Here is a 144,179-nt window from a genome sequence, read left to right as displayed (position 1 = left end):
CCAAGCTAGGCGAGTGGCTCCAGCAGATCCCGGGAACAGCGGCGATCTCTGTCCAGAAGAGAGCAGTCCTAGGAACAGCTAAGATACTGCGCAGGACCCTCAAGCTCCCAGGCGTCTGGTAGAGGACCAGAGGATTGACCGCCCACAGGGGCGAGTGGGGATTTTTTAAAAATATATATATAATATATGTGTGTGTGTGCGTGTGTGTGTATCGAACAATACAAACTTTTTAATTTATTTTATCAACTTTTCTGAGCGCAGCGCAAGCTAGCGAGACAGAAGTTAAGCTCGTTGCAACATGGCAACTGCCTCAACGCTAGCCGAAATTGAACCTCCCCCACCCTCATTCAGATCTGGCGTTTGGAACTATTTTGGTTTTTATGTGAAGTATGACCCTGATGGTAAGCGCGTCATGGACAAAAGTAAAACAGTATGTCGGATGTGCCACGCAATGCTCAACTACATTGGTGGGAACTAGTGCGTCAGCGCAGTTTGCTCGTTAACGTGTTGACGCCGTCCAGCCGCACGCACGCACTCGTTAACAGAGATTTGCCGCGTTGTGGCGTTAATGTCATTTTAACGAGATTAACGCTGACAGCACTAGTGGGAACACAATGAATATGACTGCACATTTACGCCGACATCATCCTAGTGCAAAGACAAGTGGAAGCAGACAAAAAAAAACAAGCACGCATGCTACAAACTTTACCCGAGTCATTTAGACAGCCCACATGATTCTCCTTATGGGGACCTGATATGTTTAATATGCTGCTGAGAATATACCCCAGAAGAAGGGTATACAGTGGGGCAAAAAAGTATTTAGTCAGCCACCGATTGTGCAAGTTCCCCCACCTAAAATTATGACAAAGGTCAGTAATTTGCACCAGAGGTACACTTCAACTGTGAGAGACAGAATGTGAAAAAAAAATCCATGAATCCACATGGTAGGATTTGTAAAGAATTTATTCGTAAATCAGGGTGGAAAATAAGTATTTGGTCAATAACAAAAATACAACTCAATACTTTGTAACATAACCTTTGTTGGCAATAACAGAGGTCAAACGTTTACTATAGGTCTTTACCAGGTTTGCACACACAGTAGCTGGTATTTTGGCCCATTCCTCCATGCAGATCTTCTCGAGAGCAGTGATGTTTTGGGGCTGTCGCCGAGCAACACGGACTTTCAACTCCTGCCACAGATTTTCTATGGGGTTGAGGTCTGGAGACTGGCTAGGCCACTCCAGGACTTTCAAATGCTTCTTACGGAGCCACTCCTTTGTTGCCCGGGCGGTGTGTTTTGGATCATTGTCATGTTGGAAGACCCAGCCTCGTTTCATCTTCAAAGTTCTCACTGATGGAAGGAGGTTTTGGCTCAAAATCTCACGATACATGGCCCCATTCATTCTGTCCTTAACACGGATCAGTCGTCCTGTCCCCTTGGCAGAAAAACAGCCCCATAGCATGATGTTTCCACCCCCATGCTTCACAGTAGGTATGGTGTTCTTGGGATGCAACTCAGTATTCTTCTTCCTCCAAACACGACGAGTTGAGTTTATACCAAAAAGTTCTACTTTGGTTTCATCTGACCACATGACATTCTCCCAATCCTCTGCTGTATCATCCATGTGCTCTCTGGCAAACTTCAGACGGGCCTGGACATGCACTGGCTTCAGCAGCGGAACACGTCTGGCACTGCGGGATTTGATTCCCTGCCGTTGTAGTGTGTTACTGATGGTGACCTTTGTTACTTTGGTCCCAGCTCTCTGCAGGTCATTCACCAGGTCCCCCCGTGTGGTTCTGGGATCTTTGCTCACCGTTCTCATGATCATTTTGACCCCACGGGATGAGATCTTGCGTGGAGCCCCAGATCGAGGGAGATTATCAGTGGTCTTGTATGTCTTCCATTTTCTGATGATTGCTCCCACAGTTGATTTTTTCACACCAAGCTGCTTGCCTGTTGTAGATTCACTCTTCCCAGTCTGGTGCAGGTCTACAATACTTTTCCTGCTGTCCTTCGAAAGCTCTTTGGTCTTGGCCATGGCGGAGTTTGGAGTCTGACTGTTTGAGGCTGTGGACAGGTGTCTTTTATACAGATGAGTTCAAACAGGTGCCATTCATACAGGTAACGAGTGGGGGACAGAAAAGCGTCTTACAGAAGACGTTACAGGTCTGTGAGAGCCAGAGATTTTCCTTGTTTGAGGTGACCAAATACTTATTTTCCACCCTAATTTACGAATAAATTCTTTACAAATCCTACCATGTGGATTCATGGATTTTTTTTTCACATTCTGTCTCTCACAGTTGAAGTGTACCTCTGGTGCAAATTACTGACCTCTGTCATCATTTTAAGTGGGGGTACTTGCACAATCGGTGGCTGACTAAATACTTTTTTGCCCCACTGTAGTATAGCTTTTATTTTGGAAAGAGCCATTTCTCTGTAATAAACTCTCTTTTCCAAAGATGAGTGATTTCTTGATCAGATAGTTTTGTTGTTTCAGCAACATTACATTTAAAAACTGTACTTTTGAGTTAAAATATATATTTATAATTTTAATAAATGACAAATTAAAAAGGCATGAACATGTTTTTGTATCGAAAAAATATCGAACCATGACACCAAAGTATCGAACCGTGAACTTTGTGTATCGTTGCACCTCTACTATATATACAGGTATTTATCATTATATCATTATTTAGGGATTATAGCCATTTTATAGCCACTCATTTTTCAAAGGCACAAAATTTTTGGACAAACTGTCCGTATTTGGATTCATGATGTTTTCTCTTTATTATAGAGTTTGACAATGATATCTGTATCTCATCAAGAGTGTTCTAGACTTGGTAAGATATTGGGAATTCTGCAGTCACACATTTTCTTTTTCTTTGTGCTTTAACACTGAATAGGACAGTAAAGCAAAAAGGAAAGGGATACCAACTAATGAGAAAGACATGCAGGAAATAGCCCAGGGCAAAATCGAACCTAGGCTTCTGCAGTGGCCTTGCACCATGTGGGTCATAGACTTAACCAGTAATAAGTCCTTAAAACGATACCTGTGATCATCCACGTTAGAGGTCTTCCATGACTTTCTACACCTTTTGGTGAGCTGGCCAGTGCATTCCTTCTTTATTCCTTCACTGAATAACAGAATAACTAAGGATTCTGCTATTTTGTTGGGGTGACGGTAGCTCAGAAGTTAGAGCAGGTCTTCTATTAATTGGAAGGTTTGTGGTTTTATCTCTGGCTGCTCCAGTCAAATGTCAGATATCTTTGGGCAAGATACTAACCCCAAGTTGTTCTCTGGTGTGTTCATCAGAGTTGAATATGTTGAACATGTGTGAATGTTAGATAGAAAGCACTTACATTGAAAAATGTACAATGCCATAATGAATAAGAAAAGTTGTATAAAGTGTTTTGTCTACTCAGGTAGAGTAAAAAAGCGCTATATAAAAGAACCAGTCAATTTTGTTTTTGTTTAGTTTTTTTTACCATTCTGACTGCTTGGCATTTTAAAAAGGATGTTATTAAAATAACACACCAACATCTCAAATTTCATGATTTTTCCTAAAATGGGTTAATTGATATTATAGTAAATTTTGGGGTGTGCAGGGCATTTATTTTGACCCTATAACAAATCAATGTAACATACAGTGTTTTACAAATATTGTATACCTGGTGCCTAGCAGAAGATATTTTTTACACATATTTTGATATGAAGACTGTTCTATCATGACACAAAGCTAGCTAAATTGATTGTGTAGTGGCACTGGCTTCCACTCTGGAATGGTCAAATGTCCAATGAGTTTGTTCAACACTAACCTAATGATCTTGACCTCTATCCAGTTTATCCTGTAAATAAACTATGCTTATTATTCTTTCTATTTTACTTTTAGAAGTGCCTGGGGTCTCTTTGCTGGTGAAAGGTTTGTTAGAAATTCCCTGTTTTAACTGAATCCTGCCCAGAGCAGGCATCCAAGTAAGGCTCTCTGAGCTAGGCCCTACATGCTACCAGCCATCCATTTGTTGAAACATGAGCAAGAAATGCATAGCTAAACCAAGTTAGTCAATAGTCAGATTACTTTTGAGCCTCTGAAAATGAGGAATTATGAAATCCACTGTGGTTCTGTATAGAGGCAAAATTATAAAATGCAACTGAATTGATTCCTGTTGATTTTTTGATTTTAAAAAAATGTAGTTATGTATAGAACTTGAATGGTCTGTAAACACTTTACTTTGCCTTTCCGACTTGCCCATCCATTAGTCCAGGCAGTATGTTTTGGAAAGAAAACATTTTATATTTAGAAATCAAATTAGGAATTTTGATTCCATTAGCTAGGTAATAATTCATCATTATTTTATCACATTATGACACTGTGGAACACAACAGATTATAAAATGGATCATCCATGTACCTGCCCTTCTCCCTTAGCATTTTCAGATATCAATCCATAAAGCCTTCATGAATTCCAGGTGATTGCTTAAGGAACTGCTCAAGCTTGAAGTTCAAGATTTGACATCAAGGAGACAATGATGAAGCAGGTTTATAGAGCCTTACATATATAAAACAGTTAATTAATGACAAGAATCACTATTTGTTGAACAACTAAGATTAATCTCTTAGTTTACACAGTTACATCCCAGATCATCATGGCCTGTTTTGCCATTTATATAAGTGTACATACATTTTAAGTCTTAAAATTAAGAATGTGTGAGAGACACTTAATTTTCATAATGTTCAGCCTTTTCCTGCAACAAACTGTGTTTGTTGAGTTAGAATGTTTTTGCTGCACGCCAGGCATTCCCAGCGCACCCTCACTAAAAGTTTAGGTACCCACCACAAACACCTGTTTCCAGAGCTTATGGCCTCCTGTCTTGTGATACGATTACAAAATCAGTCATCCACCTGCAACCTCGGGTGTCCTGGTGCCACGTGCACTTCTGGACACCCCTATGTTCAAACATGGTGCTTGTTATGACAAACTGTGATTTGCACAGAAGCCCAATAACAAAACACCGCTCGGGTTCAGATCCGGGAGGCATTACCTCCCAATCACGCCCCTCCAGGTCTCACAGTCATTGCCCACATGAGCATTGAAGTCACCCAGTAGGACAACAGAGTCCCCAGGTGGACACCCTGCCCAGGGACTCCAAGAAGGCAAACCCTCATTTGGTGCATAAGACCAGACAACAGTCAGGACCTGTTTCCCGAACCAAAGGTGCAGGGAACAAACCCTCGCATCCACAGGGAAAAACCCCAAGGTACGGGCATCAAGCCGAGGGTATGCTAGGATACCCACCCAAGTCCACCATCTCCCCCTAAGACTGGTTCCACAGCCCAAGCCATGCGTTGAGGTGAGCCCAACTATATCTAGCCAGTACCTCTCAACCTCACGGACTAACTCGGGCTCCTTCCTCACCACAGAGGTGACGTTCCATGTCCCACTTGTCAGTCTTGGTAGCCGGGGATTGGTCCACCTCTGCCTCTGCTCCTGGCTGCCGCCAGACACACATTGCACCCAACCCCTATGGCGCCTCCTGCCTACAGGTGGGCCTACAGGAAGTGTTAGAAAATACTCCAGTAAATGTTGACGTACTCAGTCAACTTCTTTACTCAAGTAAAAGTTAAAACGTAACGGCTCTGAAATGTACTCAAAGTAAGAAAGTTCGAAAGTAGCTATTTTTGTGAAACTCATGCTATATTAATGTAATAAAATCAATTATATTAGTATATACAACATACAAACTTTATTTCAGTCTAAATTTGAATTTTAATGAATGTACTCAGCTTGAATTAGTTATGTAGAACATGAGCATACAATAAGGAAACAAATAGCTCTTCTTTCTGTTGCATATATTATAGAAGATGGCTTTGCCTCTACACCTAAACATGAAAATGAATACAATCAGGGGTTAAAGTGAGATTCACCAGGTGGGGAAACCCTAAAATCAGTTTAGTGGCAAAACATGGGCAAAAGAATCTCAACAATAACTTCCATTTTGAGCTCCAGTACATTTTCTTAATGCACAGACTGTGATCACCTGACCCCTGCTGCTGCTGAGGTTTACTGGTCCTTGTGGATTTACGCAACTGATTTCAAGAAGATGTAAGCAGATGTTTCATAAGCTATCTTAGCTAATTTCCATCCCACTGACAGTAAACTGTTTATATTGTCATTATACTGAACAGTACAAAGTTGGTACTTCATTACTTCCCACCTCCAGTGATACTAGTTTCTTTGACAAAACCTCAGTTCTTGACACCCTGATAATTGGATTCATGGTAAGTCTTGGCATATCTGGGTGAGTAAAATGCTAACTGCAATTCAGTTTGTAAAACTGAATAAGGCAAAAGCCTTGATGTGGGTGTTGATCAGTGTTTCAAATCATTTTGTGATCATCAAATAAATATGTTTATACCCTTTACATTTGAATATTTAAATCCAGATCATCTGCAAAAAAAAAATCAATTTAATATTAAAAAGCCTTTCTGCAAAAAGGGTCAGGTGCATTTGACACTGGAGCAAAGGGTGCCTTTCATCTTAAAAGACTTAGGAAAAGAGCTGTATTCATGGTCATAACTCATTGAGACTCTCCTACTGCTTTGAAGGGAAATTAACCAAAGTTAAAAGGCCTTTGTCAAGCCAGACAATCAAAGAATTAATGGCAGCTTGATGAATATTTTAATATCTACAAAGAAACTGGATCTGCCATCTGTTACACGTTATAAGATAGTGAATAATGACCATGGAAATCTATATTTCAACAAGAGGATGAATTTGGTTGCAATGGGTGATTTTCACAGCAGATAATATGGCAGAGCATATCAAAAGATTTATAAAGTAACTTGAAAAAGATGGAAAATAAAAACTAAGACACATTTTGTGATGTTGAACTGATATCAAAGCAGTGGCAGACATGAAACATCATACAATTTGCACCTCATCCCACCATGATTCAACACACACAAATGCTCAAGTGTACACTTACTCTCTCATCAGATTTCATGTTTGCTCAATTCATTCTCTTAGAAACTCCTGCTCAGTCTGTGTTTCATTCTCTCACAGCTCTACCATGCCTTTGAAATGCCTGTCAATATTGACTTTATTTATTTAATTGACATCGCTTGTGCTGACATTGGGACCTTGCATAAACAATGACGCAATGCTTTGGAAACTCCTCATGATGAACGGAAGAGGGGAGGGAATAAAAGAGAGGAGCACTCATTTCTCGCTTCTACCCTCCTCCCTTGTCAGTCCACTGGGAGGAGAAGCTTAAGTACTTTGGAGCTGGAGTGTCTGTCTTTCACACATCAAACGATTTGTTTTATCCGGTTCATATTCTCCCCTTCAGACCCTGCACAGCCTGATAGAGCTTTGATGATGAAATGTAGAGGACATCCGTACATTGTATCTAAATTGGCATGCACAAAGGTGTGTGTGTGTGTGTGTGTGTGTGTGTGTGTGTGTGTGTGTGTGTGTGAGAGAGAGCGAGAGAGAGTGTGTGAGAGTGTATGTCTGTGCGTGCGTGTGTGCGTCCGTGTTTGTTTGTTTTAGAAGAACAATGAAATTTCAGCCCAGCTTCTGCACAGACAGCTTTGCCAGGAGCACATCTCATTCTCACCACCTGTGTCACCCAAAGAACCTGCATCATCTTTTACTTCTCACTTTTATCAGTCAGCATTACTAAGAGCACCCAACGCACATTACAAGCTATTTGTGAATGTTGAATGTGACAACAGATGGCAGCTACTGAAAAATTAGACAATGACATTTCAGAGAATGAACGTTATATTGCTCTCATTTTTTTTTTGTTGCTTGTTTTCTCTTTTTTCTTTCTCAACAGGTGATCCAGGTGATTGATATATGTATTTTTTGTCTGTTTGTTTTGTTGGTTTTTGTTTTTTGCCCTTTATCACCGTTCCTCTTCCCCGCTGCTTTTCTTTCCCCCTTTTCTTTCCCCAGTCATGTCTGTCCCGTGTGTAGCAAGTGAAAATAAAATAAAACGTGAGTACAGGGACAGGGTGGAGCAACAGTTTGACAACCCTCGGACTAAACACAATCGCAGACTTTAGAGGGAAAACCAGCACACCGCAGACCACGGCCTCTCTATGTGAGGATCTAAACGTATTCTACCCTAGATTTGACACAGCGAACACCATGAGACCAGACAGTGTGCGCACCACGGATGACGTCAGTGTGCACACTGTGTCTGAGGAGGATGTGCGGAAGTGCTTCAGGAAAGTGAACGCGTGCAAAGCTACTGGTCCGGACGGGATTCCCGGCCGCGTCCTCAAGTCATGCATGGATCAGCTGGCTGGAGTGTTTACACACATCTTCAACCTTTCCCTCTCTCTGTCTGTAGTCCCAGCCTGCTTCAAAAAAGCCACCATTGTCCCTGTACCCAAATCCGCCACCATCTCCTCATTGAACGAACCTGTAGCCCTGACCCCCATCGTGAGCAAATGCTTCGAGAAGCTGGTCAGGGACTTCGTTTTCTCTTCACTACCCGACTCACTGGACCCTCTACAATTTGCATACCGCCACAACACTGATGATGCCATAGCCCTGACACTACATACTGCCCTGTCACAGCTGGAGAAGAGAGACACGTATGTGAGAATGCGGTTTGTAGATTACAGCTCAGCATTCAACACCATTTTTCCCTCAAAGCTGGACAGGAAATTGCAGGATCTAGGACTGAGCAGCTCCTTCTGGAGCTGGATCCTTAGCTTCCTGTCTGACAGACACCAAGTGGTCAGACTGGGCAGCATCACCTCATCCCCATCACACTGAACACTGGTGCTCCACAGGGGTGTGTATTGAGCCCTCTCCTGTACTCACTCTACACCTACGACTGCACGGCCACTAACAACTCCAACATCATTGTGAAGTTTGCGGACGACACTACAGTGGTGGGTCTTATCACCAACGGTGATGAGACGGCCTACAGGGAGGAGGTCAGCACCCTGACCCACTGGTGTCAAGACAACCATCTCACCCTCAACGTCGCAAAGACAAAGGAGTTAATAGTGGACTTCCGGAGGTGCAGAGAAGTACACACCCCCATCACCATCAACGGCGCTGCTGTGGAGAGAGTGAGCAGCTTCCGGTTCCTTGGTGTACATCTGGCTGAGGATCTTACGTGGTCAGTACACATAAACAAAACAGTGAAGAAGGCGCAGCAGCACCTCTTCTTTCTCAGGAGACTGAAAAGATTTTGCATGAGCCCCCGCATCCTCAGGACCTTCTATCGCTGTGCCATTGAGAGCATCCTCACTGGATGCATCACCACCTGGTACGGCAACAGCACCGCTTACAACCGCCAAGCTCTCCAGAGAGTAGTGCGGTGTTCTGAATGGATAATTGGAGGTGAGCTTCCCTCCCTCCAGGACATATACAGGAAGCGGTGCCTGAGGAAAGCGGGAAGGATCATCAAGGACTCCAGTCACCCCAGCCATAAACTGTTCAGGCTACTTCCATCAGGAAGGAGGTTCTGCAGCATCCGGTCCCGTACCAGCAGACTGAGAGACAGCTTTTTCCACCAGGCCATCAGACTGCTGAACACTTCATAGACACCTCACCCTTACTACTGGAACTTCAACATTATGCACTCCACACTGTATATAAATGCCACTGTTTTGCACATGTCCAACTACCAACCACTGTATATTTTATATATTTTTATTTATTGTTGACTCTATTTAATTTCTAAAATATGTATACACACACACACACACACACACACACACACACACACACACGTAGAAAAACATTTAGTATACACATCCAGTAATGCATACACTCTTATATTGTACATATATTTATTACTCTCAGATTTAGCTATTCTTATATTTTGCTTGTTTTATGTTATTGTATTTTTGCACAACTGTTGCTTGTGAAGCTCGCATACAAGAATTTCACTCGCATGTACGTGCACATGTGACGTGAAAATAAAAGTGATTTGAACTTTTTATATGATTTGTGTCCCATGAAATCTTGTGTAAAAGTAACACCATTTTATAAAAAAGAACCGTGTACAGTCAAACATGATTGTGGTAGTGTGATGTTCTATGGCTGCTTTGCTGCTTCAGGACCTGGATGACTTGTGATAATTGGTGGAACTATGGAATCTGATCTCTTCCAGAAAATCCTAAATGAGATTGTCCAACTATCAGTTCATGTCCTGAAGCTCAAGTGCACTTGGGTTATGTACCAGGACAATGAACTGAAACACACCAGTCCACCTCTGAATGGAAGTCTGGACTTAAATTAGATTGAGACGCTTTGGCATGACCTTGAAAATGATGTTCATGCTCTAAAGCTCCACAGTGTAGTTGAATTAAAACAATTCTGAAGAAGAGTGGATTGAAAATCCTCTGTAGTGATGTGAAAGATTCATTGCCACTCACCCGCAAATGGAGTTCTTGCTCCAAGGGTGGCACAACCAGTTATCAGGTTTAGGGGACAATTAAATAGGGTCAGATAAGTTTAGCTACTCTTTTTTGCCTTTCATTTTTAAAATTATCACTTAAAAACTCCATATTGTATTCACTTTGATAATCTTTATTGAACATTAACATTTGTTTGATGATCTGAAACATATTAGTGGACAAATATGAAAAAACAGACAAAGTGGTTATGAGTGATTTCTCAAAAACAAAACGAAAATTACAGCGGGCACATTAGTTTTGCTAGATTGTGATGGGAGAGTTCACAAACTTCATGCACATAAAATTCTAAATTAAATAGTTAGAAGGCTACTGTGGTGGTAAGCATTAATTAAAAGCACTAAGTGTTGGGTCTGTGTTCTGATTTAAAATAGAGTTTACCTGTTTAAAGTCTGATGTTCCTGTTGCTATTGCTGATCTTGGTTACATGTAGACCTAAGCCAGTGTGGTGCGTTAATAGCCAGAACAAATAATAAATAAATCAATCTAATATGTTCTCCAAGTTGTATTCCTTATCACGCTACATGTTAGATATTGGCGTGAAAGCACCGGCTTAGGCCCGCTCCTAACCTAAGAAGACAATCAATCCGGAGTTCTCCTTTGGGAATATTTTTTAATCCAGCCAAGGAAATGGCAGCCTCTGCCTGGCACTGGAAATACCAGCTCATATGTCTCAAAGCTATCACTGCATAAGGCACTACATCATGACCATGAGTCAGACTCTAACTAAACCTGCATGGCCTGAAGCCACTACATGTGTCACCGCAGCGGGCCCGAAATATCACGGTGCTATACCCTTGCCACTCCTGTACTTTGGCATGACAAAGAGCCAGCACTTTGGACGTGCACAAAATCACAAAACGTCTGTAGCTAGTCACATCATGGTATTACACTTCTTCACTGCCGCATTCCCCTCCCTTGGCCACATTCTTCCATCCCTGTTTCTGTCAAATGCCAATGATCAAATGCACTTGCTTAGATTTATATAGTTCCATTGTGCCTCTGCGACGTTTCCATTTACCCCTCCTCCTTTTCCGACCTCTCCTCCTGTGCTCTCTATTTCTTCCTTCATTTTTCTGTCATCGTGCATCTCTCTCACGCTGTGGTTCATCAAGTAATCATATGCATTTCTGTACAAGACGCAGAAATATTCAGACTTCTTAGCTGTTTGAAAATGGCATTTGGCAGGATGGTAGGTAGTGGGCACACTGGTTCTCTCCCAGTCATCTTTTTTCTTTTACCAGATACTGTGTGATAGATGGTCAAGCAGAACAGTCTTAACATCTCTCTTGTCACTATTACAGCATAAAAATAAGGTAATTTGCAAGAATCATCTCTTTTAAAAAAAATAAATAAATAAACCCTCCAATTTGTCAATGAATTACATGTGAGCCAATAAAGTTTGTTTGGATTTTTAGAAATGAAAACATGTTCAGAGATCTTATACAAAATTGTTCTGTTTTAGAGGAATATTGTGCAGACATTAGCATAGAGAATGAAAATTAGATGAAGAGAATTCATTTTTGTTGGAGGGTTTTCTAAATCTGTACTCCAGTATGTGAGTGCAAACCTCTTTTGAAAACAGAGCCACTGTGATCTCTGATATCAAAAGGCATATACTTCACTTAAAGTTTCATTTGCAATTGCAAAGCAAACTATTCGTTTCTTGTTTTTCTTTTTGATTGCTCTAATTTTTTCATACTTTGATATCCCAACTGAGCTACACTACAAACAACTTGTACTTGTCAAAATTTTCAATTTACTTTCAAGTGTCTGCTGAATACCATAATGAAAACATTTGATCCTCATTGGAAACATATTATTAACATATATTCTTGTGTTGTGTTGACCTTGTGTGTCATATCAACTGTTACCTTCCCCTGAGGGGTCTAGGCGGGGAGGGGGAAGTAACAAAAGTGACCGGGTCAGAAAAAGGAGTCAAGGAGGCAAAAGGGTTAAATTAAAGAGTTTTATTAAAGTTTCAATTTATACTAACTAAAAGAGACGGACAAGCCGCTATCACCATTTAAGAAAACAAACAAAACTCAGGCGTTGGTCAATAAAGTAAAATGTAAGCCAAAAAGAAAGAGCAGCTCACTAGCTGAAAACCACCAAAAACACAGCTCACTAGCTGCAAACACAACAACCACTCAGCTCACAAGCTGTAACCACACTACTGGCTCTCTGGCCCAGAGCTCACCTTTCCCTGGGCTTAAATACTTTTAATTACTGATGTGAGTCAGTTGTGTAACAGGGAAAGGTGGCACCTCAGGCAGAAGAGGTGGTGGGACACGCCCACACAGGCACCTTCAGGAGGAGGCCCTGCTAGGGCCGTAACATCAACATATATACTTTTCTTCAAAGAATCGTTCAGATGGTTTGTGTGGAGCAGGGAAATTATTTTACTGCTATTGTTAAATAATCATCATCATTACCATTGCATTAATAATATAATCTGCAGCATTGATATTGCATTCAGAGGTTTAAACAGTGTGTGTGTCTTTCAGAAAGACTAAGTTGCAGTTGACAGGAAGTTGCAGAGAGTTTGCAGAAGTGAAAGCAGAGTCTAAGTGTCACGGTCCTGGGTCTTATGACCCAGTGTTTTGAGTTTCAGTTCTTTTGATGTTCATAGTGTATGTTTAAGCTTATCAGGTTTCCTAAGTTTATTTGTTATCATGCCTAAGTGTTTCTAGTTCTTATTATTTCCCCCTCGTGTTCCAACTATGTTAAATCTCCCTTGCCCTTCGTGTGTTTCGTGTCTGTTGTCTTATGTTGTTATGTCTGCCTCTCATGTTCCTGTTTCATTTTGGAGAGATCTCGTGTTTTTATATTATGGATTATGTTTTGAGTCCTTTGTGGTACTGTTTCGTGTTTCCCTAGATCTCAGTTATGGTTATCTTAGGTTTTGCTCTTTGGCTTCGTCATATGGCTTCCCTGTGTTCCATGTTATGTCCACTGTGATGGTTTTGTACCATATTTCAGGTTCCTATATTCTGTCTCCCCAGTTGCTGTTAAGTTTGCATGTTTAGAATTCAGTCAGTGTGTTTCCTGTTTTACTTTGAAGGTCCATGTCTCATGTGAGTGTTTCTAGTTTTGCTTCCCTTGCCTCGTCCTGCTTTATTACCCTCAGCTGTTCCTCCATGTGTTCCCACTTCCCCTAATCACCTCCTGTGTATTTAAGTCCTCTGTTTTCAGTGTGTGATTGTCAGGTCGTCTGTTGTCCACGCCATGCTTCCCATGCCATGCTTCCAAGTTTCTTGCCTAGGTTTTTCTTGTTGCTTGTTTAGATTCCCCAGTTTAGGTTTGTGTTAATTTTGCTTCAGTTTGCCTTGCCCTTTGTTTGTACCTCTTCTACTAGCCTTATTAAACGGCTCGCCTTTTGTTAACATTTCAAGTTCTGTTCCCTGTTCCTTGGCGTCTGCGTTTTGGGTCCTTTTTCAATTCATACAGTCTGCCCTCGCCAGACTGTGACAGAACGACCTGACCATGCTGGACCCAGCGGACATTTATTTCAGTGACTTTTTTGAATTCAAGATTCGTGTTACACAGCTTCGTGGACTTTGGATTATATCCTGTGCAGGGAAGCAGGGGGAGGAGAAGGAGGCTATTCGGGCTCAGTTGACCCGGATAGCCACGGCTAACCCAGGTTTTATGGACTGCCTGCCTGCAGATTTAAAGAAGTTTGCTACAGCCACGAACTCCTCTGCCTCACCATCATCGTCTGAGCAGGTGCCCAGTGTGCAGGCTGAATCACACCAGCCCTGCGGTGATGCAGCTCTTCCTTCACCGGCTACAGGAGTAAGAGTCGGCTTATTCAGTCTCTCACCTGTCTCCATGTCCATGTCGCCACGGCAGCAGACAAGTGCTGCGTTTCCCTCACCTCAACCGGTGGCTGCTTCCAGTGCTACATTCATCTCAGCTGTAGCGGCGCCGGCCCCCACAACCACCGCTTCCAGGAGGAGGCGGCGTCCAGGTCGTCACCACGGCTCACAGCAACATGAGGTGGGTGATTATATTCTGAATCCACGCGTTTTTTCTAAGGACAATATTGGAACAAACACTGCCTTAAAGGTTCATGGGCATGTTTATGAAATGACTAAGACTGAAAAATCACCAGCCAAGTCTTCCACGGAATATCTTATCCCTCTGCACAATTACCTAGCATCCCAGTGTATTGATCATGCTATGAACTTTGCTTCCAAGAAGCCAAATTATAAGACTGTTTGCACTGGAAGTGCTAGCCATGAGGCTCAGCTAAGCTACTGTGGGACCGAGATCCGGGCCAGGTTGGAGCCAGGGGCTAAGTTGGAGTTTGTGCAGCCTTTTCCTGTGTCTGCTGGAGGGCCCGAGGAGCCCGTCCAGCCTCACGCCTCGTCAGCTGGGGGGCCCGAGGAGCCCGTCCAGCCTCACGCCTCGTCAGCTGGCGGGCCCGAGGAGCCCTTCTGGCCACCTTCTGCTTCACCACCTGTGGCTGCAGCGCCACCCCCTGCGGCTCCCGTGCCGCCGCCTGCAGGACCACCACCTGCTGCGCTACTGCTTGCTGCTTCTACGCCTCAGCCTGAGGACGACGCCTCACCTGGTTCTGCCACACCTCAGTCTGAGAACTCATACGAACTCATTTCACCCACTATAGACTGTGTGTTGCTGCAACTTGAAAAGCAACCTGCCTCGTCAGCTGGAGGGCCCGAGGAGCCCGTCCAGCCTCATGCCTCGTCAGCTGGAGGGTCCGAGGGGACCGTTCAGCCGCCACCTGCGGCCGCCTCGTCGTCACCTGGTCCAGCTTCGTCAGAGTCTTCAGCCTCGTCTGGTCCAGCTTCGTCAGAGTCTTCAGCCTCTGCTTCTGCCTCGCCTGGTCCTGTTGCGCCAGCTGGAGGTTCAGCCAAGCCAGTCCAGCATCCCTCCACGCCATCGCCTGCAGCGCCATTATCTGGTCCTGCCTCGCCTGGTCCTGCCACGACCCAGCCAGAGGTCGATGCCACGACCCTGCTCGTCTCGCCCGCCACGACCCAGCCAGTGGTCGACGCCACGCCTCTGCTCGTCCCGCCAGCCAAGCCACCCGAGGGGTCATGTCCACATCCACACTACCGCCGGCCGCCAGCCAAGCCACCCGACGGGTCACGTCCACATCCACACTACCGCCGGCCGCCAGCCAAGCCACCCGACGGGTCTTGTCCACGTCGCCGCCGGCCACGGGCCAAGCCACCCGAGTGTGGCCAGCCATGCTTGCTTCGCCACTGCCACCTTCCACATGGCCGGCCCCCTGAACCTTTGGACTATGGACTCCTGTGCCGTCGCCCTCCGGATCGGCCCCCTGAGGAGTTATGAACTGTTCCCTGTACTCCTGTGCTTTTGATGGACTTTTTGTGGCTTTGTTTCCAATAGGAAAAGTTTATAATAAGAAAGGCCAGGACTAGCTGGTTAGCACTGCCTAAGTCTTGATCATTGATCAAAAAATGAAAAAATACAAAATAGAGAATGATGAGCTAAATATAATTAAGGAGCTTATTAATATACCTTTGCAGCCCACCAAATTTAAAGTGATGTGTGGGAAATCCATGGTAACTCAGCATGGATATTAATGACTTAAAATAAATCTCACTAAATCTAGTTTTTGATTAAACATAGACAATTTAAAAGAGAAAAAAATTCATTGAGTTGGTTGCCAGATATATCACACCAGCGCAACCAAGTAAAGTCTGTCTGGGGGAAGCCCTGGATTCTAGCTGCCAAGGCAAAAGTAAAAATAAAGACAGCTACATCACTTTTAGCCAGTTTCATTCACCCAGCTGTCTGATTTAATTTCACACATGAAGCTCACCCATTGTCCTCTAGATATAATGCCAACATGCCTCTTAAAATAAGATTTTGGTGCACTGTTCCTCATTATTCTGACTAAAATATATAACTGTTTTAAACCCTGAGTCTAATGCCCTTCATAATTACAGGCCCATATCAAAGTTGCCTTTCCTTGCCAAGATTTTATAAAAAGAAGTTGTCTAATTCTAGATTTCCTCCTATTTAAGTATTTTTTTAACATACCTAAGAAAGGTTAGTCGTGTTTTAGAATCATGTGCATCATACATTCTGTCCTGTCATGGTCTCTCTCTGCCCTGTTAAATATATATAAAGATATTTATCCGTTGAGTTTAGTTCCTGTACAATTCTAGTGTTGCTGGGTCTCAGTCACAATTCAACACCATTGGCCGTCTTTTAACATGTTTGGGGCATGAGGCTGGTCTGCAAGTTCTTCACTGGTTTTACTCATGTCAGAAAGACAGAACCTTCACTTGGCAAGTAGAAAACTATTCCACATTCTACACCCATTAACCATGGTATCCCTCAAGAAACCATTTAGGGTCCTTTTCTATCTTCAGAAAATTATATTTGCTAATACAGTCACCTCAAAGTGCTTTATGTTGTAAAGACCTCAGAATAATGGAGAGAAAATCCCAAAAATCAGATAAGCATTTTACGAGAGTGGAAAAGAAAAACTCATTTTTAACAGGAAAAAACCTTGATCAGAATCAAGTTTGGGGAGGGGCAGCCATCTGTCATGACCAGTTTTATAAATACATAATGAGTAAAAAAATGTGAGTGAAGCAGAAACACCCAGTGCATCATGGGAAGTGCCTAGCAGCCTAAGCCTATTGGAACCCAATTAAAAGAGGAATCAGGGTCACCTGATCCAGCCTTAACTATATGCTTTATCAAAAAGTAAGGTTTTAAGCCTAATCCTAAAAGTAGAGAGGGTGTTTGTCTCCTGAATCCAAACTGGGAGCTGATTCCACAGAATGGGGGCCTGGAAGTTGAAGGCTCTTCCTCCCATTCTACTTTTAAATACTTGAGAAAATGCAAGTAAACCAGCAGTCAGAGAGCAAAGTGCTCTAATGGGGTGATGTGGTACTATATATATATATATATTATTCAAGACCCTGTATGTGATGAGAATGATTTTAAATTTGATTCTGGATTAAACGGGGAGCCAGTAAGAAAAACCAGTATGGGAGAAATATCTTCTCTCTTTCTATTTAACATTTAAAGTTACTGTCCGAATTACTTTTGATTATTGGTAGGTCAAAGTGAAGTTAATTTGACTGATTGAGCAGTTATTCTTGGTGTGTCTTCTCTGTTGTCATAGTTTCAAATCCAGCAGTGTAAAAGAGATTTAACAGCATTAGAATCACATAATATTATATAAAAATATTATATATATGTAGCCTGGCTAAATTAACCAGCCCAGAACACAGATTATCTTTGGGGTTCTTTTAATCTGAATGATAAAGTAAGTGCTCAGAAGAAAATAACAAGGTTGTAAAAATAAAGAAAGAAAATTGTTACAGACAGCTCCTATCCAGTAACAGCTTTGTGCTCTGGTAACCCACTGCTACTGCAGGTTATTTCCCCAACTTTATCAGCATCTGGAACTCAAGGACATCTAGCGTCATTTCGTGTCTGATATAAACCCAAACATAAATAAAACAAAACTTAGCAGTGCAAAAATAACTGTAGTGGCTTCTCAGTGCATTAATCCAGCAGAAAACGGAATATGGATCCCTCTGAGACGAACGGCGAAGTTGGTGGCAGCTACTCCTGGTGCCTTAACTGTTGCACACTTTGCGTTCAAAACAGATCACGCAGCGAAAAAAGGCATTGCACACCCACATAACAGCAATGCAAGCTAGCACTCGTGCATGTCTCCGTAGATCCCCATGATTCCTTCCGCTCTCAGAGGTACCCCAAAAGAAAAACAGTGCCATCCAGTGGCATGTCCCATAATATCGAACTTCCACCCGGCTACATACTCCCCTGCTTAAGAGTCAACGTCCCCGGTGACTCAATTGGTATATCTCAACTCATGCACTGCTTCCTTAAAGAGAGCAGTACCCAAATTAGTCAACAACTGAGACAGTACCTCAGGGCTCAAGGTGATGGCATGACATGCTGATACAGGGACATGGTAAGGGTTTGAATGCACTCCAGCATTAGCTCTTTTACTCCGACGGGGCACTGGTGTTGGTGGAATGACCCCAATATCCCTGTTAGTTTCAGTAGCAACTGTCTCTGGTGTGGACACCTGCTCAGAGTCAGATGGTACAGTAACACGAGCATCATCAGTGTTTACAGACTCAGAAATGTCACTGTTTTGAACTGCTTCATCAGACCCCTGCTCTGCACTTGGGTGTGAGGTTTCTCCGAACAACACATACTCAGGATCTGGATCTGAACAGCCTGTTTTCTCTTCTGTCCTAGGACTCACTACCACAGGGGATTCATTATTTTTCTTTTTCCTGGGTGCAGGAATTGGGCCAATACAAGGTCTAAGGTTAGCTCTGTGAACCCGTTTTACTGGCCCACCCTCCACCGGCTCCACTGCATGTGTGCTGCCCTGGACTTCGACAACCCTATAAACCACAGGGCTCCAGGCGTCCTGAATTTTGTTCCTGCCTTGGGGCCAGTGTCGCAGATAAACTAACTGACCTACTTCAACAGGGGGGCAATAGACTCGGGTTTTGTCCAGCTCAAGCCTTTCCGCTGCTTTCTGCTCCGTGTACTGCCTTGCTCTGTTATGTGCTTCATTTAAGCGCTGCTGATGCACAACCAGCCAGTCATGTCTCTTATCAAGCACCTGCTCCTGCCACAGTAAAGCATCTACAGGAAGGTGGGGGTGCACTCCAAACACGAGGTAATACGGCGAGTGCCCTGTGGTGGCATGGGGAGTCACATTGTACGCATAGACCAATTCTGGCAAATACTCAGGCCAACGGCATTTCTTGTCAGGTGGGAGGGTACGCAATCGGTCATGAAGTGTCCTATTGAAACGTTCACATTGTGCATTACCTTGGGGATGATGTGGTGTAGTACGGCTTTTTTTAACCCCATATAACTTGCACAGTTCCTGAATCATATCACTTTCAAAATTTCTGCCCTGATCAGAATGTAACCTCTCTGGTACGCCATACCTCATGAACCACTCTCTAAGCAAAATCTTAGCAGTTGTATCAGCTTTCTGGTCGCGTGTGGGGAAAGCTTGTGTGAACTTGGTGAAAACATCTGTAACCACCAACACATTTTCCCGTCCATCTGAGGCTGGCTCCAACATGCTAAAATCTACTGCAACCACTTCAAGAGGTCTAGTGGCCAAAAAAGGCTTGACAGGGGCATGAATCTTGGGCTGTGGCAACTTAGTAAGCACACATCTGTAGCATTTCTTAATCCACTGGTCCACTTCTTCATACATACCAACCCAAAAACATCTCTGTCTTAACAGATTCTGGGTCCGCTCCACCCCCTGATGCCCCATCTGATCATGCACACTCCCCAGTACAGCTTCCTTTAAACAAGCTGGCAAAAGGAGCTGCTGACACCTCCCCAAATGTCCATCCTCAATGACCCGATACAACAATCCCTCCAACTCCATGATACGTGACCACTGCCGGAGCAGAGAAATCACAGACTTAGCCAAACCTTTCCTCTGCTGGTGTGTGGGTTTCTTCTTTTTGTCCCAAAACTGCCTAAAGGACTTGATAGTAGGGTCAGAGCACTGAAACTGTCGCAACTCTTCCTTAGAATACCCTGGCAGAGTGGGTGTATTCCCTTGGGAATCAGTAAAATGGGTGTCTTGCTCAACTGCTGTGACCCGGGCCTGCCTCACCTGACAACATTTTACACCTGCACTTACTAAGTCCAGGCCTAGCATTGTCCCTCTGCTGACAAGGTTACAGATGGATATGCATCCATCAAACTCCTCCTCATCTCCCAGCAGGCTGGGGCTCCCCTGCTAATGGCTGTCTAGAGAGGGTATCGGCTGCTGTGTTACACCGACCAGGACGATACTGCACCTCAAAGTCAAATGGCGCTAACTGGGCAACCCAGCGCTGTTCAATGGCTCCCAGCTTTGCTGAGTTCAGGTGGCAGAGGGGGTTGTTATCTGTCACAACTGTGAATTTGGAGCCTAAGAGATACCCCCTAAACTTCTCAGACACAGCCCATTTAAGGGCGAGGAGCTCTAATTTCATGCTGCTATAGTTTCTGTCATTTCTCTCTGCATTTCTCAACCTTCGGCTGGCATATGCTATAACACGTTTCCTGCCACCCTGCACCTGATAAAGAACTGCTCCCAGTCCTAAACTGCTGGCATCCGTCTCAACAACAAATGGCAGTGAGAAATCAGCATAAGCAAGTAGGGGGGCACTCGTGAGCTTCTCTTTCAGCTGTTCAAATGACTCTTGACAAGATGGCGTCCACACACTTTCCAGCAAGTTTTTATATTTAGCTGGACTGTCCTCCTTGCCCCATGCATTAATCAGATCATGCAAAGGACCTGCCAGCTGCGAAAATCCATGGAGAAATCTCCTGTAATAACTGCAAAAACCCAGGAAGGATCTCAGCTCTTTAACTGTGGTGGGTACTGGCCACTGCCTCACTGCAGCTATCTTGTCTGGGTCCGTACCTATCCCTTCAGCTGAGATCTGGTGACCCAAAAAGCGTACACTAGATTGGAGAAAATTACATTTCTCCACCTTAACCTTCAGCCCAGTTTCCCTGAGTCTCTGCAACACTGTCTGAAGACGTGTCAAATGGTCTTCAAAAGTTGATGAGTAGACTAATATGTCATCTAGGTACACGAGCATGATCTGAAGGATTAAGTCACTCATAGTGGCCTGCATGAGTCTTTGGAAAGTGGCTGGACCGTTACACACACCAAAGGGCAATCTGGTATATTCAAACAACCCAAATGGGGTTGTAAAAGCAGTCTTGTGCCTGAAAATTGTTACAGACAGCTCCTATCCAGTAACAGCTTTGTGCTCTGGTAACCCACTGCTACTGCAGGTTATTTCCCCAACTTTATCAGCATCTGGAACTCAAGGACATCTAGCGTCATTTCGTGTCTGATATAAACCCAAACATAAATAAAACAAAACTTAGCAGTGCAAAAATAACTGTAGTGGCTTCTCAGTGCATTAATCCAGCAGAAAACGGAATATGGATCCCTCTGAGACGAACGGCGAAGTTGGTGGCAGCTACTCCTGGTGCCTTAACTGTTGCACACTTTGCGTTCAAAACAGATCACGCAGCGAAAAAAGGCATTGCACACCCACATAACAGCAATGCAAGCTAGCACTCGTGCATGTCTCCGTAGATCCCCATGATTCCTTCCGCTCTCAGAGGTACCCCAAAAGAAAAACAGTGCCATCCAGTGGCATGTCCCATAATATCGAACTTCCACCCGGCTACATATAATATCTATATATTTTCTGAATTTTCTAAAAATTCACCAAAGTAGTACAAGGATATTCCCATGATGACAATACACACATTTTACAAATGTATCAATTTAATGGTTTTAGTAAGGTATCACTTAACAACTTACAGATATCAAACATTAAAAAAAATCAATAAATTTAAAAAAAAGAAAAGCCACTTAAATAAAATAATGAGAAAACTTTATAGTCTATGTGATTCTAAAGACTGGATTTTATTGATTTTATTAAGATGTTATTGTTCTAATTAGTGAATACTACTGCATATTTATTTTTTCCCTTAACCTCCTAGGACCGGAACTCTTCCACGGCATGCATTTTTAATTTCTCTTTGATATTTGGGCATATTGGGGCCCGATGAATGTAAAAAACAAAGAATTACCAGATTTTTTTTTACCTTATTTTTGTTTTTAAGAAAAATAAGAGCCACATATGAGGACATTCGTTTAAAATTTTGATAGAACAGTAGCAGCATAATGTCCTCGTAAGTGGATATCAGGCCCTTGTAGAGCAAAATTGAGTATTTTGGTCTAAATAACCCAAAATGTGATGTTCACATATGTGGACGCCAGGTCCTAGGAGGTTAATTTCAAGGAAACCAGCTGCTGTCTCATTGTTGACTACCATATCAGCTTTTTATTTGCCTCTTCCTAGAATCTTCATCTCATTCAGGAGTGTCACATTTAAAACTATTTCAAGTTTTGCAAAAGCAAGTCAAATTTGGGAAGTCAGGAATGGCATCACTCCACCCTGCACTGTGGTGATGCTAAATGTGAACCAGGCTTAACACTGTCAGTCTCAGTATCTCTCAGACACACATGCACTCACACTATCACAAGCCACCTGAACAGCTGCTAATAAATTGTGGTTGGACGCATTAATCAACCTTTGATTCTCACGGGGCTGCCACGGCAGCTCTAGTGAAAGCAGATGCAAATTGGTTCCATTATACAATGAGCTAGCTTTGTGCTCCCAGACACAGATTTTCAGGCTAGTAATTATCAGCACAATTTACACAAGAACATGGAACAAAACAGTGATTTGTACTCAAATCCCAATTAAAAGAGAGAATTTGAAATGTGGACTTTCAAGGAGTTAGCTGAATTTTATTTTTTGTCTATGTGACTTCTGAACAAGAAGACCAGAATCAAAGTCATTCTCTGATTGAGGGCAAAATGACAACACAATCTGTGACTTGAAGTGCAACAGCATTTAAGAGACTCTTCTTTAGTGAAGTGATCTCAGGCAATGGTTGATGCAGTTTCTTTTATTTGCAGAGGGTTTTTGAATATGATGCCCAAAGCAACGAAACACTGTCACTGCAAAGCAAAATTGAAATAACATTTTGGTGACTGAATGCCAAATGAAAGATCTCAAACTTGGCCACATGGAATTTAAACCCTTGCAATTTTTCCCCTTTCTGGAGTTGAAAAAAAAAGCTGTGTGACACAAATCACTGATTTTAAGTCTAATGTACGAAGAAGGAAGAAACTGTTTGAATGTTGATCAAACACAACTCTACTGTATGACTTGTGAAGCTGAAAAGAAATATATTTCCACCAGCCTCAATCGGTGCCAAGAAAGGGGCTCTTCTCATTACTGCTCCCTGTGATGGGTTTGACTTTCCCCTCCATGGCAGTAAGCTGCCATCTTAAGCTGTCATAGCCCAAAAGATATGGGACAAAACTTACCCTTTAATCAGGAACCATCACATCCCCTTTAATCAACCCAACTGTCCACACCATGTCACTCTCTTTACTGTCTGTGCACGATGTACACATGAGGATTACCTCGTCTGCTATGTATCAAAACTCTTCCTCATTAAAAATACCATCCTGGGTTTTGAACAGAGTTTGGTATTTTAACTGAGAGAATTTAGAAATGGTTTTTTCAACTACAACAAGTTCATTTAAATTGTAGTGCATTTGCTGGAGCTATAATAGAAAACCATCACACACTGACCTCTTGAATGACAGAATTGCAGAGAATACTAAAGAGTTCTACTGTGTTGGATTGTAAATTAATCAAATCTGATAGGGGTGTTTTTGGAGAAAAAAGGACAAATTATTTATTATGAATAATCTCTAAAGTCTATTTTCCCTTTAAAATTTCATTGAAATTCCTTTTTACATTAGTAACACCCTGCAGTGCATTACCATTTCCTTGTGTTGATAAATAAATACATAATATTTATGTTATATGTCACAGTGCACAGCCAATAAATATGCCCATATTTATGGTGTGTATTACATTAAAATCAAATATACTTTTAGAGTGGCCTTGATGTCATTTTTTTGTATCTTTGCATGATGAACACTTTAATTTTTCTTTGTTGTTTTTTTCCTAATTCTTTTTTATTGAGAGTGTGGTTAGTAAAAAATTCTGTAAGCTATGCTTTCATTTTTTTATTACCCTAATAATACTTTCTATATGAGTGTGTGGGTAGCAAAAAAGTTACATAGAGAAATTTTAATTTCTGCTATTTGTTGAGACACTGCAGCTGCTGCAGATGATTAAATCTCACCAGCTGTTGACCTCTTTCCAAAGATCAGACTAAATTTCCATAACCACACCAGGACCCTAATCTGCTCTCCCACCTTCAAGAGAACCCTCTCCATCTTTACAAGCATTTAAATTCTAATTAACACTTCAACCACCAAGTGGAACTAGAACTTGCTCTATTCCTGACTATTTTACTCCAAAGACAAAATAACCGTCCACCCAAAGACTGACAGACAGGCTACTTTCAGGGCCCATGAATAACAAGTAGCCATGGAAAATGCTATGGCCCCACTCAAGTAGGTGTCAGGAAGTCAAGTGGGTTTTGTGTTATCTCTTCGTACTTTCAGCTGCCTATTAGCATAGCTATTCAGACGGCACGGCCCATGGCCCACAATGGGAATAGAAAGGGAGAGCCAATCGCTCTCCCTCTTACTTCCCTCTTTATGTCTTTCACTTTTGAGTCTTTCTCTGTTCTAGCTCCCTCACTCCTAACTAATCCGCTAAGTCCCATGGGGGGGTAGAAGTCGTTGAGTTCTCAAGTGGCTCTTTGTCTTTTTGGTTTTGTGTTGGGAAGTGGGGAGTCCACCTGCCTTGAAGAATTTCAAAAAGGTAGTGTGAGTGGACGTCTCAGAGGTGGGAAAGTTGAGCCAGTGAAATATTCAGTGACGTGGGCATACTTAGTTTCAGGGGTAGCATAATTTCCATGGATTTCATGCTCTTGCATTGAATGCAAGCCATGCTTATACTGGCATAAACCTAATTTCTTAATATCACTATATTAAGAATGGTCATTTGTCATGTTTAATAAAGAAGGAATACAAATGACTTTTTAATGGCAGGTGAAGTTTTGGCTGAAGCAGTCAGATTACAATATTACAAAGGGATGTGTTCTTTAATTTAAACTAACACAGTGGTAACAGCATTTTATTCATTTAAGAATAGGCAATTATACTTTCCTTTTTATGTGTTCGGTACCCAATTCAGAAGCTTTGTAGTAATGCAATCTCTAGACCACAGTACTTCAGGCAAACAAGCTCTTTAAGTTTAGCCTTTATAGAAATTGTGTTTGGATGTTTTAATTGTAAATAAAAATGACCTAAAGTATAGGAATACAGTTTTCAAGGAAAATACATGAAGCTTCTTCTTATCACAAGGGTGAGTTATATAATTGACTCTGAACATGGCATGGTTGTTGGTGCCAGACTGGCTGGTCTGGGTATTCCAGAAACTGCTGATCTGCTGAGATTTTCCTCCCCAAAACCATGAAAAAAGGAACTCTCCTTTGAAGATAGACAGACTGCTTTGAGCTGATAAGAATGCAACTCAAATAGTCACTTGTTACAACCAGGGAATGCAGAAGAGCATCTCTCAGTGAACAGCACATCACACCTTGAAGCAGATGGGCTACAGCAACAGAAGGCCATAATAGATGGCATCCCTGTCTGCTATGAGCAGGAAACTGAGGTTACACTTGACATGGGCTTACCCATGTGTTCTGCAACATTCAGAAGATGGATTTAGAATTTGGCCAAAATTTTAAAGGATGTATCCATCCTACCTTCAATGAGCAATGTATCTATGATTCTACTGGTTTAATAGTGTGAGGGATAGGTCCCTTAGTACCAACTTAGCAACATATAAAACCCATATAAATGCCATGCCATAGAGTATTGTTACTGACCATGTCCACCCCTTTATGACTACTACCTTTATCTTCTCATAGCCGCTTTCAGCAGGATAACACACCATACAGTAAAGCTCAAATCTTGTCAGACTGGCCTCTTGAATGTGACAAATGGCCTCCACAATCACAAGATCTCATTCCAGCACAGCATGTTTTGGATGATTCTTATCATGGATATGCAGCTGTAACTAAACAAGTATTCTTTAGACATAATTTGAAAGTAGACTTTAAAATTGTGCAGCTATTTCTTAAAATTAATTGTTTATTTCCCTGGGTACAAATGTTTAGTATAGTATATAAAAAGAAAAAAAGTGTAAATGTTTTTTTGTGTGTTTTTGTTTTTTGTTTACCTGATGTCATTAGTTGCATTATACTTAATTTCCACCTTTGGCAATTTGATGAGCCTACCTAACAGCCCTCTGCTATCTTCTTGTACCATGTTTTTCATTTGTGCAAGAGAGCACTGATTTTCTGCCCCCACTTTTCTCTTTGCCACTGATGGCTTCTCAATAAGAGCATAGATCTATGATTGATTTTGCTATTGCATGTCTCGTTACAGTCATTATCAGAGAATTTGCAAGGGCTATAATACGATCTGATGGCTGTGAGTGTTCACAAATCACTTTCACATTGAACTGAAGCTACATTCATGAGAATTCAGTTAAGATCTTGTATCATAGAGTAGCTCTCTCTCACACACACACCCACACACACACACACACACACACACATACATATATATATATATATATATATATATATATATATATATATATATATATAAAAACACCCAGCACGCCCCTGCGGGCGGTTTATCCTTCAAGCTCGGGTCCTCTACCAGAGGCCTGGGAGCTTGAGGGTCCTGCGCAGTATCTTAGCTGTTCCCAGGACTGCGCTCTTCTGGACAGAGATCTCCGATGTTATTCCCGGGATCTGCTGGAGCCACTCGCCTAGCTTGGGAGTCACCGCACCTAGTGCTCCGATTACCACGGGGACCACCATTACCTTCACCCTCCACATCCTCTCGAGCTCTTCTCTGAGCCCTTGGTATTTCTCCAGCTTCTCGTGTTCCTTCTTCCTGATATTGCTGTCATTGGGAACCGCTACATCGATCACTACGGCCGTCTTCTTCTGTTTGTCTACCACCACTATGTCCGGTTGGTTAGCCACCACCATTTTTTCCGTCTGTATCTGGAAGTCCCACAGGATCTTAGCTCGGTCATTCTCCACCACCCTTGGGGGCATCTCCCATTTTGACGTCGGGACTTCCAGGTTATACTCGGCACAGATGTTCCTGTACACTATGCCGGCCACTTGGTTATGGCGTTCCATGTATGCCTTGCCTGCTAGCATCTTGCACCCTGCTGTTATGTGCTGGATTATCTCTGGGGCATCTTTACACAGCCTGCACCTGGGGTCTTGCCTGGTGTGATAGACCCCAGCCTCTATGGATCTTGTACTCAGAGCTTGTTCTTGTGCTGCCATGATTAGTGCCTCTGTGCTGTCTTTCAGTCCAGCTTTGTCCAGCCACTGGTAGGATTTCTGGATATCAGCCACCTCCTCTATCTGCCGGTGGTACATACCGTGCAGGGGCCTGTCCTTCCATGATGGTTCCTCGTCTCCCTCCTCTTTCTTGGGTTTTTGCTGCCTGAGGTATTCACTGAGCACTCGGTCAGTTGGGGCCATCTTCCCAATGTATTCTTGGATGTTCGTTGTCTCATCCTGGACTGTGGTGCTGACACTCACCAGTCCCCGGCCCCCTTCCTTCCGCTTAGCGTACAGCCTCAGGGTGCTGGACTTGGGGTGAAACCCTCCATGCATGGTAAGGAGCTTTCTTGTCTTGATGTCAGTGGCTTCTATCTCCTCCTTTGGCCAGCCTATTACCCCAGCAGGGTACCTGATCACGGGCAGGGCGTACGTGTTGATAGCCCGGATCTTGTTCTTACCATTCAGCTGACTCCTCAGGACTTGCCTGACCTGATCTGCAATGTTGCCTTCTGGTAGTTCAATCCCCTCAGTTCTGACTACCTTCCCTCTCTTTGATACCATCCGACTACACTTCTCCAGTCCGAACGACATTCCAATGTCATTGCTGTATAGCCTGGTAGTGTGGATCAGTGAATCGATGTCTCGTTCACTCTTGGCATACAGCTTGATGTCATCCATGTACAGGAGGTGGCTGACAACTGCTCCGTTCCGTAGTCGGTATCCGTAGCCAGTCTTGTTAATGATCTCACTAAGGGGGTTCAGGCCTATGCAGAACAGCAGTGGGGACAGAGCATCTCCTTGGTAGATCCCGCGCTTGATGGTGACTTGTGCTATGGGCTTGGAGTTGGCCTAGTGTTGTACGCCACATCCCCATTGAGTTCCTGATGAAGGCTCTTAGGGTCCCATTGATCTTGTACAATTCTAGGCATTCCAGTATCCAGCTGTGGGGCATTGAGTCATAGGCCTTCTTGTAATCAATCCAGGCAGTGCACAGGTTGGTCAGTCTGGTCTTGCAGTCTCGGCTGATTGTTCTGTCTACCAGTAGCTGGTGTTTTGCGCCTCTGGTATTCTTGCCAATTCCTTTCTGTGTCCCACTCATGTATTGACCCATGTGCCTGTTCATCTTAGCCGATATGATGCCTGACAGGAGCTTCCATGTAGTACTGAGGCAGGTTATTGGTCGGTAGTTGGAGGGGACCGGTCCCTTCTTGGGGTCCTTGGGGATCAGGACCGTCCGGCCTTCGGTTAGCCATTCCGGGTGTCTCTCGTTAACTAGCAGCTGGTTCATTTGTGCTGCCAGACGCTCGTGGAGTGCAGTCAGCTTCTTTAGCCAGTAGGCGTGAACCATGTCAGGCCCTGGTGCTGTCCAACTCTTCATACTGGAGACCCTTTCTTGGATATCTGCCACTGTGATGGTTACTGGACCCTGTTCAGGGAGGTCGCTGTGGTCTGCCCTCAGATCCTCTAGCCACTGAACTTGCGATCCTGGGTTCCAAAGGCGTGTAGTCTAACCACTACGCTATCCAGCTATATATATATATATATATATATATATATATATATATATATATATATATATATATATATATATATATATATATATGTATGTATATGTATGTATGTATGTATGTATGTATGCATGTATGTATGTATATATATGTATGTATGTATGTATGCATGTATGTATGTATATATATGTATGTATGTGTGTATATATATATATATATATATATATATATATATATATATATATATAGATAACTTTATATAAGAAAGTATTGTAATTGTCCAGTATTGTGAATTTTCACTCTTGCATTATGTCCCTCCCTCTGTGCATGTTCTCATGGTCTATTCTGACTTCTAAATCCTCTATTCCACACCATTCTTTCTCCCTTCCTCTATTCCTCACTAGCCGATGCCATGACCTTTTTAGCAGCTGCTTAAACAGATTAGCTGTTATTAAGAGCTATGCACCGCTGATGACTCTTTCATGAGGTAAGGTCCTGGTCCTGTGGGGAAAAGAGATTTGAGGGGAAAAGAGGGGAGGGGCTGGATGCATAAAGAAGTGGAAGAAAAAGAAAAACTGCAGGTGAACAGGTAGGCAAATTGGTCAGGTAGAAGCGAGCGAACAAAGACAAAGCTAAAGTAAACGAAAAGGGACAATGTTAAGGTTCTGAATGAAGTTTGGAAAGATGTATATAGGTGGAATTTAAAACCTGAGATAAGTGACATACTTTGGAATGGGAAAAGTAAAAAATAGAATTCAGATTAAATATATTGGCAGATGGGAAGCATCGGGCATCAAAATACTGTTCATAGAAAAAGTAAAACATGCAAGAACATGCCATTGTTTTGTTTAACCTAAACTTTTAATGAGTAGGACAGAGGGAGATATTCTTTGATGAGATTATATATTCAAATTTGTCAATCACCTTCTTGTATTGTTTCTGTTAACAAACTTATTCCTTCAATAACTCTGTAATCATGGCAAGTTGAATTTCAGTGTTGTTTACCCTTTTTAACAATAAGAAAATCAACTAATGTGTACTATTGCACTAAAGTCATTTTTTCATTAGTACCTACTCAGAGCGGCTCGCCCCAACTCGACTTGAATCGATTGCTTTTCCTTTACAATTGAGTATTTGATTAAGTCGAAGATCAATCCCTGTCTGCGTACAGAGTGGTCTTCCCACGCGTGTATTCATTAAAATCAATTGCTTGACCAAGATCGTCTGAACCAATGGTTGTTTGTACTCTCCTTCCTCAATTATGTGAACCTTAACACTCCGAATGTGCATAGTCATTGTCATAGCAACTTGAGCATCCTACAATGTCCTGTATGTTCCATGAACACTACAACAAAGGTGGACATTGAGGCAGGAATATACCTGCTGCTTGCTCTGTGGCTTTGCGTCAGACTTGGGGATCACGCCGTGTTTGTTGTAGCTGTTGCCGGGTTTCAAAAATAGCAGATTTGAGTTTCGTAAATGGTAAATGGCCTGTATTTGTATAGCACTTTACTTAGTCCCTATGGACCCCAAAGCGCTTTACACTACATTCAGTCATCCACCCATTCACACAGTGGTGATGGTAAGCTACATTGTAGCCACAGCTGCCCTGGATGCACTGACAGAGGCGAGGATGGCGCCACCAGGCCCTCTGACCACCAGTAGGCAACGGGTGAAGTGTCTTGCCCAAGGACACAACAACTGACTGTCGGAGCCGGGGCTCAAACCGGCAACCTTACGATTACAAGACGAACTGCCAACTTTTGAGCCACAATCACGATGTGAACGAAACACTCTCATAAGTCATTGAGTGACCAACCAATACTACTACTAACCAACCAATCGGTGGCATGTAGTCTAACAACATCACACCTTAGTACCTGCTCAGGCTGCTTGGCACATCGGCCAAACAGATACTATTTTAGATGGTACCGGTTACTGTGACCAAGTCTATCATAGTAGGCACTAATGGAAAAGTGCCAGATGTTAATCTTGAATGCCCTCACCTTAGTTTCCTACTGTTTGCACTGTGCAGTGGTGTTACCATTATACTTTGTAATTAGATTAGTTATTGTTTTAACAAATTATGGTGATTTCTTTTCTTTTTTTTTTACCTCAGTATTTTACCTCAGTATTTGTTTCCTTTTAAATAACAATAGCTGAGTCAGCTAAGAACCCAACTGTTAAACATACATAATACCTACCGTATGTTTACCCTTAGAACAGTAGAGTTAAGAATGTGCTTTATCACATAAGAAATACAATTAAGGGCAAACAAAACAAAATGACCTTAAGTGAAAGTTAAGATGAAGTTAAATCAATGACAATATAAATAATATATACCAATAAAAGAGCAATAATAAAAGAAAAAATAAACAAGACATTTAAAAGACTATAAAGACCAATAAAAATACTTTTAGAGGCACATAAAAGCAGGTATTTGAAAATGCGTTTTCAGAACTAATTTTAATTCTACAAGCTTTATTTCCTCAGGCAGGTGTTTTAGAGCCGAAGGGCCCTGATGGCTGACCAGAAACTCAGCTTTTATGTTTTAATTTCTCAGTAATTATTTTCACACTGGCACACTGTTGTGGTGGTTAGCACCATTGCCTGACATCAAGAAGATCCTGGATTTGTATCCAGTTTTCATGTTCATTTTGTATGTTTTCTCCATGTCTGCATGGGTATTCCGGTTTCCTCTAACAGCGCAAAACCATGCATGGGAGGTTTTTTGGTGATTCTAAATTAACTATAAGCGTATAAAATCTCTGTGTTTTGCCAGGATGTACCCTCCCTCTCACCCGAGTTGGGATTGGTTCCAGACCCACTCGACTCTTAATAAGCACATGAAAATTGATTATTCTTTTATCTTTAAACAGAAAATACTGCTATAGGCTGTATACCTCTGTTAACGTGTGATGGTGTGAAAACACATAGATTGTCCCTGCCTGCTTACACTGTTGGATTTTAAGAGAATGGTCACCTGAATCTGTTTGGCTTTATTCAGCTTCAAGTTTGAGCTTATTGTGGAGATTTTGCACTCAACAAACTATTTGTTCAATACCAAACGGCAGATGGAAAGGATCGCAACTTGTTGGTGGACATAGTAAAATACACATCCAATATTTTTCTCTGGAATTGTTAGAAGCTAAAGAGTTTTAAGAGAGTGAATATTGATTTCACAATAGCATTTTGTGACTTAATTAATAACATTGTTTGAGATACACGATGCATTAGATGTTGAAAGTAAAAAGAAGTACGAACACTAGTATATTAACCACTCTAATGAGAATAGAGTTAAGATCTTGTATCATAAAGTAGATTAAGTGATTCTAAAACTTGTATCAAACTTGTCTACCCACTTCACAATGCAGAGATATAACAGCCTTATTTTGTTGCCTTATTTAAGCAGTATCCCACCATATTTCCTTATATCCATGGCCTATATCTGTATATTCAACTGTTGCATATGTGCACCCTTTGGTTTAACAAAGTAATTACAAAATTACGGTAGATATGTTCCTCTGAGGATCCGCACATAGTTAACTTAAATGTTTGCTTTTTTAAAATTTTCCCACAATTCATTTCACTTTCTGAAACGTCTTATGAGATGTAAATAGCTGTATGTCCTGGCCAAATTATCAAATATTTGCTTCCATTTCTGAATTCAATTTACTCTTCCCACCACAAGAACACACTGACCTGCAAATACATTTTACTAAAGAATTGTATATATAAAAGAACAAGCCCAAATTTTATCGATCCTGAAAAGTAATTAGTAAGAGTTATTATAAAAAGACAATTATTTGTGCCAGTTGTTGGGTGCTCCTCAGTATTAAGCAGTGACTCATGCATATGCTGTCAAGTTTAAAACTCTTTTTCTTCTTCCTCTCTCCTGAAAGATCATTTTAATAACCATAAAAATGGCTCCTCCTGGTTTGTCAATTTGTTGGGTTTTTTTCCCCCTATTCCTCTTTTTCTCCTGACCCAGCAACATTCATTATTATGATGCAACAGAAATGGAAAAAGTAGAGCTCAAGGTCACATTTCATCAATTGCTGTTATGTGCCAAAGCATATTTCTTCCTTAAAACACCTTGACATTTTTGTTATGGAGCATTTTTCCTCCTCTCTCCTGGTGAAATATGCTACTCAATTCATCTGTGTATGTGTGTGTGGGTGTGTGTGTATGTGTGTGTTGCACCTGTGAACCTGACTGATACCTTTTGTGCGTGATGTACAATCTAGTAAATTGAAGGCGCATGTGGATGGGGATTTTGATGGATCAATAAATTGATATACAGTGTTGGTTATGAGCTCTGTCTTGAGGTGTATGTCATTTTTTTATGGACTGTATTTATAGAATTTTTTTTATCTCTCTCCAATATACCTCTTCCCACTGGATGCAATTAACATTTACTGACATTCTAATGAACACTTTTCTATAATCCTCTGTGATTTCATAATCAGTGAGGCTTACTACAAACAATAATAAGATTTCCCTACTGTTAAAGAGTCCCTCAACTCACTAAGTCCTGGAATGTCAGATGTATGATTTGACAGTTTACTGGTAAACACTGTAATTATCTCTAAAGGTCTGAAGTAAAAACTGTCACTTTTCTCTGCATTTGCTAGAGTAGCAAACATCATTATGTCACATTTTGAGGGGGGTACATGTCAAATTTGTGATACTTGGGAAGTAAAAAAGGAAAGGAGAAGCATACATCTTTTAAAGTGACTCCTGAAACTTTTAAAAGTGGTATTTTTTAATTATCTTGATGCATGGGCACGGATTAGAATCAGTCTGTAACCATTGGCGACAGCAAATCAGAAAGAAGCACTGGTCATCGATGCGACAGGGCTCTTGCCAGAGGGGGCGATGTGGCCAGACTTACCCCCTCACTCTGACAACTGTAAAAGGTATCGCACATATTGTTATAATGAGGACCAGACTGGCAGTCCTCTGTGCCCTTCACTCTGTGCTAGGAGAGCAGAGGGGATGAAGAAGTATTAGACATAGGGGCAGAGAAAGGAAATGGAGTGTTATCGTTGGTGGTATAAAAGTAAATGGAGGCTAAGTGGGAAATACTGTATGATTATGGGTGAAGAAACTGACACATAAAGGTAGGGAGGTTAAACTGTTTCTGAGGTGCAAGACGAGCTACTAACACACAACCATTTAGCTTAACAAAAAGTCTGGAAACCATTTGCCATGACATTTGCCTTGATGTTGCAATTATTTGGTTCACATAGATATGTGTCGAATCGACCAACTGGTTTGACCAGTTTTCAGCAAATGTACACCCCAAACAAGCCTTTATACACATAATGCGATGAGGCCAGGAGTGTCTGTAACTGATTGACTGATTGATTTATTATAATCTGTGTGCCACATGGGCTCACAGATTGGATTGGATGGGTCTTCTGGCATGACTATGACTTAAAACGTACTGCACCAAAGGTGCCTTGGCATCTGGCCTAGCCAAGATCATGGAGTCGCTTAGCCAGTTTACAGGCCTCAATCCTATAGAAAATCTTTAAGTTGCCAATATTTAGAGTTTCTGTAAAGAGGGGTGTGCTAAAAATGGTTTGAAATGAGTGCAAACCTGTTGGATAACTGATAGAAGCATCTTACCACTGTGCTTGCCAATGCGGGTTTTGCTTGGTGATTAAATGCTTATTTCACTGAGTAACTCGCAAATTATTATTATTTTTCCGGGTTTTTAGTTCATATTCTATTATCATTGAAATAAAACTGTTATAAAAAAAACTAACTTACAAATTTAACAGTGATTCAAAGAATTATTTCCCTCACTTTATGTCCCAATATGAGCCAGTCCATTCCATGCATGCACAACACATGCACAGTGGCACAGGAAAATAATTGCTCACACGCTTACAGGTTACAGGTTAAAATGTGATCGTTTTTCACTGTGAGTAAGGAAAGTTAAGTGTAAGAAAACCACCATGAATGTGTTTAATCCTTTGAGGTACTGGGTCTAATTGGCTGTTTTTGACTACTTTTAATTTTACCTTTATATTTCACCTTTAAAAACTGTTTACCTTTTTTTTTTCCCAGCAAAATCTTACGACTGACTTTGCAGTTACTTTTTATTACATTTTAATCTGCCTTTGGTGTCATTTTAGCCAGCATCTGTGACATTCAGTAGTCGCTTCATTTGACACAGAAAACAAAAAAATTACTAGGCTACATACTGAAGACAATACACCACACATTAACCATACACTCAAAATAAGCTCTCTCTCAAATTGCAAAGCTCAACTCTGTCTCTCTTTCGCTGCTGTCACTCCTACAACTTTCCTCCCTTGCTAATCAACCAGATACCACATGTTGCAATATAATTTTGTGACTGGTTGTGTCATGGTCAGGGGGACTGACAGTGTTTTTTCTCAATGTCGTGGACTCCACCTCTGGGCGGAGTCCTCATCATCGCACCTGCTGTCCACACCTGGTGGTGATCTAGTTGGCAGTATTTAAGACCACTGCACGCAACTAGTCTTCGTCAGTTTGTCTGCTAACCCACTTTAGTGATTGGTCGCCTTAGTTCTTTTGTGTCGCCTTGTGTTTTAGACATTTCTTGGATTTCCAATTCTCCAACCTGGCAGTTCTGTCACTTACTTGGACTTACTTGGTTAGTCCTGGAAATCACAAGCCAGTATTTCATGCTCTGTCTTCTGTCTCTCTTTATCTCCATGCCCTCCTGCCACAACCATCCCGGAACACTGGACCTCTCAGGCTGGACTCCCTGCTCACCCACCTCATCTGGATCCTCACCCTGACTGTTCTGCTTTGCCCCACATTACTCTCCACCTGCGAGCAAGCTAGCGTCTGGAAAATCATATGTTCACATTACCTCCCGTCTCCCCAACCTGCACTCCTCTGTTTTAGTGATCTCAATCCTCGCCCCACGAACTACGATTCTCTCCCCGACTCTCGCTCCGATTCACACCTCATGTTCAATGCTCTTGAGTTATTATTTTCCTTGTGTTTGAAAATTGTTAGAAATCTGATTCTTGTGTTTCCATCTGTATCTGCATTTGGGTCCACTTTCACACACTGGCCTTAACAGGTTGAGCAACTGTTTAAGCCATGCTTAAGCTTAATCCTAAGAAATTTTATTGTTAATTAAATAAAATGTTTATTTCCTTGCCAGTCTCTCTCTCTTTGAATATCAATAGGCAATTTAGTATGCATTTGTGTCTACACAGCCCAAATTGGCACAAGAACAGAATCCGCAGGAACACAAACTAAAACAAAACATCAACAAATGAGCTCCACAGCTAAGACCCTGTAAAACAAATGAATGTATTTGAAAATGCATGTCTAGTACCGACTGCTCTACTAAGTAGTAGCTACACACATTTTAGTCAAGGTAGAATTCACCAGTGACACAATGTAGCTCCTGAATTGCATAATATGTACAGTAAGTTTTAAATGTAATTAATGTCAATAGCTGGCAGTCTCAGGGGCGTGATAATGAGCCATGAACAAAAAGCCAGCCTCACAGAAGTAATGTTGGTAGAGAACCTTCCAGGCAGTGCTCAAATACTGTAAATACACTGTCATTTTAAATTAGGAAAAGCAAACAAAACATTACTGCCTGGCTGAAATCCAATTTATCTGAGCCCCAATTGCTGAAATAGCACTGTTGCCCCTTGCTGTTTATTTGACTTGAAATCTGCTAACGTTCAGATTTTTATGTAAGATACTCTGTTCTGATAATTTTTTAAAGCATCTAAATCTCCAGGTAAAATAAAATGTACACGTAGCGTTTAGTGTGGATTCTAGCCCAGATTATTCTAAAAGTGTTCAAAGCCTTGTTTGCCATCAAGCACCAGGGGACTAAGTGCACTATTGTGAGTGTGTAGTCTTATTATGTTCCTGGAGCAGTAACAATTATGATTCAGCTTTATTATCAGTTTACCTTCCCAGAAAATTATTTATGATGAAGCAAGCTCTATAAGACAAAATAAAGAAGGTGTGAAGCTGTGCAGGCATTATCTGAACAATTCTGAAACCAAACTAGAAAGCACAAATATTATTAGGAGAAATACATTGCAGTACAAGGAGACTAATTTGTTTTGCTCTATACACTGTCATTAAAACTGTTGGTGAAGATGTCATTTTTGTGTTTGGGTACTAGCACAAAACACAAGGTGGAAGAGCGTTCTTTTGCATTTTGCATTGGATTTTATCCAAACAATGTAACTGAGCCACTATACTTCTATCTCCTTTTTAAACTTCAGTCTGTTAAAGGAGGTAGTAATAATAATGCTGCCAAAAATAGGTGGGCAGCACACTGTTAGTGGTTACCACTGAACATTGAGAACAATGGAGAAGTTCACGGAGAAGTCAAGTGATGTCAATATGAAATGGAAATTTTGACTTCTAGCATTGACTACTAAGACAACCTGAAAATACTTATAATGCTCTAATTGGTGCAGTTGCAGACCAAAACAACTACACCAAGACCGTTTGGAGGAGGTGGTCTTGGTCCAGTTCCAAACAAAATCCACTGAAGTTCATTTATGGTCTGAGCTTGACCCAACTACCAGGTGTACTTTGTAAATTTGAGCTACACACCTCCCTTTAGCCATATATGTTTTTGTATTCTGAGTTGAGGTACAGTACCATAGATGTCCAAAGAGCAATATAGACCACCAACTTGCTATGAAATGAATAAATGAATGTATATTCTCCATATTCTCCAGTAGTCCAAAAAAGCACCTTCTTTCTGTATTAACATTTGTTAGTCCTGCCCCAGACACATCCAGCCAATAAACAGCAGATGTTTCTGTGTGAGAAGAAACCAAACCCCAGGGGGGGAAAAAATCATTAAACTCATTAACTGATTCAGACCAGAGTAAACAAACTATATAAAAAAAGGCCAATAAAATAATAAAAAAATATCTACAGTGTTAATAACACAAGGTGTGATTAGATGTGTGTTACATCTGATGTGAAGTAGCTGCTAAAAGTGCGGTTGCCAAAGAAGGTTGATACCAGATGGATGGAAGATGCATTAAATCGAAAAATGTGCATAGAAAGGTTTTGGATGAAAGTTTTTTTTTTTCACTTTTCACCTGTTACTGTAATTGTAAAAGTTTCCTTTCCAATGGTCAGTCAGTGTTTTAACACTTTAAACTGCCATTAGGTAATAGAGTTCCTATTAAAACGTAATAGATCAAGAGCCCATATCTTTGAAGGAATGTCTGTGATGTAAAGTACACAATCAGCTAATTGATAATGTCTGTTGTGGTCCTGCAGTATATTTCTACGTCATTTTTCCCCTAGTGCTACATATCTATTAAATGTCATGTATACTTCTGAGGCAAACAACTGGTCAATTGGAACACTCTGCTCTAAAAGTAATTTAGATGTTTCATGCCACCCAATAAACCATCTGAGAAGTGAGCTCTTAAACTCTCAGTCTCAAGACACATAATCAAACCACAAGGTCAGCAAGCTAGTTTCATACTTGACACCATAAGTATTTGTCAATGGCCCTTCATTTGTACATGAAAACAGAAAGAGATTTCCTGTTGACAGCTACTTTTCAGGTCACACAGTTCACTTGATAGGGTAAGACAACTCGTCTTCCTCTTCCCTTTCCTCATTATTGCCTCACCTTTCCTTACTATGTGTCTGTTTTATATTAGAAACATCACCCTTTACTTTTTCTGCTGCTCTTGTGCTAATCTCTTGCTCTCTCATCTGCACTCTCTCCCTGTCTCTCTGCCCCTCTCTCTGTTTTCAAATACGGCTCTATTTGCGTTCACAGTAGCTGGTAGACTTTGATGTGGGCTGACAATGTGGCTTGTGCCTCTGCTAAATTTAATCATATTAGCTAGTTAACCATGCTACCACCGTGTGACCCACTGACAAAAAACTGTGCTCCTTCTGCTCTCTCTCCCCTGTTTGCTCTCTCCCTTGCTCGCTCTCTCCTTTTTTGTCTCTGATAATCTAGCCTTGGGACTGAGGGGGTGCAGAGAGCAGAGTGCTCTCGGGAGATACAGTCAATGTGAATGTGTGAATATGTGTGTGTTCACAACAGACAGCGAGGAGATGAATATTTATAAGGTGATATTGGATCTGTAACATTTCTTTTTAAATGTCTCCCCACTTTATTTTGCAGTTTCAAAGATGATTACCTTTTCCTTAAATATATCACCTTTAACCAAATGCTTTGTGTCCTATAGTATAGAAATATTAGATTTCTCCAACAGAAGTAATTATACATTGTATCGACAGTCCATTATGTGAAATGGCCCTGGATGACTACGGATCCACCAATCCCTTTGACACAGACTGCCTCCTCTGTCTTAAGTCCACAAGGGAGAGAAAAAGACCTGCATGAAAAGTTGACACTGCTGTACGTGTGTGTATTTGATAGTTTGTGTGCATATGTCAAAGCGAATGTAGGAGAACAGATGAGATATCTCTTGATTACAGCTGATAGGTTTATTTGAGGAAGGTCAGGAAGATTTGGGAGAAGAACAAGACATGAGTAGCTGATGGGGATGATAGGAAAGTGATGGCACAGTTCACAACACACACACATCATTTCTACAAACACACACTTGCACATAAATTCTAGGCACGCACGTACACACACACACACACACACACACACACACACACACACACACACACACACACACACACACACATGCACACGCACAAACCAACAGAGAGAAATGGAGGCCAAGACAAATGACAAAAATCTACATTAATAATCAAAGCAATGAAGCACAAAGTTAATCACAAAAAATGGAATAGAGGTGGGAGCATTTCAACACCAGTTTCCTTCTGTATTTCCATTGCCCTTCTTTGGGAACAAGAGATTGGACATGCCCACTAGTGCTGGGTTGTCAGAAAGAATCTGTCTGACACCAGTGAATGCCCCCCATGGCTCATCAGAAGTGTCAATCTGAAGAATGATAGATTTGAAGGTCAAAAAATAGGCAATTGAATGACAGCTTGATGAACAGATACATTAGATAAGATTATTGCAGTGCAAAAGGCAACTTTTTTCATGAATGTAGCTAGGAGATTTAGGATTTTCTGCAGAATAAGATGCGTCACTTAAAGTTTTGTCACATTCAGTAACCAATCCCCAAAGTGTGGCTGACTTGTATCTACTCTGCAACAACTCCTGAAAGGTGGAATATCTTCATTCTCGTCATATAATTACCTCACCGGCCTGACAGTGAAAACACTCGGATGGCATTATCCGTTTTGATTATTGCCGTTGTAGCCCTCTAGGCATTCCATGTTTGATTACTCCTGCCTTGGAGGTTGATCTTTGTCTGATTACACTGACTGTTTGGTTATTCTTATAATAGCAGTCTTGTATAAAGTTGTTTTTGTTTTTGGCAGGGGGGTTTTCATGCGGGCTTATCTGTATGTAAACATCTCTGTTTGGAAGTTTTCAGAGGATGGATGTTTTGTTAGGGTTGGGGGTGATTATTGATAGCTCTGAGGTTTGCTCGGGTGTGATTACTTTTGCCTGGCAGGCTAGCGTTTTAGAATAATTTGTGCCCTCCAGAACCGGTGTTTATTTTTGTCAACATTCCAATTACATCAGACCAATCAGTGTGGTCACAGCCCAGTCGTCTCATCTCCACATATCAGCTGTGTCAACATTCGCTATCATCTCTGGCTGTCACACTGATTGTAACTCTATCACTCAATCTTTTTAGTGGTTAATTACATCTGGATCTTACTGTGAGAAAATAATAATAAGCCCAAGCTCTTGTCTATACTTTACTTTTGCATTAAAGTGTGCCCAGGGCATACTGTTTAAATCTTATAATATATACTACATTTTGGGAAGGAAGTCCATCAGTCATTTATTTCCATGACGTGGCCGCAGCTGATTCATGACAGATTTTTATTCTTTTTTTCCCCCGTGCTTAATACTTTCAGTTTGAGCTCTTCCATGACAGTAATTGTCCAATTTTTCTCTGGCCATTTCTTTGGTGTTCTGGGTTGAAAGGTAATCGGTTTTGACTGACTCAATTAGTTCCAGTATGCCTGGTGAATTCAGCTGATTATATTGGTTCTGTCATACAAAGCCCTCAACATATTCTTTCATTGTCATTCACAAAATGAATGGGGAGAGGAGTATTCAGATTAACACCCATGCACTTTCTTTAATTTTATCACAGGGCTTCCTGGTTCACTGGTCTGTTTTATTATAAGTTGTGAGTTTTGGTAGACTTAAAATAACTGTTCAACTGAAAACATTAGTTTCATTAAAACCACTTGTACTGCTTGATACAAATGCTTTCTATAAAATGATAAAGTGAGGGGACTATTCAGATGCATTAAGGTAGAATTTCAGGATTAAGTGGGATTGACATAATCCTGCCAGAGGAGGGAAAAGGCCAAAACACAGGTTAACCACTAAAAAGCAGGAAAGGGATAAAACGAGCAGAAAAAAAAGCTTCAAACAGAGGGAGAGCACAGAAAAACAATATCTGTTAATGTAACAAGCAAACGGTTGGTGTAAAAGGACAGAGAAAACAGTTGGTATTGTTTTAATCCTGTCAGTGGGAACCTTCTAATCCCTTGCTGTGAGCATCACAGAAACACGTTGGTGTTTTTGTCTTTTGTTCCTGGGGCTAATCCCTGGCTTGCTGGCCCCCAGGTCTGGGGTGGTATATTGATGACATGGTTTTTTTCAGCCTATACATTACACAAAGCACAGAACACACACAAAAATCCCTGACCTGACATGTCATCAGGGAATCCTAGACATTGGTGGTTTTGGCACAGTATAGTTTTTACTGTAGTAAGAAATATAGGAAAAATAAGATTAAAATATTATCACAACAGAGTAATAACCATGAGATAATGTCTTTAAAGCATTGTGCAGACAGACCTTTGTCTTTCTTTTTGTAATCCACATTTTCAACTGCAAAAAATATGATACCTAATTATTTTAGTCGAGCTTGTATTAGTTCAGACAGTTATTTTCAGGCTTTACTGTAATGTTTTTCTCTCTATGTTTTCACTTATTTTTTCTCCCTGATACGCTTTAGATAGCTTTGGACAACACAACCTTGTGGATAGGTCTTGAAAAAGATTACTCTAATGTTGATTGTGTACCTGAAAATGAGCACCTTTCTGAAAATGTATGATATTTTACAAACCATTATCCACCCAAATCGGAGAAAGACACATAGTTTGTTTTAACCCTATTGTTGATGCTTTATTTTGTTCATTTTTTCCAGTCTGAAATAAATAAATACATTTTCTTATACTGCAGCAACAGAAAATATTTGCTTGTGCTTTGCTATGAAAGTCAACCCTGATAATATACCAAAGCATATGAATTTAGTATTGCAAATAGCAGTTCAAACCCTCAAAAATCTGTTTAAATACTAAAGTAACTGTTCAACAAGTAGGTAAATAAGAGATATTCCTCTTGTTTTGTATCAAGTATGCTCTCATATGCAATAGCTGTTTCATCTATGCACCACATAAGACAGTTAAGATGCATTGTTATGACTGGACCTGAATGCTGTACTATGAACCACCAAAAGGATCAAAATCAGTGCCCGTAGTCACACTGTACTGGTTATTTTAATCATAGTAGTTAATCTGTTTTACCACACAGAGCTGACCTTTCTATCTACTGTCATAAAGTTGGTTATTTAGTCTCTACAGCTAGCTTAAAAGCAGTGACATGTGCCTTTGCATTTTTTGACTGGAACCTGGAAATGTTTGAGCTGAAAGGGAGGACTTAATTGTTATTCCTATTTTTTTCTGTTATACTCAACCATTTGATTGCTTTTGATCCACTATTAAAGGTTTAAAATCTGGAAATGCAAATCCAGCTTACTGTTGAACAAAGAACTTGATTTTTAAGTGATTTTTATGATTTTTAAATACATCTGTGTGCTATGTGTAACACTTACTACCAGTAAGTGCAGTACTGTGTGCATACTGTGTGAGAGACAGAGAGAGAGAAGGAGAGAGACATTGTTGCCTTTGCACATACCTTTGCTGAAACCTCCTTGTAAATGGACGTATGCTTTTGAAAATTAATAAAAGTCCTTTATTTCATTGCCTCTATATTTTATAATATATACTTTATATTGTCACAACAGATTTTGCTCTTGCCTAGTCAGACCTGTGCTTTATTGTCGAGGAAAAGTGAAAAAGTAGCAGCAGCGCTGCTGCAATATTCCTCCCATTGGTGATTATAGAACAATGGTGAGACTTACAGTGATAAACTGTATCCTACTTTCCTACTTTCAAACACTGATATACTCCTTATGTCAGCAAATGCTAAATCTAAATCTCTTTTTGGGTTCCTCTCACAGAAATACAAAATGCAATTATCGCCTGTCATCATAACACCTCAGTGTCAAGTGATGATGGTGATAGCTTTACGAAACTTACATGAAGCCAAACACAAATTCATAGAGACATACGTTCATTTTGCCTCCTCACAGGGATTGTCTGACATCGCTTTGCCTGGCGGCTTAATGTTATGATGTCAATGGGTCATAGTGGTTTATGGGATTTAGCCTCTGGAGGAAGTCAGAGGCTCTTTAAAGCCAGGACAAAAAGGCCTCTAAATTTAATTGAGGTTGCAAGTGGGCACAATAATAATGATCGGTCTTATCGTAAAAAAAGCATTATATTGTAAGTATTAGGAATAACAGCCAGAATGGTTATGAGTGGATCCAATTCAAATGTGAAGAGAAAAAGATACTCAGTGACACTCAATAAAAGTGGCATAGTTATGACAGACATGGAAGAACAATTGTGTAAGATATATAAATTAATATTTAAAGCACCTGTTGTCACTGGCAAAATCAGTGGTGTTCTCTCCTGACAGCTGTGAAGCCTGTCTTCAATACCATGAAAGAAGAGCAAATGTAGTGCAAAAGCCAAGTCTTCCAAGATGGCATCAGTCTATATTGTGATCTGCATGCCTACACACTTTACAGATCTATCTGAAAACTCTCCAAGCAGCCCAAATCAGTTTAAGCTTAGAGAGGAATAGTACCGTTAATACTTTTGCCTTGGCTTGAACGGCTCTCTAACAGAACTTTGAAACTTTACAGAAAATCATCCTTTCTCCAAAACCCATAATCAGGAGTTGGTACTGTATTCTGTTCACAAAAATTCAACCTTTTGTGTGTATTGGCCTTTCGAGATGCCATTATTCCATTTTCAGTAAAAACTTCATCCATCTCATATTTCATCTCTCCAAAAAAAAAAAAAAAAGGAAAAAAAATAGAAATAATGAAATGCATTTTTTAGGATCAAGCTTCTTTCTGTTCTCGGAGGGAGATTAACATAATTTTACGGCAAGATTTACACTGGCTAAGACTTTAAATCTGTCCTCAAATCCCAAGTGAAGTGCAGCTTTTTTGCTTTCTTAGCTATGTGTTTTTCTATATTGTAATATTTTATTTCTGGAAATGCAATACATGATTGCAGTCACACTGTAAGATCAGAAGAAAAAGAGGAATCATTCAAAAGGATATAATAGAGGACATAGATAACTTGCAGATTTAGGTCTTTGCATGTCTGTGTGTAGTAAATTTGCTCTGAAAAAGAAAAAGGTGAGTTATGGAATCCACTGCTTGGGCTACACAGTCCCAAGAGCACTGCACCAAACAAAAATGTGAAAACAGTGATAGAGGCATCGACCAGCTCATGGTGCACTGAAAAACCACATCCCAGGTAGGCAGCAGGTAAGGTAACTCAGGGGAGTACAGGGAAATGAAATGGCAAACTCAACACATGAATTAAACATTTTGTCCAGAAAACCCACTGTGCTGACACAGCACTTTGGTGTTAACAAGTGTTTTTCTTTTTTCTTTTTTAGGTCAACATAGTTTTCTCATTCCATCATGCAAGTGGCATTAACATACTTTCTAGAAGGTCTTGTATCCAAGTATTTTTCCATCGTCATACAATAGATTTGTATAGCGCAGAATACAAAAGGCCAAGATAGCTGTCTTTCATTGTTCTCATCAATCATATATGACATCTCAGGAGATATCTTACTCTGGTGTACTTTTGATGAAACTTGGAGAAGCAATGCATCTTCACATGCTGATCTGCCATTTGAGAGATTACATTTATTGTCCAAATACATTTTTAAAGGTCACATTTTCAAAGTCAGAATGGCCCGAAATTGCTGCAGCACGGAATCTGTTTGGAAAAAGGCACATAAAAGGGAGGGATGTGCGCATTTATATTGTCAGACATTTGTATCACAGTATTTTTCAAGATTCAAGCAGTATATCATTATAATTTTTTCTGCTTAAGTTGCACTTTATGTAGTTTTACAATATCTACAACAGCCCTTTTTGTTATTTGGGGATTTAAACAACAGAAAAACCCGAATAACAAAAATAATATAAAATAGATTTGGCACAGGGAGCCAGTTGAAAACAACCTGGGTATTACAATTTCACTTACACTCACTTGCTACCTATAGCACTGCCTTTTAAAAATGCCATCTTACTAAAATGAGTGAAATTGCATGGTTTATATTCCTCATAGAAATGTTGTATTAAAACATTTTTTTAGATTCATCCATAATAATTTACCAAATATGTTTTATAACTGAATATTACATTTTGTCATCCTGTTCCCTGGGAAAAAGAAATCAATGCTGACTCAAGGATTTCACTGATTTCTGAAAGAATGCAACAGCAGGTGTTAAAACTCTCAAACTGTGAAAGGCCTTGGAAACAAGTCGAATCTTTCTGATTAGATTTGTAGTGGCGGAGCTTTATGCTGATTCTTCTGATTTTTTTTTTTTTTTTATGATTTCCCATAGTTTAAAAGAAATCTAAGAGCATTCATTATTTTTTTAATCAGCAATTTCTTTTTATTTTCATTTTAATGAACAGCTGCAGGTGTTACCATGTTGTGTAGGGTTAGGGTTTATTGAAAAAAAATATAAAATGCTTTTTTTTTGGTCTCACACATTCGGTTTGAATGTCCAACAGTCTCGTAATCATAAATCAAGGTAATACTCACAAACTGGCTGCTTTAACCTCCTAGGACCCGAACTCTTTCACAGTATGCATTTTTAATTTCTCTTTGATATTTGGACACATTGGGACCCGATGAATGTAAAAACAAAGAATTACCAGATTTTATTTAACCTTATTTTTGTTTCTAATAAAACTGAGAGCCACATATGAGGATATTCGTTTAAAAGTTTGATAGAACAGTGGCAGTATAATGTCCTCGTAAGTGGATATCAGGCCCTTGTAGAGCAAAATTGAGTATTTTAGTCTAAATAACCCAAAATGTGATGTCCACATATGTGGACGCCAGGTCCTAGGAGGTTAACTGGTCATTTGGCTGCCTGTAATTTCATTATTTCTAAGCTAGTTCCACTTCATGTCTAATTCTCATAGATCACAACAGATGCTTTTACTAAAAAACATCCTTTTGCCACAGCATGACACAATGCTTAGTAGTGTGTCAAGCAGCTAAATCAAATTGGATACTGGATATTCATACTGTACTTTAAAAATAAATAAATAACTCTTAGCATTCCCTAAACAGACTGCTCTTGACCTACAACCAGCAGTTCATGTTTCAGTAAGCATCTGACATCTGTTAGTGTAAAAAAAATTTGAAACATTACTCACTCTGCTTTAAACGAACCTGGTGTTTGAATTCGTTTCAATCGCACTTTGCTGTTTTGCAGCATGTATACAAATTATATCTTATTTATAGTTTGGCCCATTTCCGCACACATTATTTTTAAAGGAGCAGGTTCCTTAGTGGCTAATAGTCAGAATCTGGTGTGACTTGGTTCTGAAAATTCTAGATGGATGTGTTGACTTGCCTCACCTCACCTCACCTCAGCAGATTAAACTTCTATACTGCACATAACTAAACGAGTTTATCCCCCTTGTGATTTTTTTTCATTGTTTGCAAAGTCTGCAAAACCTGTGTTTGAATACTACACCACTTTTACCTTGGGGATTTAGTTCATGCTCCTTAATGCTCATGATTTATTTTTCTATCTGATCCTACTCAGTAGAACTACTTCATGGCGCAATGCTACAGTGAACCCTTACACACTCGCCATCTGTCTTTACAGCTGCAACAGTACTGCATTAAATGCTGCTTGGATGCACACAATGACTAATGCTGAGTAGTCTGTACTCTGTGGCATTGATTCCAGGTTCAGCCACTGTAAAATACAAATGTAAAGTACTTGGTGTCTTGCAGTGTCTTTTCGTAATCTGTGCAGTAGTTACCGGCAGCCTTTTAGCTTGGTTAATGTGTGGTAACTTGGACTATGCACTGGGAATATCAGTGATTTTAATTAATAAATATATGTTATTAATACCTTACGTTCCTAATCTAGGTTCAAATTTTGAGTAGAGCTCACCCCCCCATTGTAATGTCATATGTACACTATCTTGTAATTAATATTAAAGGAATATGCTGTTTTTGCAAATATGATACATTTGTTTTGGTGGAGCCTTTGGTTATCAAACCTGTAGCAAAGGCTCAGTCATGTTGCTTAGAATTTTATGAAGTAATGTAAGGTGGAAAATCACCCTACTGCTTCAAACACCTGGACAAGAAACAAATTGGTAAGAGTGTTGCCTTTACAACCACCCTGTTACTCTGCAGACTCAGCACACAGCATCATGTACCCAAATCCAAGAGTGGGGAATAGATTTGTAGTCTGTCACATCAATGCAGTGGCCTTTTCAATGTGTCTTTAGAGTGATATGAATCCAGTAAAATTCTGCCATTCATATTAATATGTTCTTTACAATATCCACTGGCATTTTTTTCAGCGGGTTACAGAAAGACGCATAAAGCATCCATGAAAAATAATTGTTTTGAAAAACAATTGTTTATTCACCTACCTTTACTAGGTTCCCATTTGCTCACCTTGCTCTTCCTGCTCTTGTACAAATTGTCTGTCCTCTCTGTCTCTCTCCATCTTCCTCACTCCTTCTTTGCTCTAACAGTCATAGTCAAACTCATTGTATCCAACTAGAAAATAACAAAAAAGAATATTATAAGAGTTGGGGATTAACATTTGATATCAGTATAACACCTTACTCTTTTTGCTGCCGTCACCCTGCTTTGTTTCTTTCTGTCTCCCTCTCTGTCCCCGTCTCTCAGTATTTGTGCTGTTACCAGAAAGTTAAAGTAAATAACAGTGAAACATAATCTACAGCCTAATAACGGCATAAACTCATCCATATCAATTTATATCAATATTCTAACTGAATACAGGCTGCTGCTGGACATTGACAAGTAACATCCTTTTAGCGTGCTCACACCTGGAACTGGAGCTGTACTGTAAACAAACAATGAAGCCCAATAAGACCAGAATAGGCATGGAAAAAAACCTAAAAGAATAAAGTAAGTAAATCAGCTTGGTTGGCACCTAGCGATATGCCAATAGCCTACATTAGCTAATGTTGTTAATGTCTATTTACAGAACAAATACAAATAAACAGACACTTCAGAAGTCACAGAAATGTCCCTGCATTATCAGAACAGTCTGCACTGCCTGCACTGTAGCGTCATAACATCAAGAACACTGGACATTAAAACCTTTTTTTATTCTAACCTCTTACATCTCCAGCAAACAACTTGGCAAAATACAACATCAGACAACAGTTTCAGACAATAATAATAAAAACATGATGCGAATGGCTTGATCAAGAATTGAGCTGGGTTAGGGGTCATATAGAGAAAAGACCCAGAAGGGGCTTGTTTGGAGGCGTGGTCCCACTCCTGAAATTCAGATAATTTATTTCCAATTGTTGCTGAGATGGCCTCAGATTTTACTCTATAATGCTTAAGAGTTTATCATTGACTTAATGACTATGAGGTGCCCAAGTTCTATGGCTCCAAAACAAGCCCAGATTCTCACCCCTGCACCATCGTGCTCGACAGCTGGAATGAGGTGTTTGTGTTGATATGCTGTGTTTGGTATTCAGCAATCTTGAAACTGTGCATTACGACCGTACCAGACATACCCACTTGGCCTCCTCTATCAAATGGATATTGTCTATCCATTACCCACTCTCTTAATTACAATGGACACACAAGGTGTACTGTCAGTACACAAGATAGATTTACATTCAAAGTCCAGTATACATGTGTGTTTAATGTTGCCTGTAACCTTAAAATCTATATTTAGGGTTTTTTGTTTTGTTTTTTTAGCATAGATCACAAACTACCTCAGTCAAGAAGAAGGAACAAAAATCTGAGCAAACTTTATATGGCAAGTTTTAGTATGAGTTTCTTTCATATATATCAAAGCATATTTAACATTTCTGAAAAAATATTTCACGTGGGTTCACAACCTGGCCATCCTTTCTGTAGTGATGTCAAGACTATTTTCTCTGTTTTTACATTTTGCAATCCTTTTTAGTAGAAGAAAACTGTGCACATGAAAATATATTATTTGAAAATGTAATTAGCTGCTTCAGTTCAAAGCCTCATTGCACTGTGTGTAATGCAAATCTGTATTTCAAACAGGAATTTAGAGGCTGTTCCATGTGTATGAATGTGCATGAGTCACAACAGACTGTTTCCTGTTTGATCAGAGACACCCTCAGATGTCATACGTTTTTTTAATGTGTTCTTCAGAAGAAGACTCTATTTGTAGAGGTTGAGGTATGCATGTGTGTTTGTATATGTGTGCACGCTCGTATGTTTGTCTGAAGCCCACTCAGACTTCCCAGTGCAGACACCGAAGGTCTCTCTTGTTCTCCCCAGTGGCGCTGATTGGGAAACAGCTCCAGGCAACCTCTAGGCTCTAACTCTCACTCCTTTATCTCATGTTTGTGAGTGTGTGAGTGCAAGTATTGTATCTAAATCTGTGTGCGTGCATGTGTGTTTATACATGTGCCCATGTGCACCCTGTTTTCTACTCAAACTGCTTCATCCTGATTAGCACATGCTAACTTTAGATGAAAAAAAAATCACCAGAGAAAACGAGGATGATAAAGATGGGTTGAGTTCAGAAGTTGATGTAACAATATTGGGTTTGCTAAGTGGGAAAAAAGGAGTCAAAGAAAAAAATGAAGTGAAGGTTGAGGTTAAAAAAACAAAAGGAAAGCAGAAAAAAGTGACTTGCTGAGCAGGGGAACAAAGAAAAAGGTTGAAAAAACAATGACTCAACCAGGATAAGGAAGGTAAAATTGAAAAGAGAATGCGGTCAGATGAGAGGAAGGAAGGAAAGAAGGAAGAGGATAAGACCAAGGGGGGAATATGATGGAGGAATGAATCAGAATGTAAGAATCACTGCCAGGTGTTTGAACTTTGAAAAAGACAGTATTTGAGGGTAAAGAATAAAGGATAAAGGATAAAGGTTTGTTGAAGCCAAGGGGGATTCTTTCTCATTCTCTCTCACTCTTCCTCCCTACTTCTGACTCTTATCAGACTGATTGAGATTTTACCTGAAACTTAAGTCATACAGATTTCTGCACACAGAGAGGTTGTTCATGTTATTTCATTTGGATTCACCCCTTTTTAGCACTTAACTTCACCTCTCCACAGAACAGAGAACAAAAATGGAAACAGCTGGGTATTTTGTTTTGCCAGTATGTATCGTCTATACAAATCTATGACAGCACAGTTGCCAATTACAGAAATTGAATGTGTTAACTTTTAATGTGTTAATCATGTAATTTCTCTGTGGCAAACTTTGTTATCTAAATAAATGAATCTAAGTGAAATGACAAGATTGATATTTTGAATATTTTCTATCCATGTATTAGTTTATTCAACAAGACTGACATTTGTTACACAAAGTATATAAGAGTTGCAGTGTTTTGTTGCTCTGAGGTATTTGATTGATGCTGAGTGCATTAACAAATATTTTGTTAGATTCATTAAAGCCAAATATTTGGACTCAATTGAAGGTTAATATATTAAAGCTACGTAATTTTACGATATTTAACTGATGAATGCATGTCATCTTCATAGAACATCATCAAAATATGTCAAGCAAACTTTTAGATGGTGACATGATAAAAGTACGTTCATTCAACAGATGATGTTTTTTAAGTGCAGATGTCTTTATGACAAGTCTCCTCCTGGTCTCAAACCATGGGCATTTTGTGTATTAAGTGAATTTGTTTGGTACTGAAGAGTCTTGCTCCAAATTAAAACAGGTTCTAATTACTCATCACAAAGTGTACTTGTATCTTTTCATTCATCTTTCAACTTTAGATTTTCTATCAAAAAAAGGATTTTCATGAATAACTACATGCTCAGTTGTTCTTTTTTATGACTGGAATAAAAAAAAAAAAACCACAGACAAATCCCCAAAAAGGGGAAAAAACAACCTAGACCTTCAAAGGTGGATCCTATGTGGATTTTATGGATGCTCCGATCAATTCCAAAGCATACAGTGACTGATCAGTAGTATAGAAAAATCCCTGGCAGCAACAGATGTTTTATTTATTGCCTCCAGCTTCATTTTAACTTCATATGCTAGTTTCATACTTTTCATGATGCTGATGAAATTGTAAAGATGACAAAAACCACAATATTGAATCCATTTGAAAATAATATATCATTCTTCCACTCCATGTTGATAACATCACACGTCACAGCGTCTATGAGCGCAGGCTTCAATTATATTGAAAGAGCAGTGGGAGTTTCAGTGAGTGTGAGAAGTCTGAGAATACAGCGCACAGCATAACAAGAGCACATCTCAAACAATGCTCTTTATCTTTCAGAGAACTTTCTATACTCTCACAAAAATACACACACACACACACACCTACACACACAAACAGACACACACACGCACGCTCCCAGATCTCAGGAGGGATGTAAAAAAAAGCATTAAAGAGCTGTCTCCATTCACTTTCATCTCTCATCTCTTTTTAATACGTCCTCCTTTCTGGAGCAGGTCTCACTCCCCCAGCTGTTATTTTAGCAGCTTGAAGTGTTTGTGAAGTATATTCCCAATCAATCAGTGAACGTTTTCTGGAAGAGTTTGAAAGACATAACAACTTCTGCTTGCTGTCAAGACGTGAACAGGTGCTTAATGTGTGTGTGGCCTGTGTGTGTGTGTGTGTGTGTGTGTGTTCATGTTAGATCGCATCAGGCCCATGCGCTTGCCTTGTCTTCTTTCCTCTCATGCCTTAGCTAACACAGCTGGCTGCCTCATATCCATTAGGAAGTTCTCTTCAGCTCCATTCCTTCGCTGGGTGTCACAGTGCACTGAGCACTGGCCTGTGTGTGTGTATATACATCCAGCTTTGCAAGAAGTATGTGTGTCTATCTGCTCAATGTAGGAATGAATGTGTGTCTAAGTGTGTATAAGTGTGCATGTGTGCCCTTCAGACTGCTCACGCTTCATTTGTCTGCTGAATGAGACCAGAATCTCTCACTATTCACTAGAGAATCCTTCTGAATTCTCTCTCCACCGGGGTACTGCTTCAGTAAGCACTCTTAATGGTAACCCAACAATGTGTGTGGCATGTGTGCGCAGATGTGTGCACGCATATATTAGAGTATTAAAGTAAATTTACTCTAAAACTTCAGAGCTGCTATTTTCTGTGTGTTTTTGTGTGTATCTACATACAAAGACTTTATGAGCTACGGAGGACAGCATAAGAATGTCAAGAGAGTTTAACCCTCCTCTCGTGTTAAGGTCGGCACCGACCCATTTTAAATTTCAAATGCATAAAAAAATCACATACATTTGTTTATTGTATCAAGGCTTTTTGACTTTGTCAGGAACCTCTATTTCTACAAAATAAAATAAAAATAATTATTTTCACTAAATTATAAAATGCCCTAGTTGAAATTATGACCTTTGTGTTGTTAGGGTCGGTTTCGACCCAGGTATAATATTATGAGTATAAAGCAATAATTAAAGCCAAAACTGAAATCATAAGTGCACTGTCAGCTAAAACACTTACAGCAAGCGCCTCTCCTAATCATATGAGCTTTAGGGGATTCTTATTTTGCATGTTTTTTGCAGTATACCTGCACAAAAACAAAACAAAATAAACACGGGCATGTGAGGTGAATTCACTATTTGAGTGGCCATTTGACTTCCAGAGTGCACATTTACAATTTGCAGCATACAAAAAATGAGAAGAAGATTCACAGTGAGCTAAGTTCTGGATCATATTTTTGGTGAAAATGAAGGAGAGGACACAGAGCAGCATAGCGATTCAGATGGGCAGGTTTCTACGGAGGAAGGCAATGTGGACTATCATCCAGAAGACACAGACACATCTGATCAGAGGTGGAGGTCGCTGGTGCTGAAGCTACTCCTGCTGAAAGATTCAAGTCCAAAAATGGTAAGATCTTTTGGAGCTCAGTACCTCATGATGTACATGGCAGGGCAGCTGCTGCAAATGTCATCAAAATGACCCCTGGAATCACAAGGTTTGCTCTGACCAAAGTCAGTGACATCAAGAGATGTTTTGAGATATTTATGCCATTGTCACTAGAAAGAATCATCATTACTATGATAAACCTTGAAGGAAAAAAAGTCAATGGCGACATGATGAGGAATACCTGGATGCTTTCATTGTTCTTGCTGGAGTGTACAGATGCTGCAATGAGGCCACTGATCGTCTATGGGATGCATCGACAGGCAGAAACATTTTCTGGGCAACGATGTCACTTCACACATTTGATATCATTTTGATTCAAGAGTCCTCAGATTTGACAACAGAGAGACCAGACCGAGGTCTGACAAACTTGCTCCCATCAGGGATGTCTGGGAGAGATGGGTGCAGCTTCTTCCACTGATGTTCATCCCGGGGCCAGTGACAGTGGATGAATGTCTTGTCCACTTTTTGAGGAAAATGCCCCTTCCGGCAATATATACCCAGTAAGCAAGGGAAAAACGGCAGAAAAATCTGGGAAGCCTGTGATGCAAAAACCAACTATGCCTGGAATGTACAGATTTTCACAGTCAAAGCTGCGAGTGGCACCCCTGAGAAGAAACAATGAAAATGTGTGGTCCTCCATATGACCACTGGACTGCAGGATCACAATATCAGCTGTGATATTTTATTTTATTTTATTTTTTACCAGATATGACCTTGGACAAGAACTTCACAAAGGAAACTGAGGTGAAGCTGTATCATTGGGAAGTGATAAAAAGCCCACAATTACCCACGGCTATAACCAAAACAAAGGAGGAGAGGACTTTTTCTTTTTTTCAGTTTATATTAAAGGTCTACTGCTGAAAAAAACACTTTTTTTGTCTTTTCTTGATGTAAATGTCTATGGGTCGAAATTGACCCGTAACACCATCGATGTCATTTTAGTTATTAATCTTAAAATGAAAAAAATCAATAAAACAGATTTATTTAAGAGATGTGTCCTATACCCCTCAGTAATACTCAGGTAACACAGAAACCTTTTATTTATTAATATGATTCTCTTGAGGTTAATTTTACAATTTTTTTTTAATTGAAATCGAGGGGTATAGTGACAAAAAAAGACCCAGAGGCCCACACCAAAAGTATTAAAACCAACATTTTCATGGATAAGGAAGCCTAACAAGGTAACCAAGAGATGAGAAACAAATTGGATGATAACTTATTGTTTTTAGTATATTTTATAGCTGATTTAATTCACGGGTCAAAACCGACCCGCTAACATAAGAGATGATAACAGAAAGCTAACACGAGAGGAAGGTTAAGGTCAAAAGGGCCCAAGAGCTGGAGATGAGAAGGCCAATGCTCAGAACTATACAGAGGACATACATGAATTTACCTCTTAGACAGAATTTACCTCTTAGTCTCTATATCCTTCAAAACCTCTCATTACATCTTTCAAACTTTCTCATTTTCTTCCTTAGTCTTCTCTTTCTTATTACCCTTCTTCATAATTCTCTGATCCTCATTTGTCTCTTCTTTACACACGCACACACACACACTTCTTCATCAAAGTTGCCCAGTAAGATCACCCATATAAATGCATCACGTTTCTCTTTAGGGAAAACAAATACAATTTACTCGACTGATCCAAGTTTTGATTTTCTAAATATCCATGTTTATTGTTCTTTCTTCCTTGCTTGCATGGTAGTAGCACTTCTCACGTCTTGCTGTGATGTTGCTGTTGTGTTATTATGCCTAAGTAGGACCCATGCTGAGAAAATTGGCCCAAGTTCAGCACCGGGATAAATGACCAAAAAGGCCTTATAATAAGCACACATAATGGCCTGTGTACGTACGTTTTTTTTTTCCTTTTTTTTGCCTGTTTGGATTTGTGAATGTGTTCACTATGTGCTTTCTATGTGTGCACTCGTCTGTGAGTCTGCATGCGCTTGATAATGATAACCATGAATTATGCATGTGGTGTGATGCTTTTCATTCAATTTCAGCTCTTATTTTCCCCCAAACAACATTACAGAGGCGGGTCTCTGGGCATTTGGCTGTAAATAAACTCGAACTAATAGACTTCAACTCTGGGCAACACCCGTCTGCAAAGCACTCGCCAGGGAGCAAGCTTAACAAATTGCCTTCAGGCCCTGTACTCAGGTCAGCTCCTGTACATTACCATTGACTTTCAGGGGTACCACTGAGGTTAAGAAAAACAGATCTGAAATCAGCCTTCTCAGGGCACAGTTCTCCTCACCTAAAAGGCAATTCCAAAAATGGTAGTAAGCTAACAAAAGCTAAAATATTTTGAATATTTGCACACATAAATGCCATGTTACATCAACAAAGGATTTTGTGCCCTGAGCAGAAGTTGATAAATAAATCAAACTGTTTAATTTTGTGTGGGTTGATTGTGTCTTCTGGGCATAACTGTACAGATTTTATACATATAGAGCTGAATGCCTCTGAACAGGTATGTGTCAGAGGCTTCAGGTTACATGTTCTATTTTCTGTGAAATGCTCGGGGTATCAGGATGAGGCAGTATGTTGCCATACATGAGTGGCCATATATCCCTTGTCTATGATCTGTGACCTTGTCCTCTCTCATCACTCGTTGCTTGTGACTGCGCAGTGGCTCAGAGCGCTCTCTCTCCCTGCCTCTCTTCTTGTCTCTTCCTCTCTCACTCTTTCGCTTTCTCTGTCCGATGCGCTTCATTGCTCTTCAAGAGCCCCAAGCTCTCCTTTTTAGTGCCTGGGGCGCCCTGCTCAACACTTGTGACATTGGAAGTATGTGTATGTGGCTGTGCATGAGCATGTACTTATATCCATGTGTGTTAATGTTTTAGCCCATGTGAGGGGAGTCAGTCTTATGATTTTGCAGAAGACAATCACCTGCAGCTTTGATTCAAGCAGCTGGAATCACATAGTCTTCTGCCAACATTTCACACACTGTTGTTTATATGTGTGTGGGAACATTGATCCTTAGTGACTAAGTAACTTTATGCCACCCTACTTAAAAAAAACTGCAGAAAACAGTTTAGGGCTGCCTAGCCTGGAGAGAGTGTCCAGTGACAGTGGTGAAGACATCCTAAGGGCCAATGGGGAAGCCAGTAGTGCAGATGGAGGAATTCAGAGAGCCGACATTGGGGACACAGATGTGGCTTGGCTGTTGACAGGTGTTGATAGGGGGTATGGGTCACCTTTGGTCATTGGCTAGAAGCCAATGTTGATGAACATTGATGACCCACTGGCTTGGGCTCTGGACTCTCTGCCAGAACAAGACCCATAGGCTCTGGTGCTATGTGTTCCTCAGGCCCAGGTAGCTGGAGTGACAGTGGTAACTCTGGAGACTCGGGGGCTACAGGAAGCTCTGAAAGAAACTTGGGGGATGCAGGCTGTTACTTGACCCGGCATGCAGTTTTCTCACAACCAACTCTGAAGGCTGAGGCTAAGACCTGTCCGCCCTAACCCTGGGGACAGCTGTGGTTGTAGGAATGGTCTGGGCCCTCAAAAAACACAACATGCTGGGCAACAAACACAAGACTATTTGCACTCAAATCTTGCAGAAGCAGGCCTGCCCAACCACTTTCCTTGTATGAATTCATAATGCTCTAAGGTGCTGGTTTCTGAAACAACAAATACTATTTTCAAACATCATTCATCAGAATGCGTGTTGTAATTGTAACTATACACTATACTTGTTTTAGGTGTAGAGTGCCATTTTGCAGCTGTGGATAATGTCTCAACAATATCAACGCTGTTGTCTTTTTTCCTATGTTATTTAATCACATATAACAATAACATATTCATGTCTCATAAAGGAAAATGTTTTCTTGTAAGTGACTATGGAGGAACATTACTGCCACGCAGTGTAACTTGCATGCTGGTAATGGGTGGTTGTGTGTGTTACTGACAGTAGGCAGCATTACTGTTGTGAGCCCCACAATTAGCATTTAACGACTCATTTACAGTGGAAGAATAGTCCGCGCTGCAGGTCTCTGCTAGTCACGTGATACAGGTCACTCAGGACGGTACCATGCTGACATGTCAGCAGTGAAAAAACAAAATGTTGGATGTGGATTTGAATGTGGAGTAAAACTATTCATTTTAAAAAACAAGAAAGGAAGAAATCATTGCCTCTGAACATAAAAATTAGCTTGAGTTTTGTAGGCAAGAATTCATAAAGTGTTAAAATGTGAGAAAAAAAAATCATCATTAAGTAATCGCTTACTTTACCAATGGTTTTTTGCCACTGCCAAACAGTATGTGTTTTTTGCAGTTTATAAATGATCTTTTTATTTATTCGGGGGACAATGAAAACTTATCCAAACCTACCATGCTCTGTGTTAACAAAAAAACAACTGCTCCCTGAAATCTAATAGGGCTTTGGAGCGTGATGTCACAGGAGGTGGGCCACGCCCCCAGAAGCCATGACAGTAGGCCAGACAAAGGATACAGCTTCAGCTATGGTTCGAGTAATAGGTAGTTTGCACAACAAGTTCAAAATGTTACACACTACAATGCCAATCCGATTACTCTTATCATGTGAGGCTGAAGACACAACACTTCTTGATAAGATCGTTAAGGTTTGCTGTGTTTTTGTTAATATACGCCCCAGTGTTGTTGTCAAACCAGGGCCAAATGACACTTGCTCCTGTTAAGTATTCTTAAAGCTGTTTTTTTGGATGTACAGTACATTGCAAATAGTTGTACTTTGTGTGAAGTTGTTTTAATAAAACAAAAAAGAATAGTATATTTGTTTGTTTTTCTTTATTATAGATCTATTCACATGTACACAGCAATCACATAAAAATGAAATGCAAACTATTTACATCGCACCACACAGCTGTCATCAATCTTTAAGCACAACATGAAACATTACAGGCTATTTAGAGCAGCATGTTGTTTCCAGAAGTATTTCCCAACAAGTTCAGGAAGGCACACTTTACGAAAGAAGTCTTGTGCTTGCTTTAAGCGCGGTTTCCAGAAATCCACAGCAGGGATTAATAAAAGGCCTGTAATTAACAGAGGCTAATATAGATGGGTTGGCTGTACGTGCAAATCAAAAACTGTAACTAGGAAGTTGTTTAGAAAGTTATCAAGTTCAAAGCGACTTACCTTTGTCTTAACGACAACGTACTCGCAGCGTGGAGGCTTAAAGATGGACAAATCTTGCACCCAGCCATTCATGAATTGGATGTGGGCCTCCAGGGATTTATAATTCTTAAACTGGTTCGCTGTTTATGCGCTGACTCCACAGACAAGGTATGCGAAGATATCGGGATAGGACAAAGGCGGTAGGTCGTCTGAGTTTCCACTCCACTTCACTAGTTTGAGACCATGACTGGCTTCAATCAGTCAGACTCGGCTGGGTGTCTGGTACACAGGGGCCACTATTGAGAACAGGAAGGCTGCAAAGGGGGTAATTAGCACTGCCAAAAATCATTGGCTGCCCTCTGGCACCCCTGAAGGCCGTTGCCAGTTCCTCCTGTCTCCAGAAAATGAGGGACATCACAGGTGACCCCTTGCACCCTGCCCACCACTTGTCTGACCTCCGGTCAATCAGGTCCGACACAGGTCCCTCCAGACTCGCAAACAGTTTCTTGCCCTTGGCCATTAGAACTTTTAGCACACACTATCTCCCCACACCCCACCCCTGCCCACCCACCCAACAATCTGAGCCATGGTCTGAGTAACCCTCATCACTCAGGCCACTCAAACACAGACTCTACTCATATCGAGTCCTTTGCACTACTTCCAAGAAAGTTGCAACCTGTTGTCTATGTGTGCCTTTTCTATTGTGCGTCTTTCTTTTGTTTTGTATAAATTCCTCACGTTTTGATATATTTTTCCTGTTTGTTATTTAATCCTGCTGTCTTAATATTTCTGTTTTATTCCTGAACAGTTGACGTGGAGCACTCACAATTTCATTGCCTAAGCAGAAAAGCCCAGACCTCCCTATCCCCAGCCACCTCCTCTAGCTTATCCGGGGGAACACCAAGGGGTTCCCAGGCCAGCCAAGCGATATAATCTTTCCATCGTGTCCTGGGTCTGCCCCGGGGCCTCCTTCCGGTGGGACATGCCAGGAACACCTCACTTAGGAGGCGCCCAGGAGGCATCCTTGTCAGATGCCCGAACCACCTCAGCTGGCTCCTTTCGATGTGGAGCAGCAGCGGCTCTACTCTGAGCCCCTCCCGGATTGCTGAACTTCTCACCCTATCTCTAAGGGAGAGGCCAGCCACCCTTCGGAGGAAGCTAATTTCCGCCACTTGTATTCGCAATCTCGTTCTTTCGGTCACTGCCCACAGCTTGTGGCCATAGGTGAGGGTATCAGAATCAGAATCAGAATCAGAATACTTTATTCATCCCGAGGGAAATTAGGGTTACACCAGGCAGCACGCTAATGGCGCATGTGGTAGGGACGTAGATTGACCGGTAAATTGATAAATTGTTTTGAGGACTTGGAGAAGGCATTCGACCGTGTCTCTCGGGGTGTCCTGTGGGAGGTGCTATGGGAGTATGGGGTGTCTGGCCCATTGCTATGGGTCATTCGATCCCTATACAACCGTTGCAAGAGCTTGGGTTGCAGTCGGACTCGTTCCCGGTGGGTGATGGGCTCCGCCAGGGCTGCCCTTTGTCACCGATTCTGTTCATAATTTTTATGGACAGGATTTCTAGGCGCAGCCAGGTGGTGGAGGGCTTCCACTTCAGTGGCCTCAGAATCTCATCTCTGCTTTTCACGGATGATGTGGTTCTGTTGGCTTCATCGGGTGAGTGCCTCCAGCTCGCACTGGAACGGTTCGCAGCCGAGTGTGAAGCAGCGGGAATGAGGATCAGCACCTCCAAATCTGAGGCCATGGTTCTCAGCCGGAAAAGGATGGAGTGCCCACTCCGGGTTCCACTTGGGGAGTTCCTGCCCCAAGTGGAAGAGTTCAAATATCTCGGGGTCTTGTTCGCAAGTGATGAAAAATCCAAACTTTCAAATTGCTCTTAAAGAAACATGTAATATACAATACAACGTTGAAATGTAAGTCTCAACCATTAACTTGTTTAATACTTAATCCTTCTGATTAATTTCATGAAATATATGTCATGGTCCCTGTGTCTCGCCAGCTTACCCCGTGCTAGGAGACATGTTTTGTTTTGTTTTTTGCTCTCTCTCTCTCTTTCTCCGTTCTGCAAAGGATTCCTGGTCTGCACCTGGGTCCGTTTAAGAACCCGGATGATATAATTAATATGTAATATATATCAGCGGTCCCCAACCCCCGGGCCTCAGACCGGTACCGGTCCGTCAGTCGTTTGGTACCAGGCCGCGAGAGTTGAGGCTCAGGTGTGAAATGTATAGTTTTCAGGTTTTTATCGGTTTTCAGCGTTATTTTGTTATCGTTTTTATCGTTTACTCGGTTTTCCTGGGTCTTTTCACGTGTGTTATGAATAAATTTTCTTTTTTTCGGTACCGGTACTAGTTTTATTTTGTTGTATTTATCCGCGACACCTTAAAGGCCGGTCCATGAAAATATTGTCGGGCATAAACCGGTCCGTGGCGCAAAAAAGGTTGGGGACCGCTGATATATATCATTAACATGACTTACCTATTAGAGAATATTTTCCTGTTTACATATTCAAACTTAAACTAAACTGATTCGATTAGAATAATTTCGCCCTGACTTGTTCAGGGTGTACTCTGCCCAATAATAGCTGAGATGGGCTCTAGCCTCCCACTATGCTGAATTGGAAAAGCAGAAGAACATGGATGGATGACTAGATGGCATATTAAATGGTAAATGGCCTGTATTTATATAGCGCTTTGGGGTCCTTAGGGACTAGTAGTCCCTAAGGACCCCAAAGCGCTTTACATATCCAGTCATCCACCCATTCACACACACATTCACACACTGGTGATGGCAAGCTACATTGTAGCCACAGCCACCCTGGGGCGCACTGACAGAGGTGAGGCTGCTGGACACTGGCGCCACCGGGCCCTCTGACCACCACCAGTAGGCAGTGGGTGAAGTGTCTTGCCCAAGGACACAACGACCGAGACCGTCCAAGCCGGGGCTCGAACCGGCAACCTTCCGATTACAAGGCGAACTCCCAACTCTTGAGCCACGATCGCCCGATATTAAAGTGATGTTATTTGTATGTTGATGTTCAAATCATTGAATGATGTTAACATTTATTGGAGTTGGTTTCAGTCAAATGGCAAACCTCGGTTCTCAAATTTCCACTGACTTGTGAAAACGTCTGATTCTGAAGAAATTTAATATTCAAGTCGGTGAACATCACCCATAATGGCACATGTAGTGGAAATAATTTTCTGTATTTTATCTGTTTCGGTAAAACTGGCCTTGGTAATCAGTGCATTTTTTGTTTTTTCTTTTACGAAGAGGAAAATACTAGTTCCAGCTGTATAAGTGTATATTATCATCTTTGGTTCTAATAGCCCCTATGCCCTCCTGTCCTGTAGCTGTACTAGGAGAATGAATAGATGATGGTAATAAAAAGAATGGTAAAAGAAAAATTATATTTTTTCAAGATTGCTCTTTCTAAGATCCTTTTCTTTTTCATGTATCCTGAATAACATCCTGATGATATGTGACGGAAGTGTCGGGACTCACTGTCAGCCCTAAGGGTTATGCTATTATGGTTCCAAAGTGAAAAACTACTCCCACTCTTTTTATGCTGCCCCTGAACAATATTCATAAGACTCACAGTAAGCCATTTCATTAATTCTGAATTGTTTTTGGAATAGAACTGTATTATTCTTAGAGCCCTAGAAAAGCAAAAATGGTATGTTGTTATTAAATTATCTGCATATAAAGCATTACTACAGGTAAAACAGTTAAGATTTATGAAAGTAAACTGTTTTAAGAAAACACGGCTGACAAATCTGATGTTTATTTTGCTTGTTATTGTTTCCCCATTTTGCAACCTTGTGTCCATTTCAATGACAGCTTGATTAGCACATAAAGTAATATCTTTACCCAAACACAAATCATGCCACTAATCTCTTAACTCTGCTGACGTAGGACAGATATTCCAGTCATGCTTCTCCATCTGGGAGATTAAAGACCCTAATACATCCCCTTTACAATATTGATTATATCGATCATGCCTTGAACAACAGCATAGTCGGTGAAAAAAGAAAGTACTCTCAGGGAGTCCATCCTTTCCACCAACTTTATTTGCAGAGAAAACTGTTCTTGTTCATTTGTCAGGCTCAAGATGAAAGATAGCAGAAAGCATCAGTGAGATCGTTTAAAAGACTTAAGCTTTCCTTTTAGAGTTTTATAAACTATAAAGCATGTACTGTAGCTAGATCCTTTTGGCTTCAGTAAGTGCTGGAATCTTGTGGCATTAATCAAAATAACCAATCTGTATTAAATCCATATGCACCTTGTGATAACATCCAATTTTTGTAAATGCATAAGTGGCAAGCTGTGCTATAAGGTAAAAAAAAATTATTGGTGTATTACATGATCATCTGAATGATTTATCTGCTATGTTAATTATTTTCATGAATGGTCAACAGGAGTACTACACTGGGTGATGCCACTATCTACTTCGATAAAGGATGTTTGTCTAGTGTATTGTGTGCTAAAGGAGGTAAATAAAAGAGGCATTGGAGCACATTTTCTTTGCATTTATAGAATGACCAGCTCTTATAATGGCTACCACTTAGATACGTATTACTCATTTCTCTCAGTTAGGAACGTTCCTAATCATAGCCACACTTCTTATCACATTTGGTTTCAGTCTAAACTGAAATGCAGCATTATGAACAATCCCTACTGCAGCCATCACTGTAACTAACCAGCTGATCTATGCCATGGAAGCTGCTTGGCTATAAGATAAACAGCCACAAAGAGCACACCAGGCAAGTATCAGAGCTGTAGAAAAGTGTGACACCTAAGAAGTACAGCATGCTGCCAAGACAAAGCCTTGGCCAGCCGCTTGAAGAGGTATACCCGACAGATGGAAGCCAGGAGAATAACTGTACTCTACTGAACCATCCAAGGTGTACTGTCAGTGCCAGGGGAACTGTATGAGAACAACCCCACAGAGGCAGGAGACAAAGCAATACTGGAAGAGTATATGTGAGAAGGATGCAACTAATGGCAACAACACTCAGTGTTTAGTGGAGTAAAGAGCAGACCATAGCAACCTCCCTGAACACGATCTATTAACCATCACAATAGCAGACATTCAAAAAAGGGTGTCAAGCATGAAGAGCTGGACAGCACCAGGGCCTGTGATGATTCACACATTGACTAAAGAAGCTAACTGAATTCCATGACCATCTAGAAGCACAAGTGAAACTTCTAATGGATGAGATGCAGTCAGAATGACTAACCAACTTATCCCACAACTTAGACATTCACATTACTCACACTCTCATTACACATACATATAGGATCTTGGGGGTGGGCACGATACACGGAGTCCAAAGTACCATCAGGGTGTACACCCCACCCCTGGCATCGTTGCCCACCTCTCAATTTTAAATACACGTAGACATTGAGGGCTAGCAGGAGGGACCATGCGCTTACCTGCTGCTCTCTGGCAGGTAGCTCCAAGCCCTCCTGGGTTTTAAATGCACCTTAGAACACACATGCATCAACATTACAATGAGCGGGTGGAGGGAGGTTCGGAGTCTTCTCTCACCCCCGTTCTCTGCGACCTGCTGGAGCAGGGGGGCTAGGACTAGGAGGAGGAGTTGGCCGTCCGACTGCGGTCTGGAGTGTGGAGCCTTCCTGCTGCTGCGGAGTCGGGGCGGTCTGCCTCCCCCCACCGCAGGGAAAAGGGAAACACCACCTGGGTCTGGGTGCAGTTCCCCCCTCCAGGGGCGGGGGCACCTAGACCCGGTTTGTAGAGTACGCTTGGGGAGTGTGATCGTGTGTACAACGTCTCTTTATGTCTGTCTCCACGTTGGTTGAGTGTGGAGTAAGTGCATATGAGAGCATGAGGGTGGGAATGGATGTTTGTATCTGTGTGTGCCTGTATGTCTGTGTTTATATGTCAGGTTGGGTGTCAGGCGCCACCTCTCTGGGGACATCTCAGGCCCTCCAAGGTTTGGAGGCCTATCTCCCCCTACCACCACTTCCCCTGCCAGTGGCGGACCCCCTCAGACATCGGTGCATTGGTGGTTCTTTGTGTCCGGGGATGGGCGTCCAGGTACACACCGGCTCACTCCTTGGCGGCCGCTTATCGGGGCCTGGAGCCTGGGGCTCGCTCGGGCCTGGGGCTCGGTCACTCAGGCGCAGCTGGCTGCCGGCGGAGCTCACGGGCGCGTCACTGCAACTCCCCCTGGCTTCTGCTCCACGGCTGCTGAGTGAGCCCTCATCTGGGACTCTCCTCAGCTCTTTCCGGGACAGTGGCGCAGCTGCCCCTCTGTTGGTCTTCCTTGGTCTCTTGTGTTCTGGGGGCCTCTGGATGTCTGGAGTTTTGATCTCCTCCACACCTGCTTCACGCCCTGGAGGACGGGGCTGTGGCCCCCCCACACCCTCTAGCAGATTATTACATGAAGGAACCTTTTAAAAAAACAAAAAACAAGCGCGTCCATGCTCACAGGTGTACACACGGGTGATCACACCCACAAACTACACCCTTTTTGGCTCCTACCTCAAAGCACACTGTGTTCTGTTGATCTTATGTGCTGCACAATAATGTTTAACATTTAGTATTTACTGTCATATTCCCATATATCATTGTGATGTTGTTTATTCTATTACTCTTGTTCTCTTCTGCTTGCTTTCTTTTTTCTTTCTCAGCAGGTGATCCAGGTGATTGATATATGCATTTTTTTTTCTCTGCCCGTTCTGTTGGTTTTTGTCTTTTGCCCTTCTCCCCCGTCCCTCTTCTCAGCTGTTTCTCTTTCCCTCTTTCTTTCTCCCCTTCTTTCCCCCAGTCAAGTCTGTCCCGTATTCAGTAAGTGAAAATAAAATAAACAATAAAAGGTGAATCAAATGGACCATTACGGCAAGGCTGGGATGGTCAGTTTGGTAAAGTAAATCCGTTGGGCATCTTTCTTTGCCTTTAGACAACAATTCTGATGGCAAAAGAGCCAAACGGGACAGGCCAAAAAAAAAAAAAAAAAAAAAAAAAAAAAAAGAATGACTAACCAAAGGCTGAGCAGTCGTGGAGGGACTGGTACCATCCAAACAACCAACGATGGAAGCTCCTGTCAGGTATCATAGTGACTAAGATGAACAGGTACATGACTCAATACATGAGTGGGGTACAGAAAGGAATTGACAGGAAGATCAGAGCCAAAAAGTCGAAAAGTACGAGTTGTCACTGACCAGAAACCGGAGATGGTAGCATGTAAATATATTAATAACCACTGCAGCCAAGAAGAGTGCCCGACCAGCCCAGTTGTAAGTAAGCTATTAAGACTCGACTGTACACTGTGTTCGTGTTTTCCTCTGAAACAATAAGTTCAGTTGGAGCAGCCTTTCAATGCCTCTCTCTGTCTCTCGCTAGCAAAGTTGACAGAGAGAGGCAAGGTAAAGCTAGTTTTCAGCTATGAGCCCGACACAGAACCAGAGGTCCCTTTATTATGGTTCGGAGCCGCGGACCTGTTTTATATACACGTGGAAAAAAGTGCAGCCTTACCTAATGTCCCTCCTACTGTTACTTGTTTTTATATTAAGATTTAAAAATCTAGTTGGTACTGTTATGGTTTGTAACCTACAGTAATAGTAATAAATCACACAGCAATAGTACACTAATGTAGTTGTAAAAAGCATGATAATATATTAAGTAAGTATTCAGAATACGTTAATCTCATTGAGTAATGTAACTGAATACGTTACTCAATGAGCATGTATTTTGTAATCTGTAGTGGAATATATTTGAGAAGTAACCTTTCCAACACTGCTAACAGATGAGATCCATACAATATTCTAATAACATCATAGTATTTGCTTTTTAATCTGAACAGTGTGTTTTAAATCAGTTTTGCTCAGGTTTCAGATGTGAATAAGAACTTTACTTTGCTATGTAAGGAATTAAAGGATATAATCTGTTCTCTAGACAAACTGGAGCATTTCTGTCAGGGACAAAGCAGTAAGAGGACACAGGTGGTTAACCCTTTAAGACCTACCATAGAACCAAGTCCACCAGAGCTTATATTATATTTTTACATGCTTTTGGAGCCATTTTTGGGAGCATTTCAAGTTGCTATACATCAATACAACCATTATAGCCCAGATTTTAATAATATGTATTCATTAAGTGCATAGTAATTACATAAATTGCAAAAAAGTGCAATAAACTACAAAAAAATTGAAAATCGTTTTTGCTTTTTTAACATATATTTGTAGTTAGAGAAATTTAAGAGGCTTATCCCTCAAAACTGTAAATACAAAAAAGTTGCACAAAATAGTTTCCCACCACAGGAAATTTATTTTGAGTGTCTTCATAGTTTTATTTTTGAAATACACCAATTTTTATACACTGCAGGAAATATAAATAAATATTATACTGCAAATTTGCAAAAAAGCAGCATATGCATCAAAATAAACTATTTCCAGCAGTGCAATATGAGTCCTAAGCATCCCAGAAACGACACAGAAAGTCATAAAGTCAAAGATAACTTTTAAAAACACAAGTATAGGCCCTGAGGCCCTGATGGCAAAAAAGACTACATTTCTGCGAAAATGACGTCACTTCCGGTTTCGGGCAGGTAATGGCGGAAATGCAAAAGTTCGCGCTGACGTCTATTCCAACGTAGGAAGTGTTATGAACAGCTGATCAGATCGGCAAAGCGTGTTTCTGGAATATTATGTTTTTGTTCCTGCAAGCGCTTTTTATGCAGTTTTTGCAAAGCTTTATGTGGAAGGAAACCGTGACCTAGGACAAGCTGATGGCATAAGATGTAAGTACAACTCCTTCGGTTTCATATGCAAAAAAAAATTTTGCGCTAGCTTACGTGGTTGCAGAGCTACCGGGATTTAAAAATAGTTATGCAAAACAGAGCGTTCCCGCTCCGATCGGCTCTAAAGGGTTAATTAAATAAAATGGGGTTTTATTGACTCAAAACAAACCCAGAAATTTAAACGGGCAGACCAATAAAAGAGGTCAACTGAATAATAATACTCAATAAAATAAACTCAAAATAACAACTAACAAAACCTCAAACAAAGATCAGACAAACTGACCTGTTGAAATTCATGCAAAATGGTGCATTACCACACCAACTGGTGTGGAGTGTGGACCAAAATGTCAAAAAATCAAATCCTCCCAAACAAATTAGTCTGCCTTAAAAACCAAAATATGACCTGCTGAAATGACACATGGAGGGAACTTAAATACTGGCTTAGCTAAACTATATGGCACACAAGGGGAAAACAAAGTGGCTGCCACACACCCAACTAACACAAAACAATTACACAAACTCCAAACACCCCCAGGCAATGAAGCATGTGGTTCAGTCCACTGAGGCTATCAGCAGTACTTCAGATTTCTCAGCCCTTTGTTACACCTTTTGGAAGGAGAAGCCAAACCTCCAGGTAACTCAAAGAAAGAAAGACAGATGTATTAATATAACATAAAACAGAACTTTGACCTTGCAGTGTTGATATGTGTGTACTCCATATAAACATTGAAAGGTGTGATGGAACAAAGAACCAATATATTCAACAATAAGTAAAATATATTTAAAGTAGTGACTGCAAAGTAAACTAAAGTGAAGAAACTAGTGGTGAGTTGTGGAACTTGCCATATGTGGCTTGCTATCACAGTTGCATTAACTGACATTTAGGAAGCATTTGGCACAGAGAACCATAAAATTATTGTAGACAGAATTAAATTAATGGGTTTTGACTAGTGATATGAATTCTGGCTCTTTTTGGAAAATCGGCTCTTTCGGCTCAGCTCACTAAAAAGAGACGGCTCTTTCGGCTCCCAACTGGCTCTTCAGGTTGTTTTCTTGCTTTAATTAATTTATTATCAAAAACAATATAAAATTATGCACAAAATGAATTACTAATGTAAAAAAAACTCCTGTTTTTTTTATACGTTTATATATGAACATGCTTTTATTTATTCACTTCACATAAAATGTAAAAAAGAAATTATAAAATACAAAAACCAGCTATTTACATTTCAACTTTTAACTATTTAAACTTTCAGCTTTTTCCTTTTAAACAAATTTAAAGTGAAACAACACAAAACTCTGCAAACCATGCAGAACTCAATAAAATCTAAATTAAAATACAAAAAACAAAAAGAAGATGCATGTTCTCTGTCATATAGGCCTGGGATGATTTTTTTGGAAGAGTGTTTTCCTGCTTGGAATTGTAAACACAGGATTCACTGCATGAACAAACTTTCTGAATCCTTTATCCTACACAACTGAAAATAGTTGTGTATGATTGCTATACTTTTCTAATGTGATGATGTTGTCTCTTGTTGTTGCCCCTGGCTTTCTATCTGTCTATCTCCCTCCTGCTCGGTTCCTGTGCTACTGCGAGTGTAACTACTGTCCTCCCCCCTCTGCTCAGTGCAAACACAAGGCTCACATGCAGTGTGAAGCGAAAAAAAAGTGAGAGAGAGAGAGAGAGAGAGAGGGAGAGAGAAAGGGAAAAAAAAACATGGCTCCCAATGTTCACTTCAAAGCTCTAAGAGTCGTTTCGTTTGCGACTGACACATCACTAATTTTAAGTAGGTTAAGTTTCTTTTATTTTCTTTTTAGGAACAGTCTGCCTTTCTTTTAGCAGCAGGCTAAAGATGGAAGAGACAAAATCTTTACTGGTCCTTGAACATGCAGATATAATGTTCATGAATCCTGCTACTAGTACTTTTAAGCCCTGTGATGCTGTGTTTTTTAGATCCATCATTGGGAACAGCGTTGTCACCCATCACTGTATCCTGTACAACAGACCTGGACATTGTATAGCCCTGGGCTACATCTGGTCCTTTGGTTGTCTATGACCTCACATGTGGAATTAATATTCAAAATTAAAATTCAAAATTAACCTGCACCTTATGCTGCAGGTGTATTTACACCTGGTGTAAATTAGTATATTATATAGCAGGAAATGTTGTGTAAGACAAAATCTCAGACAAAGAATTAACCATGTTGTTGATGTAACAACATGAAAATAGTTCACTTCATTAGGGACAAACACGTTTTTGCAGGTTTGGAGGAGCATAAGACTGAATTAGTTGACATAGGGCACCACACAGCTGTCAGGTGGCTTAGGCTGGTTAAACTCCTAAAAAGAATATGGGACCCGAGAGCAGAAATTCAAGAGTTTTGTGAAGAGAATGGCAAGGACATTCCAGAGTAGATTAGAAGGCAGATCTTGCATTTGCTGTTGATGTGATTGCCCGTCGCATTTCCTCTCAGACATTAAATCAGACTTTAATGCACTTGTTCAAATGCAAAACAGACTAGACTTTCTCACTGAACAAGAACCCCCCCCACCAGAAAAACTGTAGATGAAGTAATTAAACTAAAGCCAAAATAGTAGTAGCACCTTGTGTAAAGTAAAAAAGAAAGTAGAAAAACTTCTATGAAAATATTGATTTTTTTTTACAATTGTTTTGGGGAATGTTCATTAAATACTAATAAATAGTTAGCATTTTTATTATGCCTAATACACATTTTAATTGCCTTATTTTATTTGTCATCACATCAAACTTATCTTTACACATTCACAAACTTAACTCTGATAACCCATTTATGACAGCAGAAAAAGAGAAACAAATGCTTTCTCTTCTTACACCTAATATACCTAACAAGTAGAGAAGACTTCAGCTCTTTTAGGATGTGATTAGATGTCACCCTAGAACAGTTTAAGCTATGTTTTTGAATGTTTTGTATAATTAATGCTCTCGCCTTTCTTAATAGCTTGAATTATGCATGATCAGTGTAGCTGTGTGTGAATGTCATGTTTGTGTTTGTGTACATATCAGAGTTCTCAAAAATACTGAGCAATACTAAAAGGGACTAGTGAATAGTAATTTGCAATTAGTATCCCCCCACCATTAGCAGCTGAAAACATTAAAAGTTGTTGGCATTCCCAACACTGAACAACACTGTGTGAAATTTTGAGAGATCAGTAGAATTTCCTGCAATTTATTGGTAATTAACAGATAGCCACATTAGCTGTCTCTTAAGTCATTATTAAGGTTTACAGCTAGCAACTACAGGGAGTGCAGAATTATTAGGCAAATAAGTATTTTGTCCACATCATCCTCTTCATGCATGTTGTCTTACTCCAAGCTGTATAGGCTCAAAAGCCTACTACCAATTAAGCATATTAGGTGATGTGCATCTCTGTAATGAGAAGGTGTGTGGTCTAATGACATCAACACCCTATATCAGGTGTGCATAATTATTAGGCAACGTCCTTTCCTTTGGCAAAATGGGTCAAAAGAAGGACTTGACAGGCTCAGAAAAAGTCAAAAATAGTGAGATATCTTGCAGAGGGATGCAGCAGTCTCAAAATTGCAAAGCTTCTGAAGCCTGATCATCGAACAATCAAGCGTTTCATTCAAAATAGTCAACAGGGTCGCAAGAAGCGTGTGGAAAAACCAAGGCGCAAAATAACTGCCCATGAACTGAGAAAAGTCAAGCGTGCAGCTGCCAAGATGCCACTTGCCACCAGTTTGGCCATATTTCAGAGCTGCAACATCACTGGAGTGCCCAAGAGCACAAGGTGTGCAATACTCAGAGACATGGCCAAGGTAAGAAAGGCTGAAAGATGACCACCACTGAACATGACACACAAGCTGAAACGTCAAGACTGGGCCAAGAAATATCTCAAGACTGACTTTTCTAATGAGAGTGAGTCTTGATGGGCCAGATGGATGGGCCCGTGGCTGGATTGGTAATTGGCAGAGAGCTCCAGTCCGACTCAGAAGCCAGCAAGGTGGAGGTGGAGTACTGGTTTGGGCTGGTATCATCAAAGATGAGCTTGTGGGGCCTTTTCGGGTTGAGGATGGAGTCAAGCTCAACTCCCAGTCCTACTGCCAGTTTCTGGAAGACACCTTCTTCAAGCAGTGGTACAGGAAGAAGTCTGCATCCTTCAAGAAAAACATGATTTTCATGCAGGACAATGCTCCATCACACGCGTCCAAGTACTCCACAGCGTGGCTGGCAAGAAAGGGTATAAAAGAAGAAAAACTAATGACATGGCCTCCTTGTTCACCTGATCTGAACCCCATTGAGAACCTGTGGTCCATCATCAAATGTGAGATTTACAAGGAGGGAAAACAGTACACCTCTCTGAACAGTGTCTGGGAGGCTGTGGTTGCTGCTGCACGCAATGTTGATGGTGAACAGATCAAAACACTGACAGAATCCATGGATGGCAGGCTTTTGAGTGTCCTTGCAAAGAAAGGTGGCCATATTGGTCACTGATTTGTTTTTGTTTTGTTTTTGAATGTCAGAAATGTATATTTGTGAATGTGGAGATGTTATATTGGTTTCACTGGTAAAAATAAATAATTGAAATGGGCATTTATTTGTTTTTTTGTTAAGTTGCCTAATAATTATGCACAGTAATATCTGGGATGATCAGATAGGAGAGGAGTACAGAAGTCTGGTGAGGAACTTTGTCGCATGGAGTCACACAAACCACCTGCAACTCAACACCTCAAAGACTAAGGAACTGGTTGTGGACTTCGGGAGGTCCAGAGAAGGTCCACTGCCAGTTCAGATAGAGGGGGAGGAGGTGGAGGTGGTCAACAAGTACAAGTACCTCGGGCTGTGGGTGGACAATAAACTGGACTGGTCATGCAACACAGAGCACCTATATAAAAAAGCCCAAAGCAGACTGTACTTCCTCAGGAGGCTGAGGTCTTTTAACATCTGCAGGAAGCGCCTGAGGATGTTTTACCAGTCAGTGGTTGCTGGAGTACTTTTCTATGCTGTGGTGTGCTGGGGGAGCAGCACAGCAAAGAAGGACTCATGCAGGCTAGAGAAACTGATCAGGAAGGCTGGCTCTGTGGTCGGCATGAAGCTGGACACTCTGGTGACAGAGGCAGAGAAAAGGACACTAAAAAAGCTGCTGGACATTATGAACAATGCTGGCCATCCTCTGCACACGGCCATTAACAACCAGAAGAGTCTGTTCAGTGACAGGTTGCTTCTCCCCAAGACAAGAACTAACAGACTTAAAAACTCCTTTGTCCCACACGCCATCAAACTGTTTAACTCCTCTCTGGAGGGGAGAGGGAGGGGAAACAGGAAACAGGAGGACAAAGGAGGGGGAACAACTAAGCTGTAGTGCCTCTGCACCTCACTGTACAATACCTTGTGCAATACTTTTTGTAAATAGTCAATGGTGCAATAGACTCAATACTTGAAATGTGCAATTCACTTGTATTTTTATTTTTATTCCTATTTATTCTATTTATCCCCTTCATATATTTTATTTATATTTGTCTCTGTATTTATATATGTGTGTGTATATATATATATATATATATATATATATATATATATATATATATATATATATAATATTCTGTAACTGTAACTTCTGTCGGTGCTGTGCTTTTTGGAAATCGAATTTCCCAGAGGAACCCACCCGAGGGATTAATAAAGTTCTATCTTATCTTATCTTATCTTATCTTAATAGTCACCTGCACACACAGATATCCCCCTAAAATAGCTAAAACTAAAAACAAACTAAAAACTACTTCCAAAAACATTCAGCTTTGATATTAATGAGTTTTTTGGGTTCATTGAGAACATGGTTGTTGTTCAATAATAAAATTATTCCTCAAAAATACAACTTGCCTAATAATTCTGCACTCCCTGTATAGGTACTGATTGAATTGAATTCAAGCTCCTGCTCCCTATATACAGGCCCCATCGTATCTTAATGACGTTATAGTACCATATCACCCCATTAGAGCACTTTGCTGTCGCACTGCAAGCTTTTTGTGGTTTCCAGAGTATTTAAAAGTAGAATGGGAGGGAGAGGCTTCAGTTTTCAGGCCCCTCTTGTATGGAACCAGCTTCCATTTTAGATTCGGGAGACAGACACTATCTCTACTTTTAAGATTAGGCTTCAAACCTTCCTTATTGCTAAAGCATATAGTTAGGCCTGGATCAGGTGACCCTGAATCCTCCCTTAGTTATGCTGCAATGGATGTAGGCTGCTAGGAGATTCCCATGATGTTGATATTTCTTCTTCAGTCACCTTTCTCACTCACTATGTGTTAATACACCTCTCTGCATTGAATCATACTGGTTATCTATGGCGTTATTTTTGTGCCATAATTCTGAGCGCACGTAAAAAAAAAATTGCAGGTGCAAGTGTCGCATTTTGAGGAGAAATTTATTTTGAGTGAAGAAAAGCTAAATTTGAGTGAACAAAATTCATTGCTGCGAGCAAAAAATGTATTTCAGTGTTTGCTATTATCCATATACACACACAATAGCAGCCCCTCTCGCTCAGTTTTTGCATTTGCGCTTGCTCACAATGTGTTGCTTGCGCTCTCAACATTTCTTCGTTTTCACAGATGCCTGTTACCCACCAGCTGACCGGGTGGTCGCTCGGGTTAAACATAATACATAAGGCTGAACTGACAAAAAATCGTCCGACTACACCACCAGGTATTATAGGATAAACCATAAAGCCTTTGAACTAAGACAAACGCTGTTGTGACAGTGATGTACGCTGTCTTGTTGGTATATATGTATGATTTGTATCACCTTCATGTTTCCCTCTCACCACATATCCAAACCGATATCATGACCAGCAGCTTTTACAGCTGTGGCTCCACCAAACATCAGCTGATACTAGAAAGTAATATTAAATAAATTCTAACAACAGCTGATCAAGCTTGAACGTGCTGCTGTTGTTTAGCGCAACATCCGCTGATTTCCTCTTTCTGGCGCAAAGTGGGAGATAAACAAACAAGAGAGATGGGACTTATGGCAGAAAAGCCGATCAGCTAATCATTGATCAGTTTCATGATTGAAGTAGCAACAGGAGAGGGAGGGGAGAGAATGAGAGAAGAACAGGCAATTGTGCAGCAAAAACACAGAATAACTCCAGCTTTGAGTCTTTTTTTTCATTCTAGCTGAAGTACGGGACGAATCGTGTTCTTTTTCACGTCAATACGGATGTATTATAATTGGTCCAGCCCAGAGTCGATCATGACCAATTGGCTAATCCACCACCTTTCATTGTTTATACCGTTTAACCCTTCAAGACCTACCATGGAACCAAGTCCGCCAGAGCTTATCTTTATATTTTTACATGCTGTAGAGCCATTTTTGGGAGCATTTCAAGTTGCTATACATCAATACAACTGTTATAGCCCAAATCTTAATAATATATATGCATTAAGTCCAAAGAAACTACATAAATGACAAAAAAGTGCACTAAACTACAAAGAAATTGAAAATATTTTTTTACACATATTTCTAGTTAGAGAAAATAGTTTCCAATCACAGAAAATTTCTTTTGAGTGTCTTCATAGTTTTATTTATCCTGCCAAGTCACCAGAGGCAAAGCACTACAGTATTAATATGGCTAGTAAAGTTACTGTAATATTATTGTGTTTGGCTCAGGGATAGGTTTGGGTTTAAATCCCAGTTTGAGCATGGATTTGTTATCAATTTGTTTGTATCAGAAAGGCTATTTATACATTTGACATTGATCTGTTGTTCAAATTTTTTTAGTAGACACATTTGAGAGAATTCTTGGCCAAAGGTCTAAATTGACCTGAACTATACTGTGAAGGCATAAAATATGAACAGTATGTGAAGGTTAAAGAAGAGGATTTTATCTGAAAGTATGCAATCCTCGTGTTAAATAATATAGCATAACAGTGCAATTCAATTTTCATTTTATTTATATAGTACCAAATCACGACAGCAGTTGCCTAAGGGCATTTTATATTGTAAGGTAAAGACCCTACAATAGTACAGAGAAATGGCAAAAATCTATTGAACCACTGAACTAATAACACTAACAACTAAAATATATAAAATATCATAGACAAGGGGCCTCCACTCCTATGTGTAGCCTAAATATGAATCTGCATTAGTGAAGTCTGCTCCATTAGGTTGCCATTCTTTGCTTTTTGGGCACAGAATTAACTTTTTTTCTTCTTCATCCATCACACCACGACATGTTTTTAAACCATCTTTAGCATGGATGCACCAATCTACCTTTTTCAATTTATGATCACGAGTCCTGATCCATACCAAAAAACCACAAATTATAGGACACATCAGGTTTGACTTGAAAAGCTTTTTTTTTTTTTATTAAATATAATAAACAGGTTGATCCAAGGATATAAATGTAGCTAATTGTTGGTATTTATTGTAGCAATGAAAGATGACAACAGGCCCAGACTAGATACAGTGAAAAATGAGCGTGCAAGACACCAATGCCAAATCGTTGCTGTTGTTGTTATCAACCAACAAGCTTGGCTAGCAAGTCTCCAAATTGTAAAGACACAGTTACAGATTAATAGAAACATATTAATAAAATGAAAGATTTATTTTTATTGGATAATGTGCCAGTGCAAAAACATTACTGGCATTAAAATACTCTGAAACATATCTTTAAAACACTCCAAAAATAAAACACTGCTAATCAGCTGAGCAGAAGACAAATCTAACAAATAGCTAGTTGTAAAATCACCTATGTCAGTATCCACCTAGGAACCAAAGTGCCCAATTCTCTTAGTCTGTGGAGATGGTCTTACTTTTAAAACTGTCCTCTTGAGCCAGAATCAAGAGGCCAGTTTGACCCGTTTGTCATAGGCTTATTTTTTTCAGCCTCAGAGATTGCCACTTGATAGTGACAGAGGCAGAAAATATTATTAGAGCTTTGGTATTATTTAAAAGTGGGGTCAGTGGTAGGTGTCTTATAAGGTTTTTGCTTGACCGTGAAGCTGTGAAAGGTAGTTTAAAGAAAAAACAAAATTAGCATGTAGCTAACATTTCATTGCTGATGTAGTGACATTCAAGGCTAAGGGAGAAACTGGCCATGTAAGCCACAATACATTGAAGATAAAGGTTCTAGTGGTCACTAAATCAGCCAACTGTTGTGGCTATTTATTTATTTTTCCTTTTAAGCAAGTTTAAACTTTGGGAGATTGTTGTTTTTATTAGTGCACTGACTGTTTTATTTATTTTTTTGTATTTGTCTTGTATACTTAAAGTTTTTAATAAAAATACTGTAGCTTGGACAACAGCCCTCAGTACATATTCTGACTACCTAATCAAAACACAGAGTGCTAATCCTATCTTCTCTAACTTGCAGCAGCTTTCTTCTCTATTATTAGTGTGTTACAGCATTACTAAGCTGGCTGTTGTTATGAGAAACTGTATGAAACTATGTTTCCAAGTTTTGCTTTCATGCTTCTCATGTTGTGTATGGTGTGATTTCTGCAAGTGTTTTGGAGAAATCATGATCAGATAATTACATAAATAAACCAGACAGAGGCTAAAAATATCTTCTCACTTTTGACTTTACTAAGCAAATAAAGAAGTGCTCAACTGATATTGAATTGGGAAGATGGATTTTTCAATAACTGTTCCAGGTTGAAAAAGGCTAAGAAGCTCACATCAGTGAGACAAGGTCAGTAGTTGTTCTTGTAGCTAACATTACAGGTCTCATAAAGGGCTATTTTTAATATATTTGCTGCTCTAAACAACATACCATAGTATTCCATTTTGGCATTTTTTCCTTTTTATCGCTGCCTAAGATTGACATATGACACCTATTTTCATCTTGTCGCCTTGTCAGCCTTTTCTCGCTTCTTATGGCTTGCACTCCATGTCATCGCCTTTACCACCCCCACACAGTCCCAACAGCCACTTATGTTCTTCTCCAGCTTTTTCTCTCTCTCTATTTTTGTGTGTGAGAATGGAAAACTACTACTCTCAAACTAGCCCTTTTTTTTGTTTTTAAATAAGGCTGATTCTTATCCTGCATCTCTACAGTGACAGCCCCTACACCAACAACATGTGGATAAATCATCCTCTACACCAGCGGTTCCCAAACTTTTTTTGCTAGGCCCCCGTTTGTTTTACGTTTTACAAGAAAAATGTTCGGTTTATTTCACACCTCAAACATTTAGTAAACAATTAAGCAAATACAAGTAATCTGCAATACATTACAGGTAGTAAGAAAGTAAACTACTAACTCTTTTACGCTACGTCCACACCTACACGGGTATTTTTGAAAACACAGCTGCTTCGTCCACACGTAATCACCGAAAACTGAGATTTTTTAAAACTCTTTTTTTGCGTTTACGTGTGGACGAGGAATACAGAGTTTGTCACACAACGTCAAAGGTATGTGCCTTTTTACATGTCATGCTGTGCGCCACGCTATTGTTTACATCAGATGAATTGCAGAATGGCAGATAGAGAAAAAATACTGTTACTGTTAATCTTACTTATCTTCAGGTTTTACACGCTTACATACACACACACTGTACTGTCCCTCCATTTAGAAAGGCAGAGGCATCACGGTGTGATTATTTCACGTGTAGTTGTTTTTTTCCTGTGTAATAATATTCAACATTGCATTTTCAAAAAATGCCTCTCTGTGCAAAATGGGTTCAAAGACATAAACAACTGTGGGATACTGTTTGTCCGTGGTTTGAACCGAGGGAACAAATCGTGGCAGGAACAGCCTGATGTTATTTGTATCCCGCTGTAACTTTACAGTATAAAGAGCTAACATCTCCGAAATGTCAGGAGTAGTTAGTCATTACAACAAGTGTTTGTGAACTAAAAATCAAGAATGTGGGATACTGTTTGTCCGTGATTTGAAGAACCCAGCGTGTGCTCCTGACGAAGGGAAAACCAATTCTGCAGGGGAGACCTACCTCGGCACTTGTGCAGGTGAAGCCAAAGGGAAGATATGCTTCACCATATTTTCTAGTCTTTGGCTTAGAATTAAGTTGGTTTGGAAACATATTCAGCGATGCTTCATCTCCTGCTTTGCGTTTGTGTGGGCGCCCCTGCTAGCAGTGTCCAGGCATGTTTTTTTTCCCCTTTCCATACCACGCCCCCCCCCCCCCCCCCACCCCCCCAGGGGGCGGGCCCCACACTTTGGGAAGCTCTGCTCTACACCATCCTATCATTTGCTTTGGGGTTCACAGAAACATCCTCTCTGTAAATAAGACAACTGTCAACACGGATAGCTCTCTGCTGTCGCCATAACCATTTCATCGTCCATAAAAATCAATCACATGAGAGTTCACACCCCATTAATCAGACCTCTTAGGCTGATTTGATAATGGAACATTCTGCTGTCTTATGGAACAATGCAATAACTGTAGACATTAGCCACTGTGTGCCATGAGGCTACCAGCCTAATGTTATTTCCTTTCATCATGAAAGAGGTAAGCTTTTGGTGTTCTGCAGATGTTCACACTCAAGTCTAATTATTGCAATTTTGCAAACATAAAGAGATATACCAGATGAGATCAAATAATGGGACTGAGGTGCAGGTGGTAGGAAGAGACTGAATACTATGGAGAGAGAAATGTTCATATGTCATCATTTTGATATGGCAACTTTCTATGCCAGATGGCCTTGCTGACCCCCAAGAGATCTGTGTCTACTCTCAGCATCAAACAAAGACTGTTTCACTTGTTTAGCATACATGTAAACCGCTATTCTATGTAGCCATAAGTAGCAAGGACCCAGACCTGCAGACAGTTTTTTTCCCTGCATGTGAATGCTTTTTGTTGGTGTAAACAATTTCCAACACTCAGTGGCAGGCTTTTCAGCCCACTCTCTGTGCAGCTCAGTACTCCTGTCTGGAAGGCATGACCAGGTGATGGAGAACAGCTGTGTGGGTCAGCCTCCCATGACAGCACACCCTGAATCCACTGCTCCATAGCACTAAGTGATCAGAATAGTTTAAAAAAGCAGAATTAGTACTTAAATTGATAGTACTTCAATTCATTACGGTCAAAAATAACACAAAAAACCCCAGAAAGATGTAAACAAAGGTTGGGTGATGTGTACTGAATTTGCTGCTCTCAGCTATGGCCAGAAGGCTAACCATACCTGGTGGGCCAACAAACCATGAAGCTGCATGAAGAGGCCAACAAACCCAAGGAGTCCTTTTAGGTTTTAGTAGCTCAGGGGACTCCCGAGGCAGCTGCCAGCCTTTTAAGGCAAGAAGGATGACAGCCTCTCTAACTGCAGAAACAAAGTCTCACACGTGAGAGGAATTTGGAATTAGATCACGGAGAAAGATGTGACAGAACTTGGCCCAGGCTGTTGTCAGCAAGCGTGTTTAGCTGTTGACCTCCTGGAAATAGACTAGAAACACTTTGATGATCTTTTTAACTCACTTGATGTGTTTTCTAAGTAGGTATCCAGAGACTGTGTTAGGCAAAGACTTGACATTATCAGTATTGTTGTGTTCATTTCCAAAATGAGCAAATGGGTTAGGCAAATCATTTAACATTGTTTTTAAGTACTTTGTATTTCTTCAGTGGTTATTTGCTGAAGTCCATATTGTCCTTTTGAGCTCAGAGGCAAATGAGGTTAGAGAAAGTCATTTTATTTGCCACATCACACACACACCCCATAGCTCACACACAAACACACAGACAAACATACAGAAATATTCACCCTCTCCAGCCTTCCATCCCCATCTCTGAAGATGAAATATATTGAGTTGGTGGTACAGACAGTCCCACTTGATAAGCGCCTCAGTCATGCAGAAAAACCTCTTCCACATTCTCATAATGTAGACAAAATGCCATTTACATGATCCATCGCCTCAAGATAATGTCTCCCTTTGTGGGTGTAGAGGTGTCTGGGTGTGTGTCTACATGCATGTGTGCATGTTTCTGTGTGTGTGTGTGTGTGTGTGTGTGTGTGTGTGTGTGTGTGTGTGACAGTCAAATAGGAAACAAGTCCTGCCTTGTCTTTATGCCCTCTGTATTTGCCTCTGTTATAGGTGTTATAAGTTTTCTATGGGTGGAAAGAAAAACGTACATTGCTGACTACACTCCATCAGTGCCAATGTAGAGTGTAATGAACTAATTAAAGAAATAAGCTTCACAGCAGGCTTTTTTTCAGGTTAAATATATTTTTTATGATTAACCTCCTAAGACCCAAACTCTTCCACGACATGCATTTTTAATTTCTCTTTGATATTTGGTCACATTGGGGCCCGATGAATGTAATAACAAAGAATTACCACATTTTTTTTTAAACTTATTTTTGTTTTTAAGAAAAATAAGAGCCACATATGAGGATATTCGTTAAAAATTTTGATAGAACAGTAGCAGTATAATGTCCTCGTAAGTGGATATCAGGCCCACGTAGAGCAAAATTTAGTATTTTAGTCTAAATAACCCAAAATGTGATGTCCACATATGTGGACGCCAGGTCCTAGGAGGTTAAGATTTGTAGTTGATTTTATTATGTATTTATTATGTATTTAAACTGCATCCCTTTAATTTATTTTCTTAAGAGGCTCTAATGATAATTAACCAGTCAGTTCATATACACAGCAGCTTTAAGTGTAGCAGGGTATTTATTGTTCTCTTCTCTTTTAGTGGAAATGTACTTTAGCAATTTTCTATTTTGCAGCACGCTTTACTTCATGAACATTTCTTCTTTGACCTTGTAACTGGTTTTACAACAGCAGAACAAACCAGGAGAAACAGGGCCTCACTCTTGCTACACCTGATAAATTACTGAATTTAAGATGAGTTTGAATGTCGACTTTTCTTTAGAAACACAATACTTAGGGACTTTGCATAACCACTTAAAAGTGATGCCCTTCACTGTTGTCAGAGGGTTGACACCGTGTTTTGGGTTGACTAAGAAGGTGATGAAGACGTTTGCACATATCAGTGAGCTAAATTTAGTACCAGTAAGAGCATGGTCTTTGGGAGTGACCTCTGCTCCTGAACAAGGCAGGTGTGAGAATGCCTCTCAGGCAGATCACACATGTCTGCCTGGGCTGTTCCACAGTGAGAAATGGCTGACAGTTGGATGACTACTGCAGATGCAGCTGCAAAATGCAAAACAGGGCTGTAAATATGAAGTTAAAAGAATGCAGTGCGGTTTGATGGGCAGGTTGAACATTGTGTCTGCAATTAGAGTGGGTGAATATTAGTTCTTAAAATTATGCATTGTTTTCTCTAAATCTCCCACCCTACTGCCTCTCTGTCACTGCTAATTTTTCTCTCTGTATATGTGCCCCTGTCCATTTTTAACGTTTTCATTCTGTCTCTTTCTCTCCCTTCTTCATTTTCTACTGCACAAAAGAGAGAATGTACAGTTTATGTAACAGCCATTTTGAGAGGGCACATTGGGAACAAAAGAAATGACGATCATCAGACAGTGATTATCTTCACAGCTACTCATTCATGGGATAAAGCTAATACATAATGCAAACCTCTCATCTACCCGACCATCAATGGCGCCCCCATCCATTATAAGCTTAGCCCAATATGTATTTCGCAACTAAAGGGTGATCGAAAGCATGATGGGGCTGAGGCGCCTTGAAATAAATGCAACGTTGACCCACATCTTCAACCATTCCCCTAAATTAGAAATCCATACTTCATTTCTTGGGCAAGAGCCCTTGTTTCTGCAAGGCCGATGGCTGATATGGGCAGCTATGATAGGCACTCAGTCAGTGTTCAGGCCAAGTCATGCTCTTTATGCCGTTGGACTAACTGGTAAAAAAGTCTGGATGATGGAGGCAGGGATGAGAAGAGGGAAGGCTGACCTTTAGATAATCATCTCAGAGCTAGGTTTAGGACGCAGTGTTTCTTTTCCTTTTTTTTTTTTTTTTTTTGAGAAAAAGAATTAAGTTTGACTTTCTTGTCTAAAGGGATTAAAGTTTATAGACCAAACTGCCCAAAGGTAAAGATTCACAAGTTTATTTCATTTTATATGTGACAGAAAAAGAGAATCTGTCTTTGTTTGTGAGCTCAATTTGGTAGTTCAAGATTGATGGCAGTTGATGTATCGTTTCACAAAAGAAATTGATGCAGTTTCAAGGGACCTTCTTCAGCCTTCAAGGCTCTAAAATCAAAGTGCAGTATTTATATATATATATTTAGCTTATAACAGTCATAAAAATCACATTGAATATATTGTCAACTTGCTCATCTGCTACTCACATTGCTTTCTTAGTACTGTCTTTAAAAAGACTAGCAAAAGAACATACACAAATCAGATGATATTGCAAAATATAAAACATTGCAGCAACAAAATTTAGACATGCATTATGTTAACATATCAATTATTATATTGTATTATTATATTATATTTACCCCATTCATCTCGTATATTTATTTATATATATATATATCGTATATTTATATATTTATTTCATAATGCACGAAGTATCCATGACTATTTCATCTAAAGGAAGCAGTAAGAACTTTGTGACGTGATGTGGGTTGATGAGTCAATGAACCTCACTCCTGATCGATGACAGAGATACTGACGTGAGTTGTGGAAGATTTTCTATCGTTAAGGGCGGCTGTTTTAGTAAGCACTGCTATTCAAGAACACAGACGATCATCAGACAGACTGGTGTTACTGAAATTTTCTTTCAAGTGCATCTAACATTGCTGGATTTGGACACTTGGACAACAAATAAACCTTCCTATCATGCAAGAATGTAATCCAACTCTTCATCAAAGAGAAAGGTATCCTAAAACTCCCACTTTCTCCTTTTTTCTAAGTCTAGTCTAGGCTAACTAACTGTTTTGTTATTTATTGCTGCCAGCTGTGAAAAATATAATGAAATGTAAACATCTTCAGTGGTCATATGTAGTTTAAAAGGGATATTTGTGGTTTTTAAATTAAAATTAATTTTAACTGAAAGAATCCTTTTTGCTATTTTTAGATATCTTAAATTGTTATCGGATTTCCCCATTCTTTTAGAATTCTCGGGAATGCAACAGATATAGACGTTTAACTGCAGCCATTCATCTGTTTCAATAAAGATGATCCTTACCTTGCTCAGTTCAGCAAGACAATGCCAAGGACTGGTCTTCATGTATTCATGGCTATATAGTAAAAGGGTCCAGATGCCAAAAAAAGATTGCTTGAGGTACAGTTCAAGGAGTATGACTAAGAAAGCATTGAATTGTTGAGCTGCTGAATTCCTGTATCAAGCTAGAACTGGAAAACATGTGTCCACAATACTGTAGGAATCCATCCCTGTTGTTCCCAGACACCTTTAGAGTGTTGTAAAAAAAATAGAGGTGATGCAACATAGGACTGAAAATGTCACTGTCCCAATTTGTTGGTGGCATCATACTAGAAATGAATATTAGTCTTTTTGTTTTTTGGTGAAAAATAAATCTTATTTTCAACATTTGATACCTTATGTTTGTACTATTGCCAGTTATTATCACTTGTTATTCTTTATTTCTAAATGTTTCATTCTGTTCTTATTTGGGTGTTGATCACATAGACCTAGTGATTGATTGGCTAGTAAATTCTGATTTATAAGAAAAATGTGGAGATGTTTACACATACACCTTTACAAACACCTTACAATACTCACCAAAAGACTCTAAACAACAAAAACTTCCACAAATCACCTATAAACTGAAACAATATGCTTATTTGCACACTTAGTCGCATAGTTACTGAACACACATCTAAATTATACTATATTTGCACATTTTGCATCTTGCACATGTCTTCACCCTGTCTCGTCTACAATATCCTGACAGTAACTTGAACCTGGTATTCAATACCTACTGCACAATACACTTTGTGTTGTCTCTGTCCTGTCTTTGTGTATTGTACAGTTAGTATTGTATAGTTATTACTATAGTACTGTATAGTATTGTATAGTTAGTAATTAGTACCTTTTTGTCCCTTAATTTTACCAAAATTTAGGGTGTTATTTATTTGTAATTCCTAGTTTTGTATCTCTTGGAGATATATTTTTATATACTTATAAATGCACCATGAGGGGCTTGGGGTGAAACAACATTTCGGTATGCTGTATACTGTGTATACTGTTGTATTGACAATAAAGCTCTTGAATCTGAATGTATTTGTTCAGGTGACAAAATCTGGCATTTCATCAAAACACACAATCTTGTCTTTAATCTTTCAATAACATATATTTCAATAATAGATATTAAAAATTAAAAACTGAAAATCAAACGTAAGTGTGGATAAACTGAATTTGCAAACAACCTCCCAATGCACAGACTGCTACATGGAGGGATTTTAATGAACAGCTGTATTCACCCTGAGGAGCTTTACTGTATTTTTTCAAGCCACCGAGCATTAAAGCATCTAGTCTAGCATTTAGTTTGGAGGGGTAGTTTGTAACTGATGACTGATTTTAGTATTTGGGCTGATTTGTCCTGAAATTGAATCTCTGACCTTCTTATTGCTACAATGGCATTTACCTGCTTATCCACACATAATACACATATTAATTAAGGGTCAGATGTTTTTGTCAGACGTTAGGCGAATAGTGAACCATGTGTCATATGTCAGCTTATATGCCTTTTTCACTTCACTGACATATTTAATTAACCATTAGCTAAGTAGGCATTTTGACTAAAAGTGTGTTTGATTTGGTTTTGGAACCAAGGTCGAAAATCTTAGCACAGGGATGATATGCAATCACATATGTAGGCCTCACATACTTCAAATGTGTCAATGAACAGATGACGTAAGTATGTTTAAAGGTACTAGCAAAAACCACACCTGCAGTGGTTGTTTGTTTAGTTCATGTTATTCTTTGTACCCTTATTGTTTCACTGTATATAGTAAGACAGCTAAATAATGGACACAGAAAGACTACTAAAGTAATCAATAATAAAAACATATATGTGTTGACTGTAATACATTGTTTTATTCAAAAAACTTGATAACAGGCACATTGTGTCATTGTTTGATGAGCACTTATGAGATGTATGACAACATATTGCAGTGCCCTGAAACTGCCACATCACTAAAAATTGTTGAACAAAGATTATTTACAATCAACAACAGTTATGTACATGTAATGTATTCTTAATGTCGGTATTTGTTTGGAAGTCAGCTATTACACTTAACCAGTAACCAGCTGACATTGTACATCCACACTGAACGAACCATCTACCTCGTGATTCTTTCACTGTGATGTAGACTAGGAAAATAATGGAGTTTCATACCTCCTACGGCTTCTCTGAACTCGGGTATTTGTTCATACATGTTTGGCCGACACGCAGCTGCCTTCCTTATTGGAACTTGGTAATCACATTTTAAATGCACACATAACTATCTATCTTGTTCCAAAAAGCAAATTTGGAAACCTTCTACAGTTCACATTAGTACAGTGTTAAAAAGATTTTTCTTTTAAAAAATTGACATTGATGGTATAGTTATTAAAAATGCCTTTTAGCATGTATCTTTCTCTGTGCGTGTGTGTGCAGCACAGAAAAAATGTGAAATTCTTCATGTTCATGGATACAAATTTTCACTTTTGTGGCATTATGTGGCAGTGATCATGTGTAAGTAGTGCATTTAAGTTTTCTACATAGTAGGAATGCATCACCATGGCAACAAAGAAAACAAAGCTTTAAAAGACATGCACTGCATTCTTTTTCTAACCATAACACAGTATTTTTTAATGCCTAACCTTATCCAAGTTGCTTTACATGCTGAAAGCTGAGTCGTATGTGTCTAACCCTAATCAAATATGAGAGTGCATTAATGAAAAGCCATGTTTGTACCAAAAAAAATGTGCTGAGAAATTCATTTTGAGGAAGATGAAAAAGGTTTGTGTCCAGAAATGTAAATCAATTTATTGAAGGTTATGACTGTTTCACAAAATGCTGTGAGACTGTGTTGCTTTTCATCTGGGGGCCTGGAACCTACCATAGCCTACCAGAGGCAGGGTACACGCGGGACAGATTGCCAGACAACCATTTGCGCTCACATTCACACACATGGGCAATTTAGAATCACCAATTAACCTAACCCCACACCATACACACAGAGACAAAATATTCTTTCTTTTGACAATATATTTTTTCTGTCTGTCTATGTAGCCTACATATTGCACTAGAGAAAGGTCAGGGAAACTGGGCAACCCAAATGTACTGAACACCCAATGGAATGCATTTGATACTGTCAGAAGCAATTTGGGGTTGGCACAGGGTGTGCCAGGAGCATGTCAGTCTGATTTAGAGCTCCTCCATTGGGGTACCAGCATTAGGGGGAGTCCTGCTGACAGTTATACACTTATAAGGTCACACATAGTGAACATTAACATCTACACATAAACACACATAATCCCCACATGAGAAACACATAGAAAATCTGATGCAGCATGACTACACACACATGTGGCAAGTGTACATGCATGTGTACATATGTGTGGACACACTGTCTTATTCAATCAAGTCCCTGGCTTACAAAGCCTTAGTGAGACTGAAAGAGAAGAAAAAAAGCACAAGCAGAGGTGTCCTAACATTTCACAACATTTCAGTGAATGCTCTGGTCTGCAAAGAAGCCAGCGATTCATGAAATAATTCAGCACATCACAGTATGAAGTAGCCAAGCGATGGCTCATCTCATGGGGAGAGAGAGACAGGAGAAAGATGCCACTGTGGACTCATTCAATTAAATTTTATTACCTTTGTGTGAATATATATGATTGAATGTGGATTATGCCTGAGTGCTTTGTATTTGAAAGGATTTGAATTTTTGATACTTTTCTTTACATGAAAATCTGGATGGTCACTATTCCTAAATTAACACCCTCTCATACATAGACACATTACTTCTCACATCTGCCTCTGTTTTAAAGATTAATCCTACTAACCTCTGTCAATTTTTTTTAACTTTATATTGTACATATGTATCTTGTCTCCCTTCACAGTATATAGTTGTCAATATTTTCTGGGGGGCTTTTTAGGTGTGCATCCACACTATGTATATGTATACAAACTACAACTGTACTTTCTATATTTAATCACAGACTTTGCAGCTAAACAATGCAACACATTTCTGCTTTCATACAGTGATAAATGACATAACAGTAACCCCATTATTACTTCCTAATCAACCCCTTTTGGTTCATATGTGTGTGTGTGTGTGTGTGTGTGTGTGTGTGTGTGTGTGTGTGTGTGTGTGTGTGTGTGTGTGTGTGTGTGTGTAAAGCAGTGAGTGTACCTTGAGGTGGAAATCACGGAAGGCATTATTTCATGAATTTCATTAGTGAGGTGAAAATAATTTCCGTGCCAGCAAGTATTGTAATTCAGCTATTGTTGTTAATCCAAATTTAATATGTTGAAAATGATTGGAGGGAGATGAGTGAAGTGCTTATGCTGCTGCTACATTTCTGTGATGAGATCTCCTTGCCTCTTATGACTGATTTTCTTTTCTTTGCTCTTTTCTGTTTTCTCTCAGAAAAAAGATTGTTTTTTCCCTCCTTTTTACTACCACTCCCTAACCTCCTCTGTATCAAAAGTGAACACAAGCCACTGTCATCTTCTGTGGGCTTTCTAAGCTGTGATCATAGTGAATAATTCAATAATATTGATGTCCTTGTTTTGAAGAACAAGAATAGTGTAAATTCATGCATATGAGATCGCTGTTTGATGTAGCTATTTCGAATTTTCTGGCTCACTTGAAAGCTAGTTCACTTGACAGATTCCGAACATTCACAGGAACTGATTCATTCACCCATTGTCACTGTATATGAATAATGACCACATAATCAATACATACCTAATTTTCCTTTCTATTGTTTTTTAAGAAATTAGAAAAACACAAAATGCAAACTTTAGAAGTTGAGTTTTTTCAGACTACTCATCAAAGTCTAAAGATCTTCCAAGGGCGCTGTTGAGCTTTATTTTTCTCTCTTTGGGGGGCAGATACTCATGGTGTGCATTTTGACTACAGGAGGGCACAGTGAAAATTATAAAAGAAACACAACTGACTTAAACTTGTGGTAAGAAATGTGAAGGCCTTTACAGCAAATGTCAGATACAAAGCCACAGAGCTGTGAGAAATATGGTAAATAGGCTGTATTTATATAGCGCTTTACTAGTCCCTAAGGACCCCAAAGCGCTTTACACATCCAGTCATCCACCCATTCACACACTGGTGATGGCAAGCTACATTGTAGCCACAGCCACCCTGGGGCGCACTGACAGAGGTGAGGCTGCCGGACACTGGCGCCACCGGGCCCTCAGACCACCACCAGTAGCCACACACAGAAATGGTTGTTGATTCAGTATGTTACATAGTGGCTTTTCACTAATTTAGCATTTTATTCTCCAGATAAAGATTCTTATAGCTATGCTAATATGCCAATATGGAACAAGTGTGAGTTCTGTGTTTGTCATCGTTATCATCGGAATTTGACTTGGGCAATATGTAAATTTTGCAATCTCAAGCTTCTTGTGTTCTTTCTTCCTGATGTTAGCCATCACCAGTTTGCCATCTGTACCTGGAATTAACACAGGATCAAAGGCTACGTTCACACTGCAAGTCTTAATGCTCAATTCCGATTTTTTGATCAAATCAGATTTTTTTGTCTGCTCGTTCACACTACAAATAAAATGCGACAGCAAACGCGCTCTAGTGTGAACGCTCAAAGCGGCCCACATGCGCAAAAGAAGATGTCACACACAACGCGCTCTGTTTAGACCCAGAGCAACAGTATTGTTTGACTGATGGCCCTTAATATAAAGACTTCGGACTTCACGTTTCCCAATTTTTGCTTTAAGTTATTTTGTTATTTACATAATAATGTAAATAACCTAACAATGATCCTTATTGCTGTTTAAGAGAGGAGCGGTGCTTCAAAGGATAGCTGCAGATTTCTGTCAGAATCTGCAGATTATTCAGTACAAATAAAATGTTTACGTTGTCTTCCCAACAGTTTCACTGACATCTACACTGGATGGCCAGGAAGCGTTCGCGATGTCTTCTCGGGCGCTTCTCTGGCGCTGATAATTGGCTTCAGTCTTGTGTCGGTGACGTAAAAGGCGGATTTAATGCGACTTGACCGTTCAAACAGCAGTCGCTTTCTAAAACATCGGATATGTATCGGATTCAGTACCACATACGAAAGTGACCCAGATCGGATTTGAAAATATCGGATTTGCGCCGTTCACACTGTCATAGTATGATCGGATATGGGTCGCATAGGGTCAAAAAAATCGGATTTGATGCGCTTTCGCCTGCAGTGTGAACGTAGCCTTAGTTTGGTCATTCTCAACCACACTTGGGGGCAAATCCCCTTTTTGTCCTAGGGATTTCAAGGCCTTACTCAGCACAGATGCCCCTGCATACTGGTTGTCAATAGAAAATTGTACTTAGTAGTCAGTATAATCTTTTAATAATATAAGTTTACATATGGTAGTGATAGGATGTGCGATCCTTATTAGTCTGCGAAGGCTTTGTGTGCATTCCAGAGTGCTCTGGCATTCACACCCACCTCCTGGGAGCATGGGAAAGGTCGTACCTTCTTTTATTGTTTTACGGTAGGATAAACGTAGCTATGTCAGTTTTAGTCTAAGTGCCTTTTTTACATATATATGAACTGTTGGATTTTCCAGACCAGCAGGTTTAGGGAAGTCGTTTATGGGGTCACACTCTGACACACACACACACATACGTATACACCTTCACATTCCAATGTAAGGAACAAACACCCACTGATGTATAAATAAAGACCAGGGCAGTCTCAGAGCTGCGAGTCCCTGAGCCCTCACTCTCGTGCGAGAGCTCAGAGCTGCCCTTGCTAAGCAACAAGTAAAATTGTGTGTTTCTCCTCTCTGATTCTCAGCTGAAGAAGTCTTTTAGAATACATCTCCTAACACTGGTCCAGCCACTTGGTTGTAGCATTACATGTATGGCCTGCGTGCTAGCATATTGCACCCTGCTGTTATGTGCTGGATTGCCTCAGGTTCATCTTTCCATAGTCTGGACATGGGATGTCATGGTTCCCAAGTCTCCTGTGCTGGCCTGCCTTTTTCTTTTGTTTTTCTTTGTTGTCTTTCTTTATTGTTTTTCTCCCTTAGTGAGTGTGTGTGGGCATATTGTGTTTACCATCTCTGTTCAATTCAATTTGAATTCAATTCAATTTTATTTATATAGCGCCAAATCACAACAACAGTTGCTTAAAGGTACTTTATATTGTAAGGCAGACCTTACAATATTGCATACAAGCACTTTGGCGCTAGTGGGAAGGAAAAACTCCCTTTTAACAGGAAGAAACCTCCAGCAGAACCAGGCTCAGGGAGGGGCGGCTATCTGCCGCCACTGGTTGGAGTGGGAGGAGGAAGACAGGATAAAAGACATGGTGTGGAAGAGAGCAAGAGATTAATAACAAGTAAGGATTCGATGCAGACAGGTGTATTAACACATGAATGAATGAGAAAGGGGACTGAAGAAGAATACTCAATGGATCATAGGAATCCCCCACATGCCTACATCTATTGCAGCATAACTAAGGGAGGATTCAGAGCCACCTGATCAAGCCCTAATTATATACTTTAGGAAAAAGGAAAGTTTTGAGCCTAATCTTAAAACGACAGATAGTGTCTGCCTCCAAAATCAAAAATGGATTCCACAGAAGAGGGGCCTGAAAAGCAAAGGCCTTGCCTCCCATTCTACTTTTAAATACTCTAGGAACCACAAGTAAGCCCGCAGTCCAGGAACAAAGTGCTCTAATGGGGTGATATGGTACTATAAGGTCATTAAGATAAGATGGGGCCTGATTATTTAAGACCTTGTATGTGAGGAGCAGGATTTTGAAATCAATTCTGGATTTAATAGGCAGCCAATGAAGGGAAGCCAATATAGGAGAAATATGCTCTCTCATTCTAGTCCCTGTCAGTACTAAACATTTTGGATTAGCTGAAGACTTTTCAGGGAGTTTTTAGAACATCCTGATAATGACAAATTACAGTAGTCCAGCCTGGAAGTCATAAATGCATGAACTAGTTTTTCAGCATCACTCTGAGGCAGTATATTTCTAATTTTAGCGATATAATAATAACCTCAGTTTTATCTGAATTTAGAAGCAGAAAGTTCGAGGTTATCCAGGTTCTGATGATGCTGCCTAAGAGAAGCATGTACAGTGGCTTCCAAAAGTATTCCGCCCCCTTGAACTTTCCCACATTTTGTGACGTTAAAGCCACAAACATGAATCAATTTTATTGGAATTCCACGTGAAAGACCAATACAAAGTGGAACGAAAATCATACATGATTCCAAACACTTTTTACAAATAAATAACTGAAAAGTGGGGTGTGCGTAATTATTCAGCCCCCTTTGGTCTGAGTGCAGTCAGTTGCCCATAGACATTGCCTGATGAGTGCTAATGACTAAATAGAGTGCACCTGTGTGTAATCTAATTTCAATACAAATACACCTGCTCTGTGACGGCCTCAGAAGTTGTCTAAGAGAATACTGGGAGTGACAACACCATGAAGTCCAAAAAAAAAAAAAAAAAAACCCACAAAAAACAAAACAAAACACAACACACCAGACAGGTCAGGGATAAAGTTATTGAGAAATTTAAAGCAGGCTTAGGCTACAAAAAGATTTCCCAAGCCTTGAACATCCCACGGAGCACTGTTCAAGCGATCATTCAGAAATGGAAGGAGTATGGCACAACTGTAAACCTACCAAGACAAGGCCGTCCACCTAAACTCACAGGCCGAACAATATATATGTATATATATATATATATATATATATATATATATATATATTAGGGGTGCAACGATATTCGTATCGATGTTGAACCGTTCGATACAGTGCTTTCGGTTCGGTATCGAACAATACAACATTTGTAATTTATTTTATCAACTTTCCTTCTGACGATGCTGTCTGTGTGGAGCGCTCAGTGAATCTGCGTTCGACTACTCCGCCTAGGCTGCACTGTCGAGCGCAGATCCACTGAGTGCTCCACACAGACAGCATCGTCAGAAGGAAGAGCGCAGGGCACCTCCCCCACCCTCATTCAGATCTGGCGTTTGGAATTATTTTGGTTTTCATGTGACGTATGACCCTGAAGGTAAGCGAGTCATGGACTAAAGTAAAACAGTATGTTGGATGTGCCATGCAATGCTCAATTACATGGGTGGGAACTAGTGTGTTAGCGCAGTTAGCTCGTTAACGTGTTAGCCGTCTAGCCCCATGCACGGGGCGATCGGCGGTAGCTCGTTAACGGAGATTTGCCGTGTTGTGGCGTTAAGGTCATTTCAACGAGATTAACCTGAAAGCACTAGTGGGAACACAACGAATATGACTGCACATTTACGCCGACATCATCCTAGTGCAAAGACAAAAACAACAAGCATGCTACTAACGTTAGCCGAGTCATTTAGACAGCTGTTAGCACATGATTCTCCTTATGCTGCTGAGAATATAGCCCAGAAGAAGCGGATAGTATAGCTTTTATTTTGGAAAAAGACATTTCTCTGTAATAAACTCTCTTTTCCAAAGATGAGTGATTCCTCATCAGATACAGGGCTTGCAATATCGCTAGCCCGACGTCCCGGAGCTAGCGATTTTTTTTCAGTCGGGGTACCAAAATCTATCTCTTCCCTGCCCGTCGGGCTATTGTAGGAAGGAAAAATATATGTCAATGCTTTTGCATTCTTTCAGAAATGTAGCTGGGTAATTATGTCATTGGCATCGGTGAGCCACTGTCAATATGTGACATATTGAAATCGCGTTTGAATTTGCGCTTGTTTTTTTGCTTTCACTTTGCAATCGTGCGAACTGTGTATAGAGAGCGACAGCACTGATCTGTGAGTGATGATAATTTGTGCACCAATTCCTCTGACATCGTCTTATTAATCGTTAGCTTACTATGCAAACATGACAAGTGAAATCTCCCGCAGCAAGCTTAAACATGTGAGAGGTTGATCGCGCAGAGAATCGCTGAGCTTATGTGAGTGAGTGTGTAAAAGCATTTCAGTTCTGCTGAGCCAAACAAGACAGGTCAGGGTGAAGAAGTGACAGCCAAAGAAAAGCTTACCACAAAACAGAGAAGTTATGACAAATCAGACTATAAGGCAAAAAGAAAGTGCAGCTTTATGGTTTCATGGACAAAATAATTTCTGTGGCTGCAATATGACGAGCTAAATAACCAGGGCTGCACATAAGTGGTCCGCAGGTGCGCATTCGCTGTCAAAATAAAAAACACGCACAAGGGTTAGGGTTAAATTTAAAAACTGTACTTTTGAGTTAAAATATATATTTATAATTTTAAGTATATATATATATATATATATATATATATATATATATATATATATATATATATATATATATACTTTGGTGGCTAACCAACCGGACATAGTGGTGGTAGACAAACAGAAGAAGACGGCCGTAGTGATCGATGTAGCGGTTCCCAATGACAGCAATATCAGGAAGAAGGAACACGAGAAGCTGGAGAAATACCAAGGGCTCAGAGAAGAGCTCGAGAGGATGTGGAGGGTGAAGGTAACGGTGGTCCCCGTGGTAATCGGAGCACTAGGTGCGGTGACTCCCAAGCTAGGCGAGTGGCTCCAGCAGATCCCGGGAACAACATCGGAGATCTCTGTCCAGAAGAGCGCAGTCCTGGGAACAGCTAAGATACTGCGCAGGACCCTCAAGCTCCGAGGCCTCTGGTAGAGGACCCGAGCTTGAAGGATAAACCGCCCGCAGGGGCGTGCTGGGTGTTTTTATATAGTATATACACTGGGTGAATGTGCAGTAGTAGCAGCAAGCAGGTGAATTCTGTACATTAATATGAATAGATATCTGACTATTTTACAGGATAGACAATATAAACATATTTAAAATTAAAGGAATTGAAATGTACATTGTGCCTTGGTTTAGTGTCTGGAAGAGTCCTGTCTCAGTCAATTATAGATGATGTGAGAGGGCGGGTGTGTGTGTTTAGGGCACGGATGGCTTGGGGATAGAAGCTCCTCTGGAGTCTCTCTGTCCTTGCCCGGAAGATGCGGAACCTTCTACCAGATTGCAGAAGTTGGAACAGTTTGTTGCCAGGATGGGACGGGTCCTTCAGTATCTGCGCTGCTCTAGTCCGGCATCTCCTGGTGTAGGTGTCCTGAAGCGGGGGGAGAGCAATCCTGCAGCAGCGTTCTGCTGTACGGATCACTCTCTGGAGAGCTTTTTGGTCCTTCACACAGCTGTTCCCGAACCACGATGTCATGTTTTGTGTGATGATGCTCTCCACAGCGCCTGTATAGAAAATCCTGAGGATCTTTGGAGAGACCCTGAACTTCTTCAGTTGTCGTAGGTGATACAGGCGCTGCCTAGCCTTTTTGGTCTGGACCTGAATGTGGGCAGCCCATGTCAGGTCTGAGGAGATGTGGATACCAAGATACTTGAAGGACTGCACCCTCTCCACTGGAGCTCCATTGATGATAATGGGCTTGTAGTCTCTGTGCTGACCCCTTCTGAAGTCCACCACCAGCTCCTTGGTCTTGCTGACGTTCAGCTGGAAGTGGTTGTCCTGGCACCACGATGCCAGATTCTTCACTTCATCCATGTAGGCCACCTCATCGTTGTTGGAGATGGCACCCAACACCACTGTGTCGTCAGCAAACTTCACAATGGTGTTGGAGCCATGGGTGGCCACACAGTCTGAAGTGTAGAGGGAGTAGAGCAGTGGCGAGAGGACACATCCCTGAGGTGCTCCTGTGTTGATGGTGATGCTGTTGGAGAAGCACCTGCCCACCCTCACCACCCATGCACACAGATGGCTGTTAAGTCCCAGATCCCTCAGCTTTGTGAACAGTCTGCAGGGCACTATTGTATTAAATGCTGAACTGTAATCAACAAACAGCATTCGCACATAGTTACCCTGTTTCTTGTCCACGTGGCTGAGAGTGGTGTGTAGGACGTGGGCGATGGCATCCTCTGTGGATCTGTTGGATCTGTAGGCGAACTGCAGCGGATCTGTGGTGTCTGGGATGGAGGAGGAGATGATGTTCTTCAGCAGCCTCTCAAACACCTTCATTACTACCGAGGTCAGTGCAACTGGCCGGTAATCGTTCAGGGATGAGGGTTTGCTGTTCTTGGGCACAGGGATGATGGTGGATCTTTTGAAGCATGTGGGGACCACAGACTTCGCCAGGGACTCGTTGAAGATGTAAGTGAACACACCTGCTAGCTGGTCAGCACAGCAGCGCAGCAGACGGCCGGTGATACCGTCTGGCCCCGCCGCTTTCCTTGTGTTCACTCTCCTCAGTGCCGCTCGGACGTCATGCTCCGCGATGCTGGTCACCGGTCTCTCGCTGATGACGTCACTGTCCTCGGTAGTCAGGCGGTAGATAGCATTAGCCGCCTGGCTAACCTCGAAACGGGCGTAGAACCGATTCAGCTCGTTGGTGAATGCAGAGTCGGCGTTGATCGGCGCAGTGTCCCTGGCTTTGTAGTCCGTAATGGTGTGTAGTCCGTGCCACATACTCCGTGTGTTGCCCTGGTGGAAGCGGGACTCCACACGTTCCCGGTACCTGCGTTTGGCATCTCTCACCGCGCGCCGCACACCGTATGAGGCCGCTTTGTAGGCGCTCATATCGCCAGTGGCGAGACCCGCATTGTAGGAGGCGGTCCTGGCGTTTACTGCAGTGCGGATCGATCTGTCCATCCACGGTTTCTGGTTTGGGAATGTGGTGACTCTCGCAGTGGGGATAATCTCCTCCGCTAGCATATTGACGAAGCATACTGCTACTTCCGTAAACTCGTTGATGTCGACTGCGCATGCTCTGAACATGTCCCAGCCTACTCAACGTAAATTACACACGAACAACATTATGCCACTCACCCAGAGAAGAACGGCTGCTGCTGCCATCATCATCCGTCATCATTTCTTTTTTTTTTTTTTTTTTGGCCTGTCCCGTTTGGCTCTTTTGCCATCAGAATTGTTGTCTAAAGGCAAAGAAAGATGCCCAACGGATTTACTTTACCAAACTGACCATCCCAGCCTTGCCGTAATGGTCCATTTGATTCACCTTTTATTGTTTATTTTATTTTCACTTACTGAATACGGGACAGACTTGACTGGGGGAAAGAAGGGGAGAAAGAAAGAGGGAAAGAGAAACAGCTGAGAAGAGGGACGGGGGAGAAGGGCAAAAGACAAAAACCAACAGAATGGGCAGAGAAAAAAAAATGCATATATCAATCACCTGGATCACCTGCTGAGAAAGAAAAAAGAAAGCAAGCAGAAGAGAACAAGAGTAATAGAATAAACAACATCACAATGATATATGGGAATATGACAGTAAATACTAAATGTTAAACATTATTGTGCAGCACATAAGATCAACAGAACACAGTGTGCTTTGAGGTAGGAGCCAAAAAGGGTGTAGTTTGTGGGTGTGATCACCCGTGTGTACACCTGTGAGCATGGACGCGCTTGTTTTTTGTTTTTTAAAAGGTTCCTTCATGTAATAATCTGCTAGAGGGTGTGGGGGGGCCACAGCCCCGTCCTCCAGGGCATGAAGCAGGTGTGGATGAGATCAAAACTCCAGACATCCAGAGGCCCCCAGAACACAAGAGACCAAGGAAGACCAACAGAGGGGCAGCTGCGCCACTGTCCCGGAAAGAGCTGAGGAGAGTCCCAGATGAGGGCTCACTCAGCAGCCGCGGAGCAGAAGCCAGGGGGAGTTGCAGTGACGCGCCCGTGAGCTCCGCCGGCAGCCAGCTGCGCCTGAGTGACCGAGCCCCAGGCCGAGAGGCCGGGGGCACCCCACCTCCGAAGTGGCCCGAGCGAGCCCCAGGCTCCAGGCCCCGATAAGCGGCCGTCAAGGAGTGAGCCGGTGTGTACCTGGACGCCCATCCCCGGACACAAAGAACCACCAACGCACCGATGTCTGAGGGGGTCCGCCACTGGCAGGGGAAGTGGTGGTAGGGGGAGATAGGCCTCCAAACCTTGGAGGGCCTGAGATGTCCCCAGAGAGGTGGCGCCTGACACCCAACCTGACATATAGACACAGACATACAGGCACACACAGATACAAACATCCATTCCCACCCTCATGCTCTCATATGCACTTACTCCACACTCAACCAACGTGGAGACAGACATAAAGAGACGTTGTACACACGATCACACTCCCCAAGCGTACTCTACAAACCGGGTCTAGGTGCCCCCGCCCCTGGAGGGGGGAACTGCACCCAGACCCAGGTGGTGTTTCCCTTTTCCCTGCGGTGGGGGGAGGGCTCCAGACCGCAGTCGGACGGCCAACTCCTCCTCCTAGTCCTAGCCCCCCTGCTCCAGCAGGTCGCAGAGAATGGGGGTGAGAGAAGACTCCAAACCTCCCTCCACCCGCTCATTGTAATGTTGATGCATGTGTGTTCTAAGGTGCATCATTTCTGCTACACTGGCAGGGCTAGGGGTCAGGACTCTCCTCTTTGTGTTCTTGCGGGATTTTGCTAACTCTGGGTCTGATAACAGACACGACACCTGCAGAAGATGTGCTCGGTTTGAGGTCTTGCAGCAAGCTATCAAATACGGTGCATTTCTCTGCTTAAAAGAATGTACGTACCTGGGCCCGCCTACTATCATTGGGAAGGTAAAATGATTGGCTAGAATCCAAAGTGTATGACATCTCAGGGAAAAAGCACCGAAATAAAACACCTAAATGTGCGCTGCTTTTCGGTCTGGTTACTACCGTTTATGTCAGAACCGGTGCCATCATGGCACCGGATACCGGTACCCATCCCTAAGAGTGGCAAGAAGAAAGCCATTGTTAACAGAAAACTATAAGAAGTCCCATTTGCAGTTTGCCACAACCCATGTGGGGGACACAGCAAACATGTGGAAGAAGGTGCTCTGGTCAGATGAGACTAAAATGGAACTTTCTGGCCAAAATGTAAAACGCTATGTGTGGCGGAAAACTAACACTGCACATCAATCTGAACACACCATCCCCACTTTGAAATCATGTATGATTTTCGTTCCACTTCTCACGTGTACACAACTTTGTATTGGTCTTTCACGCGGAATTCCAGTAAAATTGATTCATGTTTGTGGCTGCAATGTGACAAAATGTGGAAAAGTTCAAGGGGGCCGAATGCTTTTGCAAGCCACTGTATAATGTAAACAGAACTGGTCATAGCACTAAACCTTGTGGAACTCCATAATTAACCTTAGTTTGTGAAAATGATGCTCCATTTACATTAAGAAATTGAAGTCTATGTAATAGACAAGATTCAACCGCATCTACATGGATGTTAAAATCCCCTACTAATATATATATATATATATATATATATATATACACACATACATACATACACACATACATACATACATACATACAGTGGGGCAAAAAAGTATTTAGTCAGCCACCGATTGTGCAAGTTCCCCCACCTAAAATGATGACAGAGGTCAGTAATTTGCACCAGAGGTACACTTCAACTGTGAGAGACAGAATGTGAAAAAAAAATCCATGAATCCACATGGTAGGATTTGTAAAGAATTTATTCGTAAATCAGGGTGGAAAATAAGTATTTGGTCAATAACAAAAATACAACTCAATACTTTGTAACATAACCTTTGTTGGCAATAACAGAGGTCAAACGTTTACTATAGGTCTTTACCAGGTTTGCACACACAGTAGCTGGTATTTTGGCCCATTCCTCCATGCAGATCTTCTCGAGAGCAGTGATGTTTTGGGGCTGTCGCCGAGCAACACGGACTTTTAACTCCCGCCACAGATTTTCTATGGGGTTGAGGTCTGGAGACTGGCTAGGCCACTCCAGGACTTTCAAATGCTTCTTACGGAGCCACTCCTTTGTTGCCCGGGCGGTGTGTTTTGGATCATTGTCATGTTGGAAGACCCAGCCTCGTTTCATCTTCAAAGTTCTCACTGATGGAAGGAGGTTTTGGCTCAAAATCTCACGATACATGGCCCCATTCATTCTGTCCTTAACACGGATCAGTCGTCCTGTCCCCTTGGCAGAAAAACAGCCCCATAGCATGATGTTTCCACCCCCATGCTTCACAGTAGGTATGGTGTTCTTGGGATGCAACTCAGTATTCTTCTTCCTCCAAACACGACGAGTTGAGTTTATACCAAAAAGTTCTACTTTGGTTTCATCTGACCACATGACATTCTCCCAATCCTCTGCTGTATCATCCATGTGCTCTCTGGCAAACTTCAGACGGGCCTGGAAATGCACTGGCTTCAGCAGCGGAACACGTCTGGCACTGCGGGATTTGATTCCCTGCCGTTGTAGTGTGTTACTGATGGTGACCTTTGTTACTTTGGTCCCAGCTCTCTGCAGGTCATTCACCAGGTCCCCCCGTGTGGTTCTGGGATCTTTGCTCACCGTTCTCATGATCATTTTGACCCCACGGGATGAGATCTTGCGTGGAGCCCCAGATCGAGGGAGATTATCAGTGGTCTTGTATGTCTTCCATTTTCTGATGATTGCTCCCACAGTTGATTTTTTCACACCAAGCTGCTTGCCTATTGTAGATTCACTCTTTCCAGTCTGGTGCAGGTCTACAATACTTTTCCTGCTGTCCTTCGAAAGCTCTTTGGTCTTGGCCATGGCGGAGTTTGGAGTCTGACTGTTTGAGGCTGTGGACAGGTGTCTTTTATACAGATGATGAGTTCAAACAGGTGCCATTCATACAGGTAACGAGTGGGGGACAGAAAAGCGTCTTACAGAAGACGTTACAGGTCTGTGGGCTACTGGAACAAGAAGGCATCGGTGGGCAAGAGACGAAAACAGGGCGTTGTTGGAATGCTACTACGCAAGTAACCCCGGCAGAAGGGGCTACATGAATAGGATGAGGGACCTATGGATTCTTCGATACCCAACATCCACAATGACGGCGAAACAACTAGTAGCTCAGTGTTCCAATATTCGAAAGAAGGGACTGCTCTCACAGCTAGAGATTGACGAGGTACAACACAAATGCTACGGCAAGGAGGAGTCAGGACGCCAGGTCAGGGGGGAGATATCATCACCCCCACCCGAGATTGGGTACATAGCCCCAAGTGCGATAGGAGAAGGATCGTTGAGTGCGAGAGGAACTGACCTTAAAAATAGGATCATGGCCAAGCTTGAAACCTGGATCCCCCGTAGCTTGTTACCAAGATTACGTGAAGTACCCTCAGAAGGTCTGCTAGATGATGTTAATGCAGCACTACGGGCAATACCTACAACCACGATTACCGACACTAACAAGCTGATCTACAATACGGCAGCAGTGATCAGTGAGATGCTTGGCTACAAGTTGAACAGCGACAAGGGGCAGTACCCTCCATGGAGAAGGAGGCTAGAGGGCAAGATCAAAGTAGCACGGAGGGAGGTTAGCCAACTAACGGAGTTGCAGAAAGGTGCGACAAATAAGGTGCCTAAGAAATACAGCAAGCTGTCCATACCTGAGGCCTTGGAAACTGCCAAGCAAAGACTCACAGCCTTGGCCAGCCGCTTGAGGAGGTACACCAGAGAGATAGAAGGCAGGAGAATAAACCAGCTGTTCTCCACAGAACCAGCAAAGGTGTACTCTCAGTGGCAAGGGAACAATAAGAGAACAGCACCACCAAGGCTGGAGACGGAGCAATACTGGAAGAGCATATGGGAGAAGGATGCAACCCATAACGGCAATGCTCAGTGGCTAGTGGATCTGAGGGCAGACCACAGCGACCTCCCTGAACAGGGTCCAGTAACCATCACAGTGGCAGATATCCAAGAAAGGGTCTCCAGTATGAAGAGTTGGACAGCACCAGGGCCCGACATGGTTCACGCCTACTGGCTGAAGAAGCTGACTGCACTCCACGAGCGTCTGGCAGCACAAATGAACCAGCTGCTAGTTAACGAGAGACACCCGGAATGGCTAACTGAAGGCCGGACGGTCCTGATCCCCAAGGACCCCAAGAAGGGACCGGTCCCCTCCAACTACCGACCAATAACCTGCCTCAGTACTACATGGAAGCTCCTGTCAGGCATCATATCGGCTAAGATGAACAGGCACATGGGTCAATACATGAGCGGGACACAGAAAGGAAACTGACCAACCTGTGCACTGCCTGGATTGATTACAAGAAGGCCTATGACTCAATGCCCCACAGCTGGATACTGGAATGCCTAGAATTGTACAAGATCAATGGGACCCTAAGAGCCTTCATCAGGAACTCAATGGGGATGTGGCGTACAACGTAGAGGCCAACTCCAAGCCCATAGCACAAGTCACCATCAAGTGCGGGATCTACCAAGGAGATGCTCTGTCCCCACTGCTGTTCTGCATAGGCCTGAACCCCCTCAGTGAGATCATTAACAAGACTGGCTACGGATACCGACTACGGAACGGAGCAGTTGTCAGCCACCTCCTGTACATGGATGACATCAAGCTGTATGCCAAGAGTGAACGAGACATCGATTCACTGATCCACACTACCAGGCTATACAGCAATGACATTGGAATGTCGTTCGGACTGGAGAAGTGTAGTCGGATGGTAACAAAGAGAGGGAAGGTAGTCAGAACTGAGGGGATTGAACTACCAGAAGGCAACATTGCAGACATAGAGGACAGTTACAAGTACTTGGGGATCCCGCAGGCGAATGGGAACCATGAAGAGGCCACTAGAAAAGCTGCAACCACCAAGTACCTGCAGAGGGTCAGGCAAGTCCTGAGGAGTCAGCTGAATGGTAAGAACAAGATCCGGGCTATCAACACCTACGCCCTGCCCGTGATCAGGTACCCTGCTGGGGTAATATCAGGTACCCTGCTGGGGTAATAGGCTGGCCAAAGGAGGAGATAGAAGCCACTGACATAAAGACAAGAAAGCTCCTTACCATGCATGGAGGGTTTCACCCCAAGTCCAGCACCCTGAGGCTGTATGCTAAGCGGAAGGAAGGGGGCCGGGGACTGGTGAGTGTCAGCACCACAGTCCAGGATGAGACAACGAACATCCAAGAATACATTGGGAAGATGGCCCCAACTGACCGAGTGCTCAGTGAATACCTCAGGCAGCAGAAACCCAAGAAAGAGGAGGGAGACGAGGAACCATCATGGAAGGACAGGCCCCTGCACGGTATGTACCACCGGCAGATAGAGGAGGTGGCTGATATCCAGAAATCCTACCAGTGGCTGGACAAAGCTGGACTGAAAGACAGCACAGAGGCACTAATCATGGCAGCACAAGAACAAGCTCTGAGCACAAGATCCATAGAGGTTGGGGTCTATCACACCAGGCAAGACCCCAGGTGCAGGCTGTGTAAAGATGCCCCAGAGACAATCCAGCACATAACAGCAGGGTGCAAGATGCTAGCAGGCAAGGCATACATGGAACGCCATAACCAAGTGGCCGGCATAGTGTACAGGAACATCTGTGCCGAGTATAACCTGGAAGTCCCGAGGTCAAAATGGGAGATGCCCCCAAGGGTGGTGGAGAATGACCGAGGTAAGATCCTGTGGGACTTCCAGATACAGACGTACAAAATGGTGGTGGCTAACCAACCAGACATAGTGGTGGTAGACAAACAGAAGAAGACGGCCGTAGTGATCGATGTAGCGGTTCCGAATGACAGCAATATCAGGAAGAAGGAACACGAGAAGCTGGAGAAATACCAAGGGCTCAGAGAAGAGCTCGAGAGGATGTGGAGGGTGAAGGTAACGGTGGTAATCGGAGCACTAGGTGCGGTGACTCCCAAGCTAGGCAAGTGGCTCCAGCAGATCCCGGGAACAACATCGGAGATCTCTGTCCAGAAGAGCGCAGTCCTGGGAACAGCTAAGATACTGCGCAGGACCCTCAAGCTCCCAGGCCTCTGGTAGAGGACCCGAGCTTGTAGGATAAACCGCCCACAGGGGCGTGCTGGGTGTTTATATATATATATATATATATATAATTTTTTTCTTTTTTTTTTTTTTTTTTTTTTTATCTGAGCCTAGCATTAAATCAGATAAAAAGTCTGCGAAATCAGACAGAAGCTCTGTGTAAGGCCCAGGTGGAAGACAGTTCATGACAAATAAGATTGTTTTTTGAGTTTTCAAGCTAGGGAGGACAATGCTATCAGGCTTTCGACTGGATTAAAGCTCTGTCTGGTCTTTGGTTGATTAACAGGCTGGTGTGGAAAATTACTACCGCCCCCTCGGCCTCTGCTTTGAGGATTCTGGTAGTTGGTCTGACTTGGAGGTGTTGATTTATTTAAACTAACATAATCATCCCACTTTACTCTGCCTTACAGAAACCTGGTTTAATTAATTTGTTGATCAATTATTAAGTCGCGTACTAAGAGAGACATGGAAGAGAGATATCTAATGTTTAATAATTCACCTTTCACTGTTTTACTCTTTGGTGCAGATGTGGATACTGTAATCTTCTTTGTGTTTTTTTTTGTGCTTAAAATGTTTTTTGCTGATTTTTCGTTTGTCTGTTTGGGAGCTGACACTGTCTCTAATGGGATGGGGTTTTGGGGGGCGTAACATGAAGAGAGAAGCTGCAGAGCTGTGTAAGAGTGCAACTCTGCTTTCTTGTCCCAACTCTGGACAGTCACGTTTCACAAAGTGGGATGGATGCAAGTTGAACTTTTACAGTGATCGAACACAGCATTGGACAGAATTTTGGCGTGATGCTACTAATAATGCCAAGGTTGCGGGTTCGATCCCCGTACGGGCCACAACTAAATTTTGATGGGGCAGGGATAGCTCAGTAGGTAGAGTGGTGGCCACATTTACCACCTCCCAGAAACTCCAGCGTTACCATCACCTGATCTATTCCCAGTGGATAGAAAGCCCAGGGCTTTCTAACACAGTGTACGCTTATCTTTAGGCAGTTACAAAGAACGTACGATTGACTTTAAATTTGTTATGAAGATTATCTTAGCAAAGTCAATCTGAGGCAGAGCATTATTGTGGGCTCAGGCACCAATTCGTTCTGGTAATGAGTTAATGTATGCTGAATACATTATCCTGTCTCAGAGTGATGCTGAAAAACTAGTTCATGCATTCATTACTTCCAGGCTGGACTACTGTAATTCATTATTATCAGGATGTCCTAAAAACTCGCTGAAAAGTCTTCAGCTAATCCAAAATGCTGCAGCAAGAGTACTGACAGGGACTAGAAAGAGAGAGCATATTTCTCCTGTTTTGGCTTCCCTTCATTGGCTTCCTGTTAAATCCAGAATTGAATTCAAAATCCTGCTCCTCACATACAAGGTCTTAAATAATCAGGCCCCATCTTATCTTAATGACCTTGTAGTACCATATCACCCTATTAGAGCACTTCGCTCTTGCTCTGCAGGCCTACTTGTTGTTCCTAGGGTATTTAAAAGTAGAATGGGAGGCAGAGCCTTCAGTTTTCAGGCCCCTCTTCTGTGGAACCAGCTTCCAGTTTGGATTCAGGAGACAGACACTATCTCTACTTTTAAAATTGGGCTTAAAACTTTCCTTTTCGCTAAAGCATATAATTAGGGCTGGACCAGGTGACCTTGAATCCTCCCTTAGTTATGCTGCAATCGACGTAGGCTGCCAGCTATTCCCATGATGCATTGAGTTTTTCCTTTCCAGTCACCTTTCTCACTCACTATGTGTTAATAGACCTCTCTGCATCGAATCATATCTGTTATTAATCTCTGTCTCTCTTCCACAGCATGTCTTTATCCTGTTTTCCTTCTCTCACCCCAACCGGTCGCAGCAGATGGCCGCCCCTCCCTGAGCCTGGTTCTGCCGGAGGTTTCTTCCTGTTAAAACTGAGTTTTTCCTTCCCACTGTCGCCAAAGTGCTTGCTCATAGGGGGTCATATGATTCAGTGGCGTGTCTAGAAAATTTTTGTTGGGGGGGCCAGGTAGGGGCACAGATTTGGAGAAGGGTGGCAGATGTAATTGGCAGATAATGTTTAAAAAAAATTCTACCAACCGTTAACCATAATTCAATAATCCTATAAACGTAATAACCGAATGCGCTTTTAACTCTTATTAGAATGAGATTTTAACCAGTTTTTAGATACTGTGTTGATAAAGTACAAGAGATACAATCAGTGCTTTGTCAGTGTTTACTCAGCATTCAAGGACAGCAATATTTGCATAGTATTTTTACTGACATATAGTGCACATATGTTTTGGGCAAAAACATTTTTTAATATTAAAATACGAACATTTGTAACAAACAATTGACAAATTAGCCAGTTCCAATGTAAAACTTTATCTGCCTATTAAAAAAAGAAGATAATCTTCTCACAAACTGGTGTTTGATTTTGAAACAGGAAAAAAGTGGGGAAACAACTGAAAAGACTAACATTTGAATAAAACCTGGAAGCAAGTAAATACTTTCTATGCTGCCTTATGGTAAACTTTGGTAATATTGATAAAGAACAACACTGGCTGATGATGAAATACAGTCAGCTGGCATGGTGACACTGCCAGTATTAACCTGCAGGGCTGGACTCGGACAGAAAATCGGGCATTTTGACTAGAGACCAGCCCACCAGGTAGTAAAGCCATAAAGACTTTGAATGAAAACAAATGCTGTTGTGACAGTGATGTACACTGTCTTGTTGGTATATGTATGATTTCTATACATTTTACATCAGATAACAACTTTGGTTGTAAGATTTAGATAATTATTTAATAAAAGCTAGATATTTTAAATGAGAATAAGAAAGAAAAGTATTTCTTTGTGCCCCCCTCTCCCTGTTAATGCCCTACCTGGCCCCCTGGCAAAACTCTCCTAGATCCACCCCTGCACAGTTACCAGCTGTCAGCTACATAAAAAAGGATCCTGGTGTTATTTATCTCTCAGAAACAGTTAATAACTTCCCTTCAACTCATTCATGTGACCTAAAAGGTAAACCCGTTTCTCCATCACCTGTTCAGCTCTGATGATTCAGTAAGGACATCTCCTGGTTTCATCTTCATGTTTCCCACTCACCACATATCCAAACCGACATCATGACCAGCAGCTTTACAGCTGTGGCTCTAGCAAACATCAGCTGATACTAGAAATTAATATTAAATAAATTCTAACAACAGCTGATCAAGCTTAAACGTGCTGCTGTTGTTTAGCGCGACATCCGCTGGTTTCCTCTTTCTGGTGCAAAGTGGGCGATAAATAAACAAGAGAGAAAAGCGATCAGCTGATCATTGATCAGTTTCATGATTGAAGTAGCAACAGGAGAGGGAGGGGAGAGAATTAGAGAAGAAGAGGCAGCTGTGCAGCGTAAACACTGAATAAATCCAGCTTTGTGTCTTTTTTTCATTATAGCGAAAGACCAGGACAAACTGCATCTCTTCTCAGCTCAATACGAAACGTGTAATATTTTCTCTGAATGAGAGACCATTCCATTTTTTTAAGGAGCCGTTGGCAACTCTACTAACTAACCTTATGAATAAAATAAAGTTGACTATCAGTAACATCATAGCACCCACCCAGCTGTATAAAAACTCCGTCAAACTGGCTAGAACGCAGTATGAGTTATTGCAACTGACGGTAAAAAGTCAGCACAACGAAAATAAACTACACCTAAACTTGGTTTATATCTGACCCAGATAGACTGCAGGTCATAACTTCTTACCTGAAGTTCAGTTCACCTGACACTCGGACTGGCGGCCGCCTCGGGGCTCTCCTCCTGCCTCCCCTTCCCTCATCCACCTGCTGGCCTCTGTGGAAGCCCCGCCATAGCCACCACCAAACAACTGAGTTATTTGTACACATCGACCTGCATCTGGCCAATCCACCAAGTCTCATTGTTCATGCCATTACAAAAAAAAATAAAAAAATAAGTCACCGGGCATATGTCCGGTATGCCCGATGGGCAGTCCAGCTATGTTAACCCTTTACAGCCGATCGGAGCGGGCACGCTCTGTTTTGCGTAACTATTTTTAAATCCCGGTAGCTCTGCAACCAAGTAAGCTAGCGCAATAATTTTTTTTGCATATGAAACTGGAGGAGTTGTACTTACATCTTATGCCATCAGCTTGTCCTAGGTCACAGTTTCCTTCCACATATAGCTTTGCAAAAACTGCATAAAAATCACTTGCAGCAACAAAAACATGATATTCCAGAAACACGCTTCGCCGATCCATCAGCTGTTCATAACACTTCCTACGTCCATCAGCGCGAACTATCACATGACCGCATGACCTGCCCGAAACCGGAAGTGACGTCATTTTGCGGAAATGTCGTTTTTTACGATCGGGGCCTTATGAGCTTGTGTTTTACTTGTTATGTGTTTTAAAAAGTTATGTTTGACTTTATGACTTTCTGTGTCGTTTCTGGGATGCTTAAGACTCATATTGCACTGCTGGAAATAGTTTATTTTGATGCATATGCTGTTATTTTGCAAATTTGCACTATAATATTTATTTTCGTTTTTCCTGCAGTATATAAAAATTGGTGTATTTCAAAAATAAAACTATGAAGACACTCAAAATAAATTTCCTGTGGTGGGAAACTATTTTGTGTAACTTTTTTGTATTTACAGTTTTGAGGGATAAGCCTCTTAAATTTCTCTAACTAGAAATATATGTTAAAAAAACAAAAACGATTTTCAATTTTTTTGTAGTTTATTGCACTTTTTTGCAATTTATGTAATTACTATGCACCTAATGCAGACATATTATTAAAGTTTGGGCTATAATGGTTGTATTGATGTATAGCAACTTGAAATGCTCCCAAAAATGGCTCCACAGCATGTAAAAATATAATATAAGCTCTGGCGAACTTGGTTCTATGGTAGGTCTTAAAGGGTTAACCTGCAACCAAATCTGCAGCTCCATACAGCAATGTTACGACTTACATTATATCTTATAACTCATCATATGAGAGAGCACTGGAGGCGTAGGTACTCGTTTCTGTTAAGCAGAGACCAGGAGATTCCAACCTGGCTACTCAACTCTGTATTGCACAGATTTCTCTCCCGGGACATCTGCCGATCTTGGCTCTTAACAATCAGTGGCTAACTTCCTTCATACTGAACCAGACTTACTTCTGCTTTCAGGCAACAAGCATGCTATTTTTGATACTCAGCGTTCCCCTCTTGTGCTTCATTTCTCTTGGCTTAAGAACCATCACCCTACCATTCACTGGGCTAGTAATAAGATTCTTCTACAGAATTTATACTGTCACCAGCATTGTGTGCAATCAGCTTTACCTCCAGACAACCCCTAGTTTGTTTGTTTTTTTGTACTCTAATTCCACAAACTCCAGATCTGTCAACAGATCATGCATGACTTAGCATTTGAGATATATATGGTAAAAAATGGCCTTAAACCTTCTGCCTTCTCTTTTCTTGAAGGAAAAAAACAAGAGTATTAAAAAATTTCTGTCTGTCTAAACATTGGCCTACACGCACTTGAGGTTTGCAAAACAAGTTCAATTCAATCAAAAGTGCAGTGAAAAATATGGGTTTAAGCATAATTAGAAAACACCATCTCTATGAATCAGTCCACTTAGGCCCCAGAAATTATAATCCTAGTGACAGAGATTTACAGCTTGTTGACAAATACCTGAATGAGGTTGCGCTTCAAGCATGTTAAGTACTGCAACGTTTGTGTTTACAGCATTTGTAAGCTGGCATAACATTCTTGTTTTCTGTATCCTACAGAGCACATCTATTGCTAATAAACAATAGTCTCTTATTTCCTTTACTCTATTAATCATTTGTCTTCAAGTTTAGGTTTTTATGTCATAGTCTCTTAAAAAAGTGATTAATCTACTTTTACACTCTCATCACAGCAAGATATTCCACCTTATTAAGTCCCCATAGGGACCCAAACTCTTCAAGCAGGTTTAAATTAGTGCTTTCTTTCTCTGTTTGATTTACATCCAGTGATTAAATGGGGGGCTGAGGAGGGTGGTGGTGGTGAATGAAAGAGGGAAAAATAGCTTACGTCAGCAGCTAAGAAGATCTTTGAATGCAGAGGTGTTATTTCACCACAAACTAAATCATTCAGATACTGCACTGTCTCTGCCAAGTTATTTCAATGACATCAAATTACTTGGGCCTACTTCCGAGACGTGCATCAAAGGCAAGGTCAGGTAAAGGTCATAAATGTAAAAAGGTAAAAATAGTCATATTAGTCAGAGTTTAATTTTACTGCTCAGGAGAGTTAGTGGAACATATTTTGAGGTGTAGTGTCTATAAATTCGAAAAACTAAAGTGTTTGTTCTTGGTATACTCCATTGAATTACAACTTTGCAAACAATTGTGAAATGATTTACAATTTGTAATTAATTCATTATTGCAATTCTATAATGTTGTATCTTGGCATCACACCCAATACGGATCAAGCTCCAAAAACACATATCTTAGCAAATGCTTACAACATTCCTTTCTAAATTTGAGCCTAATACAGCTGTAGTAGTTGATATTCTATGAGTTGAATGTGTAGCATACAATCCTACTGTTCATCTATCATAGAACAATTATCCTCTCACCACAAATGTCCAGACAAGAACATCAGCTTGGTTCATTTTGTGGGGAGGTTGTAGTTGCTGTTACAATTATAGTTAAAAGAAAATTTTCATTTACTTCTGTGACGCCTTCTAACTTCCAGTCCACCACTCTGACACATATCACAATTTTATCTCCAAGTAGTGATAAGTATTGGCCACAGTTAGTGGGATTTACTCCTAAGAATACTGAAATGGAAACGTGGACACGATATGGTACATCAGTTATTCTGCAACATTAATCGTATTTGTCCACCACACTAGATTCAGATTGTGATGAGGGAATGTTCAAGATATGCTGCTTTTCTGAGCCCACACACAGTGTGTTTAAAAAAGAGAGAGAAAAAAGAAAGGAGCGCACAGAGGTCTTGCCAAATCAGACAAGCAAGCAAAGAAAGCTAATTATGGTGCTTGGGAGCTAAAATACTCATTGAGAATCACAGGACTGCTCTCAGGGTGTATATAACTATTAGTCTGATTCACAGGATGTGGCCAAAAGTACTGATCACTGTAGTTATATCAGCCAAACCAGATCAACCCCTACCCTATGGATACACAATTTCTGACTCTTCAAGTATTAATGATGTAGGTCTTTACTGCGTGTGTGTCTGTGGATCTAGAAAAAGCATCTGACAACAAGGATTGTGCTGAATAGCAACCTGTCCAGGCTGTACCCTACTTTTTCTTCTATAGGGATAGGTCCCAGCCCTCCTGCAACACTGATCTAAATGAGAGGAAGTAATTGTCTATCAAAAGTAGTCATAGAAGAAGTTGTTGTATGATGTACTTACTTTTTAATGAAACGGGCCGATCCTTGCTTGTCAGTTTTAAGGGGAATTACTTTAACTGCTTCTAAATAAGTGATAATATTAGGTGGATAAATCACATCTTTCTACAATCTGAAAACAAAGCAGCTGAAATATCAGGCAAATACCATATCAGACATACATAATATAGACAACATATTACAAAAGCATGAGAAACATCATCAGTGACAATCCTAACCACAATTATGATTACACTGACCACAATTACTGGAAGAGAAAGACAAAAGATTAAAAAACACACCACTCTAAAACAAACTGCAATTGTTTGTGCAGGGCTTATAAAGCTCATTTATTTAGACATTGTTTGGTAGACTGACTCTTTGTTAACGAGTGCACGTATAGTAAGCACAAAGGTTTGGCTTGACCTTTGTGCCAAAGCCATGTATCAATTGACCCCAGTCTTTGGCATTTTATCCACATGAGTGTGATTGAACTCCTGAGGTACACTGAAATCTGCTGCTAACAGCAGCACCTTCCCACCCACACTCTCTTGCCCCTCCAAGTTAACTGACAGAAATGGACTTTGAAAAATAAAAGCAGCTGAAATTTGAATCATGCTTCCAATCTTGTACACTAATGACAGACCTTTTGCAATTACCCTTGTCGCATATCTCTCCCAGATTGGGGTGTGGGTGGGGGTATAGGTAATACCTACAAGGTCCCCATCTGGATGTAAATACGCCTGTTCTTTTAAATGAACGGCTTTATAAGCACAAAAAAGCCATCAGAATCCTCACACCTCTGCCACCCTCTGGCAATGTAATCACTTTGTGCATTGGATATTGCATTTATTTTTTAATATTTCACTTTACCCCGTCTGTTCGTCTTTCTTTCTACCTCAGCTTGCTACCCTGCATGCATGCCATTTTCATTCTCACCCTAAATGGTATTTCTTCCCAAGAAATTAGATATCAGCCCAGCTGTCCCTTATTATTTCAACCAAGAAAGGAGGACTCCAGTTACAGCCTATACTGCTCTCTACTCTCATTCTTTTACTTTCTCCCCCCCCCCCTTTTTTTTTCCTGTCTAACCCCCTCTCTTTATCCCTTTTATCTTCATTCTTACCTTTCCCTCTTTCACTCTCACCTCCGAGGCCTAACCTCCTCTCCTGCTTCAACTATCACTTGCATTAAATCAAACGGAACACATTAAAAGTGGCATGCGCAGCAGACAATGGCTTTTATGATTGCCTGCCGTGTTCGGCCTGGTTGTGCTGCACAGCCCCATAAAATGCCATTTGTATCACCTCATTTCATAAGGTCTTACTAAACAGATGAAACAGAGAGGGAGACTGAGAAGAGACACATAAACCGAGCAGAGATATAGTAGGTTGGAGGGAGGCTGAAAGAGAGAATGAGAAAAAGGTAAAAGCATTGCAGAAAGGAAAGGACAAGCCAAAAAGAATAAGAAAAAGAATCACAAAAGGAGACGAAGCATAGACTCAGAGTGAAATGAGAGTAAAGATAGGAGAAAGATGAATAGAACTGGATGAAAAAGCAAAGGAAAAAAATATATATATATCTGCAAGTGCAACAAAGCCAGACTGGGGTAGCAAGACAGGTGAGAAATGAGGGTTAAAAAATGGGGGTGAGGAAGGAACTGACAGAAGATGAGAAGATTACATAATTGAGTGAATAGGAAAAGTGAGATGGGCAGAATAGAGAGAAATATGTGTGAGGTAGAAGACAGGGCAAGAGGTGGAAAAAAGAGAGTGAGAAAATGATACTGATGAGACAGTGAGGAAGAGAGAAGAGCGCTGCATTGTGACTGAGATTACTCCAGAAAGCCCTGACACTATTCAAATAAGAACAAGCTGCCAGGACAACTACGAGGATTTAGAGCAATAAGAAATATATAGCAACCAAGGGAGAGAGATAACAGTGATGAGGGCACATCTCTCGCTCTCCCTCCTAGTGTCTCTTCCTCCCTCTCCATTAGTACAGTGAGCATATTGGGCTTATTAAATTCTAATTGTCTGTAATGGCCGCCCAAGCTCTCTGAGGCACTATGTGACAGGGTGAGAGTGAGTGGAGGTATTTGTTTTGCTAATTGGAAACCGTTCACCTCCCTTAAGTGTTCTGCTGTTTGCCGCTGCTCAGGGAGCAGCTGATAAAAACCAGCACAACGATGGATAGATAGCATGAATACCATGGAGAGAGAGAGCGGGAGAGCAGGGGGAAGAGAGAGATGTGGGGTGCAGTGGTGGGCAGGAGGGCAGAGTGTAAGAGGAGCACCTTGGGGGTATTTACCGGTGAGAAGGAATATGAAAAATCAATGAGGACATAATGAGCTTCATTTAGAAAGTTGTCAGACACTAGCAGAGGGCTGTTTAGCATGCTGGATCCACACTGCGAAACAAAAGATGTTTACACAACAAACCACGTAGAGTATGTCTTTCAGCGGCTTTCAGAAAAGACTCTCAAAGGCTGCAATTGCTTTGGAGCTGTCTCTTGTATGAATAGTATAACAATATATGTATGATTTATTATTTATTTATGGATATGTGACTGGAGTTGTTGTGTATATCAACATTTGTTTATTTTCCTCTGTGCTAAGGAATCCCCCCACACCACCAACACAACCAATATCTAGCATGTCCTTGCAACGTCCTTAGACAGCGTGCTTCAGAAATCCATTTAGAGTTCTTTACTTGTTCTGCTGAACTCCTCTCCACCTTTTTCCTTTACTTCCTCCCAGTGGCAATATTAACAGTGGTAAGACCAGAAGCTGAAAAGAGGTGCTAAAAGCTTCTGTGTTTCCATAGGGTCTTGGTTCCACTGAGACCTGCACACACAAATGCTTGTAGTGTACTCTATACCAAATGAGATGACCTTGCTAAACACACAGCACACTTAAGAAATGTTCCTTAATTTTAAAGAAAGTTTGATTCATTAAGAAATATGCATATTTACTTTGATAGGAATCCCAGAGAATATTGATAGCATCAATATATTTACCTATTCAATATGACTCTGGAGCTATTAGACAGTACGCTTCGAGCCTAAAAATGGAAAAATCTGTGGAAAAAAAAAAGTTTCTACTTTCTTAGATTTTTGTGTATTTGTAATTTGTAAATCTTTTAGATGATCATCACAGATAACCAGAGTAAATATAAAATACTGTTTTTAAATGACAATTTCATTTATTAAGGGGAAAAAAGCTACTATACCTACATGGTCCTGTGTGAAAAAGGAATTACCCTCAGTGAGGCTACATCCAGGTATGATTACTATTAAATCAAAAAATCACATAAATTAAGCACATATGATAAAGTAGTGTTGGCTAAACTAAAGAAGTAGCCAAGAAACAAAGTCATTGATATGTATCAGTTGGAAATAGTTACAAAGGCTTCAAAGGCTTTGGAGCTCTAGTGAACAACAGTGAAAGCCATTATCTACAAATGGGGAAAAGACTGCACTGACGACTCATTCAGGAGGTCACAAAAGAATATAGAACAAAATCTGAAGAACTGCAGGCCCCACTTGACTCAGTTAAGGTCAGTGTTCATGATTCAATAAAAAGAGAGAGACTGGGCAAAAATGACGTCCATCAAAGACTTCCAAGGCAAAAATCTTTCTGACCAACAAAGAGACAAAGACTCATCTAACATTTGCCAAAAAAAAAACTTCTTGATGGTTTCTAAGAATTTAGGGAAAATATTCTGTGGAATGATAAGACAAAAATGTACCTTTTTGGAAGGTTTGAGTCTTGTTATATCTGGTGTAAAACAAATGTTTCATAAAAACTCAAACATGGTAGTGGTAGCATGATGGTCTAGGGCTGCTTTGACGCTTCAGAACCTGGATGACTTACCACAATTGATAGTTCCACAAATTCTGCTACGTCATTGTTCAATGTTTTTCATCACTAGGGATGGGTATTGATAAGATTTTCACGATTCCGATTCCATTTTCGATTCTGTTTAACGATTCAATTCTTTATCAATTCTCTTATCGATTCTTTTTAAAAAAGGAGAACACTAAGGTCAGTTAGCTTAGAACTTTGTTTTATATCTTCTTCAAGATAGAAATTTAGGAGTAACATGGTGAGATCTTAAGAGATCCACAGCCTACGGCTCTTCAATGGGGTGTCACAGGGTCCCCAGGAAAAAAAATGGTAAATGTAAAATAATAAAATAAATATTCTTCTGTAGCAATAACAAAGTATAACAAATTATTCTGTAGCAATTACACAAGGATATCCAGTAATGTCCCTGCCTACAATTAAACACATTCACTTACTGAAAATCGGGGGCATCTGCTGCATGCGGCAAATGGGTGCAAGCCTTTTACCACAAACTTAGTCTCTGCTCGGTGACATTCGTGTATCCTGGCCTGAAAGGAGACGCTACCGGTAGACTGCAGCGAGAACTGCCAGCATCTGAGGCAGCCAGACTCTGTCTGTCTCTCTCATCATGGTCACCTAAATGCAGCGCACAGTAATGGCAGGTTTTGTAATAAGGCAGATCGCGCTAACATAATATGCACTGTTGTTAATTATTTACCTGCCATATTAACGGGAGAGGACGTGCAAACGTTACCGCTGCTGCTGGGTTGAGATTCACGAGTCCGGAATTAAAAACACAACATTCATTTAAGGTTATCGTGTGTTTTGTGAGCAAATGCTTTTGCATATTCGTAGTGTTTAAATGAATGAAATATCTAATTTGCAAGTTGCCCTGTTGTCATCCGTTCTTGTAAAGTATAACCAAACTTTTGAGCGTTTGAGCTGCTTAGGCGCCATGTTTCCTGCCAGGAAAATGACGCTCCGCAACGGGGTGACGTCATTCGGGGCAACTGGAATCGATAAGGGAATTGTTTGCAAAAATGGCAAACAATTCCAAGAAATTGAAACAGTGGGAACCGGTTCTCAACACGAACCGGGTTTTGATACCCATCCCTATTCATCATTGCATTACTTTATTTTTATATGTGCAAGCAACTAGGTCTTATAAAATACAGGTTTATATAGAAAAAAAATGTGTCTGTAAAATGCTTTTTCTCAAAATTACTTTTGATGGATAATGACAGCACTAATGCCTGTGGAAATTATCTCACCTTTTAGTAAAGACATTTTAGCTTTATTCGTCTTACATTGTAGTCTAAACTAAGTTAAATGTTACATGGCTTAAGGTTATAGGATGACACTGAAACAGATTTTGAGACAAGTGTCTCAGAGCTAGCATAGTACTGTAACTGTTTCTTAGCAGATGGTTTAAACAATGGTTTACGCATTGCAATAAATACGCCAAAAGCTGTTACATACAAAGATGCGATCGAGTGTTGCTTGTCTTGACTATAAACAACAAATGGCACAAATACAAGGTACAGTAAGACATTACAAGCCCCAGAGCAAAACTAGTTCTACTTTTCTCAAGGTGGGTGCCCCTTTTTGCCAACAGTAATTAGAGTAGAAGATTTCAGTTTTTCTGTAAATCATTAGTGCCATAAATGTTGATCAATAAAGCAATCAATCAGAACCACAGAACATCATGACAGCAAAATATACAAGCATATTTTTTTCAAAATGTCAAATGTGCTTTCAGGGTTCTGCTCCGGCAACCGATTTGCATCATATAATCTTGCCATGTCTCAGTGTTTTATTTGAAGGCTAATTTCGATTTTTTTTTTGTAATTCTTGGCAGCCAATGACTCAATCATGGCAGCCAATTGAAACATTTTCTCCCTGTGGATTTCTGAAAAACACTGCCTTGCTGGCTTATGTGGGTGTCCCATTAGAAATAAACAGAAGTGCTTTTGGCTGCCTTGTCTCTGTTCCCCCTGGTGCCTTTTTAAGTGGAGCCATGTTATTTTTACATTGCTGTTTGTCAAGGCTTAGATGGATAGGTACTGTATGACTGGCTGTTTGGAGACATGGAGGCAGGTCCCACAGTGATTTGTCTCAGCGACTGTTGGACAAGTGTGTAGAGGGACAGCGGGTGCTGAAAAAAAGTGTATATATGTAGGTGTGTATGTGTGTGTGTTTTCCAGATTTAATTTCTATGCATTCATGCTCATACTTTGGCATTTTCCAGTAGATACAAACGTTTGTGTGTATCCGAGCACAGCCATGTACTAAAGTTCAGGAAAGGTTTTGATCCTGTGATGTTACAAAGAAAAGCTGAAGAAAGGGTGGCTGTAAAGCACCACAAATATTCAGGCAAAACAAACTTGAATCAAAATACAGAGAGATTAAACTCTTGGGAGTAGCAGTGGAGAATACAATTGTTTGAATCAAAGAAACTGGAATACCATAGCAACATGTGGTATAATGCACAGTAAACTAATCAACCAGTATCTACAGAGATACTATAAACTATGTAGTATATACCAAAAGGTCTATTTTCAGCAAACACAGATACAAGCATATCTATAATGAATTCAAGTTAAAATTACAATGAATAGTGAATGTCTCTTCATTTTAAAATAGATACAAATGTTCATTCTGGCTCATTCTTGTCCTTTGGCAATAATCAGTAACAAAATGCGGATACATGGTTTGTCTACACTTTCGTACACATTTTGTGGACTTCAGTAGTTGGTATCCTTTTTTTTTTTAAGATGGGTACATTTTTTTTTGTTTCAGAAGTTCATATGACCTGAATTCTTATTATTTTTTTAATTTTCTTTTTTCTTTCCTTTTCTATTATTTTGGTCATAGTTGTCCACTGGCCTGCTGTGGCCCTTCTGTATGGAGTACTCCCTGTTCTCCCTTTGCTAGCGTGGATTCTCTGCACGTTCTCGAGCTTCCTCCCTCAGTCAAAAGATTTGCTGATCCTAAATTGGCCCTAAATTGGTGTGGACATTTTAATGTTTGGCACCTTGAATAGGCTCCACCCCCTCCAGTTTGTTGTCACAGCAAAGTAGAAGAAGGCAACACCTATTAAGTTATTAACAACAAAACAGACCACCAAGCTGGCAAACAACAAAAACTTTGGGAAAAAATGTCTAACCAGTGCTGCCAATGATCAGCCACTGATTGCCAATGGCATAATTTAATTATGTGCAATGACTATTTACTAGAGATGGACTGATCCGATATTACGTATCGGTATTGGTCTGATACTGACCTAAATTACTGGATCGGATATCGGAGAAAAATAAAAAATGTAATCCGATCCATTAAATATCACGAAAGCACCTCACAAAACTTGCAACACGCCGTAACTCACCTCAGAACGTTAGCAGTCGGAGCAGTATGCATCACCTGATAGAGCGGCTGTGGCATGCGGGACCTGTTGGTGGTCTGGATAGCATTTGGAGCTTCGCTAGCAACCCGGCATTTCATCTCCGACAAAGTTATCCCGAGAGAAGTAAAGCAAGTGTGTAAGTCCATCTCTGAATGTTTGTAAAGCATTCCTGCGTTAAGCTTAACAAGCGACTGCCTCTTCTTGCTGCTACTTCAATCATGAAACTGCTTAACGATCAGCTGATCGGCTTTTCTGTCGCGAGTCTGTGTCTCTAGTTGCTTTTGGCCCACTTTGCACCAGAAAGAGGAAACCAGCGGCTGAACAACAGCAGCACGTTTAAGCTTGATCAGCTGTTGTTAGAATTTATTTAATATTACTTTCTACACCAGGATCTTTTTCTACGTAGCTGACGCTGGTAACTGTGCAGGGGCGGATCTAGCAAAGTTTAGCCAGGGGGGCCGATAGGGCATTAACAGGGAAAAGGGGCACAAAGACATACTTTTCTTTCTTATTCTCATTTAAAATGTCTAGCTTTTAATAAATAATTATCTGACACCCAAAGTTTTAATTTGATGTAAAATGAATAGAAGTCAATTACTGTATATAGTAACTATTAAGTCTAATATATATACCCTAGTAAGCTATAGTACTTTTTCCTTTGGGAAGGTACCATCTGTGCAGTCTGCAATTTTGTTGAAGAAAGATGTTGAATCTATTTAATATTTCTTGAAAAATAATTGATTTCTGTGCATTTTTTTTTTCACACTGCATCAAATTAAGGTTGATTACGTCGATTAAGCATCATGAGGTGGAGCGTGAGGGGTGGTTCCCTATTTTTTATTTATTTATTTTTGTTGTTGCTGGGAGTTGGAACCCTATTAGTTAGGTTGCTTAATATTTATGCTAAGTACTCTTTAAAATACCAGAATAGGGAGGATGGTGTAGGTTTAAGTTTATTAGATTGATCAGTATTGCTGAACTATGAAATATTTTTTTTGCATACAGGTATAACAGAATAGCTTTAGTGTACTTGTTGTTTTAAACTTGAGTATGAACTTATACAAAATGCAGCAAGATATTTAAAAAACAGTTTTGTTGATTAAAAAACACTATATCGGATTCATATCGGTATCGGCAGATATCCAAATTTATGATATCGGTATCGGACATAAAAAAGTGGTATCGTGCCATCTCTACTATTTACTGAAGCTTTTCTTCTTTGAATAGTAAATTAATCTTAAAATAATATCCGAAGACAAAAAACACAATCTCTTTGGAGTGATGAATACTATACCCATCTTTAAATAAACCTAAATGGAATATTTACTCACTGATTTGCAGTTCTTAGATTTATAACTGCTGATCTTTTCATTATTTTATTGGACTTTCTTTTTCTTTAGTGATGTAAATGGCACCCAACAGGAGAGTTAGTTCCACCAACTGTTCATCTTGATGAGTCAAACATGGAAACAGGCATTAACTGGAATTTAATTTTGCCAATTTTATTGCTTCTTTGCCAGTTTTATAGAAAGCTAGTTAAAATTTGGACTGCACTTGGATAGAAACTTGATGCGTGTGGATGCACACTAATTTTTTCCTTCTTCATTGGCTCCTGTACATCTGCTTATGTTTCCCCCGCTACACAATGACTTGGTAATCCCCAATTAGACACAATAATTTTATTTATGGAGCAGCTGTCCCTACAGACACCTGATGCGCGACATAAACACACAGACATGTACAAGCCTTCAGAATACACATGCAAGCACAGACAGTCTCTGAATACCCACTACTACTACTATATTACACACAAATGGCCCAGGCCTGCATACTCTGCTGGATTGTGTGGGCTTGCTCACCAGATGCCTGCTGAATAATCAATGTGCCATCATCTGACATTCTTCCAGTGTACGTGTGTTCATGTATGTGTTTGAACTCCTTCCTTTCAAGATGTGGGCTTAAAAATTAAAACTAATTGGATTGCTTTGAAAAGTGCCCATGTATTGGGTTAAATGATTATTTTGTTCATTTTATTATCTTACTCACCTCAATATTTCATTTTCTTTTATTTGAGTTCTTTCACTCACATAGCTCTCATTTTTATTTTCTCTATCCACTGTCTTCCTGGAAGTCACCCCAACACCTGCGCCCCCCCTCCCACTCTCTGCTTCATGCCTTCTCATTGCACATGTGCTGCCTAATTTGCTGTCCAGAAAGTCTTCAATGATTATTGTCTCCAATTTGTTACGTCTACCTTAAAGCCTGTCTAGATTGCTGCAGACTGTGTTGATGGCAGACACTTGATATAGAGTGGTATGAGCGTAGCAGAAAAACTGAATCTGAAATGAATATTGTATAAAAATTACAACTGAATGTTTATCGTAGGTGTCGCTATTGTTGGCACGAGAGAACCCCTTATCCCCCAGTTTGTTAAATTTCGGAGTTAAAAATGCTGCTTTGATTGATTTCCATTATGGCTACTACATATGCATCACACACTCTCACTCACACATGCCCGCACCTCTGCATAATTTCTGTAACAAGTAGCCTCTTATTTACAGCAAATCTGCATTTGCCACTTAACTTCCTCGCTTTGGCAGCCCACTGCAGTGGCACAGTCATGGTGCACATTCATCTAAGAAGTCCTTAAGCCACCCTCTCATTTTTTTTTCTTCCTCTCCGTTTATTGAAAAGTCTTTATTTCTCATTATGTCAGACCCCAGATTGCTCTTTTTCTCTTTGTTCTTCATATGGGTAATTTCACAGTCACTAATTCATGCCTAAACTGGTTAAGCACTTGTTCATACAGTCTTCGACTTGGTTATGTGACTAATTACTCTTCATGAATGAGGATTCCTAAAGGTGCTTGTATATGTCACCAAAGGATAACAGAAAGAGTATGTGGGTGTGTATACATGTCATTATTTACATAATTTTACTCTCAGTGATGTATGGAATAACTGGGGTCATGAACCCTCTCAGATAAAAGCAGCATTATACACTACTACTTTCTTTGATACTTTGCAATACTTACTTTTCTGTCAAAGGTTTAAATAAACCCACTGTATCAAAGTGAAATGCAAGAATCAGTTTGGCTTGAAGAAAAAAAAAACAAATAATAACATTTTAGGAACATAAACAGTTGTTGGCACTGGTTTAAAAAATGTCAAGAAAATTAAATGATGTGAAAATTAGTTATGGGAACTGAAAACTGGTTCTAGTTAAGAGTCAGTTTCAAAGAATTCTTTGGATTCATATGCCTCCAAGCTTTGGTTGAAGTGAGATTTGGCAGGTGGGGGAACCATATATATGGCAAGGCAGCAAAATAACCTTTATCAGATTTGATGGTTTTGTTACTGTCACGGTATGGCATGGCAAACCGTGGAAGGAGTGGGGAAGGAGGACCCAGGCGCGGTGCTCTATGTATAAACAGTGTGTTTATTTACAGTGTGCAACAAAGTAACAATAAATCCCCGTGTTTTCCCAGACTCCCGTGTCGTGTCTCTCCGTGAATAGTCCGTGTCTCTGTGCTCTCCGCTCCCGTGTCAGCACCCCCCGGTGCTCGCTGCTCTCGTGTCTTCCACGCTCCTCCTGCGGGAAACAATAGACGCAGCCGTCAGGACACATACAACTGCGGGCATACACACACACTAACTCAATCAACGGGACGACTAACGTGGAGCCTCAAGGAAATGATCCCGCGTCGGTGGGAGCTCCAACTCTCTCCTAAGTAGCTCCCCCGACGAGGCCTGATCAGCAGCAGGTGTGTGACTTCGGGTGTGGCCAGTCCCTCCGCAGGGCCACACCCCTCAAGCCTGCAGGTGGCCGAGCTCCATCCTCCAGGCACACCCGCAGACATACACACCCATACCTCGCCTAAACATATGAGTGGGACACAGACTAGCACAGCACAGAAAAACACACACATATGTACACGCACAGAGAAGGGGAAACGACGCCAAAAATACATAATAATAATACAGGTCCATGACTGCACAGGGGTCCTAGGTCGCCCAGTCCCAGGACCCTGACAGTTACAGACTTTTCAAAAAAGTGTTTTTCTTTCACAAATGTGGAGATTAAATTGTGTTAAAATGTACAAAACAGTGATGTCATGTTTTGTGACGACTACAGAGAGACTTGATGAATTTAGGAATCTTATGATTTAATAAAGAAATTTGCAGACTTGCACAGAGATGGTAACATTCTGATGACTGATAATGGAGACGAAGACAACAGACGACAAGGACAGGGAGGAACAGGGGTTTAAATGCACCAAGGAGACTGTCAGAGAGAACTCGGGACAACTGGAGACATTTAGGGATGCAGGGACTGACAGAGACAGGGAAGAAGTCTCATCGTGACAAGTAAAGTTTATCTTGCCTGGCTGGGCAACTCTCTGGGTGCTTAGCACCCCCAAACCTCTGATCCTAGAATCGCCTCTGCTGTGAGATCCAGTATTGTTAGTTAGTATTGTTAGCTGCTGTTAGCCAGCTTTAGTGAAACTTTCTTTGGTGGCTCTAACATTGTTGGACTTGGTTACAAAGCAAAGAAACTGTCATGCGATGTGAAAATGTAGACAAACTGTTTATCAGAGGGAAGGTGTGAATTTTAGGACGATCTAGCCATTAGCTGGCATAATGTTAGCTTATAACCAGGGGTTGCTATTGTTTAGCCCAGCGGTCCCCAACCCTTTTTGCGCCACGGACCGGTTTATGCCCGACAATAGTTTCACGGACCGGCCTTTAAGGTGTCGCGGATAAATACAACAAAATAAAACTAGTACCGGTACCGAAAAAAAGAAGATTTATTCATAACACACGTGTAGGACTGGACTCTCCCAAACACGTCACTATAAGACTGGACTCTCACACACATCACCACACGCACCACCACACATTCCCTATAATCCTATAATTCCTATAATTTATAATCCTTATCTTTATAATCTCTTCTGCTATTTGCACATTCTTTACTGTAAATTCCTAAGTTAATTTCTAAATTTTTGTAGTAAACTGTAAATTGTAAATATTGTAAAACTTTTCTTCTGTCATTTAATGGTCGGGCATTGTACAGCTACAAGCATTTCACCCCCATGTCATACTGTGTATGGTTGTGTGTGTGTGACAAATAAAATTTGAATTTGAATTTGAAAAGACCCAGGAAAACCGAGTTAACGATAAAAACGATAACAAAATAACGCTGAAAACCGATAAAAACCCTGAAAACCATACATTTCACACCTGAGCCTCAACTCTCGCGGCCCTGAGGTTGGGGACCGCTGGTTTAGCCCGCTCCCTGTTAGCTCCTGAGACAGGAAAATGACGAATAAATAAGCATTTTTATGCATGTTTTTGTTTGTTTGACCCTGACTTCCAGTCAGGAGAGAAGGTGAGGTGAGGAGGATGAGGTGGGAGAGAGAACGGTGATGGAGAAGGAAAAAAAACAATAGAAAATGGACAAATTAATATATAGGTTGAAAGACCTATTTTTGATCATTAAATTAAAGGGTTAGGCATGCTACGTGTGTTTATATGATTAGGTGGAATTACAATGTCTCAACCACTATATTCAAAGAAACTTTGGGGCTTTCATAAACTAGTGCCCACTCCTATGTACTTTTAATAGCTTAATTCTAAATTTATGAGAATGCATTAAATTGTTGGAAGATATAATTACACACTAATCAGTGTATATTTATGAGTGCAAAATGCTTTTTTTCCTAATAAATAATGTTAAAAATTATTTATGTACATTTAGGGACTTCCTGCATACGTATACTCTAGCGCTCTCATGCTATGTGAAGATGATAGCATATATTAACATGCCATGTCCATAAATTTAAGCTGAATGAGAAGTCAATTTCACTCACTCCAGAGGCATAATTTCCTTCCTAAATACAGAACTAATCAGATGTTTAGGCAAGCTCCAGCCATACACTTTCTGAACTGCTTATCTAACTAGGGTAGTGAGGGTGGCATGGGGCAGGAGGAAGGAGTTCCTGATGTCTCAGCTGACATCAGCCGAGAGGCGGGCTACACCCTAGAGAGGGTACTAGTCCATCAAATACAGAAAGGTCTTGTTACCCTGGAAATATAGCATATACAACTGCATGGAGCAAGTGCAGCCACCGGAGCTGATCGTACCCACCCAAGACAATGCTTGCAATTCCACTAAATGCACCACAGCATGCTCAGAAGTATCCCGGAAGCTGATGTCTTTTCAGTCCCTCAATCTTCTGTAATGTATAATATCATACTCACCAATAGGGCTGGGCTATATCATACCGTTTATGGTAATACCGGTGTAATTTTGGGCAACAATAGGAAAATGAAATATCGCGATAGAATATGGGTAAAACGCGCATGCGCAGTGCCTATGTTTACATACGCACATGGCGGTGACGCAGAATGAGAAGAGCGAAAGTGGATCGTTAAATGAAATGGATGACTCAGAATTGGTTTGTAAAAATGCTGCAACTTCAGTGGTGTGGAACTGGTTTAGCTTTCGTCCGTCAGATACACAACAAAGCACTATTTTTGGTAGAGCATGCTAGCAGGCTGTTGTTATTACCGTGTTGTTTGGAAAATATGGCACACTTAAAATCAATCCTTTGATTTTTCTGAAAATCGACAGTGCCCCTTATAATCCCATGTGCCTTATGTATGAATTCTGGTTGTGTTTACTGACCTCGAAACGATTTTATGTGGTACACGGCGCTCGAAAATCTGTCAAATGTTTTAGTACGACTTTGCTAAGCTATAAACCCGCACAGCTTATTGGATTGTCGGAGCATTACGGCTATCGTAGGCAGGCGCCTCGCGGAGTGATACGTACTGTGCCTCAACATAATATTACCGTATTGTGTGTGTATAACCTCTTTTTAAATTTTGTGGATATTATACATGGTTATGCTGAGGATGTGTCGGACAATTTTCCCTGGAAATGCCTTTTGGTTAAACTGTCAGCAAGGAATTTGCACTGTTACGTTTTTATATAACTTTAATGCACATAAAAAACAGCTGCTTGTTAAGTGAAAATACATTGATGGGGTTTTTTGCACTAATAAAGTTGTGGAGTTGTAAAGTATTTTGTCTAGTGTCAATTATATCGTCAGTTATATCGTTATCGCAAATTTTCAAATGTATATCGTGATAAATATTTTTGGTCATATTACCCTGCTCTACTCACCAATCACTCAAAACATGGCAACAAGACTAAAAATGAGAAAACGCATGCAAATTTTGAGAGCTGTTCTTGAAATCTTTAACCCTTACAAGGATTATTTGGGTGAGGTTTACATTTACTTGACAATGTGTACAAATTTGTGGCTGTGCAATTTTCATGACATTTCACTTACTTGCAGCTGGGGAGAATCAACAAGAAAATATAATAGTATTATGCCATTAGCAGTGTAGCCTCTCAGCAAGGAGGTCATGTGTTCGAATCTGCTGTCCAGCTGGTGCCTTTCTGCGCGGCATTTGCATATTTCTCCTTATCTGCATGGATTCTCTGCAGGTGCTCTGGGATACTCCCACAGACCAAAGATGTTAACTGGTGTTTCTAAATTGCCCTTAGGTGTCAATGTTTGTATGGTTGCCTCTTATGTCTGGGTGCACCCAGCCTCATGCTTTATGACAGATGGGATGGGCTCCAGCCTAACCATGACCCTACAAGAAGATGGATGAACCAATGAAAGCAATAGAGCTAGCTAGCAGTTATGTCAACAAGAGAAGCTTTTTAGAATATTTGTAATTACTTGTGCTGAATCCATTTCTTCTCTCCCCTGAATTTGCACATCTTATGGGCTTTAAGGATACACATAATGTGTTTTGGTGAGACAAGATAACTGTAAACTTGTGTTCAGGTGTTCCGGAACATTAATAAACGTCTTTTGGACAGTTGATCTTGTTGTTCTTTTTTTTTAGTAAACATTTTATCATACCTTGAACAAATTATGTCCAAAGCTGAAAGATGTAAAAAATTCAGACTTATCCAAGAAAATAACACCATTTCCCTTTAATTAGATCCTGCAATTGACTGACTGATTAAACCTTTAGGGTTGATTTAGTGTCTGCTGTGATTTATGTTGTTATCCTGACTGAAATTCAGTGAGTATGAACTGGAATTACATTTCTTTATTTAAGTCGGAAGAAAGGGCATTATTTCCATTTGTTTATACGCTTTCAGACTGTTTTGGAGTGTTTTACAATTACAAGCCAGACAGAGCAGACAAATAATGTTGACGGGAAGGGAGGCCAAGTGGAAGACAGAAAAGAATTGTACTTGCTGCTGTTAAAATGGAAAATATCAAGCGGTATTCAACCGATGACTGTAATTTAGCCAAACCTCTTCAGGGGTGCTTGACAAGGCATATTATACAAGGCAAATGCTTTTTGGAAAGCAAAAGAATGACAGCATCCTTTTTTACTTCACAAGATATGGCTTCAGTTCAGTCATGGCACTCTTTTAGCTGAGAACTGGACATGTCTCAATGTTTTTGTTCAGATTTTCAACCATTGCTTCCAAGTTATATCAAACAGACATAGAGCACAAGTTAAAGGTGGCCTGAGCTCAGAATGATAATACACTATCCCAATAGATGGAGCTATAGGGTTACATGTCACTGTTTTAGGCTATAAGTACCACTAATATACATGAACCAATCCTCAGCACTACCTCAAATAAATTTACATTGTTGATACATTATTGGCAACTAAGAAAGAACATCTCCCATCACAGTTTCTCAGAGAGAAGAAAGTTACTTTTCCAGCTAACTTTGACTGCATGAAAAAGGGGTTAAAAAGGCAGAACTACACACACACACACACACACACACACACAACATACAGACAGGCAGTTTGACAGACAAGGTTGGGGAGAATAGATGTGGGCAGGTTCAGTGATTCTGATGTCAGAGGCGGTCTGAATGCTTTCTGTGTCTATCCTCTCTCCACTAGACCTTACATGGCAGTTCTCCTCTCCGGGGTGTTCTGAGAAGACAGGAGGGGTTGCTGGAAGAGAGGAATAGAGGAATGGGGAGGGGGGCTACGATGGCAGGTACTAGGGGATTGTTCCAATGCCCTTGACATGACGGAAACACTACAATAAGGAAGAAAGAGGCAGCCAAGAAGGGAGGATCACAAAAAAGAAAGCCTGAGGAGGATGTTCATGTCTGCTTCAGAATTGTTTTTTTTCTTTTCGCTTTCTTTTTTTTTTAGAGGACTTTGTGTGTGTTCATGTCTATTGTATTAGCTAAGTGTGCTTCAATATGTATGGAGGTTTGCTTGTATATGGTGTGTTGCTTCTTAAGATCAAGGCTTGTGTATCTTAAAGGTTCTGGCAGTGTGTCTCAGGCAAGTATGTATTTTTTTAAAGCAGTTAAATGTATGTGAGTAAGTGTGTGTATGTGTTCACTGTCCAAACCCAGTACAAGTCCCAAACCAGGGCTTTTCTTTGGGCTAGCAGATGTTTTGCTCTCACCTTGCCATACCTCATAAAGCGTGATGGCTTGGGACCCTGGGGCCAGTCTGGCAAACACACACATGCAACCACCTATGCACACACCCACACACACTGGCATACATGCACCCTCTACCTTACTGCCACCATTATAAAGCCATGGTGCACACACACACACACACACACACACACTCACACATACACGTGCAGAGACAGAAGTGGGCAGTGGTGTTCCTGTGATTTGTCGTTGCACACTAACATATAGAGAAAAAGTGTCAAGGGCAAAAAGTGTGTATGTATGAACATCACAAAAGCTAAAGAGTCAGGAAAGGAGAATAACAACACCTGCACTTACACACAGGAGATGTAAAGAGAAAAGAGTTACTAGACTTTGAAGTAGCCACCAGAAAAGCACAATTATGTATGAGCAATAAAAAAAATGAAGCGATCGCAGCCTTGTGTTCAGTGCTGGTCATAAAAAAAAGGTATATTTTTACTTCAGTTTCACACTTTCTACATTATTAAACCTATAGACAAACCTTACGTCTGATTATTCTGATCCAGGTCCTGTGATCTTTGTTGTCAATCCACAGCTACTGTTATTAACATTAGACAAGAGCATGTGGATGGAGGGGAGACAGAGGAACCTATTCCAAGGCAGCACATGTTTTAAGCTGATAGAAAGTCATGTAGATTACAAACTCTGAAAGGTCAGATCCCCTTCAGACATTTCAGAAGAAGAAAAAAAACATTTTTCCCCATTATGAATAAATAAATACCTTATCAGTTTTCTGCTTCTTAAAATTACATACATACCTCCTTTCCCACTGGAAAATCCCGAGTCCATGAATATGAAAAAGAACTGCTGGATACAAGATGCCCCCCGCCGCACAGAACGACCATCATCAGTGTAGTATTTACCTCATTTAGAGTTCACTTAGGCACTCCTGATTGTTGCCAGGATGGAAACTATTTGGTAACCAGGACAGGGTTTTCCATATTCATTTATTTGACTATTAAAACACTCCATGTTTGATTGTAAGGTAATGTTTTTATAAAGCCTTCAGCCACTGTTGAATAACTTGTATCCCAATTTACTTTGTTATTACGATTTAAAAAAATAATAAAATAAAAACTATTCAATAATTTATTTGTTTTGGGTTTTTATTTTGTTTCTAGGAAAATATCTTCTATAATTATCTGGATTAAGCACAATTATCATAGCAGTACACTTTGGGTGTATTGCCTATAAACAAGACATAATTACTAAAAAAGAGAAAATAAACCATCAGCTAACATATTAAGTAACATATTTTACAATAATGTTAATGTATTTAAACCAAATTATCTTCAAATTACACTGAGTCATTTTAATTGTGTTATTTTTTTCCTTCCTCACTATTCATATTTCTTTCAGTTCATCAGTAATCCAAATTCTATTTCTGATAGATAGTTGTTTATAACAGTTTATAACACATGCAAACAGACATTTGAAAATTTAAGCATGAGGCTGCACACAAGGAGAGAAATGCACATCCATAAGCACACATGTATGGATTGACTTGGATTGACATACATGCAAAGCACCAGGTTTGACAGAGAGACCAGAGGACGTTCAACACTACAAATACTGCTGAGATTCTCATTAAAACCCTAGAGGGAAAATCCTTTTTAATCGTAGGAGCATTACCCCAGTGGTAATCCAAAATGGATTATACTGAACTATAAAACTGAAACAACCGCAAGGTGGCAGAAAGCCTGGCAACACCCAGCACAGCACTTACTTAAGGATTTTGCTTTTTAACTCTCAAATGGCCAGCCTCGGTCAGATCCAACTATAGATATATGAGGTCTTTATTTTGTCAGTCCATATTGTGTGATGTTTTTATTAAAGTAGGCATATTTCTCTGGAGGACAGAGATGACACTCATGTTTTGCAGAAACTATCTTCAGTCCACTGATACTCAAAATTATGTAATTGCAAAATCAAGCAAATTCATATGTTTTTTTTTCCTTCTAAGTCAATGCGGAAAACATGTATCGTGCCACAGTTTTCAAATACTTAATTAAAACACTAAATAATAATTTAGATAATTTGAAATATCATTTACAGAAAGATATTGTAAAAATTATGTTTTCTTCATTTTTTCATGCTGATATTTATTTTGATATGTCCATAAATATATGATCACTTACTGCACTTGATGGTCTAATAGATACAGAGACGTCAGATAGACGTGCAGATCATGTCAATATTGGGTCCATCTGTCAATGACCAATTCTGATATCTATACAATGCCCCAACTAGGTCCACAATTTGGACATCCAACCATGGCTTGGACGTCAATATGATGTTCAACATTTGAACTTTGGACTGGCTAATTTCTTTAGACGTCATGTAGACATCTATGACAGGTGCAAGAAATTTACATGATTATTAAATGTAATATGTTTTTTATTTAAAATTGTCAACATTGTTGATACATATGAGCATGATACATATGAATACAGATTGTATATAAACAAAGACAATTTATTATATGGTAGCCTATTGATTTATTTATTGCATGTTTTGTTTTTTTTATTTTACATTTTCCCGTTTTTCTTTAACTGGTTTGTTTATTTCAATTAATCAGCTTATTTGTTTGTAACCAGCTTAAATCTGTCATTTAATAAAATGTACTGAAAGTTGTGTAAAAATTTAAAATAATAATGGTTAAGGTCCTTAGAAAAATTTGGGAATTTGTTTTTGAAAGGAGTACAATGTGTTTACAAGAAGTTTACAAAAACATTTGCCCTATATACGGTTCAATCCTGTTTTATTTTGAAAAACTCTTGATTGTAAGAGGAAATGATCAGTGTGGTTGCAATTGTTAGCTGGACTGAGAGAAGTTATGGTGGAAAGTAGGAGAAGTTTGTGCCAGTATGCATGTTTAAACTGGACAATCTGCTAAACAGTCTCTAAGAAGCTGGGGAATTCACACTGTAGCTGCTCAATTTTGTTTTAGCGTCAAGATATCTTGGAGATGTCTGCTGATCACTCTGCATTCCTTCACATATAAGTATATAACTGATGTACAGTGGTCCCTTGCTATAACGTGGTTCACCTTTCATGGCCTTGCTGTTCGCGGATTTTTTTTGTGCAATTTTGCATGCTTTTTTTTATTTTTGTTTTTTTACAGTGCATTGTGTTCTGCGTCCTGATCGGCTGTAGACCATTGTCAGTCAATCTTGTGCAGTATCTCCTGCACAGTACAGAATGCGTTCAGCCTGTCAAATTTACATAAATTTTCGATCGCTAGTAGTGTGACTCTGAAGTGCTGTACTGTATGTTCGTAAGTATTCTCCCAAAAAACAAGAATGTTGACGAAATGTCATCACCTGCATGTTCCTTTGGTTTCATTCTATAATACTGCACTTATTTTTCTACAAGCTTTGAACTTTGAGAGTGTTTAAACAAGAGAGAAAAGTGTGAAAATGTTCAGCCTGTCTGAGAAAAGTGTATAAAGTGTGTAGTGAGGGGTTTTACAGGCTTAAAACATCTATAATAATTGTAAAAAATAAAGCTGGCTACTTCGTGAATTTTACTTACTATTTTTAGAACGTAACTCCTGTTCCATTTCAAAAGTTGGCATTCTGTTCCAGATCCTTTTCCATTAGCTTCATTTGATTGTCTCAGCTGCGGATTATTTTTAAAATTAACTGGCAGTGTATAGAAAACATGTCCTCCATCCTCTGGAAACATGGGACTACAGAACCTATAGAAGCCATATAAAAACAACAACTAAAATGAGTCTAAATCACATTTGACCCATAGATAACCCACATACAGAGGTCCTACAGACGTCAACACCAGACGTTCAGTAGATTTTTAAAAAAGACACTGCCTTCAGTGGACCAAAACTGGACTTCCAAAAATGACACATAAAAGACTCTGACGTCACTTTGCACACTGGGTAAGTGTTAATGATGGGTAATGAGCACAGTCTTGCTTATTCTATATTCAGCCAAAGACAAAGCAATCAAATGAAACAAAGAATGTTACAACATTACAAAATACTGGACTGACTAAGGAACCATTATTTGAGCAACATGGAACAACTAAAAACCTAGATTTTGTTAGTTGAGATAGTCACCATTATGTATTTGATTAGGTATGGATGCGCTGATAGCATTGATGTGATTGTACTTTTAGCACCCTCGATGGGCGATTGTGTGATTCATTTTGACATGCAGTCACATTACACAAAGTGGAAGAAAGTAGGAAGTTTGAAGGAAGTTTGTGCATGGTCCCGATCCACTTATAGCTGCCCTCCTTTATCTTTTGTGGCATCGTCTGTATGGGACTTGTTTATTACTTATTACTTACCTCTAATATCATGATTATATTTTGCAACACTGGTGAAGTTTGGTCTGTAAAAAAATGTTAAAGTTGCATGGGCTGAGAGTGCAACTATGCTTACTCTAACAAAATATGTGCTACAGAACAATAGGAGATTTAAAGATTATACTTTGTATAATTGTAAATGAGGTATATTTTTACTTCAGTTTCACACTTTCTACATTATTAAACCTAGAGACAAAGAGTAACTGTCTTCAGAGTCTTAATGGAAGAAAGGTTTTGAACCTTGATGGCAATTTCTCTGGAAGCATGATTGAGGAGGTTTATATATTATGACCTTGCCAACTGTGTGTGGACTGAGCAATGCCTGCCCTTTTGCTGGTGCACTACACAAAGGTCAAGTGTGTGGTGGTGGCGGCTCACTAATGAATGCACTTTCTGGGTATGTCTTTACAGCAGTTAGGATTAAAGAAAATATGACTGGGTGGGACTAGCTAAAAGGGGTGCAGTTATAGTAAGGAAACAGTTATAACCTAAAAGCCAAAAATGATTTGTTTATTTTATGACCTAAAATTATTTGTGTTGACAGTCACTAACTGCACAAAGAGTGTCAGCCGTTAAACTATTAGCAAGATATTGTGAAATGTAGGTCTGTTTTCCATGCATTTTGGTAAGAACTATAGTTACATTAGAAAATTATTAGACGCATCTACCTAACACAATAAACAGTATTGTGTTACGTAGATGGGAAAATACAGAAAATCAATAGTGAGCTTGACTTCACTCTTTACATTTATTAGCTTACAGAGAAGAAAACATTGCCCCTGCCTTTCTCTTGTTCTCAACCCATTTAAGTCTTGGTCTGCCTCAATGCAATGTGCCACGGGATATGACTTGACTTCACTTTACATGGTATTCCAGTGCTGCATTTCAGTCATACACAAATATAGAGGGGGAAAAATGTCTGCAGTCAAATGAAGTCTCACAGCTTACCAACTTTCATCTTTATTTGTGTTTTTGAAGAACATGCATACAGAGACACAGACAAGCACAATGACGGGCTGTCTGGGTTTTTCAGGCTTTGGGGAGCTTTCATCCTTCTATATGTCAATCAACTTTGGCCTGCTTTTTATCTTTTTGGGTGGACATTGCTACATACAAACATGCAGCGAGAAAAGCTTTTATGTCTGTATACCTAACCCAGTATTCAAAGGCTGAAACTTTCTATATGCTATCTTCCTCTGACTGGTATAAATAGAGCAACTTGAGAGGTGCTAGGTTTAATCTTAAAGCCCATCACAGATGACAGCACGGTGAAATAATCAAAAACTTCTTCAGCCGCTCTGCAGGCAGATTCCGTTGGTTATGAAGGAGGCCAAAGATAAAAGGATGCCTTTGAAAAGACATTCGATGCAGAGTCACATATGTCTCTCCCAATTTAGCCTAAACTGGTTCACTACCCCCTGACGAGACAACACATTTGCACATTCACACACATACACACACTCTGAAAACATACATGTACTAAGTGTAATGGAAAGACACAAAAGGACATGGTTATATATAAACATACAGCCAAAAAAAAAGTCCACGTTTGGGTGTGTATGTGCGTGCAAAAAAGCACATGTGTACAATCACACACAGGCAAGGCACTTGTCATTACTCGCTCCGTCAAAGTAGATCATACAGGCATTAATTGAGAGCGCAATCATGCTCTGAGCCCACGGTTCAAAGGAGCTGATAATAAGCTGTGATAGGTCCAGCTGATGGAAAAAGCCTGCCAGCAGGCACAGACACATGCTGGGTTTATGTGTATGTGTGCCTTTGTGTATTACTTTGTCCCTGCTTGTGCCCTTTTCCTTCTGTCACTGTAGAAAACATTTCCATTGAAAAACTTGTTTTTCGTTGACTTAAGATTTGGACCCCGATTTAAGCTTAGAGACACTAAAGTAAGATTTTGGTCCATTTTCAGTCTGCAAAGACGTAGTTGTATCTCTATGAAATGTACTATGCATTTCTCTCAATGTACCAGTTTATTTAGTGGTGAGGAAATCTAATCTTTTCACCAGGTGTAGATTCAGTACCCCACTGAACCCCAAATCAACACCACTCAAACCACACATTAGGTTTTTTAGGTGTTACCAGTGCTTTATATACAGCATGCATGTGTGTGTGTGTGTGTCCATGAGCAGCCACTCTAGCCACTAACTTGTCTTGTAGCCAGCTCTGTATTCCTGGCATTTCTGTGGTCGATAAGACAGTGGCATGCAATATTAATGCAGTCTGCTACTGTGGTTGGTAAGAGCCTTAGACACCCTCTGCTATTGTTTCAGAGAGAACTGGGAACAGTGAGCCTGAAACACAGAGGTGAAGAAAAAGCAAGACAGGAGGGAATCAACAGGGAGGGAAGTTAAAAAAAAAAGGAGGAACAGAGTATAAAGGAGGGAAAAAGTGATATACTGGAGGTAGAGGAAAACATAAAAGCAGAGTAACGTAAAAGGAGTGCCAAAAAAGAGGAAAGAAAGTAGCTGAAAGACAGAGGAAACAGAGGGTAGACACAGGTCAAGAGTAAAAAAGACCTGTGGATGGACAAGATGGATAGGAAAAGTAAAACTGGAGACATGAAAGAGTGGTGAGGAAATGAAATGGGGATGGAAGACTGATTTAGAGGATGAGTGGATGAAAGTGGAGGCAGGGAATTGAATGAGAGGAAAAGCTAACAGCACGATTAGATGGAAGGAGAAAAAAAGAGTAACTTAAATGTAGTGAGACTGTGATGAGAGGATAGCTTAGAGAAATGAGAGATCATAAAAGCAGTTAAGGTAACGGAATGATGGGAAAAGGGAGAGATGTAGAGTGATCACTGTGCCCATGATTATCAGCAGTATTGAGGACAAATGGATAAAGGACCACACATTGTAAGGTCAAGTAAAAGGAAGCTACTCATACTGCACACAGAGCATGTGTGCCATTGCAATGTTACTTTTCCAAATACAGTCTGTATCAATATTAGTGTACATGTTATTACAGACAATTTACATGTTGGGTAGCCACATTCAAGCAATTGAAAGCAGAGAGTTCCTGTAACCTGACAGAAAATATGAGTTCTACAAAAATGCTCACTTTTTGCATGAGTGTAAAATCACAGAATAGAGAACCCTGACCCAAGTTTGCATGTTTTTAATGATGCACCCTTGTTGTAATCTAGGATTCTCCAGAGAAAGTTTTCAGAAGTCAGCTCTTAAGTGGACTAGATTTCTCATGAGACTGCCTTTGGGTGCCTCATTTGCTTTATTACTTACTGTATATGCCTCTCTCTCTCTGGCTTCTTTCCCAAGTCTCACTCATGATGATTTAATTCAGGAAGTTCAAAATGATTTAAGTGTCAGCAGGTGGTAATTTATTTATGTTCTTTTGGTAGGTTAATGACTGCATACCAAGAGCAGTGAAAGAAAAGAGGCGAGGTTAAGCTCAAATTCAGTGGTATTTCCAAGAAACTGCAGTTAAATTATGGTCCTTCAGCATGTTAATTCCCTCTGCTATGAAGTTCAGTCATTTGTCAGGGATAGAAGCTCCAGTGTTTCATTTTAGATGGCGCTTGCTAGAACCCAGGGTGGGACCCCTATGTTGCGAATAAAAGAGGAGGGAGGAACCCAACTGTGAATATACATTTGTGCAATACAGTGTCCGGTTGGAACTGCTGTCTGCCACAGTTGTTTTCAGGGGCTGAGAGCTATGTGTGGAAAAATGCATAACTCAAACCTATTACAGCTTGCTTTTAGCATCAACTAACTCTGAGTGAAGTACAATGGTGCTGCACTTGATGATGCATTATCAGCTCTCAAATAGGTGAATTGTGGCTTTGGCTGTATTTATAGCCATTTTCAAAGTCAGTAAAGTTGTTAATTCAAAAGAAAGGAAAAAAAAAACAAACAAAAAGAAAAACATTTGAGTCCTTTCCAGATATAAACTCGGGAATATAGAGGCATTTGTTGCAAGAAAAACTAATTTAAGTTCCTAAAAATTTGCTATTACATGTTGTGATTTGTAGATGGTTTCAATTTGAGATTCTATTCAGTAAAACAAGATAATAATAAGAGAACATTGAATAGATAGTTGACTTTATTGGGATTTCATGTAAATACACGATTTTTCATTATTATCCCAAAACTTTGCCCCCTTCCAATAGGTAGAAGTATTCTCAGTAGAGGACTTTAAACATTACAAAAAATAGAAAATATACTACCTTCTTTACTGCAATGGTCCACTCACAACCTCTTCATTCAATAGCTTGTCATTTTACGCACACACACACACACACACACACACACACACACAAACACACACATGCACAACCTCTATCTGTTGCACTTATCTTCCCCTTAAGCCCACAAGTGTTTGGTTTTCTGTTTTCCATTTGAGTCCTCATATCGCCAACACTGTATCTACTCACACTGACACTTCAAACCAGCGGGGTCAATGACCATGTGGCATCGCTTTGTACAGCAATAACATCCCCCTCACTATTCCTGTCTTCCCTGTCTCTCATTCATTTCCTTTACCCAGAGTGCATTTGCTCTGACCATTCACATCAGTGTCAATTCCTTATCACATGCATTATCTCAGGACCCACAGATCAACTGCCAGTGCTGTTTTGTTTTATTGATACTTCAATTATATAGAGTGTTGGTAAGGAAGCTGGGCACTCTGGTTGATCATTAGAAGGATGGTAAGGGGTGTTCTTGTGGGTGAGTATATGGGTGGCCAGAGGGTGGTAGATCACATGCTGGTATAACAGGTATTGATTATTCTAATGGTTACACATTAATATTCTATACGAAGTGGCCCTAGGCTTCAAGACAATCAACTGGTCAATAGGCTGTGAGTTTTTCACACAAGGCTGGATAGGTTTGAAAAGTTTGGGGTTTTCTTAATAAATGAAATCATCATTTAAAAACTGCATTTTGTATTTAATTGGGTTATAATATTATAATTTGTTAGATAAGCTGAAACATATAAATCTAACAAATATGCCAAAACCACAATAAAATAAAATAAAAATCAGGAAAATAGCAAATATTTTTTTACAGGAGTGCAGTTCTTTTAGTGGAAAATAGATAGTACATTCCTAGAAAAAAAAGAAATGAAATCACAAATGATTCTTGAGCATATTCTTAATATTACTTCAGGTCTGTTGCAAAAGCAAATGATGATTTTTAACGATGATGGCTGATGATTTCAGTGCAATATTGGAATTATTTCCATTTGTGCTCAGCCATTATTGCTATGGGCTCCAAGGACATTTATGAACTGAATGTTATATATATTTATTTTGGAAAATTTGCAATTTTATGTTAACATAGACAAAGACACTGTAAGGCTTTAGCTTTACTTATTCCCCTGTTAAAAGCTTCCACTGCCAGATTTTAAATGTGCCACAAAAGACGCATGCTTTTTAGACCCGTTTTAAAAGAGGATTGAACTGTTACAAATAAGTGTGTGAACTTTGGTTCTGTTAGTAAGCTTACAAGCTTAGGCAGCTATGGACCCCCTTATAGACTTGGAAGATGGCTATAAAATGCAATTTCCTTCTTCATCATAGAAGCAGTAGTGGACAGTTATTAGGAATTCCAATAGTGACAGCCTTTTACTTTATCTGAAGAGAATTGTCAGACCATTCCTGCTGTCTGTGTGCGTGTGTTTGCAGTGTGACAGATGGCTCTGTCGGAGTTCTGGTATTTTGGAAGAGGCAGTGTACAAAACAGTGTACTTAACAATCTTTTGGTAAGATGAAGACTGCTTCAAACAAACTGAGAATTAAGGGTGCAGAGAAATGGATTATGCTTTAGGTGTGGTCTGAAGAGTTTCTGTCATTTTGTTTTTCAAAACTTGGGATTATAAAAGTCCTTTGGAATCAACATACATTCAAAGAAGATTTTAAACCAAACTTACTCATTCACGCTTGAAGGGACTGGAGATGATAATTTCATAGTGAAATGTAGAATTTTGGAGTATTACTGCTTCACCTTCAGTCAATGCCCACATACAGTCCTATGTGGTATTGGACAAAATATTTCATCCCTCAACACTTCAGCACTCTTGGCAAGTTGCCATTCTGTCAAATCTAGCTAGCTAATGAATGAATATGGCAATCATGCATTAAAGGCTATGTCCAGGTAAGAAAAAAAATACATATGTGGATACCTGTCTGCATTGTGACAGACTAGACAGACTACTCACAATCACCCTTCAGCTCTTGGAACAAAAGATTTTTAATAAATCAAAGTAACAGCATGGAAGTTCTAGAGGACTTCTTTCGGGAGTTGATGGCAAGGCCACCAACATAGCCAATACCAGTGTGAGTGTAAAACAGAAAAAGGTGTTAAGAACATCACAAAGAAGACGTTTTCAGCAAAATCTTCTGACAGCCGGTCTAATGAGGCACCCTGACGGAAAGGTCACATGTCACTTGTGTACACAGTATAGCGGTATAGTCTGTCCCTGCAAATCATTATTAAATGCGTAGGTCTTGATCAAGGTAGTGCAGTCTCAGTGAACGCGCTATTTATTTCATTTTGCTTCAGTTCCTGATTCCATGGAACCTTCAATTAAACTTTAATATATTTTTACTTTTTATATAGAATACATTAGGTCATAAACTATTGATTGGATGCTGATATCTAAATGTAAAATGAATAAATCTTTTGTAAGACAGACTTCTTAGAGGTTAATTGAGTTCCTCAAGGATTTAATGTCATACTAGTCACTAGCACATTGCTCAATCTAGCACACTGGTCCACATTGAAATGTTGTATGGTAGAAAACACTGAATGGATTTGTGGTCCCCAGAGGTTGAACTGTGCAGTATTTGAAGTTTTTCTTCTATTGTCTTGAGCAGGATGGCATTTTTGATTGTAACTGACATGTCTTTAAAAACTGCAGGGTGAATTGCCATGGAATTTGTGAATCTCTCCTCAGGGTTAATATATATTTTTATTCATTTTTCACTTTTGCTGACTTTTGCATTTAGTTAAATTTAAACAAAAATCACACAAAGTATCCAGGCTAATCATTTTAGGATAATCATACTCATCATACTGACTTGGTGGATAACAAATCAGTGCGATGCGATAAGTGTGGATAATAAGTTGTGAAACTGCTTCTGAAAGCACAAATCGAGAACCTATAGAAAAGAAATAGAAATATCTGTTACCGTCTCTCATTTGGGAAATTCATGTGTTCCAGCAGCAAAGTGACAGGCAGATGGAGCACACAGATTCACACAAAAGTAAAGAATATAAAATCATAAACTCGAAATAAGAGGCTGTACAGGGCAAATTTACAACATAAGAATAAAAATAATAAATAAATAAATAAAACATAAAGCCCTATATATAAACCCTTACCCATTTCTCAACTTTTTTGAACTGTGTTGCTTACATCACATTTAAAACTATTTATTTTCAATTACAAAAATACCATTTCTAAGTTTAAGCATTTTATTGTTTTTTTACATGTACTGTTAAAGGTGGTGCTGTGATTTACATTATGTTTACATGTAAAATTGTCTTCTTCATGTTGCTAGCTCCTGTACACACAGGACCTGATTTGTTTCTCCAAACAAATGTGTATTAAAATTGAAGACCGCTTCAGTAAAAAAGTCACTGTATTGTTATCAGCTTAAGCCAGGGGTCCCCAATCCTAGTCCAGGGCCGGTGTCCCTGCAAGTTTTAGATGTGTCCTTGATCCATCACAGCTGATTTAAATGGATAAATTACCTTCTCAACATGTCTTGAAGTTCTCCAGAGGCCTGATAATGAACTAATCATGTGATTCAGGTGTGTTGACCCAGGGTGAGATATAAAACCTGCAGGGACACCCGCCCTCGTGGACTAGGATTGGGGCTTTAGGCATTTGTTGTAATGCTGCTTAAATACTATTTTGGAGAGAACTGCTTTCCCTTTTTTGTTTGTGTTGTGATACATCAGCATTTGTTTTGTTTTTTGTGTTTTATCATCTAAGTCCCACTCCTTTAATCATTTCTTGTACACATTCACTTGATCCTCATCATATCCACTCTGTATTTTTTTAATAGCCATGTCACCACAGAGAGACCTACCTATGGGCATCATTTTCTAATAACACCATCTTCCCCAGTCACCTCTTGCCCGTCTAGCTCTAATATAGAAGACAAATACTAGCAGGAACATAAGCTATCATTCAGGCACTGCATAAATTGGTTAAATCTGATGGACCCAACTGCAGCCTGGAGATACCCCCTGCCATGAGTGCTCCAGTCGACAATTAATCTAAAATGCCCAGTCTTAATCAAGACTCCCGCTGCCGCTGGTTTTCAGGCTGACCTGCTTCAAAGAGGATTGCTGTCAACTGGTGTCACTGTGAGCTCTAAGTACAGTTAAATATAATTTAATAATGGTAGGGTCAAACTTGTTAAAAAGCATAATAAGATCAAGCAGAGTAACACGTTTAAAAATGTACACAAGATCCATAAGTGAAAAAATGATTCAGTTTTCTCATACATTAGCTAGATATTAGCTTAATTATATTTAACCAAAATGTTTTCAGTTATTATTATGATTACTTGAGTCTAAATGTTATGCATATCTAGTTAGTATTTGTCCATATGTCCCTTGTTTCAGTAGCCCCCAAGTGGGACATATCTGAAGCAGACTTCATAAAAGACAACATGGCTTTCATGAACATGGCAGCACAAGAACAGGCCCTAAGTACCAGATCCACAGACATACAAGTAATAGCATGATGCACGGTGCAACCTGGGACTGTGAACACTGAGAAGCACAACCAAGTAGCTGAGCTAGTGTACAGGAAAGGGAGACAGCACGGTGGTCTAGAACCACAGAGCTACGTTTCTGTGTGACTTTGAGTTCCATATCACAAAATTACATATGACTAACAAGCCAAGTAATTTAGTGTGTTATCAGTTTGCATTTTGTTTGCGCTCAGTGCTATTCCACTCTTTAAAATAATTTCTCACTAACTTTGAACCTAATCTTTTGAGTTTTATTTGCTGCTTACCTGCAATGGCATACTGACAGTGTAGTAATGGATAGCAAAGAATGTCCATGCCAGCATCAAAATCAAAAGTCTGCTTAGCTTGTGTTTTTACCTAATGTGTTTTACAGGGAAAGAACACAATCTTAACTGTTTGTAACAGTTTGCGTTTCCCTTTGATAAGATAAGATAAGATAAGATGACCTTTATTAGTCCCACAGGTGGGAAATTTGTTTTGTTACAGCAAAAGTGCAAAGTTATGTAGCAGAAATTAAAAAACACTGGAATGCAATAAAATAAAAAATAAAAAATACTATATAGAATAGAATAATATACACAATAGAATAAAATAGAAATACAAATGCTATATACAACTGAGTAAGAAATGTTATAAAGATTCATTTAATTTCAATCCTACAGAAAATGATGCAAATATAATGAATATCAAAATGTAAAGCTTGCTCCTTTAGTAATCATTTGTAAATGATCAAAATTTAAACACAATCACAAGTCAATACTCCATAAAGAATGTTTGTCTACAATAAGAAAATGTCAAAATCAGAGCTCAGTGAGATTTGACATTTTTTTTTCCATCTTGCAAGCCAACCTAAATGCATTAGCTCCACCAGTGTAAATATCCATTGAAACAGAGTGCAGCTGATGAGTCTCCTTGTCTAGCACGACAGCTCTGGCAGTAAGACAAATTCCTATCATCCATTGTTGAGTTCTCCCTTTTACTCTAAATGGCTGTTAGGCCTTTTAACCAGCAGCTGCAATTAACATGTCATTTCTTGGCTGTCAAATGGTGTGTGTTTGTGCGTGTGTGTGCATATGCACATACTAGTGTAATAGCTAAATGATAATTTAGACCACATATGCCACTTTGACTGACATAAATAAGGAGCATATCATTTGCTTTATTCCAGGTTCTTCCCCTCATCATTTCCTGCCTTCTGTTCATTTTGACAGCAGGCCAGGAGCAACATGTCTAAATCCAGTTCTGTTCTCCTTCATATATAATGTGGTAATTTTTTAATAAAGTCTGTTTTTGTAGTGTCACATGTTTTGTTTTCTTTCTGTACTATGCCAAAATGCTTGAAGATTGGCATTTCCTACACCAATGTTGGCAGGTGTGCCACCTGGTGACAACTAATAGGAACATATAATCAAGTTACCTGGCTTTGGTGGTGCACAGACAGAAAGCAGGTTAAATTCTTTTAACTATTTACTTGCTAGACTGTGCTTATGTGCACACACTTAGCCAAGCACATGACAAAACTGCAAAAATGTTGTATCTTCATTTTGTATTACATTTAGTTAGTGAGGGTTAAAGGCTATTGCAATTATGATTTTACCCAAGCAGTGTGCATTGATGCAATTGTCCCCTGCTGAGATGACTATGGCTTCACATTAAGTCAACATCAAACATGACTACTGTGACTGATTATACAAACGTATATTTTGAAACAACATATTATCAAAACATGGATATAGGGTTATGTAGATCGACCAGAGGCGCTAAGATTTGAAGCCCAGAGTACAGAGACTGATTGGCTTGCAGAAGGCCAGCTAGAAAATGATTGGTTCAGAGTGATGAAAGCAGAACAGAGTTTGACAGCATGGGAAAGAGGAGATGATGAAAAACATTGTAGAGCCCATATGTTCAGGAATTCAGGCAGATAAGTGCATACAGATCTTTTTAAAGGGTGTGTTCTTATACAAGCTTGATTAAGATAAGATAAGATAACCTTTATTAGCCCGACACGGGGGAAATTTGTTTTGTCACAGCAGAAAGTGGACAGTGGAAATGTTATGTAGCAAAAATTAGAATACAATACAATTAATATACTGTACAACTGTACAGAATATAATTAAATAAAATACTATATACAATAGAATAAAATAGAATAAAATATACAATAGGATAAAAATAGAATATAAAATCTATATACAACTGAGTAAAAATGCAACTTTGTCAGAAAAGAGTATTACAGCATTCTGTAATCTATATTTATCTGCCCATTTCTCCATTACACTTATACTAGTATTTTTCCAACACTAGCCTGAATGAATTTAAAAAAAATTAGGTTAGTAAACTGTAGAAGAAGACTGAAAATGCAGGGATGTACAGCTTTTATGAAAATTGCCATCTTTGTTCAACCAATTCCGAATCAAAATGTTGCAGTTCACTTTAAAGTTGTTGAGACAGTGTTCAGCAAGAGGATGTACAAACTAAAGTTAACTGTAGCAGCAGGTCACATGAAATGAAGAACGCAGGCTGTGCTTCCTAATGATGCTCCTTCACTAATGATCTACTTATGTATTGTTACCCTAAAAATATATAAATTCATCCCCCACACGAAATTTTTTTTTTACTTTTTTGACAAAGTGTGTTTTTTTTTCTTTTCTAACTGGACACATTCCAGTTAGAAAAGGTGTGTAATTTTGGAAAAAAGCTGTCTGAGCTTAACACATACATGAATTATTGCTTCAACACTTATCCAGGAGCAGAACTGTGAAAAACTGCAAGAGATAGAGGGAGTGAAGTGGTATTGGCAAAAATGCTTAAAAGAGAAAAAGGAGGCGGAGAGAAACAGAGAGAGAAACAGGAAAGAGTCAACAACAGGTGTTTGTGTGAGTAGACACTTATGTTCAGTATAGTTTTATCCCTATAAAAAAACAAAAAACTGAAAAAACTCTTGTTGCTTAATTTCCCATTTAATAGGACACACAGAGATTTTAATTTAGTTTTTTTATACGAAGGTACAGTGCTTTCCCTTTAGAATTATTATGCATACATGTATGTACATGTCTATAACCTTCAAATTCAGCCATGGCTGCTCAATAACATTTGCGGTGTATATTTTTTTCTTATCGTGTATTATATGAATTTTTATAAAACTAGAAATTAAGTTCAGGTTTGTCAAGTTCTATACCACAAAGTTTTCTTTAAAGTTACTGTCAAACCTGAGGTAATTTACATGTGAATGATGAGGGTGTGGCCACTAAACAGTAGGCATCCTTTATCAACTTATGAATGGTGGATTTTTGTCAACCATTTCTGGAATTTAATGGAGGGACTGGAGAACAATTCGGTGCAAAGTGATGAAGACAGTTTCCCCAGTGACCATGCTGCCTGCACAGTCTGGACCATCAGTCGACATCAAAAAACAGTCTCCCATTTGCTTATCTACCACAGGCAGCAGGCACACTATTTACTGAGCAGTTGCTATTGCACACTCTCATTTAATGACATTTGTTATTTCAATTCCACTCCACACAGTTTCCTCTTCAACTTTAGCAGGGAAAGAGACGAAGAGAAGAGCCTTTTACATTAGGATATTTACTTCCTTTTGCTCAGACTGTGGCAGGGATGCTCTCTTCTGACTCTGCTTCTTGAGGTTTGTTTTTTCGTCTGTGCTAAATTTAGTGTTAACCAAAACTGGTCTTTTGAAAGATTAAGTTGGCATTTTTTGAGTATCCTCATTATGTAGGGCCCAAATAATAGATTGACATGCATTTTCCCTACTGTTATTCATCGTCATAAAATGTCTATGTTAATATAAGGTCTCTTGATGCTTTCACAATGTTATCAAGGGACTGATATTATTCAGACATGCCCATTGCAAAGTAGAAACAGATGTAGATGATACAGGATCTGGATTATCACATGCAGTGTCAGAGACATACAATTAAAAGCCATAGTATTAAAATATTGGATCACTTAA

This window comes from Mchenga conophoros, linkage group LG6, assembly GCF_057382185.1.
Source record: "Mchenga conophoros isolate Kocher_MC1m ecotype Shallow Benthic linkage group LG6, M_conophoros_male_GT1.1, whole genome shotgun sequence".
In the NCBI taxonomy this organism is placed as follows: Eukaryota; Metazoa; Chordata; class Actinopteri; order Cichliformes; family Cichlidae; genus Mchenga; species Mchenga conophoros.
Note: the sequence above shows the minus strand (reverse complement) of the source record.